Source organism: Lasioglossum baleicum, chromosome 16, assembly GCF_051020765.1.
Source record: "Lasioglossum baleicum chromosome 16, iyLasBale1, whole genome shotgun sequence".
NCBI classification, from domain to species: Eukaryota; Metazoa; Arthropoda; class Insecta; order Hymenoptera; family Halictidae; genus Lasioglossum; species Lasioglossum baleicum.
In genome coordinates, this window is record NC_134944.1 from 5,698,562 (window position 1) to 5,819,428 (window position 120,867).

Consider the following 120,867-nt stretch of genomic DNA (forward strand, 5'->3'; position numbering starts at 1 on the left):
AATACAGGTTGTCTACGCAAGGGTAAAATTAGGCTCGAAAGAGCTGAGGGCTTCCTTCAGCTAGCTATTGTGCAACTATTGTGCTAGCTGATCATCCGATCACCTTGCGAGCCGCGTTCCCGTCGGGTTCTCGCTCGGTTCGTTTCGCGGCTGCTTTTGCGGCAAATTTGTTCACGTACTGTGAAAAGAATTGACGGATGGCTCCCATTCGTTGCCCCTAATACTGAACTTCAGACGCCGAAGAGATATTGCAGCGTTCCGTGAACAAATCTGCGGCGGCCAAAGAAAACACAGAGACAGACACACGGAAACGTCGACGTGTCTGTCGATCGAAGCGCAATAATTCTCGTTGATCGTGACGAGCGTTCCGGATCGTGTCCGGCACACGAATTCCATCCTCTCCCATGTCTCTCTCTCTCTCTTTCTCTCTGCTCACCCTCTCTCATTCGAAAGTATGGCCTCTTATGGCATCGCGTCAGCCTTTATGCGAGATTCGTCAAGACGTCCGTATCGTCCCTCTCCCTGTCGCGGTAGCTTTACTTACACTACTTAAATATAATACAACATCGAACGATATATCTCGGTCGGCGAGAAAACATGTCCCCCCACGATCATCGTCATCGTGATCCTCCGTTGCATCGCCTTTCACAACTGCTCGGACAGAATGATCACTCGGAGGGTCTGAATCGCGTCGTTGTCTAACAGTTCGTCACCCCTCGGCGAGGACTCGTCCTTCATCGGGTTCCTGGTGGGCCCGTGTTCGCAGCCCTCGGCCTCCGCCCTTTCCTCCCCGGGCACAGGACTCTCGGCAACCTGAACGACCTCCTTCCCAGGTCCTTCGACCTCTTTCATCGCCGAGACGGAAGTGGTGGTCGACGAAGTGACAGGGGTAGTGGTCGCGCGAGTCATAGGCAAGCTAGAGGCTCCCTCGGGGAAGACTGTAGGAGCTCTGACCTTGAAGGGGAAGTTGCAGCAGGTGTCAGAGTACCTGGTGATCCCATCGATCGCGTTCTCCCTTTCAGCCCTCTTCATCGACAGCCTGGACAGTCTCCCCAAGGTCCTAGCTCTAGCCTCGCAACCTTCTTGAAACCGAAAGGACCCGTACCCACTAGAAGCTTCGATCCCTTCGAGACTCCGCTCGAAAGTCTGCAGACTCTCGACCTCCAACCTTCCTCTGGCTTCCAGAGAATCGAACGAGGAAGACTTCGCCGGTCTGCCGAGAGTAGCCACAGAGAGAGCCTCGCAAGAGTCCATTATTCTACTCTCCCTGAGGGTGGCAGGGACACCGGCGGAGTACACACCGGAGACAGCACCTGGAGCCACGTTCCCTCTAGACTGCTGTCCAGGCACCTCCGGGACGGGGTCCAGTTGGCCGATGCACTCGAACCTGCGAGGTGAGACGATCCCCGAAGAGCCAACACCGGTTAGAAACCTTGGGGATCGTAGGCCGACTCTGTGCCCGCTAGGTTCCGGCTCGGTGATTCCTAGGAGACCGGATTTATCGATCCTGCGGACCGACGGAGCGCCTTCCGTGTCGTCGTAAGGTCTCCTCTGGCTTCGACGAGCGTAGGTGTCACCTGGCAGCGAACTGGCGCAGGATAACGTGTTCGCCGAATAGGTCTCTCGATAGGAGAACCTGACCGGAGGATGGCTGGCAGCTGTAGGGTTCTCGGCGATGGTGATCGTCATCACCGTAGTCGCGGCTGGCATCGAACTGCTCGTTGCTAGGCTGATCGATGATTTGTCGATGGCTGCCAGGTCGTTGTACGTTGAGGTTAAGGGAGGAGGAAGCGGGGGAGGTGGCGGAGGTGGCGTAGGAGGCGATTCGACCGGATTCTCGATCACGATCTCCATCCGATGGCGAAGAGGATCTCGCTGTGGATCCACCGGACGGTAACCGGTGGCGGCAGCCTCCTGCTAGAGCCAAGTGGTCCGCGTGGTTCCGGCTCGCGAGCCGGTAGGCAGGTCTCAGACGATTATCTCGCGGATGATCCGACGGCCCCGGCTGTTCGGGGTCGAATAGCCTGACTCCAGGCTCTCGTCGTAAGACAGGCTCACCTGCTGCGGAGGCTTCGCGTCCTCGTCGTAGTTCTCCTGATACGGCAGACCGGACACGTCGTACGGCGAATCTGTCGGGCAAACAACGAACAAGGCTGTTGAGCATCCGGGGAAAACAAAAGAGAGAACAACCACCATCGTCTTCCATCCCTCTCTCTCTCTCTCTTTGTCTGTTACATCCGTTCCCGACTGTCTCTTTCACGTTCCACAACCCAGTACCCTCCCGACCAACCTCTACGTGCAACGGGAACGTGAGCGGAATCGCGGACGACCCCAAGCGAGATTGCATCGGAGAGGATCGCGCGCTCCGTGGTCAGGACAAGGTGCTGCTGCTGCTGCTGCCTCCGAAGAGGAAAAACCTGGGTTCGTGAGCGTGAAACGGTCCACCCTTTCAATCGGGACGAGAAGAATCCTCTGAACCCGAGACGCTTTCATTATTTACGGCGGACTCGATATTCCTGGGATGCTCAAATGGGGACGCGGATGTTTAGAACTTAGAACCTCGATTTTGAAACGGGGATGCGGGACGTTTCCAGGGCTCTTTGGAGATTTTGATTTTTTGGCGGGTCGGTTTAGCTGTGCGGATGTTGTGGCGAGATTGATCTCGAAAGGTTTGAGATGTTCTGGAGATTTCATTATTTACGGCGGACTCGATATTCCTGGGATGCTCAAAAGGGATGCGGATGTTTAGATTTTGGACGTCCCTCGATTTTGAAACGTGGATGCGGGACGTTTTCAGGATTCTTTGGACATTTTGATTTTCTGACGGTTCGGTTTGGCTGTCTGTAGAGGATGTTTTGGCAAGATTGATCTTGGAAGGTTTGAAATGATCTGGAGATTTCATTATTTACGGCAGACGTCCCTCGATTTTGATTTTCTGGCGTTTCGATTTGGCTGTCTGTAGGGGATGTTTTGCCAAGATCAATCTCGAAAGGTCTGAAACGTTCTGGAGATCGAGAGATTTGAAGATGTTCGTTCTAATTTCGCGAACGCGGCAGTTCCAATTAACAGTCGCCGAAATAATTGCTAGCAACGTTCAAGGTCGCGATAATCCCCGATTGGTGGAGGTGGTTCTCCGCGGAAGCGACATCCGAAACAATTTAGCGATCGTCTGCCGATAAATCAGAAACTTTCGAGGGCCATCGTCCCCCCGCCCCCCGAATTTATTAAGACCATTAATGGCCTGTCAAGATGTTTTCGACGTCTTGAAATATCCTCTCCGGTCCGAGGCGATTCGAACTTTCGTATGACTAAATTGCTCGGGAACTCGCGACAGATAGAATTGAATGTCCATCGTTCGGTCGATCGTGATGGGGTGGGAAAACCGTTCGCGGAAACGAAACAGGGATGAAGGGAGGAATGGCGTAAAAAGAAGAAAAAGATAGAGAGAGAGAGAGAGAGAAAGAAAAAGAGGGGAAAAAGAAGGGGCGGAGAAGAAAGAGGGTGGCAAAAAGGCGGAAGGTAGAAAAGAAGAGGAGCCAAAGAATACTACTCACCGACGTGTTTTTGAGACTTTACGACGGTGGCGAATGGTTCCGAGCAAAACTGCTGTCGACTTAGATTATGGCTTTCCCGGTAATCCTCCCTCTGTGGGAGGTAATGAGGGTGGGTCGGGTAATCCGACTCGGTGGTCGCATAGCCGGCCAGGTCGTAGGGCTGGCCGACTCCGTTCGCGGCCGCCGACTTCATCTGCCAAATAGAGTCTTGCGAATTCACCGATCCGCCGTTATTCGAGTTCGAGTAGCTGTTGTCCATGTAGCCCATGTTCACACCTGTTCGGACACACGGTTGTTTCGTTAATTGCCATACTGATAAACACCTCATTCTCAAGTTACAGTAACATCGTACAACCTCGATCAACCCTCAGAAATTAAATCACCCTGCACCCTCAACCCTGCAGCGCGCGGATTGTTGAAATCCAATTGAATTTGTAGTTCTAATTTCCTTCGACACTAATGTTGAAATTATAAAGTTGCTTGTATGGGGAATAATTCGATAAATTGATTTATTCAAGCAGGAATTTCATATTTGCAATTGTGTTGCAACAAAAAGTTATCCCCTCTCCGCCAGTATCGGATCAGTCACGTGACGCTGTGGCGCGTCACGTGACCGTGCCATGTGAGAAGAGTGGGGAGACAAGTCTTAATCTTCATTAAAATGTTTTACTTTATGAAAATCACAAGGCTGTATTTATTTACACAGATTTTGTGCAATTTTTGTTACAATACAAGCTTGAATAAATCAATTTATTGTTGCACAAAATCTAAATAAATACAGCCTTGTGATTTTCATAAAGTAAAACATTTTAATGAAGATTAAGACTTGTCTCCCCACTCTACTGACACGGCCCGGTCACGTGACACGGGTAACTTTTTCTTGCAAGATCATTGCAAATCTGAAATTCCTACTGCTTTTGAAATCGACACAGACAATTTTTATTCCCCATATAAAACCGTTTGATCGTTCAAGGAATGATTTTGTGATGAACATTTCGGATTCTGTATGTAAATCGATCCGGAATCGCGTTCATACACCACAGGGTTGTAGAGGGTGAACATTCCCCCTGCCTAAAACATTGCCGCTAACGAGAATATGCATAAACATTCGGGGGCCGGGTCCGGTCCCGGGCTCGAAAATACATATTGTTTCGCGACGGCCACGTGGAGAGCATTAAGTAATGAAACGAATGCTCGCGCGGGAGGCGAGCCCACTATTAAACACCGGTTAAACGAACGAAGCTTCTTCGGTAATTATTGTTACGGCTCCTCGTCATCGTTTAACCGCGAGAGGTATATCGGAGGACGTCTCTCGTTTTAATTGCCACTGGAATTTTTATGAACGCACGATATCGCTGTTTCGAACGTCGGACAAAGTAAGAACGCGTGCCCCGCTGTGGGTTTATGGACGTTCTCGTTTTTCCTGAATGGGATAATTATCTGCAGCGAAGGTTTAGCCAGGTTTCAGAGTTAACAGAACAATACCGGATCCCTTCTGAACAGAATTCGTTCAGTGGAAAGATGAGAGTAGTTGATAAATAAAATTCTGCAACATTTTGAAATGATTGGGGAAGCTTTTGACCACTGCGTTTGGGGCCGGTGAATAATTCAGAACCGGCAGAAAAACTGCAGGGCCCAGAAAAACAAGTGAAAATGAAAAAGGGGGTGCCAGAGTAGTTTGGCTGAGCTGCTGCAATTTTTAGCGGTGGCTAGTTGATAAATAAAATTCTGCGGTATATTTCAATCATTTAAGAAGCTTCTGGACACTGTTTTATAGGCTTGTGAAAAATTTAGGAGCGGCAGAAAAATTGTAGAGCTGTCGAAAACAAGTAAAACTGAAATAGGGGGTGTTCAACCGCTCTTTTTTAATTCTATACGGCCGGAAAAAATTGCACACTATAATCTAACATCTGAGCCAACTTTTGAGGTAATATCTAGGCCTCGAGAGAATCTAGGGGACCATCAGAAAAATTGTAAAGCCTGCGGAACCAACATTCCCAGAACCAGGAAGAGAGAGAGGTCGCCAAAGCCTTAATCTTTGCAATTTCGCACTGGCTGTGCATGCGCACAACATTTCAGAAACCGAATGTAGATCTTGGAAAGTCTTTAGGCAGGACGCCAGGTCACCGACAGGAAATTGGAGGAAAAAGACAGCGACGATAACTATCGCGAATTCCGAACACCGGGGGATAAATCCTGTCGCGTCGAGGCTGGGAAAATGCCGGGAAAAGGTGTTTCGATAGCTAATCCCGAGATAAAAGGTACACACGTTCGGAGGAAGACGTCGGGGCATTTTCAATGCGGTCGAATCGCGTGGAGGCTGGTCGGAGGAACAGGTTATATTCCAACAGCCTCTCTCTATCTCGTTCTCGCGAGGATGGAAACAATGGCGGTGGAAAAAGTTGGCTTAACGAGGTCTAACTTCCTACGATTATACTTTTTCGCGTAGTGCGACCGTATACCTGCAAAGTGCAACGGCAATTTGCCATTTCTTTCCATCTTCGCCGGTTAAGAGATGTGGCACGTCCTAGTTGCGTGACTCGGCCCCTATACGGGCTGGATAATTCATACGGCAGTTACGCGAACGAACGAAGGATGCGGCGCGTCCCGCGAACAATCCCGCGATAAGGCCACGAACACTGTCTCCGGATATCTTGATGATGTTGGGAGAGCACGTCCCGGTTCGCAGCGACGTCGTGCGCCGTCAAAAAGTATTTGATGAGCCCTAAACGCCGCGTTCCACACGGTCGCCATTTTTCTTTTTTCGTGGCCGCCGAGCAAGATCCCTATCGAATCGCTTCGCATAAATCGACAGATAGCGCGGACGTTACCTGTACCAATTTATTTAGGACTCCTACGCCAATGCAAGCTTCAATATTTTATTACGAATCCCTTATCATCGTCTCCGTGACGTTTTCCTGATTAAAATGAGTACCAACACGGCGCAGTTCGGTGCACATTTGCTCGTTTAATTCACGATTTAGTGGAGTTCGGATAAACGAGGTTATACTATATATCGTGGATTAAGCGAGCAATTATGCTTCGAACAATGTCGTGTTTGTACTCATTTTATTCGGGAGAATGTCGCGGATGTGTTGGCAAATGTGTCGCAGAAATGTCATTGGACACAACAAAGTTACAATCACTATTTGTCAATTAACAGGACGTTACCTGTACCAATTCATTTAGGACTCCTACGCCAATGCAAGCTTCAATATTTTATTACGAATCCCTTATCATCGTCTCCGTGACGTTTTCCTGATTAAAATGAGTACCAACACGGCGCAGTTCGGTGCACATTTGCTCGTTTAATTCACGATTTAGTGGAGTTCGGATAAACGAGGTTATACTATATATCGTGGATTAAGCGAGCAATTATGCTTCGAACAATGTCGTGTTTGTACTCATATTATTCGGGAGAATGTCGCGGATGTGTTGGCAAATGTGTCGCAGAAATGTCATTGGACACAACAAAGTTACAATCACTATTTGTCAATTAACAGGACGTTACCTGTACCAATTCATTTAGGACTCCTACGCCAATGCAAGCTTCAATATTTTATTACGAATCCCTTATCATCGTCTCCGTGACGTTTTCCTGATTAAAATGAGTACCAACACGGCGCAGTTCGGTGCACATTTGCTCGTTTAATTCACGATTTAGTGGAGTTCGGATAAACGAGGTTATACTATATATCGTGGATTAAGCGAGCAATTATGCTTCGAACAATGTCGTGTTTGTACTCATTTTATTCGGGAGAATGTCGCGGATGTGTTGGCAAATGTTTCGTAGAAATGTCATTGGAGACAACAAAGTTACAATTACTATTTGTCAATTAACAGAGTCTCAATGAATTATACATACCATTGATATTGTGATTGGGTTGGTGGTATCCGTATCCAGGTTGCGAGTACGCGGGGGTCTTCGAGTCCTCCATGGCTAGAGCATGATCCAAACTGTGTTCCAGGGCCTTGTTCTCGGCATAGTAAGGCGGTGGTGCTTGGCTCTGCTGGCCGTTGCCCGCGACCAGGCTCGGTCGCACTCTGTGATCAAAAGACGAACATAATGAAAGTTTCAACTCTCTCCAAAACAGTCGAGAACCATCGGGTATCACTTACGCGTTGGAGTCCATCTCGTAGTCCTTGGCCTTGGTGGCGTGTTTTCGGCGACACCGACAAAAGAGCAACAGCAGGGCAGCGAACAGCAGAAACACAGCTCCGCTGACTACCAGGGCGATCAGCGTGGGTGTAGCCAGTACACCTGATTGCGCGACGTACGACGGGCCATCTGACGCAACAAAAACAATGTTCTTAATTACCAAATGCCCTGATGAAATTGCTGAACGATCACGGAATACGAGAGCAACCTAGAACAGCAGAGAGATTGACTCCCAAGCCAAAGTAAACAAAACAAGTTACTCACTGAAAGCCTCGGTGTAGTCGCCGCACTTCTGCCTATCAGCCTTCAAACAAAACCGGACTCTGCGGCTGATGGCGTTCTCGGAAGTGTCGGAATCATCCAGGATCCCCTCTCTCTGCGTGGGAGCGTTGCCGAGGACCTCCAACTGCCATTCGTCCAGGATCATCCAGAGTGAGTCGTGAGTCTGTTTCTCGATGGAGGCGACAAGCGACAGACAGGTAGCCGGTACCCCAATAGCTAGCATAGCGCTGGCAGGATCATAGTTCACGCGGAGTGGCGACGGGATCTTGGCGACGGCAGTGGTGGCGGTAACCTCGTCGGAGAAATCCGAATGGTTCTTCGTGTTGTACACCTTCACCTTGAACGTGTAGGTCTGATGTTGCTCGAGGTTGGTGACGTTGCACGGATTGGATCTGCGACAGTCCAGCTCGAGCCATGTGCCAGCTGTGGACCTGGGCATGGCGCAATCCTGAGGAACGACCTCGTCACCTCCAGCGACACGTCTGTAGGACACGTAGTACTTGGTGATGGGCAGACCACCGTCGAATCCAAGCTCCCACAGGAGCGCCACGTGAGTCGGACCAATGTCCATCGCGCTGATGTTGATCGGCCTCTCAGGAGCGCCTTTCGGCTGAAGCCTGATGGTCGAGGTGATGCTGCCTTGAGCGTTCGCCGCTCGACAGCTGTAATCCCCGTAATCCAGCTCGCGGATGTTCGTGATCTTGAGCACCGAGGTGTACACGTCGTAGTTGTCGCTGCTGGTCGAGATCTCGTAATGGCCGTCGCTCGACGAGCCCTGAAGACTCGCCGCGTTCGTCTCGAAACTCCACTGGAACTCAGGCTTCGGCCAGGCTTGCACTTTGCAAGTCACCTCCGCGGTCTCCTTCACGCTGTACGCCACCTTGTCGTGCTTTTGAAGGGCGATCGGCTCGTGCTCCACCTTCAGCATCATCGTCGACTCCACCTTCTTCACCTCGTTCTCGAACACGCACGTGTACTTGCCTCTATCGCTCGCCACGATCTCGTCGGTTTGGGGCCTAGCATGGCCCAAGAAACTCAGGGTTGAATTCACCGTGATCACGTTCCCGTGGCCCTCCGATGCACTCGACGTCACTTTGTACAACCGCTCGTCGGCTGTCAGTTCTTGGTCGTCCTTCAGCCAACGGACGCTAGGACGAGGTTTGCCCTGAGCCACGCAGGACACTTGGAAAGAGGACTCGCCGACCCTGTGAAATCATATCCTTCGAATGCAACGGTGGTCCTCGATGGAGAATCGTACCCGGAAACTGGCCGGCTTCGCGTTTCCGGATGTCTGGGATCGATATCACAAGGTGGAAATGTTTCGAGTACCTCTGGTTCTCTCCCTCCCTCTCTCTCTCTCTCTCTGGGTTCTAAGCTTTGTAGAGAGAGAGGGAGGCTTGTGTAACTGGACTGCGAAATTCGATGGATTCGAGCACAAAGATCTCTCGCCGCGGATAAAGCGTCGGGTTTAACGGGCTTTCGGGATGCTTGAGTTTTTCTGCGGTGCGGGAACTTGTCCGCCATTTAATTCAAGACACCTCGAATTTCGCCGATTGAAACCAGAGTCTCGGGGCTACGTTGCCAGTCAAGCGCGCGAGGTCGACGCTGGAACCACCGGGCCCGTCAAAATGGCGGATTCCTCATCTTTTTGAGATTTCACGATAGTTAAATAAATAAAGATTCACTGGAGCTCGGTGGTTCTAGTGTTAATCATTGGGATGAACTTCCGGAAAGGATATACAGTAGCGGACAAAAGTTTAAGACCGCTCTAAAGAAGACGATAACTTTTTTAATATTGTACTATACGATTTGACCTTTTTTGGGAAGCTAGAGCAATTAGTTTACTAAAGGATGTGAAAAGAAATTTTTTCAAAAATTGCAATTGATCGGAATTGTTGAGGAAATACTAAAAGATGATTTTTTAACTCTTTTTTGTGGGCCTATATTGAAAATTTAGAAAATACGTTTTGTAGATCTGTGTCGATTAAACGTATTCTGAAAATTTCGTCAAAATCGGTCGACGTTACAATGAGCTGCAAACGTTTAAAGATGGTAAAAGTTGCAGATTTTCAAGATTTTCGGCAATAAATCTTGGAAATCTGCAATTTTTAGTAATTTAATTAATTTTAGAAATTAGTAAACTAATTGCTCTAGCTTCCCAAAAAAATTAAAAAAGTTATCGTCTTCTTTAGAGCGGTCTTAAACTTTTGTCCGCTACTGTACCTCTGATTTTTTTTTATACTCTGGATTCTTATTTTGACGTGCTGATTACGAATATGATAGTGAAAGTTGGCGAAAATTTTATTTTCATAGCGGAAACTAAAAAATCATTGTTTTCTCCATTTATTTCCGTAAATAATGGAAATCTTGAAAAATACTTGAAATAAAAGTTGTAGGTCTCATCGAAATACGCATTTTATGTCCTATCGATTTTTGTCATAAAGACGATAGTTTTTGAGAAAAACGATATTAAATGCTCCATATTCTACATGGATATTTTTCATATCGTACAAGTGAATAATTACCTATCATTTTTCTCAAAAAGTATCAACTTTATGACAAAAATCAATACAACATAAAATGTGTATTTCGAAGAGGTCTACAACTTTTATCTGAAGTATTTTTCAAAATTCCCATCATTGACGGAAGTAAATAAAAAACTATGATTTTTATGGTAGTACACCCAATCATTTTAGTGGTCTGTTCGGATAATAGAGGTTCCGCTTCAAACCGTACCGTGTTTGGACTCGTTCTACTCGGAAAAACGCGAGCAACTCGTTAGCGAAACTCCAGCAACGAATAACGAAAAAAATTCTCCCGACCCCGGAAGTGGTGCAATTGGATAACGCGGATAGATTTCCCAGAAATATCGCGGTTGCCTCTTTCTCCGGGACATTACGGGAATCCTAAAATTTCCGGCGTTCCCCGCGGAGCGCCGTAGATACGCAGCCTTCGGGCGGCGTGCGTTCCTTTTACCAAATTGGACCATATTGATCTAGTTTTCCGAAGGCAAAGGCAGGACACGCAAGACGGAGCGCAGCGGGGATACGGTAATCTACTCACTTTCTGGTAACATGGGGCTGCAGCTTGGTGAGTATCTTCGGGGGCTGATGAACAGTCAGGTTAACGGAGGCAGCCTCGCCGTGGCCGTTCTCGTTGGTGGCGTGGCACTTGTACGTACCCTCGCTGCCGAGATGCACGAAATCGATCTCGTACTTCGGCCCGGTGTTGTCGGACGTCATTAGGATCGCTCCGGACTCTCCCTCCTTCCACCACTTGTACCTGGGCTCGGGATACCCGGCAGGATTCGCCATGCAGGTAAGGATCACCTTGGACCCTTCGACGGCGACCGGTGAGTCCGGCGTGATCCTAGCAGGACCGGGTTTATGCCTGACTCTGACGGTCAGCTTGGTCGTCGCGGAATAATTCCTTCGATCTCCACCGGAAGGATGAATGGTGTTCACAGCCCTGCAGGTGTAGTTCCCAGCATGATCAGCCGTGACGCGGGTGAAACGAAGGATGGATCCCAGCTGCCGAAATTCCGGTCTGCCATCTCGCAGCCACTCGATCACCGACGGCGGAGGGTTGGAGCTGACGTTGCAGTGAACCGTCACGGTGTCCTCCACTTCCGCTATCCTGATAGCGTTCCCTTCGATGGAGACTGTGGGCGGGTACAGCACGTCCAGGATCAGGGAGCTCTCACCCGCCTTGCCCAAGTTGTTGTCAGCCTTGCAGGTGTATTTCCCAGAGTCCTGCACCGTGACTCTTCTGATGGTGTGCGTCAAATTGGTAGCAACGAAGTTGCCATCTCTCCACCAGCGTACCTCGTTCACGGTAGGCTTCGAGTCCACTCTGCACTCCAGATTCGCCAGTCCGTTCACCTCCACCTTCAGAGGATTCTCCGGACCGACCGACACCCTCGGGAAATAGTTCACGTCCAGAGTAACCGTGGCGTTCAAGGTCTCCCCATCTCTCATCGCCCTGTTCCTCACCACGCAGCGGAACGTGGCTCCGTCATCCTCTTTCTTAGGCTCCACCAGCAACGTCCTCCCAGAATGCAACAACGCGGTCTCGTTACCACGGTACCACCTGACTTCCGGCTCCGGACTGCCGCCGTTCGTGTTGCACTGGAGCTCCAGCTTCTGACCCTCCGTCGCTGAGGCTGACGATGGCGAGATCGATGGCGGTCCAGGTGCTCGTAATACCGTCAGAGTGATGAACTTCCGGTGCAGGTCGATCCCGGCACCGTTCGCCTTCACTCTGCACTCGTACTTCCCGTTGTCCCGCTCGTACGACACGTTCCTGATCTGCAGGTCGTACCGACCTTCCTCCAGGTTCATGAACACCTTGTACTGCGGCGACAGCTCCCTGTTGTCCACCGCCGCGTTGTCGTGGTTGTCGTTCGTGTGCGTCAGCCAGAAACACGTCACGTTCTCCCGGGGCGGGGAGAAACGGCACTGCAGCTGCACCGTGGACCCCTCGTGCGTGTCCATCTGCGTCTCCTCCAACCGACCCTGCGCCGCCGCTGCAAAACAAATGGGGTGGCACGTTAGAAAAACGACACTTTCCCTCCGTCGGCTTTTCATCCACCGCTGACCCCCACTTCCGGCTCTACACCCCCTGACTTTTTACTACGGACCTGCGGATACTCTTGGAATTCTTTCCAAGGCTCTTTTCAGACTCCTATTTCGACTTTGTACATCCGAAAGCGTTCTGTAATATCGTACACAGGTTTTTCATCGCGCGCACAGTTTTGGAAAATATTTCTTTGTGCGTGCAACACCACGGCCCACAATATTTTAAAAATGTATATCTGTTTACATGAATCTATTTTAAAAATACCATTTATTCATGAACATTCGCCAGAAAAAAAAAATCTGTACATCGATTGAAACAGAATATGTTGCTTCCCGTCATAATCCGGCACGTCCATTTTTGTTGTGTTATAACCTCAAGTACGCTCATAAAGGGAAAACATTATACAACGTAATGTAAAGCGAAAAATTGAATAATTTGCGATGGATCATTTAGTTCAAGGTGTGTACTAGTTATTTTGACTCCCTAGCGGTTTTTACAATTATTATTTATCGTATTTTATTGATTCAAAGTGATCCGTTTGTTAAAACGCGAAATCGAAAATTCTTATATCTTTAACTAAGCTTTTCTCAAAAAAGCTGAAACATGTCTTGTGATTTTTGCTAGAAAATATTCGTAGGAGTATTCTTTACCGAATTCTATAAAAAATTTTCTGCTCCGGCTTGCTCCCTGTAATTTAAAAAAATATTTATTTAGCAAGATACCCAGAAGCCACGTACGCACAGATTTTCGAGAAATGGTTATTATTATCATTATTATTCAGGATAAAATCGTACGAAAATAAACACGTTACTAAACAGTCGATTTTGACTTTTGACTTTTGTTTCACTTACAGTTATACATACAATCCATATCACTACAGACGGTACGCCAACTTTGGATACTTATATCTTGACAACGGTTTATACAAAAAACAATGTTTTTGTAGTGTTTTGAAAATGTCTTAACCTCACCTATTAGAATACATAATCAAAAATGTACATTACCGTATGAAATTTCAAAAGTGACCTTCATAGAGCTTCTCAAGGTTACAACAATACCAAACAAATACAATCATCATATACACCTCCTCATACCCTATAACTTTCATTTGAAACATTTTTTTATATGACTTATAGTTTTTAAGATATGGAATTTTGTCCAAAAAACGGGCATTCCGACGCCTCTGTGGCGGCCCTGCGGATAACATTGGGTGCGAGCGATGAAAAACACGTTTGATCAAATATCAACGGACCTATCGATCGCGGGGAACAATTTTGCGCGTGATATTTTTAAGCACAGTGTTCGCATTGCGTAACGGAAATATTTATTCGGAAAATATCGTCGAAAATAACGCCGCTCCTCGAAAGAAGGGAACCCGCGTGTTGCGTCGGTCATGGCAAGCTGGCGTATTCGCGTTTCTGGTAGCGTACACGGCTATTTCGATAATGGAGCCTTTCACGGAGAGATACGCTCCGACACAATATCGCCGAGCGAGGAGAGTTCAATCATTATCGCGGAATATATCGGAGACCCATAATCACAGAAAAATCAAATCATACGTCTCGCGTGACAGTGAAAAACGGGATACTCAGACGCGAAAGCACGCCTCCGAGGGATATTCTTAGCCCGTTTGCTGCTCTACAAGGTGCAATTTCACACTCGTAAATCTTTATTTTCAAATATGTATGAGATAGGAAGATGGATTTACTATCAGAGATTGAGGAACGGAGAAGCTTGCAACGGTATTCTAAGGACCAATTGCGACTTTCTGGAGTACAGCGCGGGCAAAGACAACTTCGAGAACTATATTACCCATCGTTGGGAGCTCGGGAGTTGGCACGGAGGCGGTGTACGAAGTTATGGAAAGCAGTATCATGTTCCAAATTGTCCCAATCGTCCCCGAAAAGTCAGCTCGGCGGGTTCCCGTGTTGTTTTATTCGTATTTTATGCGCCATAATCAGTGCTCGCGATTGTTTAAAAAAATTATACGCGGATGATTTTCTTGTGTCTTCAAATCTTCGGAAGCGTTACTAGTTTAGCAGAGCAATTGGCAACATTAACCCATTGCCCTACGATTTATTTGACGGTTTTGGTGAACATAACTTTTTTGTAGTTCGTAATTTCTTAAAAAAGGAAGAAAATGTTTATTGTATGTCTAACATTCTCAAATAGCGCTGCACATTAACGAAACCGAAGTAGAATTTCATTTCGGTTCAAAGGAAATTAATAGCACACACATATACCGGGCGAGTCACCTCTAACGTTGCCACCTCAAATATCTTCGTTGTTTTTAAAGGTACATTAAATGTCTTGAAGAGAAAGTTGAATGGTAAAATGGGGCTCATACAACACCAAAACAATTTTTGTTTTTATGTCATTCTTTTTAGAGATATGAAGGTCATAGAGAAATAAGTTTTCCCGACAGAAAAATAACAATGACGTTGAAAAAACTATGAAAAAATAACCGGACGAAAGAGATTGTTCCTCTATGATATTCCTCCTTCGATGCTACTTAAATTATGCCATAAATATCTTTTTGCCATTAAAGATAAAGTCTCTCCTTCAGCTGTGAGACACCCTGTGTATTTATTAGACTCTGTTCATAATCTTCATCACGAGTATGACACGATATTAAAGGGGCAAGAAATTAATAATCACGATGAGAACTCTGAAAACGGTGCAACCAAAAATTCAGAAATAATTCACTGTCGCGTGTGCTCATTAGACCGTGTTCATCGAAACTTGTCGCAGAGGTTTTGGAAGCATTTTTCAGCATCTTATCCTATATATCGAGAAACAAATATGTCATTGAACGAAACAGATATTTGTGTTAATGGATGGTCTAGACTTCGATTACGTGGTTTGACCGATTGTTTTTCGAATGAGCAGCAAACGGTGCAACGGGTTTGAACGGGTCTAACATGTGGCAGCAATCGGACAAGGTCCGCAGAGGATGTTATCCCCGTCTCCTTACAATTCTACGTAACAGAGGATATCCACAGCAGCCGGGCCGAGCGTGACCCGGTCGAAATCGGAAGCGCCATCGGTAACATCGATTATCGAGAGAGAGCGTTTCGTTGTGTTCCGTTTGCGCTCCAATTGCCGTTATCTCTGACGACCTGTACGAGCTGCCGATGAAGCGGACGCCCGGAGATAACGAAACCGGAGCGCGATGCATTCGGGTCACCTGACCGACGCGACGACTGCGTTAAATATTTCAAATGCCCGGATATACGATTCCCGGGGACACAAAGACCGCCAGGTGTGTCACCTCACCTGCGAGACACTGCACACTTTCAAACGGTTCTACAGTGGTTGCCTTTCTTAGTCGTAGGGTCTAGAAGAGACAGCAGGGACTACTTAGGGTGTCGAAAATTAGCAGTGAAAATTATCTGACATCAATTGCACTGGGGCAGATCGTTTATTCTTACTAGACTGCGGATCTTTATGCATTTATAGTAAAATTGAGTAGATGAAATTCAAAGTTGTTGAAATATTTTAAAAATTGAAGATGTCAATATATGATTTCTCCCCTATTAAAATCATTAAGGGAAGAAATAACATCCAATTTGGTTTCTATTTCTTGCAATCAATGCAGACAATTTTTATTTTGCATAAAGATCCGCAGTCTAATTCTTACTTTAATACATTTAAGAAGCTCAGACTCTCGTCACTTGTGGTAGCCTTTCTTAGTCGTGGGGCGCAGAAGAGACAGCAGGGTCGAGACTTAAGGCATCGCAAATTAGCAGTGAAAATTATCTGCCATCAATTGGACTGAGAGTAGACTGTTTATTCTTACTTTAATAAATTTAAGAAGCTCTCATAGAATCTCGTTGCTCTTGGTAGCCTTTCTTAGTCGTAGCATCTAAAAGAGACAGCAGGGTCGACTTAGGGTATCGAAAATTAGCAATAAAAATGATCTGCCATCAATTGGACTGAGAGTAGATTGTTTATTCTTACTTTAACCCTCCGTGTGCTGTGCCGGAGTCATTTTTGACCGGTAACATCCAAATTTTCGTTTAAGTATTCATTTTTGTAGCAATTAAACTAACTGAATAGCTGTTTCATTGAGGATATCGGAAAGACTAACGTGTCTACACGAGATACCATCAAAATTAAATTTTTAAAAATTATTAATTGGAGCTGTGAACGGTCCTAAGCATTGCCAAATGGCATAGCTATAAAAATCGTCCGTTATCCGCGGGTTAATAAATTGATCAAGCTCATAGACACTTGTCGCTTTCGAACACCCATCGATTGATAGCTGAATGTTTCGAGAACTTGAGGATCGACGAGACTCGTTTCTGAAGAAACGTCTCGGACAATTCTCTGTTCTTCGTGGTCGAAACGACGTAGTCGACGACGAACGTCTCGTCATTGGGTCGTATAACGGTAAAGCCACCGGTTTGACTTCTCGAACGCCGATATCGCGAGACCTCTCTTTCTTCCTGGCCCCCTGCGCCCCTTCCGTCCCCTCTCGCACCTGGAATCAAGCTCCCCACTCTCGATCAGCTCGAAGCTTCAAGGGATCGTTGTGTTCCCCTTCTCCTTCACGCGATGCTCTCTCTCTCCTTCTCTCTCCTTTCTTCGTCCCTCTCCAACGAACCTTTGTGTCTCACCTTACGTGCTCAAGAGCCCCCTGCCCCCTGCCCTCGGCCATACCTATGCACGAGTCTATATTTACGTCCGCTTGTCTCTCTATAAATCCATCCGGCTCTTTCTCCTCTGCTATCCCCTGTTGCCCCTCTTGATCCCCCACACATCGACCCATCAGAGTATACACTGTGAAACCCCCTCCCTCCCTCCACCCCGCCCCCGTAACCTTCTCCCTCGCATACTCTTGCCACCTTGTTTACTTTTCGATACCGCTTTCTTAAGTTCGCGTGCCGTTCCAAGAAATCTTGACCCCTCACCCCACTCCCGAACGACTATGTTTCGTTAATTATGGTAGCTCAGGGGAGACGAGGGGTACACGTGTGCCCCGAAATGGAATCGAAGTACTGTTGCGCGAACCCGGCGTAATTGCTTGAGAAAAGCCGGAGAAAACGCCGCTTCTTCTGCGGTCGCTTCGAATGCGAGGAACGAAGGCTCCTCTTCTTGGTCCCATTGGTCCCCTATGGGGCTTCTCCGCCCCCCTGCCATTGTTCCGTGGGACTACCGTCTTCGTGGAACATGGGTGCCGCGCGCTATAGTACTCGGCTTTGTTCGGAGAACGTTTTAACCGAGCGAGAATCGTGCAGGAAACGAACCGGGAACGAATTTCAAAGTTGCACTGCATTTTAGAGAGGACTCTGATGCACGAGCACGATCCTCAGCATGAGCTCTGGTTTCAGTGATTGATACAGGATGCTGCATTCTTTCGCATGGTGGCGTCAAATTTTGCGTGGGTATTTTTGAAGGAAAGGAACAATGGAACGGAAGTCGACGAAATGGCGGACCTTGGGTCCTACAATCTACGAGTTTTGAGATTCATTTTAGGATCTTTATCACGATAAAATTTATTGGAAGAGTCTAAATAAATGTTGGTGCTTTTAAAATAAATTGCGATTCTATTTTAACCCTCGTAAGGTCACATAAATAATAAGGCGGGGTCAGTGTTGGGCAATAAATAAATTTATTTAAATAAAAATTTAAATAACAAGTTATTTGTTATTTGGATATTCAAATAAAAAGCAAAAATAATTATTTATTATTTGAGCAAGTCTAAATAGAATTGTTAAAAATAATAAAGTTCATTGTTATTTACAAGAACTATTTATTTGTTTTCCAGCTCAATCCAAATAATAATCTTTTATTTGCAAATGAGAATTAATAAATAGATCACTTTTGGAATTATTTAAATTACTTTTATTTAAATAATAAGTTTAGTTATTACTTGCAATTAAAATCACACGTTTATTTATAATTTGAAATAAAATATGCCCAACACTTGGTGGGGTCTCTTAGACCCCGACAAATGAATTTCCTAAATATCCTCGTTTTTAATAAATTTGGTATACAAAATAACACAGGATAAAAAGTAAACGAACAGATTTAATTTAATTCATATAAAAATCTGAAGTTGGTCTCTGAGACCCCAACATTACCTCGCGAAGGTTAAAAATAAATTATGATTACTTTTAAAATAAATTGTGATGATTGCAGAACAATAAATTGCGATTATTTTAACCCTCACAAAGTATGGTCTCTTAGACGCCGACAAATGAATTTCCTAAATAGCCTCGTTCCTAATAAATTTGAGATAAAGAATAACACAGGATAAAAAATAAATAAACAGATTTAATTTAATTCATACAAAAATTCTTTTGAAAAAACTGAAGCTGGGGTCTCCGAGATCCCACATTACCTTGCGAAGGTTAAAAATAAATTATGATTACTTTAAAAATATATTGTGTTGCTTGGAGAAACATAAATTGCGATTATTTTAAGAATAAATGTTACAATTTTGATAAAGTAATGCAAAGTTGTCGCTGCCAGCGACCCCACAGATCCAGCGTATTAAAGGCGTCTGTTTCCGTGGGAGGACAAATGGAGTTTTGAGGATCGCGGAGATAAGAGGTTTGCAAATCGTCGTACGTGGGAATGATTCGCGAAACTTGCAACACCAGAGACTAGGATAGTTGAGATTATTTTAATCCTTAGTACAACACCGTAGTTCTCTATACGTTTAAGAGGCTTTTCGCGTAAAGTCCTGCCGAGGTCGTCCCCGGGCTTAGACCACCGGTGAGATGTCTATGCAACCTTGACTAATGGAATTCCTTCGGCAAAAATGCGCGAATGCAGTCGCCGGAGTTTAATCGAGCGTGTCGGACGTTCGCTAAAAAGCGCGACGCAAACTTTCGCGCGAACCTTTATGATAAAAACAAGTTTCCTTGTATTTGTGCCAGCTCGTCGAACTGTTGCGAGCTGATACGCAGCAATCCATTAACACTTCGGCTCGCGAAAGTTCCGAACGATCGAAGTAATTTATCGAATGGGAGAATAAGAGACAGAGAGATCGGGAAATAAAGATACTGCCGTGAAGTATTATATTCAGGACTGATGACAAAACGCGTCGAACTGTCAAAAGGTCTTTAAACTGCGAACGAACCGGAGAGCTGGTCGAACCGAAAGCACGATGTAACTCTGATTTTCTATATAAAATACGAGCTGGATTTTTTTACACATCCGTATAATCCCAACAAAACTGTAGAACCTTTTGTTTAAACCATGTTTCAATATCTCACACGTAGCCGAAGTTATGGCGGCTCGGAACACCCGTATAACGCATCGCAACACATGCCAGTGGCGTAAGCAACGAGACTTTACCACCGGCCGCGATATACGGCCAATTAGAATCGCTGTAACTTTTGATGCACACGAAATCTCCGTTCCGAACGAAAATTATTCAGCTTTGCATACATTATACACGAGCGTGCCAAAAATTTGCCCGCAGTTTATTCGGATAACCAAAATCACGCATACGCACACCTGTAGCGTCGCTGGATTCTTTCTCTGTACTGCACTGTGCTGTATTTAGTTTCGTTTTCCGATGCGCCATGCGCACAATTCCACGAAGAATACGCTCTTGGGACGGAGATCGACAAGATCCAATGTTTACAGTTCTAATCCGTGGAATGTAAATATTTGGAAACGTTCAGACATCCTACGGTGCTATCTACTAGACTGTGGATTTTATGTATTTACAAAAATTGGCACGTACAATTTAAAGCAGTGGACATGTTCGAAAAATTGAAGAACATCAACGCGTATTCGTTTCAAAGTCTGGCAAAAATGTTATTCAAATAAAAATATCGAATAAAGTTGGTTTAAAATTCGAAATTTTTATTCAAATAAAATGTATGCCCGACTCTGGTTCCAGTGTAATAAAATAATTCAAACAAGAAAGTAATTTTTATCGAGTCTTTCAGACATTTTTTTATTTTACATAGAAGGTTCCCAGTCTAGTAATAACTACAGACATTTTTTATTTTGCATAAGGATCCGCAGTCTAGAAATACCTAGAATAGGTTTTATAATACGCAGTCTAGTAATAACTAGACTGGGAGAACCTTCTATGCAAAATAAGAAATGTCCACAACTGTAAAATTCGCTTTCTATCGTCTTAAAAATATCCTCAAATCCTTCTAATGTCCTTCCACTCTTGTATTTGGCCTACTTTTATACATTGGTACTTTACTTTTATTTTTAGTTGCGATTCTGCGGCTTGGGACTCTAAAATGGAACCGGGGCCAACCTTTAGTAATAAAGTTATTCGCGTGACGGAGTCAAAAATACAGTTATGCTGAATTTAACCACCTACTTTAACGGAACGGCGTCCGTATAAATCCTGAATGAATTCAATTTCGTGTAGAAACCTCAATAAATTCGTTCTTCTGCGGCGCTTGAAAGAAAAATCTGAATATTCATTTCGAAATGTCGCGACGTTTCGCAAAATTGCTTGTGTATTATTGGAAGAAGAGGCCGGAAAGCGGTCTTCTCGTCTCTGGCCGAGCGTTTAACGCGTCGTTCTGCGAGGAGACACCTGTGGCAGGGGCCTACGTCACAAGAGCGAGAGAGAGAGGGGGGGGGGGGGAGAGATCTAACACCGTGGCGTGGCGTCGTTCGATATTTCGCCGAACGAGAGGCCGAGAGAGCGAGGCCAGGCGAATTCTCCGGCATTCCCTGCGAATTTACGACGCGTCCTGCTTCTGTTTCACCCTTCCGCGTTAATAGACAACCCCTAGAGCGCGGCCATTAACGGTGAGCTATGGTCCTCGCCGGATTCCGAAACACCAATGACGCCGCCGCGAGATAGATCCCTGGACCCTGGCTCTCCTATTCAAGGCTGCAAGGTTTGCACCCCTCCGCGTCCATTCTAGGGGGTTGAACACGCGTGTACCACCCCTGATTCGACTAACGACCGGCTCAGAAGTCAGCCACGCCGATGGACAACCAAAATCGAGATACCTGGCTCCCAGTGTAATTGATAATCGATCTTTCGAACGAGCTTGACGAGAAATTTACACTTTAGTGGGGGAAAGTTTTTGGAAAGTGACCGATGTGGTGTCACAGAGCTGAATGAAAAAGTATGTCTACTAATTATTGAATAGTTGAAACATCATATTGAAGGTCGTTCCCATAATTTATGTTACGTTCCAACATTGATGATTGCCTCCCAAAAATATTTATTAAACTATAGTATCTAGATAGATCATTCCGAAAATATTTTATTATATTCTGTCTTGCTTCAGAACGGTTTAAAAAATATTTCTACGAGGTCCTAGAGAAGGCTCGTTTCAACCCCTAACTGCGAGGACCACTTTCACTCCTCCAACCCCAGCATTTAGACTAGGGGAAATTGTAGACCAAACAGCTTTTCGTGGAACACTTCTACAGTATAGAAACAGATGAATTTTTCAAAAAATATTTCATATTCAGAAAAGTTTAAGGAAGTACTTTCACCCCTAACTTCGAGGACCATTTTCACTCCTGCAACCCCAACATTCAGACTGGGGGAAATTGTATACTGAACAGCTTTTCGTGGAACACTTCTACAGTATCTAAACAGATGAATTTTTACAAAAATATTACACATACAGAAAAGTTTAAAGAAGTACTTCTACCCCTAACTTCGAGGACCATTTTCACTCCTCCAACCCCAACATTCAGACTAGGGGAAATTGTATACCAAACAGCTTTTCGTGGAACACTTCTACGGTATCTAAACAGATGAATTTTTCAAAAAATATTTCACATTCAGAAAAGTTTATACGAAAGTTGTGACTCCAACCCCTAACATTGAGGATCATTTTATATATATGGCGTTTTGATTCGGAACAGTTTAGAAAAATATTTCCACGAAGTTCTGACGTAGCCTCGTTTCAACCCCTACCCCTGAGGAGCATTTTCATCCCTCCAACGCCAACATTCAGCCCGGGGTGACGTGTATACTAAACAGCATTTTGTGTGGACCAGGCTCTCCCCAAAATTTCCCGAAAATCGTTTGTGCACTCCCTATTTTATTAACGTCAAGCTAAACCCAGTCCCCGAAGGAAGTTCCCAGGTACAGCCTTACCACAGCAGATTTTACGCATTTATGGCATACGCGATGTTCCAGAATTCATTGTTGGCGTTGTTGAAAGTTTAAGTAAGCTTGATGGAGGACTTGTTTTACTGGGGGGGGGGGGCGTATAAAATTCTCGATTAATTTCCTGTGAACGAAATAAAAAATCTGCAACAATAAAAGGGAGCAGCTTTCGAACCGTAAAATTACAAATTTGGTATTTCGACGAATAATCGAAGAAATCTAATCAACCTGCGTGTAATTACCTGGGGAACAGGTCGCGGAAATTCGAAACGTTCCACAATTTTCGGAATATAGTTGCCAATCGTTTTTTTGGGCTCTCGCAGGTTTTAACCGATGCGATTGCGTGATTGGATGCGCTCGGGGAGAGAGAGAGAGAGAGAGAGAGAATATAGTATTATTTTTCGAATATCTCGATAACTGTTAACTCCGCGCCTAATGTACCGTGACGATTTTTTCGTTTTTATCCGCGGACGCGAGCTCGATAGCACGATTTTCCACGATTTCCCGGGATCGAGTGCGCCCGGGGGCAAAGCCGTGACGCAAAAACGAAATTCTAGGCCGAATCAACCGGGTGACATGCTGTAAGAAATCGACTGCTATCGCGGAAAAGAGAAATTACTAGTTTTCCCGTCGCCGCGCGTGCTTTGATCGGTTGAAACCAATTTTTCTTCGGCGGCGAAACGATCCACGAAAACAGGTCTTATTGATTTCCGATTGGCCAAACGACCGATTTGATTATTTAAACACGGCCCTCTATATATAATAACTTTTAGGGTGTTCGCTCTATTAATAGGAACCCCGATCATGCTCGCGATTTTCTATTTTACCCGTCGACCCTTTCCAGACGGTCTAAATTTACAAACGGCACACACTTTCGTACGATGTCACTTTTCTTACTGCATGCACTGTCACAAATAGTATGATCCAAAGAAAACGCCGATAATTCGACTTTCCAATTAGAAGCAGCCCCGATTAACCCCATTGCCAGATAGCCGATGACGACCGGTCGTTAGTAATTATTGAGGAGCGATTAATTATTCAACTGCGCCATTCTATGTTTAATAAAAACGTGACGCGAACTTCACATTTTCCGGGGGTAGTTTTTGGAAAGTGCTCGAAATGGTTTCCCGATGCAGACCATGTCCTAAATCCTTTCAAAAATATTTTAAATGGTGTCTTGAAGAAGTCTCGTTTCAATTCGTAATTTCGAGGACCATTTTCACTCCCCAACGCTAACATTCACCCTCGGGACAAGTGTATGCTAAACAGATTTTTTTGGGCCCAATTAACCCCACTGCCAGATAGTCGGTGACGAACGGTCGCGTTAGGAATTATTATGGAGCAATTAATTATTCAACTGTACCATTCTATGTTTAATAAAAACGTGATGAGAACCTCACATCATGTGAGGATGAATTATTTAACTGTGGACTTCTATATTTAATAAAAACCGTCCGCGCTAATTGCGAATCCCGGAAGCGAGGTGGACGTCTGTTCCCGCTTAAATAGAATTATACCTTTCGTTCACGTTCGTGGATCGTCTTAATCGATCTCGATTTCTACAAAATAAAAATTTCCCAATGGAATTTTCATGGAGAATCGCAATCGGAAAATACCGGTTAGAGTGACTGAGAAAAGAAATAAATGTCGATGTGGCCGTGTCTCGGAATGTTTATTTCGCATGAAATAACCCGCAGGCTAATGGCGACCAATTTCGCAAGCAACGGAGCAGAGTTCCCGCGTTAACGGGCCAACAAAAAGGAAATTTCCTGCGTAGACGTTTCCAGTCAGCAAATAAATTGCGGGGTCCCTGCGACTCTAATTACACCCGATCAATCCGCCGCATAATTCGCACAGCTGGTGGTGAAATCGAATGTCGCTGGAAGATGTTAAAATTTCAGCGCACCTCTCGGCCCCGCTCTTTGAATAAGAACGTCCACGAGCAAGCGTTTTCACGGATCGTTTGCAGACCCCGTCGCGGTTTCGTTGAAAGAAACCACGACGAAAGAAGCAGGCTATTCGTGAGCCTCGGTCAAGTCTCTCGGAGCGATGTCCAGGTAAAGGAATCTCGAGTCGACCCGTTTCTACCGGAGGTGTACCTTGAACTCATCCATCTTGGCACCCACCGAAGAGAGGTCGAGACGCGTAACTCCGTGTTCCTATATAGGGGAAACCGGTCCACCATTTTCATGGTGTACAGCTGTTGGTGTCGTGGCTACAACTCCTTAAAATGGCGATGGCAGAGAACCTAGACGGTACAGCCGGTTACGATATACAATGCTGCCAACAGCGGATAGTTGGCCGATCGGCACAAGATCGTGAACGGTTAGCATTGGCCAAGGGAAAGGAGGCCTTCGGGCTCCGCCGCGGCCTGGAACGGGTTTGTTAAAAGGACGACGATGCACGAGAGAGGCCGGCTAAACCGCGACAACCAGACGCCAACTAGAAACTACCAGGAACGTCGTCGTCGACACCGTTTTGTTGCACCGAGGAATTGTCGGGATCTCGAGCCGAGCCATCGAATCTTCCACGTATCTATCCTCTCAAGATATATTCATTCTACTAGTTAATTCTACCACGTCATTTATTAGTTACTTAGTTATTTTGTTTTTGTTTGAAAAGCTGAAGACAACTGGAAACTGTTGGGAATATCGTTGATACTGCTTTGTATCTCGAAGCAGTTTGGAACTGGTGGGGGGAAGCGATATCAGGAACTACTAAGCATTACTAGATACTACTAGACACTAGTAGAAACGTCGTCGACACTGTTTTCTAGCTTTAACATCTGAATTGTTGGAATGAAGTAACACTAGGAAATACTAAGCACTACTAGTAGTTGACACTGTTTTGTAGCTTTAACATCGGAATTGTTGCGACGAAGTAACACTAAGAACTATTAAGCGCTACTAGGAATTACTAGGCACTGATGGGCACTATTAGAAATGTAGTTGACACTGTTTTGTAGCTCTTCGTTCAGAATTGTTGGGATGAAATATAATACTACGAGCTATTAAAAATTTACTCTTTAATACCGTGACATTATTTACTGGTGGTTTAGCTGGTACTAAGCTTTTGTGAGAACTAGATGACGACTAGAAACTACTGGGAACTATGTTGACACTGTTCTATAGCTCTTCGGTTGGAATTGTTGAGATGAAGTAAGACTATGACCTACTACATAGGAGCTACTAGGAACTACTATGAACTGCTATGAGTCGCACAGTGGGACAAACCGATGAATTCTGTGTCAAAATCAAAGAACTTTCGATAGAAATGAGATAGAACAACGATTTTTTTTTAAAGCAAAGCTGAAACATTTCAAAATGTGGGAAAAATAGAGAGATTATAGTAGGAACGTCTTTTATCCTTGAAAAAATTCGTTAAACTTGCACAATTTCAAGAAAATTGTGGTTTATCCAATACCACGCGCGGAAAAAAATTTTTTTCACATGCTATACATCATTTCCCGTAGATTTTTTTCACACCGATGTCAAATCTGGTCTCAAAATTCGTCGACGATCTCAGGATTTTGCAAAAAATCGATTTTTGTGAACAAATCTACTAATGGAATCATTTTTTCGTTGAAATAATTTGAAAACCCACTAGTTTGAAGATATATTGTATATTCTCATATATAAAACAAAATAAAAATAAATATAACGAAGTATTTGAACATTTACTTGACATATGTCACTTGATGTATCGCTGCGATTATCGCTGGCTCTCCTTGTATGCTGTGTGTGCAAATGATATTTTCATTTACACAGACAGTGAGGTAAGTATTTAAGCTTTTTAATTGAAGTTTAACGAATTTTTTCAAGGTTAAAAAACGTTCCTACTATAATCTCTCTATTTTTTCCATATTTTGCAATGTTTCAGCTTTAATTTAAACAAAAAATCATCGCTCTATCTGATTTCTATCGAAAGATCTTCGATTTTGACACAGAATTCATCGGTTTGTCCCGCTGTGCGTCGTCGACACCGTTCTGTTTTCCGTTTAAAATTGTTCGGCTAAAGCTTTCTTCGAAGATGTAATGTTGGTTTTGATGTAAAATGAAAATTTGTACTGCTTTTACGACCGTCTTTTTTCACGTCAATTAAGGTCACGATAATTAAACTCTTTCCATTTGACTAGGAAAATAGTATTCCTTGTAGAGAAGAGGACAAATGAAATGGCGAACACGACAGGTTAGTTAACCAGGGTTAATGAGGCTAGCACTTCTATCTGCTGTGTAGTTTGTCCTCGAAGTCGAATTAAGGACGCCATTTTACGCTTCGAATGGGCCCCCATCTTTTCGATGGATATTTCTCGTGTGAACCTTATTGTTCGTAAACGTTGTTCAGAAGTGCTCTGGGTAACATTCTATACTCCCATAAAATTTCTAAATTAATAGTAAAGATTAATGACTGAAATTTCTCTGTCTGAAATTTGAAATAAAGTGTCAGCACAAAGTTTGGAACTATAAAATTTTATAATCTTCTTTTTCGACGATATTTTTGCGACCTCCGAATTTTGTTGTTTCTAAACAGCTCCTAACTAAAATGCATTTCGCGTGTAACTATAATTTCGCAAGGTGTGGAAGAGTATGTAATACACCAGAAATAGTGGATAGCGATCCAATCGATACACTAAACTTGTTTGCTTTCCGCATTATCTCGTATAAGATAGTTAAAGCACACCGAAACGTCGCTTCAAAGCGTGATTATATGGGTGACAGGATCAGTCGACGTGTCAACAGGTTCAACAGGTTAAACGAATCAGGGTAGTCTGAATAAATGCACCCTTTTCTTCTGTTACACGCGTCGACTATAGTTATCATCAAGCTAGGGGCACTCTAAAGTTAACACGTTTAACATCAACTACCAGAGACTACGCAATTTCCTGCATCAATGTTAATCCAGTTAAATTATACACGAAATTTTAACAGAGCCAGTTGTTGTGATACGAGATACAACTTCTGTGTTTCGAAAAGTACAGTATAATACAGCATGAAATCTACGCGTCGAGATATCTTCAGGTTCATCTTGTGTAATTTTCGTCCTAGACGGAGAGTTTACGTCAAAATGAATCACCGTCGGTTATAGCGAACATTTTTTCGTACGACTGAGAAGATAGACACAATGCTGCCGCTGCTGCAGAGCTGCACGGAACGTTAATGCTGCATTTGATCAAAACACGGTGAATGAATTACCATTGTTCCGAAGTTACATAGCAGAAATTGTGGGAAGCGCAAGCCCCGTGCTAGTCAATCGGTAAGGACTCATCTAAATATGAAACTCTACTTCGCATATCCTCCCAACTGCTAACAGATTTTCACTCTTCTCGTTAAACCATCTCCACGGGAGAACAAACAGTTTCAAGTCGACAGAAAATTTCGGTGTTCCATAACAGATTCGTCTCGAGAATTGTACAATTATTCGTCCCCCAGAAAGTTAACACAAAGCTAGCAGTTCTCCACCGGAGCATTTTCACATTCTACTGGCAACGATTTCGATCAACAAACAAAATAATTTAACCAGCTTCTGGAATTCGATAGAGAGAGACTCGCCATTTTCGACACAAGTTCCCGCAGAAGAAAAACAGACGCTGTGTTTCTAGTTAGAACAATAAATGGCTCCGTGGAAAAACAGCTGAAATTACGGGAAATCTTAATCGCACCGACCGGTACCGTACACACGGTGTTTTCAAAAACTAAACGAACTTTCGTTCGCGATTAAAACCGGTTATCCTGTCGCGTTCTAAATCTCACGAACCGCTATAGCAGTATCAATATTTATTAACGAGCTGGCTTAAATCAGCGTCGTTCCAACGAAACTTAAAATTCCGAATTAATGGCGGCCTCTTACGGAGGTAGACTAAGTCGTAAGTGCATCTTGGAGATCGATATCGATCCTATCGTGACTCTTATCGATCTTTCCGTCGAATCTAAAGCTGGTTATTACATCTGGCTAGTGGAAGATTCGAACGTGTAATCTTTGATCAAGATAGACCCAGGACCCATTCAAGAATCGACACAAAGAAGGAGCAAGCTAGATCAACCTCGTTACAATGAAGCTGTGAAGATTCTAATAATCCATTGGGACTGTATAAAGTGTCGATGATCTCTCTCACACAGATTCTAATATAGCCAATACTAACAGCTAATTAATTCTGGGTAATGGGGAATATACTGGAGATGGGGGTTGTAACTCTGGATTAAAACCGACTCCATTCAAGATTCAATACAAAGAAGAATGCAAGCTAGAACAACCTGGTTACTATAATCCATTGAGATTGTATAAATTCTGTGTCAATGATTTTAATATGAATACTAATTATTTCTGAGTACTAGGATGTATACTGGAGATGGGGGTTGGTATCTTGGATCAAAATGGACCTATTAAAGATTCGACACAAAGAAAAATGCAAGCTAGAACAACCTGGTTATTATAATCCACTGAGATTGTATAAATTTTGTGTCAGCATTCTGATGTCAATACCAACAGCTAATCAATTCTGAGAACTAGGATATATACTGGAGTTAGGGGTTGTAATCTTGGATCAAAATGGACCCTGACTCCATTCATGATTCGACACAAAGAGGGATGCAAGCTAGAACAACCTGGTTACTCTAATCCACTGAGATTGTGTAAATTTTGTGTCAGTCATTCTAATGTCAATACTAACAGCTAATTAATTCTAAGTACTAGGATATACTGGAGATGGGGGTTATAATCTTAGATCAAAATGGACCCCATTCAAGATTCAACACAAAGAGGGATGCAAGCTAGATCAACGTGGTTACTATAATTCATCGAGATCGTATAAATTTTGTGTCGATGATCATTAGACAGCGGATTTTATGCATTAATGACAAAAATGGGTGGGTGTACTTTAAAACAGTAGACTAGAAGAATGTTAAACCGCTGTTGCATTATTTTTTTCAGCCTACTAACATATTAAAAACAAAATAACTTTCTATTTCACTGTAGTTTATTGCAATTCAAGTAGAACCATTTTACTTTGCATAAAGATCCGCTGTCCAATGATCATTCTAACGGCCAATAAATTAATTCAGGGTTCCGGGAAATTTGCCGAAGTTAAGATAGGGCTTATAATCCCGGATCAAAATGGACCGCGAGATCATGAACGTAATCCTAACTAAAAACTACAAAAATTACTACACCAATGCTGAAACCACTATTCACGTTAAAAAAAATTCGTATTTATTTACGCACCGTCGCAATTGCTTTTCCAGTGATGAAAATAGTGTGAACAAAGCTAGACTGACTTTCACATAAAAAGAAAGGTATTTCAGATCGGAAGGAATGTTGTGATAAAATAGTTTCGACTGCGAAGGGTTGAAATTCTCAAAATTCCAACCCTACTGAAACGAATCCGTCCGAACAGTTCCGCAAACGAGTAACATAATCCGACTCTACGATCCGAATTCCTCCGCAGCGATCTTACCCCAGCATCAAACCGGACGCAAGCGTGATCCTCCGGTGTCGACGCGAAGATCAAGGCCGTTGGATCGGCAGCGACCATATCTAAATCACAACCTAACTCTATTTCCCCGAGCGTAGAGACAAAAGATCCTCTACTCGAGAGCCTCGCTGGAATCTCACATTCGCGGAATCCGAAACCGTGTTGAAGGCGAGCGTATTCAAAAGACGCTCGCGTAAACGCGAAAGCGAGAACTATGCGGATCTACTCACCGGGGCTGAGTACCAGTATGAGAACGGCAGCGATCGCCGTGTCGACGATCATGCGAATCCTATCCATCGTGGATCAGAGCTGCGATAATCGCTAGATAAAATGCGACTTTCACCGATCGTGAATCGGCAGGGATCGCTACTGCCTGGATCCTCTGGTTGCCATCACTGTAAGTCCGTTCGATCTCCGACAAAACACTGTCACTCGCGACCGGTGCGTTTCGATGACACGAAACAACGCTGATTCGATTTCTCCCGCCAGCGGATTACCGCGAATTATTTTTCGCACTGCGTGCCACTCCGGTCGCTTGTTCGCGGTCCACCCGGTAGATCGAGTGTCCCATGTCTCACCGACCTGCACACTTTACTACAATTGGAAGCTGCCGATTTTCCAGACCTCTCCAGGTGAAAACCGGATTGTCTCGCGGGCGGAAGCTTCGCGCGCGGTGTTTCGAAACGCCACGTTGCAGCCGTCCTTTGTTCGGCGCGGCTGTTACGCGCGCAACACGCGCCCCTCTCGCGGATCTTCTAAGCACACCTTATTTTTTCCGGTACACACTTTCCCAACGTACCCGCAGGGAGAAATAATATCCAAGACAGGAGAAAATGATGCTTTCTTTCGGTCAGTTTCGAGCAAGTGCACCCCGATCAACTATGCACTTCGTCGAACACACGCAGCAGCTGGCTCCAGGTCCGAAAAAAGTCGTGAGCAACACCGACACAAACGCACTCGACGAGGGTCGCGCGACGACTGAGCTTGGGGTCGCGTTGCTCGCTCCTACCCCCCACCGTTTCGCTCCTGCCCCTCTACTGACGCTCCCCCTCGCCATTACCCCCACTACGATCGAGAGCGCGCCGGAAGATTGTACTGGGTGTCCGGAATGTAGGGTATCGGAACTCTCGGGTATTTAACGCGCGCTGTGTTTATGGTCGCGGTCGGGCACGCAATGGCGAAATGCGACATGGAAATAAAGGTCGCGTGTAATTATGGCGAACATGAGCCTGACCCGGAAAACTACCCTCTCGCCAGGTAGCGGATACCTGAGAACCTGGGGGCAAGGGTGGCTCGCACAGGAAAAATAAGTTCAAAGCTACAGGTAATTTGTTTACCCACTTTGTCCATTGTTTCACTCGGGAAATTCATTTTCTTCCTTTGTGTTTAATAAGGTGGATATAATGTGACAATACTTATGAAAGACTGTTTGTTTCAATTTACTTCGAATTCAGTTTGGATAATTGAGGTTCCACGTTACCGTGCATTGAATGGGTAAACACGAGCAGAATAGCGCCGTGTTTGGTAGCGTTTTAATCAGGAAAGTGTAACCGGGAACCAAAAATAACAATTATTCTAAAATTTTCTACGATAGAAATCATTGATAAGGAGTTGATCATTATGAAAATGTAAAGAAAAGAATTCGAAGGACAAAATAATTAAAAAATATCGATTTATATACTTTTTGGTTACAAATAATAGTTATGGTTATTATTTAGAAGAAGGGTTTCCTCTCAGATTTTGATCATCTTGAAATATGCTATAGATTTCTACGTTTTGAACAACTTTTTCCTATACAGTGGCTCACGAAAGTATTCGAACGCCCTTTAAAACAGAATAACTTTTTTATAATTGTAACAAACGACCTGATATTTTATAATCAATTAGAAGCACCGGTTTATAAAATGATGTGCAAAAAAGATTTTCCGAAAAATTATAATTTATAAAGTTACATGCAAAAATAAAAAAGCCATTTTTTAAACCTTTTTATTAGGGTCCTTAATGAAAATTTAAAATATATGTTTTGTGGATCTATAAGACTCTTTTTCTTTTTGTTTATAACAGTTATGGTCCGCGAATGTAACCAATGTATTGGTAAAAGAGATGTGTAACAAAATAATTAGCCCGGCAGTATTGAATATTTCCGAGCTCGAATTTTGTTTCAGACTATAACGTGAAACATGTCTGAGATAATTATTGAATTCTCTAATTTATTATATAACTGGTAATCAATTTTGCGATAAACATGAAAATTCGAAGAAAGAAATGTCCACCTGTGAACATCGGACTGCAGAGTCGGGCATTAATCAATTAAAATTGTAATCAAGATTGATGGATTGATGTGTACGATTAAAAACGGTAATCATTGAAAAATGGACGATTGGTTCAATCGATTGACGAAATTAATGGTCAATCGTTGATTAAAAAAAGAAATGGTCAATCGTTGATTAAAAAAAGAAATCATCAAACGATCATTGATTTCGTATTTCATTTCGAAATTTCAGCAGTGAATTATTAGTCAATAGACTGCGGATCTTTATGCAAAATAAAAAATATCTGCGTCGATTCTAAGACACACAGATTAAATAAAAATTTCTTGTTTTAATTATTTTATTAAACTGAAACCGATACGTTGATGTTCTTAAATTTTTTAAATATGTCCACTGCTTTAAATTGTACGTACCAATTTTTTGTTATAAATGCATAAAATCCGCAGTCTATTAATCAATTATCCGATTGACGATTACAATCGAAAAGAATGTAACCGTTAACCCAAAAAAACTATGACTAAAGTAGGAGTTTAATTGTTAATTGCGATTAACGATCGAAGTAGAAAATTCGTCAATCGTTGATTAAATTTTTTCGCAACTCTGCCGGACTGTCACCACTGTGTCGATACTTTGTAAGGGGTTAACTAAAAAAGGCAGATCATCTGACCAATTAGGGGCTGAAAGAACTAGCTGAACAATCCATTACGCAGCGCACAAAATTAGCGATGCTGCGTTAATTTGCGAATTTCAGTGGAAGCCGTTGTGCTTGTGTGCATCGAATAATTTTTGGGATCGATGGGAATGATGCGAACGGATATGAAGATAGACTCGGGAGAACAAAGACCGATATTTAGCAACATTTGCTTGTCTGTTACGATGAATCGACGGCAGAGAATTGGATCGAGCAAAAATGTAATCCGATCCCGCGTTAATGACGAGGATTGAAATGTGATTGTTAATTCGATTACCACAGTCGCTTTCTGTAATTATCAGCAACAACTCGCTGTAATCGTTCCCCTCCGCAATTACAGATCGCTAACGATTATCGATTACGTTAAAAATCGCGCAGAGCACGCCCCGCCAGAGCACGTTTTAATCGGTGTCGGTAGCGCGTAATCGGTAGACCAAGGGGTATTATAAACGTTTATGGAAATGAGCCGCTTGAGACGCTAATTTATGGAGAAGGAAAATCAGACAAAATTTTATTACGCCTTGGCCGCGCTCTTGTTACGTTCGCTAGGCCGCTGGCAGGGGTGCCAACCCCTTGACACATTCTCTCAACTTGCATATCACAAATTACAAAATGTTATAGGTCTGTGAGCAAAACGCTGGAACAGTTGAGTGATGGAGAAAATCTGACCCTTGGTATTATTATTCATAAAAATGTACAGGGGTGCTAACCCCTTGAGACATTCTTTCAACTTGCATATTACAAATTATGAATTGTTATGGGCCTGTCAGATAAACGCTGGAACACTTGAATTATCAAAAATAAAGAATCTGATCCTTGGTGGTATTAGACTGCGGAACTTTATGCAAAATAAAAATTGTTTGCGTCAACTACAACCAGTGTTGGGAAAATTTTATTTTAAATAATAAATAAACGTGTGATTTTAATTTCGAATAATAACTAAACTTTTCATTTAAATAAAAGTGATTTAAATAATTCCAAAGGTGATCTATTTATTATTTCTTATTTGCAAATAAAAGATTATTTTTTATTATTTGGATTGAGGTGGAAATCACACAAATAGTTTCTTCTCTTATTTCTTGTATATTGTATATACAATGAGGGCCTAGTTATTAATCAATAAAAATACAATTTAATTTATTATTTGTCAATACAAATAATAATTGAAATTGTATTTGTAAATAACAATTAACTTTATTATTTTAAATAATTCATTTAGACTTGCTCAAATAATAAATAGATTATTGTTTGCTGTTTATTTGAATATCCAAGTAACAAATAATAAATAAAAAATAAATTTATTTATTGCCCAACACTGACTGCAGTCATTTTTATTGAACTTATTTCAACTTATTTATAATTAATTCAACTTATTTGTTCTAACACACATATAAGGACCAAGTAATAATTTCTTTCATTCTTTAATAATGTTCATAAGCTGCAACAAATACATATTGATGTTCTCAAATTTTTTAAATTTGTCCACTGTCTTAAATTGCACCAACCCATTTCTGTCATAAATGCATAAAATCCGTAGTCTATTTATGAATATGTTTAGGAAATAATTGCATCAGAGATCGTAGTTCCTTAATGCGTTCTTTTCAACTGCACTGTGCATCTGACACTGCACCCCTACAGTGCAATAAAAACCTCGACGACACGTTTGTCTTTCCCACCCCCTCGCACTCAACAACTGCATAAAATCTGCAGTCGATGAAACCGAGTCAATAAAGTTAAATATTCAAATGTAAATGCATTTGTCTCGATTGAGCCTCGGGAACATCTAACACTGCACCCCGCGTTGCAATAGGAGCCTTGGGACCACCGCAAAGGGGGATGAATGAGTAAAATCTACAATCAATGGAAATGAGTTGGAACGAAAGAAACAATTGCATACGCATTTGTCTCGACGTAACTTCGAGTGTTTGGCATCTAACACTGTGCTATAAAAACCTGAGGACACTATCCCTTTGCCTGTTTCACGTTCATCTTGATCTCAAAGGGGGATGAGCGAATGAAATCTGGAGTCAATGAGGATGAATCGAGTAAAATGAGATTGAAATAAAATGGCGCATTGTTGAGCATCTGTCACTGCAGCTCTGCAATGAAAACCTTGAAGACACTCTGTACATTTGTCTTCTTCACCGACTTTATTGCAGAAGGGGATGAAAGTTCCTCCGACAGCTGCATAAAATCAGTGGACGCGAAGACGAGTTAAACAAAATGAAACGAACAATTACATTTGTTTCAATGCAGTTCGACAAGTGTACACCACCCTACGCCAGCATTGTATAACGAACACTTCCGAAACATCATTTCTTTGTCTCTAACATAATAGCATAGGGGTGCGAGGGCAACGCCGACTGCAACGGCTGCACCGGGGCGTGCTTCAGCGGTGCATCTTTCGGGACACCGTGTATACAACCGGTCGACGTGATGCACGCTCGTCGGACCGGAGCCGTGAGGTACGATGGTGTGATGGCGGTGATGGTAGGCGAAGGTGGCATAGCCGGGACGGAAGACGAGCGCGGAGAACACGTTCGGGCGAGGGGCCCGGTGGAGTGTACCGGGGGGAACGGTAAGATATGATGAAGACGGGAACCGAGGAGGAAGCGGGCACACACGGAAGAAAGAGAGAGAGAGAGAGAACGAGAAAAGGGGGTTGTGGAGAAGTAAGGGGAGCACGGTTGGAAGAGAGGTAGGACGCGCGAGAACAGCTTGCCCCCACCGACCTCTGCGGCAGGTGGTTCTTGCCGCCGCGGGCTAGGCCCATGGGACTGCCAAACCTTCTCTCGTGCGGCCGTCTGTCGTTTTGCCGAGCTTTTTCGCCGGCGAACCTGCCGGTGCCGACCCCCGGCAATTTTTCCAGGGCCCCGGGCCCCATCTTGCATCTCCCGGAGTGGGGATGCTCTTTAATACTCGCGCGGTACCGAGGCGTCCTCGCGCGAACGGGCCAGCCATGGAGCCGCGGCTCGTTCGGGGCCCACAGGTAAATATGGAATTGCAATTTAACGCTAAACCTACCGAGGCTTGAAAGTAACTGGTACATGTTCCCTTATAAAAATGACAAGATTGGTTTTATTTAGACGTTGTGCGGCTAGTATTGTAATACGTGCTTCACTGAAGATATCTATACAATCATTTCTTATGAAATCATTTTTATTATTTGAATAATTGTAAAATCAAAAATCTGGAACCGGTCATTTTGACCGGTGGCGACCCAAGTTTAGATTTTTTAAAAATTGTGAGTCTCATCTCTCTTCAACGTAATTGCCCCTGGGGGCACCCGGAGTGCTCCCGGTGGTGTGTTCTGTGGGCCCACAGGTAAATACTTAATTACGATGTAAGCAGAACTCAAGTTTAGATTTCTTAAAAAATTGTGAGTATCATCTCCCTTCAACGTAATTGCCCCTGAGGGCACCCGGAGTGCTCCCAGTGGCTCGTTCTGGGCCCACAGGTAAATACAGAATTGCAATCTTTGCAGAACCCAAGTTTAGATTTCTTAAGAATTGCTAGTCTCATCTCCCTTCAACGTAATTGCCCCTGGTGGCACCAGGAGTGCTCCGACAATTCAAAAGACTGTTCCACCGAAACAACACACCTCTCTCGAATCGCTCACGTCCCGGGAAGCGGGCAAGCTCGTGAGCTCGCAGGAGCAAATAGGCGTTGCAACACGTTCGGTAGTTGAACGCGCGAACTAAAACCGAAGAAAGCGAGCGAACTATGTACGAGGGATCGAAGGTCGAAGGTATTCGAGGGCGCTCTTTCAATCTACTGGCCGGTGGTTGGTGGGCCGGGCGGGGGGGTGGAGGCGGGGGCCCTGCGGAACGCCCCGAATCGAGGCGCAATTATCGCGACCGCAATTATTTCGACGATTCCGGCCGGCTTATCCCGGGGCGAGCGTTTTCCGCGTTCCGGTGCCGGGGTACGAAAGGTTCGTTAACGGGCCACGAACGGGAATCGTTACCGTTTAATTAAGCGCATTTTCGAAGCGTTCCCGTGGCCGGACCACGCTCCCGCTTCCGCCGCGACCGTGCCGGCCAATTGCGGACGGTTCGATTTTTCAAACGGCCGATCGAACCGGCAAGAGCCCCGGCTTTCCCCTTGGCTGCTTTCTCGTTCGCTCCGGGATCCTCTTGTCCTCGAGAACCCGGCTTCGATTTCATTTCTCGTGCGCTTCTTCCTCTATCCTCTTCGTCTCTCTACTACTCTCTCTTTCTCTCTGTCTTCGTTCCTTTATCTCGCCTCTCTGTTTCGACCATAGTTCGAGAGCATAATGGCCGCGAGCGGGGGTGGGGTGCGTCGATTTTCCCGCGGGCCATATGTCCGCGCACCTTTCGTCGACAGACTCTCCTACGCGCACCAGGATATTTATTCCTAGGAAAATAGAGGAGTCTCTCTCTCGCTCTCGCTTCGCGTTGCGAGAGGCAGATGGTCGAAGCCTCCGAGCAGGTAGTCGAAGAGGGTGAGAGTCGGGTGGAAAGGCGCGATCACGCAGGAATGGACACCTGCTGCACCTAGGTGTCCTTCGACCGTCGAACAACCACCGGCCGTTTCTTCCTCCGCTGGATTCTCGAATTCTTCCTCTGCAGCCGCCGCCGCCGCCCCTTCTCCTCCGGGATTAAAGAGACTGCAGAGACGAGAACGCGAGAGCGTGCCTGCGGAAAATCTGCTCGCTGAAATTAACCCGTTACGGACCCGTGGATCGGACATTTATTCCTCTTCACGATTTTATTAAGTCGCAACCGATATAATTGTAATTTCCAGCATACTAAAATGGTCAAAGGAACAATCAGATTTTTCTATTTGGTTCCTGTTCAACGTTGCGAACAGTTTTTATTTTTATTTCGACCGATATGGTCCGTCACCCGAGTGTTAAATAGTCGGACACCTCAACAATGATCACTTCAGAACAACATTAGCACTGGAATCACCGATTCCAGATTACTTTTTTCCAATTTGTGAAGTTAATATTACATCGAGACATTTTCCGGTGTGCTTCTTCGTTCAAGTTACCATGAAAGAAACCCCGAGATCTGAATAAATTCAACCCTGCTATTATTACGAAGGACTATACACGAGATCAGTCTCGCAGGACTCGGCGTTCCAGCGTTAAAAGCGTCGGGACTTCGAGAAGCGTGGTGTCCGGTGTCCCAGAAGAGCAACAGCGTCCTAACCGAATCACAACGGCAAGGTGTCTCTGGCTCCGCGGAGGAAGTTCAGCAACGCCGCCGGTACGTGCAGAAGAGCCATAATCGCGGGCATGGGGCAGCATTGTAACAGCGAAAATGGTCGGGTAGCGCGCGGGGACACGCGATAGACGGAGAGGCACGGAGCAAGGATCAGACCGTCAGAAAAAGCATCGACGACGGCAGGAGAGCGCAGCATCCCGGCCAGTCACGCGAGCCATTAAAGATTCAAAGGCCCGGAGGGCGAGCAGATGGTCCCCGAAACGAGAACCAAGAGAGAAAGAGAAAGAGAAAAAGAGAGAGAGACAGAGTGAGAGGAGAGGAATCGGTAGAGAGAGGCAACAGCCTGGACTCGGACCCCGAATACGGCTGCCAGGGAATTACCTAGGAACCGGCAACGCCGCTGAACCGCGGTTACGTCCTACGGTCGTGCCGGTGACCGAGAGCTCCGACCCCTTCTACTTCTCTCTCTCTCTCTCTCTCTCTCTCTCTTGCGTCTCTCTTTCTTTCTCCGTACGGCCTCTGCTCGAATCTCGAGCCAGGTTCTCCTCTCCGGTGCGAGAGTTCCGTCTCTCTTCCTCCATACCGGCTCGAATCGGCTCCTTTGGTCTCTCTCTTTCTCCGCAGCTCGAATCGGTTCTTTTCTACGCTTACGCTCGGCTCTCCTCTCCCCTCTCCTCTGTCCCTCCTTCTCGTCGAACCGCGCGCGGTTACCTGTCCCCTTCTCCGCCTACCTGGCCGCTCGCTTGCGCTTCTGGCTCGCAACCAACGTTCCCCGGCGCCGGCAACGTTGCGAGAACGTGGAGCAACGCCGTCAACGGGCCCCCGGTAGACCCGGCAACGCTGCTGGATCGGGCCCCGCGATAGTCCCCAGCCTAGCACCGTGCCTCCAACCCAACGAATGCCTCCGCCGTGTTCGACTTTCTTAACCGTTACCGTTCTAGCACGTGCGTTATCGGCGCCAGGCCTTTGTTCCTCGGATATACACGATTCCTCCCTACACCCCCACACTCCGACGACAACGAGACCCACGGGGTGACGAGCGCACCCGCAGAGCAAATATTGAGTCGCACGCGCCCGTGATTAGCTCGAGAAACCGACCAGGTTCACCGATAGATAAGGAGAGCATCGATACGTCCAACGACCGCACGCTCAGCTAATCTGCGAGACTATGCTTCGACTCCGACGATCCACTCGAACGCCACCGAGCCTGAAGAGTCGAGAGCCACTCGACGTTCTACCTACCTCCCCCGCGCGATCGCGAAATCCTCCGTATAAAGACGCTGAATACTTGAATCGAGTGCTGTTCAGTCGCGGGACCGCGAAAAACTTGGTCTGCAACATGTCCGGCAGACGTTTTTTTTCCAGTGCTTGATGTCCGATTGGAAATTCTGAGAAAATTGTGCGAAGTAAAGGTAGCTCGTAGCTTCATCTTGCAATTTATTTCAGCTCGATATCTCAAGTAATAACCGTGAAAATGAAAGGCAAAGTTAGGTCTCTTCAGGAGTGAAGATTAGGCAGAGAATATTAATTCGCCAGAAGAAAATAATTGTGATTGCTCACGCAAACCCCTTTCATGCCGCAGAGCCTTGAATTCGAACTCTGATACCCTGTCTTTGCAGCGTTCTGTCAGATGCGATGCAAATAGGACCGCTTTGAGGATAAACGTGGACATATTGAAGATATCGAACCTGTGCAGCTAATTCCTGCACACGCAAATGGGGAATTTAATTAGGCATATAATCAGGAATCAGTGCATGAATTATTTGCTTCTCCGAAGGAATTACTGTTCGAAGAATCTTTGACCCTGAAGAGTTGGACCTAAAGAGAAAGGCTGCATTGTACACGAGTCTAAATCTTGGACTCTGGGACGTTTACGATGCTACAAAGAAAGATTGTTTTCTGGTCGGTCCACTAATCTTTTTCGTGGTACGTATTGGGAAAGACCATGACGTCCTCAAGTGTCACTTTCTCTTCCGAGGGTCCAGCGACGAAAGACCACCATCATAGCTGCATCTTCGTTCAAGATAATATGTTTATTTACCAGAAAGTTGGCAGGTTTGAAAAATGTATAGGGGTGCTAACCCACTTTTAACTTGCATATTACAAATTATAAATTGTTGTAGGCCTGTCAGATAAACGCTGGAACACTTGAATGATCAAAAATAAAAAATCTGATCCTTGATATTATCCTCATTCATAAATAGACTGCGGATCTTTATGCAAAATAAAAATTGTCTGCAAAAACTAGAACCAAACTGCATGTTATTTTTTCCCTTAATCATTTTAAGGTTAACCTATTCAATTTTAAAAGTATTCCAACAATTTTCAATTTTATCTACTCAATTTTGCTATAAATGGATAAAGATTCTTTGTCTATTCATAACTATGTTTAGAAAATAATTGCATCAGAGGTGGTAGGATATCGTAGTTCCATAGTGCATTCTTTTCAACTGCATTGTGCATCTGACACTGCACCCCACAGCGCAACACAAACCTCGAAGACAAGTTTGTCTTTTCCACCCTCTCGCATGCAACAACCTGCATGAAATCAGCAGTCGATGAAACCTGTCGATAAAGTTAAATATTCAAATATAAACGCATTTGTCTCGATTGAGCTTCGGGAACATCTAACACTGCTTTATGAATTAGGAATTAGGGGAACGAAAAGTCGATGGACAACCCTAACGGCAGGCACAGTGCTAGAACAGCGCAGTAATCTCTCAAAGGTTATATGCAACCGTGCTCTTGCTCTATCCCAGGAGCCCGTGATTATACCCAAACGCTGCCACTGAGTGGCCGGACCAGATCCAAATGTATTGACCAGCAGGAATCGATACGGTGTCTCGTGTGTTTGATATTAACAGTCCTCCGTCGTAATAGCCGCCAGAGGACAACACCGATCCTTCCAAGGATCCCCACAAGAATCCTCTCTGCCCGCTAGGCGAAGAAGACGCCGACGACGCTCTGAAAGATTCTCTTTGTTTCTACCTCTACAATAGGCAACAGCACTCGCGTACGCTGAACCGGTCCCGGACTCTTCGTGTACGCCTCCAACGCGTTCCTTCTGCCAGGAGTAAGCTGCCTGCGCTCGGGGAATCGAATAAGATACAAATTGTTTGCTCGGTCGCCATTCGAATTATCTCTGTCGCTTCAGTCTGGCCACTTGTGTCAATAATTTCTGTTTGGCGCTAATGGATTCCTCGTGTCGATCGAACACGAATTTGTTTACCGCATTTTTTGTTGGAACCAATTAGGAGAACAATCGAAGACGGCAGTGTCATTTACATGTTTGTTCATGCTAGATAAACATTCCTGGCGATTTTCCGATTCGAACGAATCCAAACACGACGCAATTCAGATCAAAAGTGTTAGGTGTCAAATCCACAATTAAGTGGAATCTCCATTATCCGAACTAATCGGTGGAAGTAATTGAATAATTTCTGTTTGGCACTATTGGATTCCTCGCGTCGATCGCAATTTACACGAATTTGTTTACTGAATTTTTTGTTAGAACCAATTAGGAGAACAATCGGGGACGGGAGTGTCACTGACATGTTTGTTCATGCTAGATAAACATTCCGGGAGATTTTCCGATTCAAATGAGTCCAAACACGACGCAATTCGGATTAGAAGTGTTAGGTCAAATCCACAATTAAGTTGTCTCTCCATTATCCGAACTGCTCGGTGGAAACTTGAGTCAAGTAACTTTTCTAAGACTTGGAGATTGTCAAAAAGTGGACTCCGGTGCATCATATCGGATTCAAGCATTTGGGGCCTAAAAATTTCCAAAAATCTAAAATGGCGTCGCTCGTGGGCCTAGTGGCTGACTGCGACTGGTCGAATAGTCATCGGTGATTCCAGTTGGGCATGATGAAACGCACCCACGCCCACGCGGACGCAGAACCGCTTTCCCTGGCCGGCTACCGTGGTCCCGCCTTTCGTCGACCTTGGAATTCCTGATTCCCAGGCGTCGCGTCCACCTACTCGAACAAATGCGTGGTTCGCCTTTATGCGTGGACGATGCTCTACGCGCAACAGTTCGGGCACGCGTGTTTACCGCTACGCACCCGATATTGGGCGGGGAATATACGGTTGTTTCACGGTGCGTGGACTCGCGTGGTTCTTCGTCGTCACGGCCTCGTTTCGGTCGCAAACAAGGAAAAACCATGAAGCTGGTCGTCGCAGGCGGCTTGAGCGAAACCGTATGGCCCCCGGGGGCATCGGGGAACAACGAGGCTCTTTCATTTCGGCGTCGGGGAGCAACGAGACGGATATATCGCCGGCAAAAACACTCGACACGAGAGCAGACCGCTTATCGCCGCCACCGATGCTGCGAGCATTCCTGGAGTCTGTCGTCGACTCGGCGCCGTGGAATGTCGGGCCCAATCTTGTAACCCAACTCCTCTGGCCCTTATTCAGGGTGCTCGCCCTTCGCCCCACTCCCGCGGAAAATAATGACTTTCATTCAGCCGAAACTGCCTCTCTTCAGATCGCTCAGGAATTCCTTCGTGCCACGGCTAAGTAGCCTAATGCAATTGGACACCGAAGGTGACGCATGCTTTATATTTTCAGGATTGAATCTTGATAAAAGTCTGGTTATAAGTATATAAAGTATTCGTGAAGATTTTCCGATTCATACGACTCCAAACACGACGCAATTTGGATCAGACATGCTCGAGCAATTCTCGATTAAGTGGAATCTCCATTATCCGAACTGGTCAGGGGAAACTTGAGTCAAACCTTTACCGATTTATTCGAAGAATGGCTTCGTATATGGATCGCTGTAGATTAAACTGTTTCCATGGGAAGCACGAACGGGGATACAGCAGGACTCGGTTCGGATACTAGAGGCCCGACTGAATCGTGTATTAACCGAGTAAGAGTAATCCGAGTTGCACCGTGTTTGGTGTCATTTTAACCGGAGAAACATCAAGAATGTCCCCATAAAATCTGTTTCGGTGTCGATTTTGTAAAATTTCGAAAACGTCGTAAATCAATTAGCAATAAAAATAAACTCGTGCTCACGTTCGACTCCGGGGCTACAACATGAAGATTCCTTTTCGGGAGGACGAAGAAATCGCGAGACGACGACGGGGTGGATATTCGCAAATCGGAAACGTCGGGGCGCGTGTCTCTCCGGCGGAAACGGAGTTTCACGTCGGCTTCCGTGACCGCGGGAATCCCACGGTTTTCCTGGATGGTTTTTCGCGGAGTTTCGGCATCGTGCGATCGATCGATCGGCAAAGAGAGAGAGAGACGGGTTCGATCGAGAGGGAGAGAATTTCGCGATGGTGTTTCGGTCCGGTCGGCGCGGCGTTCCCGTATCTCCCGGGTGCCGTGACGCGAACAGGGTTAAATTTAGCTCCTCGTATCGTCTCTTAGGAAGCGTTGAACCCAAGACCTTTCCAGCCTCTCTCTTTCTCTCTCGCTCTCCCGCCTCTCTCTGTCCCCTCTCTTCAGCGATCTTTCTGTTCCCTGGCCGGTCGGTCGGCCTCCCTTGCTGCTACGCTCTCCTACGAACACTGCAGAATCTCCATAGTTCGCAAAAATCACATAGACTCTTCCCGTAACTACGCCATTGCGAACGACCGCTACATAATTCGAAGGTAAACTCATTTAATGAACAAAAGAGAGTATTGAAGAATCATTACACTCGTTACACCGTTTTTACAGATTTCATATTCGAGGTACACATTTGAAGACATCTTCGGTTCGGATAAGAGAGGTTCCACTTTGAACGTCAATTGAACAGGCAGATGCGATCGGAAAGATATCGTGTTTGGGCTCGTTTTAATGGGAAAAATGTCACGGATGTACTGGTGAAGGTTTTATGAAAGTGTGACAAAAGATAAAGCAGTTCTGACACTGAATTAGTGTGTTGTTTATCCTCGGCATTACCCTGGCATCACAAATATATTCTGCAAAATGCTCTTTGCACAATAAAAATCGTCTGTGTGGACGTCATTCAACATGGACGTTCATTCATGTTAAATGTCCATTCAACAACATTCAATGTTGGTCATTCATCCCATTTTACAATCAGAATAAAAATTATACACAATAAAAAAGGTTTTAAAAGGACACTGCCAAACATGGACGTCATTCATCCCTTCTTTAAAAGAGAATAAAAGTTGAACAAAATAAAAAGGATTTTAAGAGAAGACTGTACCAAACATGAAGTTATTCACTCCTTCCTTAAATCTGTGAATAAGAATTGAACAGATTAAAAAAATGTTTAAGAAGACTATACCAAACATGGATGTTATTCATCCCTTTTTAAAATCAAAATAAAAATTAAACACAAAAAGAAGATTTTAAGAAGAATGTACCGAACATGGACATCATGCACCCCTTTTCAAAATCAGAATAAAAATTACACAGAATAAAAAAAATGTTTAAGAAGACTGTACCAAACATGGACGTCATTCATCCCTGTTTAAAATCAAAATAAAAATTAAACGCGATAAAAAAGATTTTAAAAAGACACTACCAAACATTTGGACGCCATTCACCCCTTCTTTAAAACAGAATAAAAGTTGTACAAAATAGAAAGGATTTTAAGAAGACTGTAGCAAACATGGACGTCATTCATTCCTTTTTAAAATCAGAATAAAAATTGCACAGAATAAAAAAGATTTTAAGAAGCCTGTACCAAACATGGACATCATGCACCCCTCCCTTAAATCTGTGAATAAAACTTAAACAGATCAAAAAAGTCTTTAAGGAAAAATGTCACGAATATACTGGTGAAGGTTTCACGAAAGTGTGATAAAAGATAAAGCAGTTCTCACACTGAATTATTGTGTGGTCTACCCTCTCTGGCATCACAAAAATATTCTACAAAATGCTCTTTTCGCAAAATAAAAATTGTCTGTGTGAATTGCAAGGTACAGGAGCCGTGTAGACATTTATTTAAATAATTTGAATATATTGAAGGTAGAGTACACAGCAGCGTTTTCAGACGCTTTTAGATGTTGTTGCTGTATAATATTCGGTGTGCAAATTTTCACAAAATCCCCAGTCTGAAATCCGAGCATACAGCGAACAGGTTTAGGCTAAAAGTAATAAATTTTTCCGGAACATCGCGCACATATCTTCCGCATACGTCTCGAGACCTTACCGTACTCCGAATAACAGAAGCTGATATCCGGTTGGTGTTTTAACGAGGCGGCACGTGTTCGGTCTTATCGTGCCGGCCCTATCCAGCTTTTCCCTCGGCTTCGTTTACATTTCTTGGCCGTTTCGTAAACGTTAGGCTCGTCAGCATGCACTCGCCGACCAACCACCGTCGAGGCTTTGGTTTTATGGATAAATATTAAGCGCGACTTTCGATCCCTCTCACCCCCCACCCTGCCTTCTAAAAACAGCTCTCGCCGATCTCTGTATTAACTCTCGTCGGCCGGATGTTATCGCATCATCGACGCTGCCAAACCGTGAATCATTTATTATCCAGCATTATACACGCCGCGTGGCCGATCCGACAGAAGCTTCAAAGCCGATATCCGCCGCGCGAGGAGCTTGTCCCGGAATTTCGTTATTTCACGTTCCAATATAGTGATCCTGATTGATCCGGCGTTATTGCAGCGTTTCACGGACACCGTGGTCCTTCGACGAAAGAATTCGCTCAGAAAATATTAGATTAATCGGGACCGTGATGAAAACTGCCCGCTATCGTAATATTCTTCTTTCGAAATAAATTGTGTCCCAAAGATTAAAAGGGACGACGAACAACGACATTACAAGTAACTTTTTCCTTTGCGAAAATGCTCTCCGAGGCTTCGATTCCGGCTCGGCCAATGTCAACGCGCCCCGCTCGGTGATTGGTCAGCGGTTTTCGCTAATAACTCCGTAACAAAGCCGAGTAGAACATTTTCGCAACGAAAAAAGTTACTTCAAATGATCTTGGGCGTCAATACAGAGGTCAAGAATCATTCTTCAATAGTTGGAGGCTACCTTTAACCCGAGGGTTGAGCAACCCGTGAGAAATCCTATTTCTACCACGGGCAGATGGGGTTATAAGAACTGAAGCAATTAAGAGGTGTCGAGCGATCGACTACGAAAATTTCTTTCCTCTCTCTCTTTCTCTCTTGAGAGGCAAAGTCTGCTCTCCCGCGTACAGACAGAGATAACGCAAGCATCTTCCATCCGACCTCGTCGCGATAAGGGGTCGCATCGTGTTCGTTCTTGTGCCCCCCTTGCCCCCCGCCTTTCTGTCAGTGGTATCGCTCGCCAGTTTTCCCGCCTCGTTTATCTTTCCTCGATTGCTTTTTCTAAACGCCCCTGCACCCTGTCTATTCACGCCAGTTTATTATTACTGGGCCACGGACAGATTTGTATCTCCACCTCATTTAGAAATTTCGAAGCTCGAGACGGTTTATTGCGGCGAGGAGAGCCCATCGAAGTCGTTCAAGTCTACCAATCATGGTCGTCGTTCAAGTGTACCAATCATGGTCGTCGTTCATCACTTCCCTAAATCAGAATAAAAATTACATGGAATAAAAAAGATTTCAAAAAGACTGTACCAAACAAGGACGTCATTCGTCCCTTTTTAAAATGAGAATAAAATTTAAACAGGATAAAAAAGATTTTAAACAGACACTACCATACATGCACGTCATTTATCCATTTTTAAAATCACAATAAAAATTAAACAGAATAAAAAAGATTTTAAATAGACGCTACCAAACATGGACGTCATTCATCCCTTTTTAAAATCAGAATAAAAATTAAACAGGATAAAAAAGATTTTAAACAGACACTACCATACATGCACGTCATTTATCCATTTTTAAAATCACAATAAAAATTAAACAGAATAAAAAAGATTTTAAATAGACGCTACCAAACATGGACGTCATTCATCCCTTTTTAAAATCAGAATAAAAATTAAACAGAACAAAAAAGATTTTAAGAGGACACTACCAAACATGGACGTCATTTATCCCCCTTTGTAATGAGAATAAAAATTAAACAGAATAAAAAGGATTTTATTAGAAGATTGTACCAAACATGGTTTCATTCACCCCTTGCTTAAATCAGTGAATAAAAATTGAACAGATTAAAAAAATCTTTAAGAAGACTACCAAACATGGACGTCATTCATCCCCTCTTTAAATCAGAATAAAAATGGAACCAGGTAAGTTACACAGAATGAAATGACTATAAGAAAACTGTACCAAACAAGAACGTCATTCATTCCTCTTTTTAATCAGAATAAGAATTAAAAAAATAAAAATATCACGCAGAATGATATCCACGTCTATTCCCCTGTCTCGCCTAGAAAGTTTCCTTATTCTCCTGATCCCCGAACGGCACAAAGTGTGAATCCGACAGAGGAACCTTGCCGCGAGTATCAAGAGTTAGCTGAAAAAACAGAGACAAAGGGGTTGGTCGCCAGAAGCGTCGTCGATTCGCCGTAAATCTATCCGCGTGTAGCTGAAATGAATCTCCGAGGTTGCCGCCTAATAAAAACGTAAAAAAAAGAAGTGCCGCATAATACTCCCGCAGTCGGGCATCCGAGCACGGAGACTCGTCCTCGCGTGAAACAATGTACTCTCGGGGCCGAGCAAGGAGCGTGGGACACGTAGGAGCCGTGCGTATCACGTGTCCCCGGTGTGTTCTCGTACGCACAACGTACAACGCGCAACGCACAACACACGGGACACGCACGGGGAACAAACGCTGCTGCGTGCCTACGCTTGCCAACTCCCGTCTCCCTTCCAAGTTTTTCAGCTTCTGAAGAGTGGTCGAACGTGACTCGAACCCGACGAACGCCCCCGAACACCGTCGCTCGTTGTTTTGACGGTCCGTCGGTATGTAACGAGCTCCGGGATATTTACGAGCGTAACGAATTAGGTCTCCCCTCCTGCTGACTCGAGAGCATGATTTTCGAACTTTTCCACTCGATGCCGACTGATTGGATTCGCTCGCCAAGAAGTTTCGAGAGTCACGTAAATGACTGTTTAGAAATTTTCTGTTATTGTCTTTACTTTGTTGTTCTTTCTCTTTGGCACCTTTCTGTTGATTTTAAAATGGGTTGTTGTAGAAACAGTGAAAAGATTGACAGAATTTAACAGTTCCAACTTTGTACGATTATTAAACTCGGAGCTATTTTAATTCGGAAATATTAAACATATCTTCTAGAATAATTTCATTCCATATGAGATTTTTCGCAACATATTTAATAATGTATACAATATTTTGAATAATGGTACAGCAATTTTTACTGTTCCAAGGGTTAACCCACGTGGGCCAGAGTTTAGTTTTTAAGAACGATTAACAAGCCTGCTTTAAAATGCTTCTTATTGCATTAAATTATATTGTTTAGTTTTATAGTTACCCATAAAAAATACGGACTTACCCCACCGTGATAGTACGGACTTGCCCCGTAGACGGACTTACCCCATCCCACCTTACTAAGTATTTTAATCAGATGTGTAATTGAAATACAATATAATTAAAATACAGCTCTCCAAATTATAGCCAAGAACTTTGAAGAAGTGCGACATACTTTTTTCTTATACGTTTTTCTTTCATATACTTGTTTGCTGTCTGTGCGACATTGGTTTCTATTCCGCGTCCTCGTTCATAATACGTAACGCTATTTTAGAATTGTACTCCAATTGCAATTACGAATTACATTGTCATTTAATTACAAAGTATTTTATAATTGTACTCCAATTGCAATTACGAATTACACTGTAATTGAATTGAATTAAGATCTGAATTATAAATTACAATATTATATTATAATTACTGGAATAATTCGATTGTAATTCTGCACAACTCTGACGTGGGCACACTGGGTCCTAGGCAGAGTGGGTAGATCAGGGGAGATGACTTGGATCGAGAGGAGTACAATTACCCCTCTCTCCCATTACCGGATGAATTACAAAGTGGGGGAATAAAATTGTAGAGGGGAAAATTCGTTCTGTGCGAAAATTTTTCTATTGAAAAATGGAAACTATAATGTCCTTATTTTAAGATTTAAAAAATTGTTTTACTGACACCAGTATTAAAGTAGAAACTCGAATATGTATTCAAAGGGGTAGTCGCGATAATAATGCGGTGCTACATCCTAAAATTTGCGTATCGATTCCATATTTTGCATATGTAAAATTAGAGTGAGAGAGTTCCGAATGAAAATAGAAGTGTACAGTTCAGTGTCCGAACAGTTTAAAATAGAATCGTTAGTTGAGTCAGAGAATGCGCGGATAATTGCGGACCTGAACTGTGTTCCGGGTATGCAAATATTATACGAAAGAGGTGTCAACGGTGTATTTTTAATCAGACGTGTCGGTACAGAAGGAAATATTTTGTTGATACGGGCGCCGTCGTTGTCGCGACGATGATTATGTGGAGAATTACGCGCCGCGAGAGCCAGGCGCGGCGGTGGCGGCCGTACGTGAATAACTATTAACGAGTGTGCACGCGTGATCGATGCGGTTTAATTTTGCGGGTAACGAGCGGCGTTGTTGCCCAGTGAAAAAGCTGATTGTCGGCTATATATTATCCCGGACTGTCGGGACCGCATCGTACGAACGAGCAATTTCAGATTTCTAGTTTTACTATCGCCCCCCCGAAAATCATAAACGGCCTCGCTGCTGCTGCTTTCGTTCTAAGCGATTGTATTAATTTATTCGCGCGCACGAGAGCGAGAGAGCGAGAAGCACGTAATAAATGTCGCGCGAAATCCCCGAACAATGCGGAATCGGGACTTTCACGGGAAATTGCTGACCAGTGTTTTTGGCTGCATGGGCACAGCGGTGACCCATTGCGGCCCGACTGCATACTGCACTCGTTCCGAGAGCGACACGAACCCGACCACTGTAATCGATACGATTTAATCGATGCACATTTCCCTGTTAACAAGCTTTCTTCTACGGGAATATCTTGTCGGAGAGATTAATGGCATTTTTCCCTTATCTTTGCCGCAATTAATCTCCGAGGGAAATTATTTTCGAAAATGATTCCACGGCAATTAATCTTTCGCGCGATGAGTATGCGCGCTCGAGGGAATTGAAAGTGTCGCCGGAATGGCGCATCGATCAGGTTTCATTGATAAAAATGATTACCGGGGAACGACACTGGCGGACTATGTAACGAGAAGAAACCTTCGTCTGTCTAATTATGCCGGTTGAGTGACGAGACGTCACGGAGAGTCGACTCTGGCAATGACGAATTATTTTGTGCTCGGAATAGAAAATTCACAAATTGATTCTTGAAACTTCTCAATTTAGAAAATAGACTGTAATTAAAGAGTGTACAATAATATTCACTGCCCCACATTGTCCATTATCGCCAGACAAACTTGAAGCCCCTATTCATTAAAAATATTGACACGAGTTCCACAGTCGCTGTCCCGTCGAATCGAATCCGACAATTTTTAAACTAGTGGAAGGACATCGTTAAAAATTTGCGTACCATTGCAACTACCCAATGAAAAATTCCCAGTCGAAAACAACAACTGCAACGATATAGAATACAGGTCCTTTTTCCAGGATATTGTTCATTTTTCGCATGTCCACATTCAGGACAACAGAGTCAACCACACACAATTAAATAATCTGATCTATTGTTTACCATTGTCCACTGTAACAAACAAACCCGGACCTCGTACCCTTTAATTTGCTAACAAAAATGACGAACATTGTCGACGTCGACGATTTTTCAAAATCCAACCAACAAAAGTTTAACGTCATAAAAATTCGTACGCGAACGTCAACGTTCGAACTACCCCATGAAAAATTCCCAGTTGAAGCAACGTCCTCCAAGGGGATGAGAAGAATTATCAAACTTGTATGTATCTTCAAGCATCTTGTTCGCGGACCTTATCGAATTTTAAAAACCTAACCAACAAAAGTGCGACATTAAAAAAATTCAAACGCACACGTCAACGTTCAAACTACCCCATGAAAAATTCCCAGTCGAAGCAACCGGCTCCAAGGGGATGAGAAAAATTATCAAACTTCTATCTTCAAGCACCTCGTTCGCGGACCTTATCGAATTTTAAAAACCTAACCAACAAAAGTGCGACATTAAAAAAATTCAAACGCACACGTCAACGTTCGAACTACCCCATGAAAAATTCCCAGTCGAAGCAACCTGCTCCAAGGGGATGAAAAAATTATCAAACTTCTATTTTCAAGCACCTCGTTCGCAGACCTCAACGAATTTTAAAAACCTAACCAACAAAAGTGCGACATTAAGAAAATTCGAACGCACACGTCAACGTTCAAACTACCCCATGAAAAATTCCCAGTCGAAGCAACCTGCTCCAAGGGGCTGAGAAAAAATGATGAAACTTCGCGCATAAAGGCTTCAGCCGATTTCGCAGCTAGTTCCGAGCAGCTGTAGACTTTCTCGCTAGTTTTTCCACACGGAGTTACGTAAAATCGACGAGTCATATCGCCTTGATTCGCGACGCTCGTCCAGCAGCAGAAATAACTGAATCACGAGAGCGTCGGCTCGTCAAGGTTCCAGCGGTGGCTGGTTCGCGGATTGCGGAGTTAATCGTTCGTCGCATCCGCATTTTCCTCCCCCACTTGTCGAAGGTGCGCTCGCGCAGACACGCACGCTGGCTCGCGGAAAACGTGGCGGAAATCCGTGCAACAGGTGCCTGCTGAACTTCTCTAGTTTCGCAGGATACTTGTACAGGTTTCGGCAGGAGGAGTAGGAGCAGAAGGGGAGAGGACGGAAAGGGAGAGCAACGGGGAGGCCTGGCGTGTGTCGCGTTTTCCAATCGAAATCGATCGTCCACCGGCCGACGAGATATTCGACGGCGATATCGTAGAGGTTGCTCGGATTTTTCCCTCGCTTTCCCCGGATGATAAATCGCCCAGCCGGCTGCCATGTATCCTGGCGACACCGCGGCCCGGAGTCCCGGCTCCGAAACTCGCGGATTTCTTTCCCGAAACATTGTCTTTTTACGCGTTTTTTCTCGTTCTCCCGGCGGTTCACTCGATCACCGACGACTCCCCAGCAGATTTACGACCCGCCCCCAGCGACCCACACCCCCGTTCCACGGGGTTAGTTTCACGGGCGAGAGCGCTGGGAGAGAACGCGAGCGCTAATGGGGAGACCGTCGCGTAAGCCGTCGAAAATCGGGGAATCTTCGGAAATTTATTGCTGGGCACGGGGTGGGAGGATCTTCGCGAAATTTTATGGGTGTTTTGACACGTCTTTGGGGTAGGTCTGGATATTTTTTTTAGGCGGGCAGAGTTGCTCCTCGAGGAGCAGCGTGGTCTTATATCTGGAATGGGTCCATTTTCACTGCCCGAGTTTCTTTAAACTGTGAATGGGTTAATCAGTTAGGTTATGGTGAGCAAGGAACATCAGTGAGAGATTAAATTGATTGGTTGAATAGTCTTCGAGTTATTTTTCGAATATATCAAATCATCTCCCCTTACAAAATCAATCTTAGGTCATCGACCTCAAACCGCCACGAGATACAAGTAATTTATTCGCCAAAATAACTCTTCTTTTAATTTACAGATCTAGATAAGTAATTATAAATTCGATTGTAGTTATAAAACTCTTCGGAGAGCACCCCTTGTTTCACCAAAAGAAAATGGCTGCCTGAGATTGCCTCCGCTGAAGAATATATCGAAAGATTCGGGAGATTAATTCGTCGCCGACTCCGCGGTGGTAGTTAGGCGAACGGTGCCGGGTGCGATGGCTCGAAACGAACCTCTGCACCCGACCTCCGTTATCGGAAGAGCCATTGCGCGATACTCGGGAAAACTACGGGCCAAGTTTCGCCGTGCTGGCGCGTTTGATCGCCGTGGAACGGCGTTAAACTCCGGCGTTGCTCGATTGCCGGCGTATACGGAATTAAATTCGATTCTCCTGTTTATGCGAGCGGTGCTCGAATTCGCGTCACTCGATACCCGCCCCCGTCCTCTCTTCTCCTCACCTGGGGAGCTGTACAAAGAGAGAGAGGGAGAGAGAGAGAGAGAGAGAGCACATTGTCCCAGAGTCTCCCGTTTGCCATTCCGGGTCGACGTTGACCGGCGTTGACCGTTTCCAACGGCGATTCTAGCCAGGCAGTTTTCGGGCCGGCTATACGAACCGCAAATAGCTAAGAGTCAGCCATTTAAATGCTGAACGGGTCCCCGCGGACGAACTTTCCGCCGAGCCCGAATACCCCGGCGCGAAACCGAGCGCCGAACTTGTTCGTTGATTTAGGGGGAACGCGACGATCTCCGGCGAATGTTTCGCAGCTAGTTGGAATATGTAATCGTCTCGGTGAAATTAAACGTCGTGGATCGACGTACCGGGACCACTGCGCACCTGGCCAGTCTTGCCAACCGCCGGATCACCATTAAAATTGTTACATGATTCCCCCGTCGGTGTTTTCACCGTTTTTGCTCCTACCGTGCCGATGTAATACATCATCTAGTTCCTACATGCCGCTGGCAATGTTCTAATTTTCCGGATCTAGTTGCAGCTCCCATAGTCAATTTTATCTCCGAAGATGGTTGGAGTTGTAGCGACCTCATCTGGCTCATTTATCTCTATCCACCGAAGGTGTAATACAGTATATTTCCTTGACCGACAAGAAAGAGTTAAAGGAGTTTCTATGAACGAACTAGCTGTACCCGCGACTTTGTCCACGTGCTATAACAAATCCAAAAGTTACAAGCAGAAACGTCACCGACAGAGGGCGAAAAAGTCGTATTTGGTCACTAATGACGTCATATAACTTCTGAACGAATGGACTTTTTCGAATGCGGATTTCTCCTAAACCTTCCCGAAGAAACGCTGCGTCTAATGGCTCAAACTCCGGCTTTCTACGTTCAGCCGTTCTCAATCGATGCCGTCACAGACAGACAGACACGATTTTTATTATACAGGGTGGGGCAATAACTATTATAGCACCTCAGATATCTTTGATACTATAAGTTTCACAGAAATACTTGCTGAAATAAAATTGCACAGTACAATGCGGGCCATCCGGTGGCGATAATAGTTTTTTTGCAGGTGGAGATAGTTCGGACATTTGAAGGTCACTTTTATTTTGTTTTAATGGAATGAGGTATTTTTTAATGCATCAATCGATGCAGCCGGACATTCGTTATAGAAAAGTACTAACCTATGTATGTCGAGAAGTTAGTAGTGCAGGTGATATTTCAATTTAAATAATTTTACTAGTGTAACGTCTTAAAAAATACCTCATTCCATTTAAAAAAGACAAAGTTGATTTTTATATGACACCTTTACGCGTCCACTCACGAAAAAACTAATAACATCAGAATATGCTCCACTCGATACCATTCAAGCCTCCGCTGAAACATTTTTTGCTACGAGTAACAATAGCGAGACTATCAAGATGTTAAAATCGAGTGGGACACCCTGTATAGAGAAGAGATAGAGATAGAGAGAGATATATAAAGACGTACACTCATCATTTTTTCAAGATTGATTAAAAAGGAGAAATATTTTCCATGCCTTCGAAGCTCCTCGTCAGCTCCGAAGAAAGCGATAACTCGTGCTGTGCATGCCGCTGGATCCCGTAAAGTTTAATTGCAAACGAGGAGACCGAACAATTAGTGGGGCACAATGAGACAACGCGAGGTTGACCTACCACGACGTTCAGACCCCATCGGTTCCGAAGTAGCAATGAAATCGGCGATCGTTAAATTCTCCAGACGGGGAATCAGCAAATTTTTATACAGCATTTGACTGGCGCTGCAACCTACTTCGTCGATCCGGATAAAATCGTTGTACATCACCTCGGCTGGAAGTCATTTCATCAGAGTGTGCTTTCTCAATCGAGCATTCTATGTCGGCCGATCCGATACTATTAATCCGATTCTGCCGGTGCTCGATATCCAGTACGCGTGACTCATTTACATGGTTACATGGTTACGTGGCCGGCGATCACGAAATCGAAGTGCAACGAGAGATTACAGAGAGAAAGAGAAACAGTGATAGAGAGAGAGAGAGAGCGGGTCAGATCATTGGATCTTGCGTAGAGAGTGTACAAGAGAGAAGATATAGGAGGACCGAGAGAGGATCGTTTCCCGGAAGCTGACGCCTGAAATCGACGCCGAGAGATCGAGGACCGACCGTTATCCGCGATTTCCAGGAGGAAACGTGCGCCGATCGCCTGGCCGTTTACGTACGAGCGGGCCGAGGCTTGCGGAGGATAAGTAGCGGCGCGCGAGCTGGGGCCCTCGCATCTGCGAACCCGTCACACCGGTCCCACTTCTCCCTCCACTGGCGTAGGAGCCGGGGCCCGAGCGAACGGCGACCCGAGGCCGGCACGCAGCGATTTAAATGGCGCATGGACGACGTGAATCGTAACGAGGTTGCGCTACCAACGCGCCGGGGAGCCTTCTTCATTTATTTATACGTCGCTAACGCAACTAATGCCACGTTGCGGCCCAAAATTCCGGTCCTCGGCACAAAAACTGGAATTTAGTGGCCCCATTTTACTTGTCAGCGTCGTGGTTAATGCCACTAGCATTGCCCAATGTCGGTTCTGGTTAGAAAGATTGAATCCTGCTTCCTGAAGGCCCAATTTTCATCCCCACTACTTGATGGGACTAATCATAGTGCTAACAGTATCAGGAATTATCCAATTCCTGGCCCAAAGTGCGTGTCTCTGATACAAAGATTGAATCCGCCTTTGATAGGCCCAATTTTCATCCCCACTACTTCATGGGACTAATAATAGTGCTAACAGTATCAGGAATTGTCCAATTCCTGGTCCGAAGTGCGTGTCTCTGATACAGAGATTGAACTCGCCTTTGATAAGGCCCAATTTTCACCTCCACTACTTCATGGGGCTAATAATAGTGCTAACAGTATCAGGAATTGTACAATTCCTGGCTTAAAGTGCGTGTCTCTGATACAGAGATTGAACTCTCCTTTGATAAGGCCCAATTTTCACCCCCACTACTTCATGCATAATAGTACCAACAGTATCATAGCAATTACCCAATCTTTAGCCTAAAATGCATGTCCCTGATACAAAGATTGAATTCTCCTCTAGCGCCACGCGACGCTAAGGGGGAAACCGTCACATTCAAAGACATTTCACCTCTGTAGTCTGTTCGCAAGTAACCAAGTACTCGCCACAGTACCCACTCGAGAGAAAATAGCCAGGAGATCCGACAATGATCCATTCTTTTCACCGCGCGACGCTAAGGGGGGAAACGTCGTATTCGAAGACATTCTAGTGACAAAGACCGTCCGGAAGCAGATATCGAGACGCGGTCGACGCAGAGCGACGACGTCAAGGCTCACAGTTTATTAGAAGAAGACTACACACCTACTCGTCCTTAGCGGAGCGTTTTCCGAGCGTAATTTCCCGCGAGCAGCGCGCAAAGCGGGTCGTTTGGGTCGACTAGCGGCCGAGCATTTCGTGCTCGGAATACACGGCGCGGTTCCCCCGCAACTTTTTAATGGAAGACAGCGGCCCGGGACCGTCGCATTTTTACGCCGGGTTTCCACCGTTGCAAACGGCCTCGGACGCGCGTCTCCCCTCGGACTCCTCCGGACAACTTCGAACCCATTCCAACCAACCCCTCCTCCCGGACGAGATAGAGGTCTCTCAGGTTTTTGTCCGCGGCCTGCCCGTTGTTCGTCCCTCGTTTTCCCCGGTGCCGGGAAGAGATCCATCCCGGCGATGTTTTTTGCGAACGCCGCCGAGACGGAAAATTCCTGATGAAAACTGAAAATTCTTGGCTTTGCGCCATTGGATTCCAGTCGAGCCGGTTGCCGCTCCTCTACCGCGCCGTTACCTTCTCTGCCCCTCGTGCCCGCCTCCTTCCTGTCTCTCTCACCTCTCTCCATCTCCCCCTCCGTTCCTCCCAAACCCCCGCGCTCTCTCTCTTCACGGTTTTTTCTTCTTCTCTTTCCCTCTCCCCGCCTCGACCTCTCTCGGAGACCTTCTCGAGCCAGAGAGCATGCTGCTGCTGCTCATCCTCGTTCAGAACGGCCGTCGTCGGACCGCAGCGCGTTGACAATGGACGTAAATAATAATCAACTTTCGTATTGCTTCCAATTTTCTCATTCCAATGTTCATTACAATATTGTTGATATATAAATGTTTAATTGCTTCTGTGATTGGGGAACTTCGGTATTTTACCAATTTTTCTTTCCGATATTCATTACAATATTGTTGATATATAAATGTTTAATTGTTAATTTAAACTTCGCCGTACAAGAAGTAACTTAGGAGAGACTCACCCTGTACGTTAATGTAGGGAGACTTTGATAGTTGTTCGAGAATTTGTTGGATTTCTTTTTCTTTATCGGAATTTGTTTATTTCCTCGGCAACTTTTTCTCGTATAAATTGTAATTTCCTCGTGATGGAATTTCACGGAGAGAACGGGCTTTTCAAGGCGGTGTGCGCCGACTCGATTCCTCGTCGGCCTCCTCGTTTCGGATTCAAAGCGGCGTAATCGATGCGCGTTACTTTCGCTGGCAATCCGGCTCTCTGCGTGCCCCCGCCATCAATCTGTCGCGTCGACGCTCGACTTTGGAAACGGTGACCTATTTGCGCCGCAGCGCTGCTGCCATTAATCGCAGCCACTTCGTCGTCGTAGTCGTCTGCGGAGAAATCGTCGGAGGCCTCGCGACAAAAAACAGACGGAAACAGAAAGCGAGATAGAGAGGCACCGAGAGCCTGATTAAAGGGTCTTTTGAAATCCACCAGTAGATTAAACAACGTACACCACTTAGCGCCCAGATCGTTTCTCGCGGCGATAAGCACCCGAATCTCGCAGACGAAACTCTGCTTTTCTAATTAGCTTTCCTAGGCGTTAGGCCGCCGCGGAATCAAAATATCCTAACTCCGAAATTTCCTATTCTCACCCACGGTTCAACCCCTGGGGATAGAATTATTTTTGACACCTTTCAATATGCGAATTTCGCGATTGTAGTGGATGTTGTGTACAGTTACCCCCTCTCTTCCAGTCCCGAGACGTGTCACGTGACCGTAGAGAGGGAAGGTAAAGTGTGGGGACAAGTCCTAGCGTTTCCTAGCCTTAGGTCGCCGCAGAATCAAAATATCCTAACTCCGAAATTTCCTATTCTCACCCACGGTTCAACCCCTGGGGTTAGAATTATTTTTGACGCCTTTCAATATGCGAATTTCGCGATTGTAGTGGATGTTGTGTACAGTTACCCCCTCTCTTCCAGTCCCGAGACGTGTCACGTGACCGTAGAGAGGGAAGGTAAAGTGGGGGGACAAGTCCTAGCGTTTCCTAGCCTTAGGTCGCCGCAGAATCAAAATATCCTAACTCCGAAATTTCCTATTCTCACCCACGGTTCAACCCCTGGGGTTAGAATTATTTTTGACGCCTTTCAATATGCGAATTTCGCGATTGTAGTGGATGTTGTGTACAGTTACCCCCTCTCTTCCAGTCCCGAGACGTGTCACGTGACCGTAGAGAGGGAAGGTAAAGTGTGGGGACAAGTCCTAGCGTTTCCTAGCCTTAGGTCGCCGCAGAATCAAAATATCCTAACTCCGAAATTTCCTATTCTCACCCACGGTTCAACCCCTGGGGTTAGAATTATTTTTGACGCCTTTCAATATGCGAATTTCGCGATTGTAGTGGATGTTGTGTACAGTTACCCCCTCTCTTCCAGTCCCGAGACGTGTCACGTGACCGTAGAGAGGGAAGGTAAAGTGGGGGGACAAGTCCTAGCGTTTCCTAGCCTTAGGTCGCCGCAGAATCAAAATATCCTAACTCCGAAATTTCCTATTCTCACCCACGGTTCAACCCCTGGGGTTAGAATTATTTTTGACGCCTTTCAATATGCGAATTTCGCGATTGTAGTGGATGTTGTGTACAGTTACCCCCTCTCTTCCAGTCCCGAGACGTATCACGTGACCGTAGAGAGGGAAGGTAAAGTGGGGGGACAAGTCCCAGCGTTTCCTAGCCTTAGGTCGCCGCAGAATCAAAATATCCTAACTCCGAAATTTCCTATTCTCACCCACGGTTCAACCCCTGGGGTTAGAATTATTTTTGACGCCTTTCAATATGCGAATTTCGCGATTGTAATGGATGTTGTGTAGAGTTACCCCTTTTCTGCCAGTGGCGAGACGTGCCACGGGACCGTAGAGAGAGGGAAGGTCGAGTGGGGGGACAAGTCCCAGACTGGTGACACTTACAGAATCTGTAAAAATCATTCCTTGTCCGTTAATGTGACGGAAGAATGTTCGAGGAGGATCAAGAACTATACCAGGACTCATAGTTTTAAATAAAGGCGGATTCTTCACCATCCAATATGGCTCCAATAAAAATTGTTAAGAAGACTTTATGTCTGTCCAACTATCTCGTCATAGTTCATCGAGGGCTTACACTTCGGAATAAAAGCGCGCGGTTCCGCGGTGCTCTTCGTCATCGGGGAAGATTGTGGCCGGTTCCTTCAATTCCGGGGCGCATTTATCTCGCACGGTGTGCTATCAGACCGGCCATGACTCAATGTCGGTGCCGTTGAATATTCTGAGCCGCTCATTTTCCCGGGGGCTCGGATATTCGAAACTTGGCCGGGCGCGAATACTTCGTCAACGGAACCTCGCAAGTTTTCCTCTCCGACGACGATGGCAACTGGAAATTCTAGCGGGCGGCGAAGGGTAATAGGGTCGGCCTAATTGCAGTTAAAAAGTCTGCTTCTAGTTTCTCGATTGCGGCCTCGGAACGTCTGCGGCTAGAGAAAGAGAACGAGAGGGGGAGGGCAGACTAAGAAGAAGTAGAAGGAATGGTATGGTACGCGGTTTCGCCGTATCGTCGTTTCCTGGAACCTGGCCTATGGAACCGTTTCCACGGGAATCGATCCGATCGACAATTGGAATGTAAAGAGCTTCCTCAGAATTTCCCGACACCGCACAAGGAAGCTCTCTTTCCACGTTTCCGGGAAAAACGACGCACAACAAGGACCCCATTGTGCCCCCAGAGACGATTTTCGGCTTCCCAAGAATAAGAAGAGAGATCTCCGGACCTCCAGCAGGCCGAGGCAGTGCCGCCAGATGAGGGGAGGGAGCGCGAGTTAAGGGGAGTGCAGTTACCCCTCTCTGTCATTACGAGATAGCGGATCTTTATCCAAAATAAAAATTTTCTAATGGAATTGCAACTAGAGATTGCAATCCCGCAGAGTGGGATCCCGCATTTCTTAAATAGGTAATGCGGAATCCCGCACATTTTGCGGAACTATGCGTATAATCACGCGGATAACGACGCAAACGATGAATATATTTCGATGTTTTGTCGAAGATATCGACAAAATGTTAAAAGAAGAGATGATTTCCTTTGAGAGCGACGGCAAACAAGGGAAATATTCACGTAGGGCTGAACGAGCTTTTCCGCCGCAGGATATCTTTGTAATGACTTGAGAAATAAACTAGAAGATGCAAGTAATAAGACTGCTTTTTACGATCATATTTTCAGTTCTACAAATTAAATTTTTTTTAATAATTTTAACACATTACCGACCGCTGTGATTATTGCATAATTTTGATAAATCTATGGTACATGGCTAAACACTTTTTAATGGAACCTTCAATAGCAACAGCAATTTTCATTGTGAAGTAACAAGTCACCCTCAATAACGTCATCTAATAGTTTCATTTAAGATTGCAATATAAAAGAAAATTTCTATGCCTCCTTTTGGTATAGCACAATCATTGAAAATCCTATTAATTGGCTTCCGGTAGGTAAAGTGTTAAGATTTTTAAGATTTTAATTTAATTGAAGTTATATATATATATTCACAGACAGGTTGTATATGTATATATATAGTTCGTTCTAAACAAATTTTATAGTTATTATTAAGTTTCAACCAACATTTTGGTAAAGGAAAAAATTCGTCCGATTCACCTCAGCAATTAATATATAACATCGTAGCTTCGTTATTGATATAATAATTTTTTATTTAATACCTTCTTTCAATAATGATTAGATATAACGAATCATTATATATAATTATTATATTATATCTTATTACACACATATATATACGTATATGTATACATAATATTTCAATTATAGTTTGTTTTCCAAAAAGAGATTTATTTTAATTTAAATCTATGTAGATTTAGATTCTGTTTGTATTTTGTTAATAAATTTTGACTAATATGATTAATTCCATTAAGTAAAATTCTTTATTAAGTATATATTAGATTGAAGAACTAAATGAAGAAATAAATCCGACATGAATCCCTAATTGTAACAATCTGGAGTGAAATAGAAATTGATCTTCTTTCTTAATATTATACGTTTGATAGATTGAAAATAATATAAAAGTCACGTGACCGGCCCACGGAAGCCTGGGGAATAGGGCTGCAGAGGGGGAAGGTAGAGCAGGGGGGGGCGTGATCTGGGCCGTGGAGAGTTCAGTGTTCATTTATCTTGGAACTCCACGGAGCCCCAATCGTACACACCTGAAGATGCAAGCCGGGAAGAATGGGACCTGCAAACAAATTGTCGAGCACCGTCGACGTCGTAGGAGACCGGGAAACCTGGTTTGTGTGCACAGGTTGCGCCTCGGTTATGCGCCCCATATCGACCTCTGCTTCTTTGTTGAACCCTCCGGTGCCCCGGAGACGCTCGCAACATTCTGGGCAAACTGCTCTCCTGCGAACTAATATTGGGTCTTCTATTCCCGATTTAATTCGCTCGAACTTTGCGCTCGCGGTAATTGTCAGACATGTTGCTTAACCCCTCGGACTATTTTACGGTGTTGCGAAAACTTCGGGGAATTACTCGAGGCGTCTAGAGTGCCGTTCAATGGGGAAATCGAAGTTATGTACTTCGGAAATGGTGTAAGTGGATTTTATGCACTTATGACGAGAATATGTTACGACCGGTAAGAGAAAAATTCTCTAGCTGAACTGCAGCAATCTGGAGGGAAATAGATACTAATTTTCTTTCTCAATACGTTTAATAGTTTTGAAACTAATATTATTGGAATTTTGTATTCTTCTAAAGAGTAGATATTATGAACACAGGACAAAAATAAATTATGACCAGTAAGACAAAGATTGTCCAAGACCTTTACTGTTTTTGAACCTACTCGTAAATGTTTTCAACCCTCGTTACGCTGGCTAGCTGAAAGCCACAACTGTTTCGCTCCATGCTGTAATCCTGTCTGGCTAAAGTAAGTAACAATTAATGCCGCAAGAATCCTATTACTCGAGTGATCCTCACAATTCGATTCCGAGTGGAATTGATTCTTTGAGACGAGTCGATCTGTGTGTGTCCGCCCCGCGTCGATATTGCCAGCCCGGATCGGGACGGCTCCGTAGCGTCGTCGTCCCTCGGTTCCGTCCCGCCCCTGCTCCCCCGACACGTCTTTCTTTTTTCTCTCCCGTTCTTTTCCCACCCTTCTTCTTCGCCTTCCCCCGGAAAAGCCGGGATAAACTTCTTCGCTGGCTGGATGTGCTCGAGCGTAACGATCTCCGAACGCGCGCGCGGACGCGTATCCCTTGGCCGCCGCTCATTTTTTCCATTCCCCGTACCGTCGCACGCCCCTCGCGGACGCGAACACCCTACGGAGAAAGGGGCAAGAAAGGGGGTGGGTCGCTGTAAAGCTCGTCGGAAAGTTTTCGCGCGGACGGCCGAGACGCTAGAGGGAGAGAGAAAGAAAGAGGGTGAAATTTACGCGATCCGACGCTCGCGGAGCGTTCCTTATAAAAACGGCGGGCAACGGAGCTGATGATATCGCACCCCCCCGGCTGCTCGACACCCCCAAGAACCAACCGGGCGCGACGCTAAAGGGGGAAAGTTCGGGGAGAGGGTGTTGCTTCGGACGGGTTTACAACGAGCCGAGTGCCGAGCACCGGCACCAACAGAGCCTGGCCTAGTAAGTTGCACCGTTACCCGACCATAAACACCCGGATTGCGTAACCACGCGAACGCCGCCGCGCTCATAAATAAGCGGCGGACAACGAGGCTGGCCTCGCCTCTCCGCGCCGCTCTTACGAGCTGTCGAACTTTCCTGTGACCGGTGGCCACGGGATTTTTCAATCCGGCCCCGGCTCTATAAATTCTGTCCGATGAAAGGTCGAAACAGCTAGCCCACGACTTGCCGCGTTACTCGATGATAGAGAGACTTGTCGCTTTCCGTTAGGGTCAACGAAATGTCTCGACAAGTCTCGGATTTTTCTCTCGAAAGCGGCGAAACCGCGGGGTGTTTTATGAACGTTGCCCCCGGGGGCAAACCGGGGAGTGGCGTGGGCCACGCAGCTGTCCAGTAGATCCTGGTTTCAGACTTGAATCCATCTGTTCTACTAAAGGTATCGTACGAATGTGTAAAATAGTCCCCCGAGAGACACATATGCGGAGGAAGCTGACGTTGAACTAGTTACTTCGAAATCGGGGGCCACGAAGCCACGCCTACCAGGGCACTGTGCACTAAGAGACAGTCTCTTATCTTTGCAGAAACGATTAGCTCAGTTTTTTGGGAAATGCAGACAAGACAGCTTTTAATCTGGTTCCATTAGAACATGGAGCTAAGAAGCCACGCCTACCAAAAGCATGATATTCAAAATATAACCTCCTGTTTCTGAAGAAATATCAATTTCAAGTGCAGCTGAACTGTGATCTTTATAGCCCGATTTATGGAGGAGACGGATTGCCCCCACTCTCATTAAAATGAAATTAAGAGCAACGAAGCCACGCCTACTCGGACCGCCTCGCACAAAAAGACGGTCTCTGTAAAGAGATTCAAAGTGGAACATCATTGCGATCTTCAGAGCAACATTCTTAACGTGTACGCTCCGAACGCGAACATAAATCGCCCCATGGATCACTGCCCCAGCTCCATAGAACTCGGGAGCACCGTAGCCACGCCTATTCTACATGGATAAAACAAGACAAATAGCCTTCTATCTTCCCTTGTAACCTCCCTCGCCCCAACTGGAGCTTCCGCAGGCAAAACAAGTCATTCCCAAGACGGAGACCTTGTATCCGCACGATCCCCAACAATTGTAAGTCAACATTTCTCTCGGTTTAATCGCCCTTAAAAATAATATTATCATTTCAGCGTATTATCGTTTTAATCTTTCGAAATGCAGTGAGAATTTATGAATCCGCGTAAATCTAGGACTTGCTGTAGTCCGGAAGGATCAGCGAAATGCCACGAGTCCGGAGATTATAATTCTGAAAAATAAATTAACGTAGATTGGTGGACTTTTGGCAGCGGAGCGTGCCTTGAAAATCTGCCAGGCGGCGTGGCGATGAATCGTAGACGAGGGGGTTGAAATTATTCCGGTAGAACGGTAATGTAATGAACGTCTGTACAGTCCGGCACGTCCGCGATGTCAGTCGTCGTCGGTTGATAAAAAGGGGACAGAATGGGAGATCCGCGGATGTCGGTAACTCGGCGGAAGAGGCTTTCGGGAGCGGAATTGTGCCAGGAGGTGGTAAAAAGTTGGTGGCCGAAGGATTAAGGGAGACTAGCGGAATTTCGTGCTCGACGGTCTTCGAGGGTACGTGACTGCTGCGAGAACACGTTGATCTTTAGCCGACCATTCGTAGTCAGCCACCGGGCGGCGCGGCGTTGAATGCGAGCCCCTGTTTTCCAACAGCGCGCACCGCCTCCGCCGCCGCCGCGCCGTTTCCGGTAGGAATACTCCGCTGAATGAAACGGAAAAGTAACCCTTGAAGTGTGCTCTTTCGTTGACTCTCTGTCCGTTCGTTTGTTCGTTCGCCACGCACTTCCACGTTTGTGGACAGCCCTCCCGCTACAACCACTCGAGCATCTGTTTGCTCCCGGTCCACGGTTCTTCCGTCTCATCTTCAGGTACGCCCACGATTCTGATCAAACGAGACCCCTCCTTCGAACCTTGTTAACTCTCTTCCCCTAACCGCATACGCTTGACAACCTTCTTTCGACGAAGTATTATTTTTCCCCGGTTATCATCGCGACCGCTGTGTTCTACGTGCACGGCCCACTTTACGCACTGGGTCACAGCCCAAGCTTTATTCATTTATTCCTTTCGCAGGCACTCGAATGAATTATTCGTTATCGACACACTCCTCGGACAATTATAAACCCATTGCGAATTGTCGAGTCGACGCGGGTCGTTGGTTATTCAGGAAAATCGAAGGAGAGCGGCTATTTCGGGGAGTGATCCAGGCTCCCGGGAGTTTCGGCTGCTCCTTCGAAACGAGACAAAAAGTACGCCATTTCGGGAATGCTGGGAAAATATTGGAGGCCACGGAGTCGTATGGTGATGCGGATTATTTCTGGTGTGCGCGTTCTGCAAGTGAAAGAAGAGTCCCAGATGATTTTGGACCGCTGCAGGGACGATGAAATCGAAGAGATACGTTTCACCATGCGTTTGTGTGACAAAAATGGGTAGTTGCAATTTAAAACAGTTAAAACAATTTCCATAGTATCCCGACAATTTTTTCTCCATTAAAATCTGCAGTATTGATTACAGTGGTGCTTGCTGTAATCAATAAACTTGCAACATTCTTTTTATCAACCCCTTGCCTTACAATTTCATTATGGAGATTCAGTCTTGTACAAAACGAGTGGATCTCCAACCCCTTTATTATAAAAATTTAATGCCGTTACCGTGAACCTTTATTTCGAAATTGTAATTCGACGGGGTCCCTCAGGACCGAGGAGTAACGTACCAGGTGCTAAAATAATTTTTGTAATCAACCCCCTGCCTTGCAATTTAATTATGGAGATTCAGTCTCGTACATATAAAAATTTAAAGTCGTTTCCGTAAATCTCTATTTCGAAATTGTAAATCGACGGGGTCCCTCAAGACTGAGGAGTAAGTGTACCAGGTGTTAAAATAATTTTTATAATCAACCCCTTGCCTTACAATTTAATTCTGAGGATACAGTCTCGTAGAAAAGTGTTCCACCCTCCAACAATTTTTGTATAAAAATCCATAAATCCCTATTTCGAAATTGTAAATTGATGGGGTCCCTCAGGACCGAGGAGTAACGTACCAGGTGCTAAAATAATTTTTGTAATCAACCCCCTGCCTGCAATTTAATTATGGAGATGTAGTCTTGTACATATAAAAATTTGAAGTCGTTTCTGTAAATCTTTATATAGAAATTGTAAATTGATAGGGTCCCTCAAGACTGAGGAGTAAGTGTACGAGGTGCTAAAATATTTTTTCTAATCAATCCCTTGCCTTGGAATTCAATTCCGAGGATACGGTCTCGTAGAAAAGTGTTCTACCCCCTCCAACAATTTTTGTATAAAGACCCATATAATCAATAAACTTGCAACAACCTAATGGAATAATTCGGGTTAATCTTGAGAGGTCTCGAATACCATAGATTCAACAGCAAGCTCCGCCTAGAAATTGTACCGGAGCGATGCGGAAAGTCTCGCGCGCAATGTTGCCGAATTTGCTAAGCAAAAGGATGGAATTGGAACCGAAGATCCCCGGCACACGACGCGACGTACGAGCTAGCGAGCCGAGTAAGCTCGATAAAACTAGTTCTCGAATAGCTCGAGGATATAGCCCCCGCCCCCTGTCCCGACAGCCCCTCCCCCGGGCGTTCGGAGCCCCTTTGTTCCCGTTTATCGAGCCGTTCGCGAGGGCCCGCGACTTTTCCTCGGTGATCGGCAACTTCGTCGACCGGGCAGAGCCGTTAAGACTTCTTTCACGGTCCCCGTCAACTTTCCGACGATAGCGACCAGGAATGCGAACGAGGATGTCTACCCTTGGCACGGGGGTGGATGAGGGCCGCAGGGGGTGCGACAGTCACCAGAGGAGACAGAAGGTGGTTGTTGCCTCGCGCCGTTGTGTCTCAATAAGGGGGATGTTCTCTCCCTCTCGTCTTCGGGGCTGTGGAACTCAGGGGGTGGAAAATAGGAGAGGGGTAGCAGCCGCCTCCGCGAATCTTCTTCTCTCACGGAAGGAGGCCTCCAGAGGATGAGGGAGGGAGAGAGAGAAAGAGAGAGCGACACCATGAACGTAGGAAAGTGTTTATCCTTGAGATTGGACGTTCCGGGAGCTATCCTCGTAATCCCCCGGTGGCAATCTCGTAATCCTGCCGTATAACTTGGCCCCGGTACTACCCCGATCCTCGACGCTAGCCGGCCGATTCGCCGGGACCCCGCGCCGCTTCTATGAGACACCCACCGGATATCTTATCCTATTTTATCCGAGGTTTCGTGTCATTGCGACCGAGTCAATATTTCCACGCCTTTTTTCTCGCGATTACGTCAACCCTGGCCCTGGCGCCTTGCTACCCACCCCATCGAGCCTCGTCGAAGTACTCGGGAGCTAACCCTTCGCCTGATGGACGAGGCTATGGTGTCCCTTGATCCGCTAGACGTTGCAGGAATTTTACACTCGTCCACGTATCAACTATTTTTTAATTCACCCTCCGTGAAGGTCAACCCCTTCACTGATCTTTTAGGTAAGATATCGAATGTAGAAACATTTTTAATAATAATCTCGAGAGCTGCCTTTCAACACATTTCGTAGAAATACGGGCGAAAATATTTCGCCGAGGATATTAGATCTTATACAGAAGTCTTTGAACATCGTGAGGAATAATGATCTCCTGTTAAAGTAGGCGTTCGCAATCTCAACAAGGAAATGCGCAGTCTTGATGTCGCCAATATGTCGACGGTCCTCCTCAAAGGGTTAATATACAAGGCCGCATTTTAGGAAAATAAAATTTTTACAGCGCAAGCAGAAAATAATGAAACATTTTACGACGTCTCGAAGCAGTAGATGGGGGATGATTTCCACCCTGAATTCCTAGGAATTTAGCCCTCTGCTTGATGAAAGAGACTGCTGTTCTTTGAATCGTTTGACGTCGCAGCAATCTCGCATTCGTTAACTCTTTGACGCACGAAACTAAATGAAATTCGATGTAACCAAAGGTGCTGTTTATTTTTTAACTCGTCGCCCGAGGTCTTTATTGCAAAATAAAAAATGAACAATTCTGTATAGTACAATAAAGTGCATCGATGCGTGTGAACATTTGACCATGCAGTTGCTGGACAAGGGAATACATTTTTCGAAAAGTATATTTCACGATTTATAGTAACAGAAAGCGACATGAATAACGTCCTGAAATATAATTTTAGCAACATGCGCCCTTTCTGCGGTGGTACGTAGTCGCCAAAACATAGTGGCCGAGAGTTGGCGAATACTTCTTGTTTCTCCAGACATAGTGTGCGCGAGCAGTACATCATCTTAGGTAGAGGAGAGACTTCGGTGTTCCAACCGTGGAGGAAGATGTCAAAGGGAAGAAGAGTCGCAGAGATTTTTCTCTTGGCCACTGTTTGCTAGCGCGGATATTGTGGGATTTCAGGAGAAAGAGGACAGAACCTGGCAAACGGGACTCGAATCTGCGATCTCGAGGTTCGTATACTGATCAGGTATGCTTTAGCAACCGCGGTGGCAGTCCTCTTTCTAATTTCCTGCGCTTTCCAAAGCTCCGGGAGCTTCTGGTTTCACAATACCGAGGAAGTTCGACTCTGATCGAATGGACACGGACGGTCGATTTTTTCGGGCACCGTGCTAACCTTTAACCTGCGATGTTGAAGACGTGGAGTGTCAACTTTGGACCAACTCGACATGTAAGCATGAACTAGTGGGTCATATGGAAATTCTTCTCATAGTTTATTAAATTGCGTTCTTTAGTTGGAAATACGGTTTCAAAACTCTGTTGTACTTTGGGAGTAATATAAGGGTAGAGACCCTTGAGTTTATCACTTATTTGGGGGAGTGATGGTTTACGATATTTAAATGAGACTGAATCTATTATGAAGGGTGGAAGAAAGATTGTACAACAGGGGCGGCTTTCTCAAACAACCCTTTGGCAAGATCCATTAAAAATTCAAGACTCTGTTACGTGATTATTAGAAGCGAAAGTTTGAATATGACAGGGTGGGTTTCGTCTATTTCTTAAATGAAATTAAATCAGTTATGAAAGGTGGGAGACACATTATGTATTTTTGGGGCGGTTGTGAACGGACCTTTAAGGGACATCCTTCAAAAAGTTCAAGAATAAGGCTCTGTTATGTGATTATTATATGGGAAAGTTTTAAGACAATGGGGTGGTTTTTTCCTGGGATATTGCTTAAAGTATTTAAATGACATTAGATCAATAATTAAAGACGATAGAAGTATTTGTTTAAGGGTGGTTCTTCAAACAAGTCTCAGAACGACATTCCTAAAAAGTTCAAGAATAATCATCCAAGTATTTTGCACGAAAATTTCAAGATGAAGAGGATTGTAGCTTGGGGATTATTTTCTCAAACAACCCTTAGAACGACACCTACAAAAAATTCAATAGTAATCATCCAGCCATGCACGAAAATTGTAAGATGAGAGAAGTTTGTAGACAATGGGATGGTTTTTTCTGGGATATTGCTCGAGACGAAAGAAGTGTTTGTTTAAGGGTGGTTTTTCAAACAATTCTTAGAATGACACTTCTAAAAAATTCAAGTTTATTATCTAACTATTATGCACGAAAATTTCAAGATGAAGAGGACAATAGTTTAGGGATTATTTTCTCGAACAACCCTCAGAACGACACCCATAAAAAATTCAAGAGTAATCATGCAACCATGCACGAAAATTGTAAGATGAGAATATTGTGTTTCTGGGTTGGTTTTCTGAAACAACCCTTGCAAAGCAACGTTCAGGAATAATGGTATATTACCCAACCGCTATACACGAAAGTTTCAAGATGATCACGTTTCTGTAACACAGTTCTGTCTCCGGCAGAGTGTTCGGTTCATTCAGACGATTATTGAGGAGTTCGCTGGGAAGGCAAGGGTGCCGCAAGATATAGCAACGGGGATGTTAAGGAGCCGGTAACAGCGGCCGTAGAACAAAGAGGGAATGAGAGAGACAGAGAGAGAGAGATTGCAGTAGTCAGTTATCGGAGGAAGAGGCACGCGTTAATCGTTTCAACGACGGACCCGGTTACGCGGACTCTCTGGGAAAGCGAGGAGAGCTCCACCGAGCCGGCTAACTAGACACTCTGCCCCCCCCCTGAAAACCGTGGCGAGCACTCCTACCTAACGAAAGGTAAACCTCTCTCTCTCGCGAGGACAAACTTATCTGGCTTGGTTTTTGTTCGGGACTCCGCGCTTCTTTCGCCTCTGCGCTCCGGACACTCTTTAATCGACTCCCTGGGAAATAGTCGATCGACTATCACTGTTATTCCTTCTACCGCAAGATTAACCCATTAACTACCCCTCGGAAGCGCTAGCATAGTGCCGGAATTTCCACTATTTACGCGGCAGACTTCGTTCTTTCAACCATGTTGATGCTCGTGCTTCTAATCTGCTCCTTAACACTTGTGCGATTTTGGATTACAGTATATAGTCAAACCTGTTTTTGCACTTTCTCGCTATTTCGTAAAGCTTTGACATATTTTCTAAGTGAGACCTTTTTTACGCGGTCCCTCTCCGAAAAATTATTTGATGTAGCTATTTATGAAGTTCGTGAATATTTTTTTTGTACGGTCCCTATCTCCCGCACAAACAACAGGTTTGACTGTACATTCGAAATGGTTTCAAACAGTGACGAGATTAAAAACATTTTGGCGCCGATAAAAATGAATTGGAACAATTGCACCATTGATAAGTTTTATTTCGTGTCTAATAAATTTCTAAGAACGCGGTGCAGATTGGAACGCTAATCAAGCCGTTAGCGAATTTTTGCGAGAAATATCGTCACGGTGGCTGACAAATGGCGCTGGCCAGGATCGTCTTCCTCCAATAGCGACACAGGAAACGCTCTAACTCCCATAATATCGTATTTCCTAACAGCGGAGGACAACGCAACGACGAAGGGTAGATGGCGGCTGTTCATTATTCTTCCGCAGTGAACGCGGCCGGTATCAAGCATAATTCTCTCTCGCGATCCACTGTTAGTCGGAGGAATAAAACGATTTTGAAACGCGCGGCCCCCGTAGGCAGGTGGAGGGAGAGAGGGGTGTGTTGAAATAAATTGCTTGTCGCGAGCGCGTCTCGGTCTTATTTAAGTTAACAAGCTGGAAAATACGACACCCGTAACATCGGTAATTGGTGACCCAATTACAGGGTAATATTCGAGGAGGGTAATCGCGCGATCATCAAATAAACCCGGCAAACAATCGTCGGCGACGTGCTCCCTAGGATATCCCCGGGTGGCGTAGACAGCCGCCATATTATTCGGCGAAATGAAATATGCATTTCTGTCTCGTCGGGCGCGTCCCTTCTACCGCGACGTATTCGAGAGGAGAATCGATAAAGACGGGTCCGATATTATGCGCGAGGCGTTCCGAAACGTGTTGCGTGTGGTTTCGCCAGAGAATGACGACGATATCGTCGGAATAATCAGCCGGAATATGGCGAATGATGCATGCGAGAGAAAACAATCGGCTGCCCGGCGAACGCTTTTCATACAATCGCGAACGCGCTCGCCGTTGGGATTTACGGCAACTAATGAAACGGCAATAACCGTCGAGGCCCCCCGAAAATTGATAATCGGTTCGACAACGCGAAATTAAATGTCCCGCGGAGTTTATGAAAATATATGTCCGCCTTTGTCGAGGCCGCGACGCCCGTAACATAATAACGAGCCACCCGCGAGTTCCGTATCGATCCTATCCGCGTGTGTTGCGTCTGTGTCGCGATCGATATTTTTCGGACGATTACCAGCTGTTGTCGGCGTCCGGGACATTGTCCGAAGATTACGCGGCCGTTTAAATAACGCGGACACGATCCGCCGACCGATAGACAGCCCCGGAGTCGAACAATTACCCAACCGTTGCCACTCGTTAACCGCGTTTCCTTCCATCCACCGCCGACAATGGGACGCCGCCCCCGTGCTCCAGCTTATTCAGAGAAACAAGCCTGCCGGTAAATTATTCAGGGGCCTCCTCTCCGCGCCTCGCACTCTTTCCTTCTGCACCCTGTTGCCGCCTTACTACGCGCCAACGCCGCCGCGCCGGCCCCCGCCATTCCTTCGAACCTCTATTCGATTCCCAAGCACGATTCCACTCCGAACAGTGGGCCATTTTTATTCAGAGTGCTGCTAATGTATCGGAAAGGGATCTTCAACCCCTTAGATTCGAGAATTTTCGAAATCTTCTGCGTAGATTTTTCTTTCGAGACTGGAAACCGATAACATCCTCAGGACTGAGGGGTAAGTGTACCAAGGTCATCAACCCCTTACAATTTAATTCCGAGAATTCAATCTCGTGTAAAAATTTTTGAGTCGTTTCTGTAGTTTTTCTTTCGAAACTGGAAACCGATAACATCCTCAGGACTGAGGGGTAAGTGCACCGAAGTCATCAACCCCTTAAAATTTAATTCTGAGGATTCAATCTCGTTAAAAAATTTTTATGTCGTTTGTGTAGATTTTTCTTTGGAAATGGTAAATCGAGGGGGAAGTGCAGCAGGTGCTAAGATAATTCTTTTAATCAACCCCTTGCCTCGCAATTTAATTCTGCAGATTCAGTCTCGTGAAAAACAAGTCGATCTTCAACACCCTATAAAAATTTCTTCGCGCAGATTTTTCTTTTAAAATTGGGGTCCTTCGGATTGAAACATCATTTTAAGGCTGGAGGGTTAATTAAGGTTAACGTTCAACCGCTAGGGGTTGAAACTAAAAATTGTAGCTTGTTGACATCGATGTTAAACAGTCTTTTTCTAGCGGGACATTACGAACGACCAAGAGATTCTAATCACCGCAACCGTGAAATAAATACCAGGGGGTTAACGAGGAAGTAAAATGTTAGGGGTGGGAGCGTATATTTAGGGGAATATCCTGGAAAATAGTAGAGGGAATTTAGAGTGTTTTTCTAGCCTCGATGGGAGATATGCGAGTGAATGTGTTTTTCGTTCTTTAGGGTTGTTTTCACCCCTTCAATATGAACGGCCGTTGATAAGGGAAATGTATTATATTACAGATAGAAGAGTGGAATAGTTCTCGAGATGTCTGAGCAAGAGAATGTTCTCCAGCTCGTGTTTAAGAGCTGCCTTCACCCCTTCAACATGGACGATGGACGATAAGGGTGATGTAGTGGGCTGTAACATTTCCACATATTTTGTTCAAAGATTGAGCAAGTGGAAAATTCATTTAAAAAATTGCAGATGTGGGTACATCATTGCCAACCGCAGAAAATTTTTCGGAACAATTTCAATTTTGCATAAAGATCCGCAGTCTGGTAATCAAGTCCCTCAGCATCTCGCCAACCGAGATCTCCAACTCCCGGTTTCCCGCCGCAAACTTCGCGTACAGTTTCCACCCTCGGAACAAATCCGCCAAAAAACTGTCAAACATTTCCGTCACAGGTTGCCAAAGTTTCGTCCGACTCCCATTCATCATCTCGTGACACGTCCGTTCTTATTTCGGGGCGACTTTTCGGACGGTGTTGCAGGAGAAAATGTGTTTTGCTCCCCGCTTGAGATTTAGTTAGCGCGAGTAGAAAGCGAGGGATGGAGGCAGCGGGGGAGAGAGGGGCGTAAAAGGGCGGAGGCGCATTCTGGAGTTGGCTTTCCGAGAGGGTAGCGAGAAGATTTAAAACCCCGGGGTCTTGCAACCGAGGTCCGAAGTGCCAGCGCATTTCCTGCCGCTCTCTCCTTACAATTCAGCAGAATATCCGCGAGCGAGCGAGGGAGGAAGCGAGCAAGCAGGCGAGCGAGTGCAACTGTTACACGCCTGTGCGCCCGGTAACTCGAATCGAATTGATCTCGGTCCGCGTCGGGGGTTCGATCGTGAATAAGTTGTCGCGAACTATTTTCCGAGGGCGCGAACAAAGTTCCTCGTCGACGGTCGTCTTCGTCCTGTTGAAAATTGCAAGGGGTTTTGCGAGGGCGTGCGAGAGAGGGGCGGTAAAGCTCCCGGTCGCATCCGGCGTTAAAATCGTCTCCGGATAACCGTGATTTCGTTCCGAGTTGGCCGTCGGACTCGCGGGAAAGCCTCTGGAGACGTCACCGTCGCTCTGTCGTCGGACGACCTCGTTTTCCGGGGCTCTGCGATTCGGCGGACTCCCTCGAAAGAGTTCGGAAGGGTGTTACAAAGATAACGCTAACTGGATTTAAACGATCGGGAAGCGATCGATAACGGAGAGAGCTTGTCTCTTGCGACAGCGCCCTTTTGCGTCCTTTGAGAGCCTTCCTCCTTTTTTGAGAGAGAGAGAGAGGAGGAGGCTAAAGAGTTTCCCCCTCGAGGAACAGTGGCTAAGAGTAAGGTCAATTCTAATCGCGGGAGCGTAAACGCCGCCGCGGGTAAAAGGCAGAAAGCAGGTTACTTTCTGGCCTCGCATCGACCGACCCGCCTCCCTTGCTGCTCCCCGTGTTTTCCTTGGACGTCTTCTGCGGGTCTTCTCTGTTTGCCGTACGGCCTCTCCGGGGCTCTTCTAAGCTTACGCGATGCCAACATCGCCTGATGACGTCGTCGACAGCTTCGCCGGAGCCGCGTGTTCCCCGACTGTGCACACAACACGCTCGAACGGGCCAAGTTTCCGGGAACATGCTCTGTCTTATACTGCTTTCAAGGAGGTACCTTCAATGGGGGGATGACACCGGTCCTCTGGAGAGGGTAAGGAGCTCTTTTTGCTCCTGGGGCCACTGTGGGCTTGCCTACCGAAGCAAATGTTTAGAATTCATATCGGAGAAGTGGGTAGATTAAGTATATCTTGGATTTTCGGAGGTAGAGGGTTCTGGGGAGGCGGGGCTTTGGGGCTCCGGGCTTTGGTGGGGTCGAGGCGGTGCTCCGTGGGACAATTTTTGGCCCTTGGAGTGCGACGACCAACCACAATTTTGGAAATCGAGAAGTCTAGAAGGGGATCCTCTGAATCCTAGAAGCATAGAAGTCTGGGAGACGATCCCTCTAGATTCAGGAAGTCTACAAGATGATCCCCTAGCTCTCAGAAGTGTATGAGTGGATCTCCTAGCTCCCAGAAGTCTGGAAGACGACATCCCCTTTGGGGCTCCGGGGTTTGGTCGGGTCGAGGCGGTGCAGTGGGACAACTTCTGGGCCTTGGAGTGTGACGACCAACCACAATTCTGGAAATTTAGGAGTCTAGAAGGGGATCCCTTGAATCCTAGAAGCGTAGAACTCTAGGAGACGATCCCCCTAGATTCAAGAAGTCTATAAGATGATCTCCTAGCTCCCAGAAGTGTATGAGTGGATTTCCTAGCTCCCAGAAGAAAATGGCCAGCATTGCGCTTGCAGCGCGAGGTGTGGGTACCAGGTAGCGCGCAGATACTCGCATGTCTCTGTGCGCCATCTTCCCGTTGGACGAACGTTAGAGAAATGGTCAGAGACCGGAGAGAAAAGTGGGCGGTCGGGGTGGTTGGAGGCTAGGTTTCGCGGCGGATGGGACAGGAGGAAGGCCGCAGGAAGCGGGGTCAAATGGTAACCAGAAAGGCAATTCAATCTGGAATCGGCAAGATAGAGGCGAACCGTTGCGGCGGCGGCGAGACCGTTCCATTACCGGTTTACTGAAAGAGAAAAAGGAATAGGGAGCGGTGAATAGGCGGCGGTGGCGTCGTAGACTGGCAGCAATGCCACGGTTTGCCGCGACGCGCGGCTATTGTCACGGATAATTGCACGGCTAGTTACCCGGCTACGCGAGGCCACCTCGTAAACCTCTCCTACCCCCTCTTCTCCTCCTCGACCGTTTCTCTCTCCCTCTCTCTACCTATCGCGGAAACCGGGCACGCTATCTCGCGGCTGTCCCCTCTTTAAGAAATTTTCTTCCAACGTTTACGCGCGACGGTTTATCTCTCCAGCCTCTCTCTCTCCTCTTCGAGGGCGAATCTTTCGAAGGACCAAGAGGGGATGTAACCCGTGTCCCCCGATACCAGATAAGCATGCCTCTCACCCCCGCTCTCCTTCTGGTTTCTATTTGTTCCGGGCTTGATTCGAACGCCAGAGACAAAAGGCGAGACGCGTCCGGCCATTAGCGAGGCGAATAGCAAGAACGCGGGGGCGGCTGTAAAAAGGGATGAGACGCGGCCGAACGAGTATGGCTGCATAGGTAATACGGTCTCTAACGGGGCAATGTCGCGTAATCGCGGAATTAAAGGCGCTACGGGTCTACGAGAGCCTGATTTCCTCCGAGCCACCGCGAACAGATCCCGCCGATTCCGCCGCGGCCGATTTACCCGTGATCTACGGGACGCGACGCGCGCGGAATCTCCACGAGCATCGCCGTTCTCCGCTTCTTCCCGGCCGCGGATCTCGTTCGGCTAATTTTCTGAACTGCCGGACCATTGAAATAAGGATCCTCCACCGTCAATTCTAAGAAACTATTCCCGGGACGGCTTCGCTCTGGCCCTGGAGGGCAACAATCCCCGCACACACGAAACCACCACACACAGTTCAATTTACCATACAAAGCGTTCCAAACAGCCGCAACTCCGTTGCCCTCTCGACAATCTCGACGCAGCACGAAAAAAGTAGCGTAGCGCGGTGTGGTCGCGAAATTAGCGAGCAGAGTGGCCGGGGCGACGGCGGAGGGGTGCGAGGAAAAGGAAGCCGGGGTAGAGTCCGGCGGAAAAAGTTCGCAAAAAGAGCTAGAAGAAGGAAGAAAACGGGTGGCGCATGGAGGAGCCGCCGGGTAAAAGCTTGTTTCCGAGCTGCGTTGGCGAGCCGGCATTAATATGCATTTCGTATCGTTAGGACGAGGCCGGCCGCTCTCCGCTCCACGTGGATCGCATCGCCGATCGCGGCCGTGCCGATCTAGCTTCGAGGATCGATCGGCCGCGGCGCGTCGATCGCCCTTCATCACGAAATCCTTCGAATCAGTTCGCAGCAAAGGGGAAAAGACGAGAAAAATTCGCGAGAAAGAGAAAGAGTCGCCAGATTAAGACACTTTCAATGTCCCCACTCTACCTTCCCCTTCCACGACGCGGTTCCCCACGCTTCCGCCCTGTCACGTGACGCGTCCCGTCTTTGTCTTGATGTCTGATCCAGGATTGAAGGGGTAACATTTCTCCCTTAACCCCTTGCCCTACAATATCGTGTCAGACTCGTGTTGAAGATTTTGAACACAGTCTAATAAATATGTATGTTATTAATCTCCTTTAAACCGAGATGAAATTCAATTTTACCACGTTTATATTAGCTTGCCGAGTTGTCGTTGTTGTTGTTGTATGCGTCAAATCTTCTAATCGAATTTTAAACCACCTCCCGATGAGCTAGAGACTTGAAACTTTAAACATAGCTCAGAACTGGATGACAATGCAATATTAAAAAAAATAAATTTAAAAAAAGAAACTGTGTGTCTAGGAGAAGAAAAATTTTAATATTCACCGTGACACCTCGCCGCGCGACGCTCGGTGTAGTACGTCAGCATACTATAAATATCAATTTTCTCCATTTTTAGGACATTACAAACTACGAAGAAAGTTCCAATCATTGAAACAGTAAAATAAATAACAAGCACAATAAATATTTACGCCCCACTCCTCCCCGTAATGTGAGGTCTACAATTGTCCCCCGTAGACCCCCACTATATCCAAGTATTTTTCTCCCAGGAACTTATTAGGAATAAAGTACTCTGCCCAGCCCCCGGAGAATGAATGTTCTATTACAGGAAAAACTGGCGTTTAAAAAGGGAAGACTGATATCCACAAGTTTCCACTCGAGATCCCGGCGAACTTTTTCCATTACCCTCGCAATAAACGGCCGGATAAATAACTGTATTGCCTAATTTCCTTCCCTGCAGTCGACCCCGTCCAAGGTAATCGTAAAACTGCCTTTAACCCGTCGTTTTGACGGGTTCCAATCGCCGTGAAGTCAGACGTAACCTGTCGTGTAGCGTTCCGTTTAACAACCGGCCGCGGTCCAATTGCCTTTTTCTGTGTCAGGCCCTGTCACATTTCTCTCCGGTCTTTTTTTCAACGTCTTCCGAACGACGTCGACGACGGACCAAACGAGGAACCGTCGCGCCGGGACAACGTCTCGTCGAACGGTCGACATCTGCCGGGCATGTGAAGCGCGTGAACGTCTACGGAACCGGAAGCAAGGACGTTCAGGCTCTCGAGGACGTTCAAACGTGACTCTCCTCCACCATCGCCGACGTATTCCATTATACTTCATTCAGAAAACCAGCTAAAATTTGCCTGGTAGATTTACGAGGCTGTTCGGTCCGGCACCGGGGTAAAAAGCTGCGCGCGGAAAATGTTGCGGAAACTTTTACGAGCGGTTACACGGAGCGCCTTCGAGCAACGCGACTGGTTGTCATCGATCACGACGCTCGCTAGTAAGTTCGAAACTAGAATCGTCCGTGGAACGGCGTGCTCCATTTACCCGTGGTATCGTTTACTGCCCCGGTAAAAATTCACTGCGCTATCCAAATCGCTTTTTCGCCCTCTCCGCTTCTCCGCGGAATTAGAAAGCCGCATTATTCTACAAGAATTTTGGAGGATCTTCGAAACGCGAGTCTCCCAGATTCCGAATCGATTGGTTCCTGGTACTTTAAAAGACATCAGCTTAACTCTTCCGCCTCGGGGACGACTTCTCTTCTTTCCATACTTTTCTTGAACCTCCGTCCCTCATTCTCGCAATTTAATGCGTCCCTCGTGCGGAAAATTCGTCCAAATGCGAAAATGTCAAATGACGTAACGCGATAGTTAACTTTGTTGAGTCGTTTGAGAAATTCCCAAAAGTTTCACAGATTGAATGACCAGAACATGTTTGATTTTTATAATTTTATAAGTGGACCGCGGATTTTATGCATTCGTGACGAAAATAAAAAGAAGTACAATTTAAAACAGTGGACATGTACTAAATATTTAAGGACATCAAATTAATTTCAGCTTAATAGGATAATCCGATAATTAAATGAAGAATACAATTTTTATTTGGCTCCTGCCTCCTGCAATCAATGCAAATGCATTTTTTATTATGCATAAAGATCCGCAGACTATTTATAAGGCAACAAGAAAGTATTTATTGTCAATCTAATGAGCTGGAAATAATAATCAGTCACTTCTGTTGTAAATGCAGAAAAGCTCTAGTCTAGTAATAAATATTTATACAATACGACGCTCGCGTATTCGCGTTTCTCTTGTTCCGATCTCATCGTCCCCAGCTTTGTCTCCTCGAGGAACGCAGAGAATACGCAACGCGTCTTCTCCACTTCTTCCAGTTCCCGCCAACTTTTCATATTCAAAGCTGTACATGTCTCTCTGAAGGGGTTGTACAATGAATGCAAAATTGTCGCGTCACAATTACGGAACAATGAGCTACCCCATCAAAGGACTTGCAGAGATCGTGAAAATTATATGAGTTTTCGTAACAAACCTCTTATTCTTTTTTTTTTTCGTCGCCTTCTCTCAACGATGCCAAATACATTCCACGTTAAAAAAGTCAAAGTCCTAAATTTTCAGATCAATTGTTGCACAAATCGCGGAACATCGCCGTCCTTTACGCGAACAATGTGTCAAATTGACACGGGGGAGAAAAATTGGAAAAATCGAGAGAATTTTTCAGCGATCCACCGCGCGGACTTTCCAGTTTATTCATATTTTCTCGGTCTGGCGGCGACTCGATTTTCCACTGAATAAAGAAGCGGTTCGGACCGGATCTAATTATAAGATTAAATGTCAGCGAGTTAACGCGTTCGCGGTGTCCTATATTTTATCGTAAAATTAGCCGCCGTTTTGAAACAAGCGTAACACGATTTCTAGGTGGGCTTGCGAGTTCACCGACGGCGGCTTAGAAACCATTGCTTTTCTTTATGTTTAAACTTAGACGTGCTGGGCGAGCATGTTAATGGACGACAGATCATCGTTACCATTGCGCGCGGCTGTTATCATTCCGCGTCCCGCAGGGCGCATCGCGGCGAGTCAATAAATCTGTCTCCGTCAAGCGCTAACGACTGCATCCGCCGTGCAACCAATTAAGGATCGGAAGCCGGCAAGACCGTGTTTCGCGTCTTGTGCCTTCCTCGTCCACCTAAACCGTCATTTCCCACCCCCGTGCCCTTCTCTTCACGGCTCGTTACCATTCGCCTCGTCCCGATCATCGTCGATAGCGCGCACGCTATCCTTTTTTTCCGTCTGCGTGGGAGAAATTCTCAAAAGACACCACCGACAGGGTTCTTACCTGCTGAAACCGCCGGTGGTCGTTCCTGGGAAAATCTGGTCCTGGGAACCCCCGTAGGAACACGACACTACCGAGAACCCCCCTTACAAATCGCTTTGGGAAAGTCGGAAGGGCCCGCAGTCATTTGTCCGGGATCAGGAAGTAACCTACCGAATAAAATAGGAATACTGGGAAGGCTGGTGATCTGCACCCTTTCAGGGACGTGGGAGCATGGGATTCACCTATACGCCCACTCGGGGGTTCCATAACGTTAAAATTCCCGGAAATCCAAAGATATCCTAGTGCTCTGTTTCCCCTAAAATGAGGAGGATACTGGGAGCATGAGATCACACTACGGAGCACTCTCTCAGAGGGAGGAGCAGCATAGCCACGCCCAATCAGGGGTCCCAGAACATTAAAATTCCCCGTAAAACCAAAGATATAGTGCTCTCTTTCCCTTAAAATGAGGAGGATACAAGGAGGATGAGGTCACACTGCGGAGCACTCTCAGAGGGAGGAGCAACATAGCCACGCCCAATCAGAGGTCCCAGACATTAAAATTCCCCGTAAATCCAAAGATATCATAGTGCTGCGTTTCCCCTAAAATGAGGAGGATACGAGAACCGTGAAATTGCCCTACGGAGCACTCCCTCAGAGAAAGGAGCAACTAAGCCACGCCCATGGATTCCGAACCTCTACCTTCCTTCTCCAAAACCTTATCCCAGAGCAGATTAAGGCGCTTCCAGGGCCAACAGCTCCACCCACTATTCTCCTAACGCGCTCATCCCCCGCGTTAGCTCCGCCCAGTGCTCCGCGAGCAGAAAGATCGCGTCGGGAATCGCGATCGGCGTTGTCCCGATCGGGAAGAACGAGCTCTCGTCGCCGCGGAGATTTACGGGACGTAGTCGCCGTCAGTTTCCTGGCTCCGGTCCCGGAAATAAATTACACGGCCGTCGCTTTGCATCCCCGACAGGAGGTTCCTTTTTTTCCCCCGCGAGCAGTTGCGGGGGGCTGCTGGCCAGTCTCTCGCAAACGCGTGTTCACGGTCGCTCCGCTAGCTGACTAGTTCGTTGGCTGACTAGTCCGCTGGCTGGCTTGCTCTTTCGCTGGCTGGTTCGGTTGACCCGAATCCGCTTCTCGGTGCTGCGTTCCGCGGCAGTCGCAGTACCGTAACTTCCATCGAGGTCATCGTTCGTGTCGCATGCGGGGGAAAGCAGACGGTGTCGCGGCCGTTTGCGATCGCGGAATAGCGAGGGGGAATGGGTAGAGAAACTGCGGACCAAGGGAGAAAGAGGGGAAGGGAGGAGGAAAAGCGAAGAGAGAATTAGCCGGGGAGGGCCAGGAAGTGGGAGAGAGACGCCGAGAGAGTTTTGTTTTTAGGAATTACGAGGTAGCGCGCTCGCAACGGCGACCGGCTGACGGAGAATGGCCGGCACGTTTTCAATTAAGCCCATAATTACGAATTCGATGGGAATATGCCCTCGGTATATGTGCGGCGCGTGCACGCTCGTCGACGTAATTAGAGCCTCGATATTTATGCCCGAGCATTAACCGTTCCGTCCTTTCGCGAGCCTCTCGGGCGCGCACACGCTCCACTGCATCCGCGGTATCGCGATCATACCCGCCGAGCACCGCGCGGTGTGCGCCAGCCCCGTCCAATTCCATATCGAATCGCTGCACCGCTCCCGAGGGAGCCCGAAGATCCCTCACCGGATCCCTGTACAACAAGGATCACCGGGAATCGTCGGAGACACCGCTTAAGATATTAACGAGCCAGCTGAAATATTTCGGAGACCCCGCGACCGGGACATAAGCGTCGGAACAGCTCAACGGATACGTTTGCCATAGAGATCTAGAGCTATGAAATAGGTTTCATCATCCCCTGAAATATTGATGAACCTCTTTGGACCAACGGTATCCCATTCCGCCTAATCAACAAGTCCTCTTCTACGTCGCCGGCTGCGATAACCAGTTTCCACGCTGCTCTACAATCTCGTAATTGTTTCTTCCGTCTTTCATCCCTTAAACGGAGTATGAATCCTTATAGGGGCTTAAAAATATGTGGATATAATATTAGCCTTTGAACTGTTCCCTTTGGAACAGGATTTAATTTTATCGTAGTGCGACGCTCTTAGTAGGCGTGGCTTCATGGCCCCCGGTTCTGATGGAGCCTGAAAGTGTTCTATAGGGCAACCATTATCCCTGATCTGTTTAGCCATGACTGCACTCCCTGAATATTTAATATTGTTCGCTCCAGTAGAGCTCTCTGAATTGTTTTCTCTTCGTAGGAACAGGTTCTGATTATATTTTACGGTAGTAGGAGGCTCCGAGTGGGCGTGGCTTCGTTACCCATGAGCGATCTTTGCCATATTTAGCCTAGAGACTCTACAGGCTCTAAATATTTAGCAATATTGAATATAGGCGACTCTGAATTCTTTTTAACAGAGTCTAATCCCTGTGAGTTATATGTGACTGCTGTTAGTAGGCGTGGCTTCGTCGCTCTCAACGATCACCACTAATAATCAGAGTTCACTGCGAATTTTTCTCCTGTCTGCAAAAAATTCTAATTTCCAACGCTACATCTTTTCCGCGCCTGGAACCAGCGCGCCATCATTAAAAGTCGTCCAAGGTCAACATATTAAAATAAAGCGAGAGGGAAATATTTTTACACGGAATTTGGCGGGAGGGGTGGATTGATGAATGGCGGAGGGAGATAGAGCACGCGACATGACGGTGTGTCTCAAGGCAGCACAACGAATTTCGGCGAGGTCGAGTAAAATTTTGTGTGCGGTGAATTCTGCGCGATTTCACGCGGGAATGGCGCGATGACGTCCGTGGGGAGAGGGAGCCGCGCTTGTATTTACGTCCCGACGTTAAAACGAGCGGGCGACGAGTCCGTGAGAACAGGACGTTTCAGTTAATGGCCGCGTAGGAAACGCGCGGTCGCAAAGTCGTTCGCTCTTTTTTTTCCCTCTCGTTGACCCATCTGCGCTCGTCCTCTCGTCGCGTCGTCGTCGTCGTCGTCGTTGCGTTCGTGCGTCGACGAGCCCCTCTGCCACCGTCGACGAACTTTTTCACTTGATTCAGATGCACGCGTATCATATTCAAGGAAAATCGCGACGATAAATGAGCTTAAATGAAAGGGACGGGAAATGGCACTTCTGAAACTGAATGGCCATTGTCTCGTTCACTTGGCTGGCGGTAATTTTGAACAGTGGAAATTCAGAATCCTTAAATATATTCGGAATTATAATTGTATTAGGTCGTTCGGAAAGTCATTTCGTTTTGCTCGAGGGAAAATGAAAGCCAATTTTATACCATTTAGAATAAGTTTTATGACATTTCGTTCTATGATCTTTTTCTGCGATTTTTCAGGCAACTAAAGATCTCTCATAATTATATATTGAATATATTCAGAATTTATAAATATAACAATACGTTGTTTACGACGTGGTGAACCCACCGAAGAGTTTTTGAAAATGTTTATTTTGCATATAGGGCAGTAGTCTATGACGTTCGAAATCGGAAATTCAGTCGCCTGCAAAATCGAGTATGAACTGGCGATTTTCAATAATGTCGGTCAAGGAACAAGCATGAGATGGTCCAACGATGTTCCGATATGCACGTCCATCCCACTTCCCCAGAAAAACATGGGAAAAGAGATTTTACAACAAAGGGGTCCGCTCGTAGATCCACCCTCGTCCCATTTTTCGTCGAACCGGGTAGTGGTGAGGGTGGCGTGCTTCCCCCGGAGAAAATGCATCCCTATTACCCGTCTCGCAGCTGCGGGTTAATGCTGTCTTCACCCCGCGAGTTCCGGGCGGTGCGGTGGCGGGTCGATTAGGTGGTTACGGGCGGAAACTTTCAAAAACCAGTTTCCCGCCTCCGTTTTCTTACTTAACGTGGATGCGAAGTCGAAGACCCGCGGTGCATCAGCTAAAGACCGCGTTATGAGACCACCTTGATCCTCTTCAACGAAAAGGGATGATCCCTGGAAGCCCTGAAGTCTGGGAGTCTATAATCTCTAGTCTAAAATTTGGAGTCCAGAAGGGAATACCTCTAGGGTCTTGAAGAGGATCCCTTTAGGTTCTGGATGCGTAGAAGTCGAGAATCAGGAAAGTCTAGAGAAAAAGATCCTCTTAGATCCTGGAAATGTAGAAGTTTAGAAATCTGCAAGAGGATACTAGAAAACGCTAGGAGTCTAGAAGAAGATGTTCCTAGATCCCAGAAGTCTGGAGGCTCAGAAGAGGGCCCTGTAGATCCTAGGAGATGGCTAAAAGTCTTGAATCTAGGGTCAAAAGCTCTCTCAGGAGGTCCTTCATGTCTGGAAGTCTAAAAGAGGATCCCCCCAGCTTCTACGTGTCTATAAGAGGACCCTCTAAGCTTCTACGAGTCTATAAGAGGACCCTAGCTCCCAGAAGTCTAGAAAACAAGCTCCCTAGATCCCACAAGTCTAGAAGGTGATTCCCTAGCTCTCGGAAGTCTACGAGAGGATCCCCTAGCTCCCAGAAGTTTAATAGAGGACCCCTCTATGTGCTATAAGTCTAGAAGAGGATTTCTGGATCCAATATCCTAAGAAATATCCTAGAAATTCAGAAGTCCAGAAATCTAGAAGAGGATGCCCCCAAATCCCAGAAGTCTAGAGCTCAGAAGAGGATCCCAGGAGTCTAGACATTTGAAAGCCTGGAACGGCTGGAATCTAGGGTCAGGAAATGCCCCTCCCCTCTATCAGGTGTCCAGCTCTCCATAGCCAGAATTTTTTAAACATCGCCAGGTCCGATCCGTAGCCGACCAATCGGTCGTCTCCGAAGAAAAACGGATTGCTGGCTGTGTATAAGTCGATAACGCGTCGGCCGGCGCGTCCCGTAGCGGGGTTGGAGCCGCGTCGCTTATAGGTATATCGTGCTCTTTGATCTTTAAAAAGAATTCAATTTGCCTGGAGATTGAACCAGGGTCACTGAACCGCGCGCAAACGCCAATCGTTCTTCCCGAGTGCACAGGGGGCTTCTACTCTGCCACAGATCCACCGCCACCCTCCCCCTCCTCCTGCTACTACTCCCTTTCCTCCCTTGCAGACCCCTCTCAGGAAACCGGTCGTTTTCCGCGAAAACCGTTCCGTCATGATCGCCCCTGGCCCTTCTCCCTCTCTCTCCCTCTCTCGCTCTCTCTCTCTTCTATACCCACACGCCCCCGCCACACAGGTACGTTTCGGTGCCTTAATTAAAGGAGAACATTCAATTTTCTTACCGGCAACTCTGGGGTGGGGAGTTGAAAGGAATTGGAGGGGCTATGTACCCTCCAACGTTGGTTAACGGGTGGACCAGGTGGTTAACTCGATCTCCCCGACGGATACGAGATACGTTTCGGCGGTGGCCAGGTCAAAAATCGACTTTTCCTTCTCCTTACATGTTAATCCGAAATGATTTTTTCTTCTCTTTTGCGACGTGCAATTTCTGCGGAGTGTCTCGGAGGTTATCTCGAATTGAAGCTGTACCAGCATCTCAACGGTTGGAGAAATTGGAGAGGGTTTGGAGAACGGCGTCGTTGGATTTGTTTTACAGCGGAGAATAAAATTGAAATTGTTAGGTGAAGTTGGGGTGAGTTGGGGCATTCAGGTTGTGTTTTAATAATTCTCGAGATCTAGATTACGGGTTTTAGGAACTATAGGATAGTACGGAGTCGAGCTTTGTGATTGTAGACCGATAGGTTCAAGTTTCCAGTGAGTGTAGAGGCGGCGGACTTAATATTTAATCATTGTAGAGACCTGGGGATCCAGTCTTTAATGATTCTAGAGTTCACTGGCGACACCAGCACAGTGGGTTCAACTGTTCTGTGGACTCCAAGACTTTGGGGTCGACTGGTCTGGGGGTTCAAAGACCTTTGGACTCTGCAACCGTAAAATCAATTATTCCGAGGACCAGGCCCAGAGTTGGGCAAAAATTTAATCAACGATTGACGACTTTTCTACTTCAATCGTTAATCGCAATTAACAATTAATCGCCTCGTTTAGTCGTTAAAAAATTGTGGTTAACGATTAAATACTTATTAAACGTTAATTGCGATTAACGATTATTAATCGTCGATCGGATAATTGATTAATGATTAACTGCTGAAATTTCGAAATGAAATACGTAATCAGAACTGTATGAATACTGAAAAAAATGTAAACTGAGTTTAGGTGTATTGTCATTTGGTCCATTATACAAATTCTGTTTACATACGTGCTTTTATGTTTTTTCCGACGGTTCCTTTTTTTAATCAACGATTGACGATTAAATCAATCCATTGAACCAATCGCCGATTTTTCGACGATTTCTTTTTTTAATCATATACATTAATCAATCAATCAATCATGATTAAAACCAATGATTCCGCGAACTTCAAGACTCCAAGACCCTGGGATCAAGTTTCAAAGATTCAGACCAACCGATTGTCCTCTAGATCGTCAACCGTCAACTTCGCACTCGCGATATAAGAAAAATCGCTGGGGCGGAAGAAACCGCAAGCGATCGTTCCTGCTCCCAAGGTTTCGAAAGGACCCACGGAGCGAAACGGACCAGGTCTAGACGCGGAATGATCCGCGCGCCACGCTTCCAGGCATTTGCATAATATCGGAATCTCCTTAATGGCGGGCGGTTCGCGTTCGAGAAACACCGATTCCCGCGGGTGCCGTGGAACTTATCGTTTCTTTAGGCGAACGAGCCTTTCTCTTCCCCGGTTGCCAACCCCCTATGTCTCTCGAATCCCCCCTCTCGATCCTCTCCGGATCCTGGGATCCTCTCGTTCGAAGCGCGGCCGTCCGTAGATAACGCGACCGGAAGAAATTTGAATAGCGCCGCTGCCGGAGGAAGACCGTCCCCACCCCCCGTTCCACAGCCCCCCACGGTCTCTCGCTCGGTATTTCGCGGGGTAAATTTAACTCGGCCGTTCGCTCGTTTTTAGCTCGCCGCGTAATCGCATTAGCCCGGAGCTACGTGGGCCGTTTTTTTTTTCGCCGCGGCACGCTGAAAAAATACCGCCCCGTCGAATAATATCGTTCCATGGTATTCCGCCCTGCCGCGAGCTAGTGGGAGCGAGTTGAGGCGTATAGAAGAGAGTGGGACGCGAGTAAAAGTTGCAGGAGCGAGTAGGAGCGTGCAGCAGCTAGCGGAAGCGATCGAGAGCGAGTGTAAGCCCGAGTACGAGCGAGTAGAAGCTAGCAGGAAGGAGCGTGTGCGAGTAGGAGTAAGTGGGAGCGAATAGAAGCGAGCAATAGCTAGTGGAGGGGAGTAAGAGCGAGTAGGGATGAGTAGAAGCGAGTGAGAGCAAGTAACTGCTCGCAGGAATGAGTAATAGCGAGTAAACGGGAGAGAGTGGGAGCATACATCCGTCTCGCCTTGGCCGAGCGCGTCGACGGTTTGATGTTGCGCTCGCTGATACAGAATAAACCATTTAACGCCGTTCAATCCTGCGCCACGGAATTCGCCGGCAGGAAATGGGCCGGAGAGACTCGGTGTGCTGCGCGAGAGCAAACCTCTCTTTCCCTCTCCCATCAGCTCCGACCGGGAAACTTCGCCGCTGAAAGGGAGCCGAAGAAAAAGTTTCTTCTCATTAACCGCGACACCCGTCGTGCCAGTCCATGCGTGAATATGTCGATCGAGGTGGTGCCGCTTGCGCGCTACCACAGCCAGCCAAGCTGCAAGCTGGTTCGAGAATAATTATTTGGCGCGTCGATATCGAGATGATTATTCATTGTTCCAACCCGGACTTCTTGTTCCGGCGGGCATTCCGCTTGGAAATTCTCCCGGTGTTTACCCCGCGAGGCTGTTTCCTCTCCGGCCCGCGATTATCGGGAACGTGTTGCGTGTCCTCGCTTGTTCTCGCTTGCCCTGCCTCTCGTTCTCGCTTCGTGGAGATTGTCCCAGAGCTGTCGGGGATATATTGTGCACTATTTTTAATTGGACCTCAGAAAATTACTCAGGATATTATTCGACCCGGGGTTTGTAAATCGTTTTCCGTGGAATAAACATCGTCGGCGAAATCCCCGGGAGAAGCTGAAACTTTCAACGGAATATCGAAGATTGAATTTACGCTTCGCGAGGAGCCGCATTAACGGGATTGACGCTCCCCGGCGTCAACGGTTAAAACGCGGAATCGCGAGAGACCGAAAACATTTCTGAGTCCCTCGTCACTTTCGACACGCTCGTCCCGAAACGGGATTCCGAAAATAGTGTTTCCGGAGATATTCGTACGCTTGTTAACAGGTTGTCTGTCATGTGTGAATTCTAAATCTCGGTCATATATAGCAAACATGACTTTAACTGTAAAAATTCTGTTTTCCCACAGTCATTGTACTAACACAGTTCCGGATTTGTTCCCCGGCGTATTTTAAGGAGCCAGGTCCTCATGCGATCGAGTCTGATTTCCCATCATCACGGAACGCCTGCCGCAATTCGGGATCTTCTCGGGCCGCGATCGATCAAGCCGTATCGAGACGTTATCACGGCGGCGGCGGCTGCTCGAAGTATTTCCCCAGGCTCGCATTCGGTCTCATTACTATTTATTAGCTTCATAAGTGAACTTAGTAGCCGCTTCATGCGCGACACGAGGACGCTTTACGGGCGACGAACTTAAATTATTCCTGGGCAAGTGAATTCTGCATGCATTCTCGAATCGGGATCCCCTACAGGATCGTAGACGTATTTTCGGTGGCCTGGGAAAAATCGTTTCCAAGTCGAGGAATCTAGAAGGGGACACCCTAGGTCGCTGAAAAGTTTGGAATCTACCATCTCTGAAGTGTAGAGTCTAGAAGTGAATTCTAGCTGGAGGCTAGAAGAGGATCCCCTAGGTCCTAGAAGCCAAGAAATCTGTAAATATAGGATTTAAAAGATGATCCTAGGTCCTGGAAGTTTAGAAGAACATCCCCTTAGGTTTTACACATTTAGACGTCCAGAAACTAGAGGCTAGAAGAGGACTCCCCAAGTCCTAGCAGTTTTGATGTCTTTAAATCTAGGATTTAAAAGATGATTCTAGGTCCCAGAAGTTTAGAAGAACATGCCCTTAGGTTCTGGACATTTAGACGTCCAGAAACTAGAGGCTAGAAGAGGACCCCCAGGTCCTAGAAGTCGTGATGTCTTTAAATCTACGATTTAAAAGATTATCCTAGGTCCTGGAAGTGTAGAACAAGATCCCCCTAGGTCGTAGAAGTGTATAAGTCCATCAATCTCTGCGAAGATGTGTCTGGGTTCCAAAAGCTAAGAAAAGTGTCTCCCCAGCTCCTGATTTAGGAGTCTATCAATCCAGACGGGATGCCCCTACCTACGCACGCATTCCCGGATCGGGACTTAGGACCTCCGTCGTCTTCGTATTTTGTTGGGCAGGAAAAAGTAGAATCGTTGGCGTGACTCTGGTAGCTATCCGATAAATCAACAAAATTCCCCCATGGTTACCTTTCTTTCAGCACCGTACCAAGGCGAAATGGTGGGGGGATTGCATACAATTTTCCTGCACCTTTGCCGGGCTAACGAGGCAAAATACCTCGAGCCCGGTTCGGAGCCCGGTGCAACAGGAATTACCACGCATTATCCCCCGCAATTTCGCCTGTCGGGTAGACAGAACGGATCACGATTACGGTGTGCCGGTACTAAACTGCCGTAGCTCGGAAACTTCGACGATGCCCGAGCCCGGCTGCCGAGATACCTACTTGTTTCGAATTATTAATGGTCCCGCAACTATCGCTTTATACCAACCCCGAAAACCCTGGTCCAAGACCGGCGTTCCAATGCGAAGTCGAAGACTACCGGGATTCGGCGGCCGATCTAGCCCGCACGTTTGCGATGGCTCACCGTTTGCGAAATCTATCTGGGTCAAAACCGATCGATTCGGCAACGCGTCCTCTTTTTCGAGTCGACCTACCCATCGCTTTTTCTTGGAGTCGAGTCCTCGTTTCCTTTTTACGGCGGGCCACTGACCATTACCATTATGATTATAACGTCTAGACCAGGGGTGGGCATTTTTTCCTCAATTGAGACGAGAATCCCACCACCACTTGTCGTTGCCATGGAGGAAGGACGCGCTAAGACGTGCAAAGGCCTCGCGAAGTGCGACGAAGGCGCGCGCTGCATGATAGGGAAGTTGGTGGGGGAAGCAGAAATTAGAGGAGCCCCTACTGTGCCCACCCCTGCTCTATATATACTCTGGAGCAGGATTACCATCTGAGAGTCTCGCCAGGCCCCTTACCCTTCCGCCTCTCGCCCAGCTGTGCTGCGGAGCTCACCTTTGCTTCCCCCACTCCTCCCACTAACGCTGACGCGTACCACGTGGAGCAAGCTAACGAATGTGGGCGAGGGACCGGAGGGTAAGGGGCCTGGTGGGACTCGCAGATGGCAAGGCCCTGGCCACGGTGGGGCCCCTCGAACGCTTGCTTCCCCCACTTACTTCTCTTTCAAGCGGAGCGTGCACCGTAACGGTGCTCACTGGAAGGGGACATTGAGCGCTATGGTGGGGACGGATTCGTGCTTAGCCAATGCCAACGCCACGCTCAACGGAACCTGTCCCCACTCTGACATCCGTCCCCTGTAGCCGCGCTCTGATTGGTCCTCGTTTTTCATTGATAACTCCTGAACGAAGCCACGGAGAGCATTTTTGCAAAGAAGAAAGTTACTTCAAATGACCTGAAGAATCCCTTCCCTTTCAAGAAAGTACATTTTCGGGACACTCCGAAGTATAATCCACAATCCTGTATATGTGACCCCTGTAATATACGCAAAGGATAAAATGGAGAACAGTCTTGGTCTCGAGGGATGCTATGAAAGTTCTCACAGGATTCTCGGAATCTGTTTCGCGTCCAAGCGGCCAACTGCCGGCGATTAGGTAGCCGATCTATCGCTATCGGTCTTCGAGCCTCGGCCATGGCTCTTATTACAGGCAGGGTCGGAAGACGAACACGCGCGGATGTTCGAACCGTACGCCGGGAATCCAGCAGCGGCGTACATTCCCGGTGATTTAAGCAGCCCGTTCGAGACGACGGGGTTACGGGTTACGGGTTGCGCGGCACACGAGAACACAGGCGCACGGGCCGCATGCACGGCTGCCAATACTACGAAAATATCCGCTGGCCGACAGCCAACTCGCTGCCTCCGCCGCCTTTCCGCGAGACACTCTCGCTGGTAGGCCGAAAACCGGCTCGCGTACGCGATGTATCGCGAACCTACAACGCACGTATCGCCCCCGCTATTTATGGATCCTCGTCCGCCGATTTATCGGTATCGAGCGTATTTACAAGCCCCCCCCCCCCGCCTGCGCCTCATACACACACACAGGAACCGACACCACATGCATAAGTAGCCGACGTGTCCATTGAATTTGTAAAAAAGAGCTGATATTTCATTTACAACCCGCTGCACTGGTTTTCAATATTATAGGAGGATCCATTCGGCTGCATCCAAGCTGATACTTGCATGTATGTATATTACTGTAATTGTGTTTCAACCCTTTGCGGAAAAAACTGCTTTATAGCGTAGTTATAGAAAGTTAATTTAATATTTAAATTCACAGGGAAATTTAAAGTTAAAATTAACCTTTGAAAATGAAGGGGCTGTTCACGGGGGATGTCGAAATATTATGTTCGAGCTGCTGACATTATTAACCCTTCGCACGCGGAGCCATTCTAATAATAATAATACATAATACCTCACACAATACTTTTAGTAATTCATTCAAATATTAAACACGTTCAGTAATTTATCCAATACAAATTCAGTGATGGTGTAAGAATTATTAGAGACGCCGCGCTCTCGAGCGAGAAGGACGAAATAAAGATGGAACAATTTTTATCGTGCAGGAATTGTGGTGCTTCGCGCATTTCATTCGGGAAGCGAGTGCAAAGAGACATAAACGCGGAAAAAAGCAAAAAGCGCGCGGACTCATCAAATGGACTGGGTCTACAACAACAAAAAAAACTGAGGAACCGGTGAAAAGCCGGGTCCGGAATTTTCCAGAAAAATCGCGGCGGCGGGCCGTGTGCGGCTGGAACAATTTTCTAATTGTCGGTGTCCATCATCGCTGAAGGTAACCGGCAGCGGTGGTGTTTTTCCGGGATCGTTGGCGTTCGATGGAGGCGGCCGACAAAAAAAAAAAAGAAAATACAAAAATTCGACATAGATTCTCTCGAGTATCGGGGGCTGTGGATCGACGGTTCCAGGAAGGCGGTGTGTTCGCGATGCAATCGGAAGCCGGAGAAAACATGGCTGGCCGCGTGTGCACGGTCGATGGCCTTATACCGTAGGGCCGGTTCCGCGTCGTAGGCCACGTTTACGCCGGTGCAGCAACCCGCGAATTCTCTGTCGACTTGTGTGACCCTGTAAAGAGAGGGAGAGACACTCTCTCGTGCGCGCACACGTTCACAGAACACGGTGGGGAAGAGCGAGACCGCGTGTCCGAGAGAGAGAGAGAGAGGAGGAGAGGCTGCGAGGGACAGATACACACACGCAAGGTTTTGACGTTCGCTGCGCTCCGACAGCCGGAAAGCTCTTGAAGCAATTAAAATGAAAATGCACGAGACGAGTGCGTCGCCGTTGTCAGTCTATGTTTATAAAAATAAACGTGACGTTGGCCTCGATTTTCCGCCCCGTGCCGAGCCGAGACACTTTGTCGCGCGACACCGAACTAAACAACCACCGACGGTTTTCCCGTTGAGTTCTCGCCAACCGTGATGGCCCAGACCCGAAATTCCTCCGGCGAAATCGTTCCAGCGAGCTGGACACCTTGAGGACACTCGCTTTACGTGTTCAAGATCACAGAGATAGAGTTTCCGCCCGCGGGTCACGCGTAATTATATTCCTAATTTCATTGTTATAATTATTATCCAATAAAAAAAAATTAAACCGACTTCGAAAAAACGCACTAAAAAGTATAAAATAATCTCCATTCAATATATGTGAATACACACGAACTTAAATACAATACAATCTTTTCGAAGGCGGCGCAAAATTGAAAATTTTCGACACTGGAAATTACGAAAATCCTTAAATTGTTTTAAATACTAATATATTTATATTTAAATAATAATATATTTGCGCCGCAAATATCTCTGTTATTATCTCTGTCAGCCGTCATATTCCGAATCGTAATTTATAAATATCTGAAAGCGGCAATCGATAGCGGTAACGACGTCGCGTCGTTACTGTTCCTAATGTCTAACATTCAGCGGAGTTCACGACGGTATCACCACCCTACATTTTCGCAAATAAAATCGTAATTAATAAAGAAATGTAAAATTTTTTTGCACGGGACCATCCCGGGAACATACTCTACAAGATGCAAAAGGTTTCGTTCCGATTGGTCCATCAATCTCGACGTAATCGGTGAACATACATAGAAAAAAAAGCAAAAAAAAAAGGCACATACAGATCGAATTGAGTAACCTCCTCTTTTTTCGAAGTCGGTTAAAAATAGGTTATTCGAGCATAGTCGGTAATCGCGAAAAATCGATAAATGAGCCTGAGCAGCCGAGGCGGTGTCGAAGAGGCCTCCCGCGGCCAGAGTTGGCTCGTAAATCATATTTAACCGCAGGCCGCGATTATTTTTATCGAAACTCGCGAACTTACGAAGTATAATCGCCGGTTTGCGAGGAATCGGGCGGGTTCGAGATGGCGTGCATGTGTAGGGGACATCGTGCTGCATCGGTCGTTGCATTCGGTGCATGCCCCCTCATCGGGCAACGTCTTCGCGGGAACGCGGCCCTTTGGGGGTGGTTTTTGGTCGCGGGTCAGCTTTCAGCGTGGCTGCGAAAGGGCCGAGCATACGCGTTCCTCCTCGGCGCGGCGCGGCGCGACGGGCCTGGCGCGGATCACGCGATTTCGCAATCATACGCGGCCGGGCAGGGTAACATGCACCCGAGAGGGCTTATCATGCGCGGCAAAGTGAAATTATTCCAGGTGAACCCTTGTCGCCGATACGCGCGCGTGTCGCGAGGGTGGGCGAGCCCGCACGACACACGCCGCGCCTTTCGCTCGGGTTTCGAGCTCTCGAATTTAGCTGCACCGCGAACGTGCACTCTCCAGGACCTGCGATTCTTTCCTTCTCCCACCTTCCCTCACGTCCCCCCCGCAGTTTTCCCTTTTTTCCCTCTTGTCCAGCCAGCGGTCGCAGGCCAGGAGCGTGCAAACGCCACCCGGAAGAAGGTTTTTCGCTGCTCGTTAGCGCTTATCGATTTTTCCACCGATGCCCGGCACGGATTTTGCTCGGCACGCGGCCGCCGTCCATTACCACGCTAATGTCTGCTCGCGGATAAGACTGCCGGGTTTACGAGGCCGGCAAACCCCGCGGACCTGGCCCTAGTAAAGTGTGACTTTTTGAATATGCTCACCGCAGCAGCGCGAGTCGAGCTCAGCGCCGCACCGCCTCGACGCGGTGTCCGAGAGCACGCCCCCGCGCGCCCAGCCGGTTATCGTTTATTTAAAGTATACTCGATGCCGGCCACTAGGCGAACGTTATGGACGGCCCGCAGTCATGAACGGAAGCGAACCTCGCCGAGGAAGATTGCGAAGGGATGGAACTCTGCTTGCCGAAAAAACCTACCCCCCAACCTCAACCGATGTTTGTCGAATGTACTGGGTGTCCCTGATGGGCATAAGGGATGGAATCAATCAACTAATGTAAGAAAAATTCTCGTCGAATGATTTTATGCCTTTGTACTTTCTGTAACGACTATTCATAACGAAATAGAATTTTTTTTATTCATAACGAATTAGAGGTTTGAACATTTATACTATCAGAGCTGACCTTGAGGGTCCTTGAGGGTCCTTGAGGGTCCTTGAACGACCTTTTTCCATAATAGATCATTGCATTCCTATTAGCAGAGTTGGGCAAAAATTTTTATTGTAAAGAAAGAAATGCAGGATCCTTGTTCCTTTGTTTCAATTGCAATTTTATACCAATAAATATTTACCTTAACTTAATGAGTTATATGGAATGCTTGTTTTGCGCTCTATTTAATTATGCGAGGGAAGTCAACGAATGCACAGCTTTACATGCATTTTCAAATAATATTAAATTCTCTGTAAAATATTAATATTAATGCTATTCCCCTCGATAATATTAAAATCAATTCTCATGATAATTTAATGCTACTGTTAAAACAGTATTAAATTTTCATATTACTGTTTTTATTAAAACAATTTTAATAAAATAGTTTTTTACGTGAGTTATTACACTTTAAGAACATAGGTTTAAATCCTGCATTTCTTTACAACCTAATATTTAGATAAAATTTTTAACCAACTCTGCCTCTTACAAATTACCAGTTTGTGCATTTAAAAAAACCATTCCATTTAAGAAAACAGAGGTGACCTTCACATGTCCTTGACACCTCCGACTGTGAAAAAATTAGTAACGTCGAAGCCCCACAACCAAACCCCCAAGTTTGGTGTTCTAATGCATTTTCTTGGCCTGATTATGGCCGAGGAATCGTCGAATGAGTCAGTCGACGGAGAATCGAGTTCTGATCGAGGACGCGTCATCGATTATCGTCGCCCACGTCGAATGACGAGTTCGAGCGAGAGCTATTCAACCGAAAATGCGTCGAGTGCGGTCGCAGCCTAATACGGGAAGGCGTCGTCGGAATTGGCAGGATGACGGCGCGCCCTTTTATCTTTTTATCGAGGGGAGAGGGAAGGAAAGGGGAAGATGACTTTTCCTCGAGGAACCTATTAGACGGTGAAGAGTGGATGAAGATAGGGGATGAAGCATCCTCTCTCGTCTGCTCCCGGGAACGAGTCTCGAAGCCCTCTTCGCCTTTTGTTAGATGTTCGTTCCGACGCTCGTTCCCCGGGACACCTGTGTTTTGATCATCCCTCGCAACAATGGCGGGTTAGATTCCGCGGGTTTATACCGCGGCGGATGATGAGCTCGATGTTCGACCCGGGTTTACAGCTCGCGGCGAACACAACCACCATCGCCACCCCCCCTTTTGGCGAGTCGATTTTTATGGGGTGGCTGACGGAATGAGGTTTACACGAAAGAAACACGCACGCGGCCCCCTGGCCGTCGTCGAGCGTGCTCGCTGATAAATAAACACGTGTTTCTTGATGGCTGTTTGCTTTTCCAAGAGGGGTTGCCTGGGTGTCGGAACGAGCTGCCGTGTATTCATCTTCGGTACGTCTGAACCACGCGGAAAAATAAACAGCCTCGATACATCGTTTCATTAGCTGTGAACCTGTGCTCGGACTGGTCCACGAACAGTCTTCCAAACGGGTCAATCGAGGAAGTTGCCCCGCGGAGCAGTCTTCGAGGAGCAGCTAAGCCACGCCCACTCGTGGCGCTCCGTACGAATAAAACAATGGATCATATAACGAAAGTCAGAAGTTATCCAGGGTTGAAGGTCAGGCTTCGTTTAGTCGAGGAGCAGCTAAGCCACGCCCACTCGTGGCGCTTCGTACGAATCACGCTTCAGTAAAATTAAAGTAATAGAAAAATATTTTTTACGTCACTCTCGTCAATGTGTAAAACTGCGGGTGGCCAGCAGAGTTGGGCAAAAATTTTATTTAAATGACAATTGTTATTGAAATAATTTATCTAAATCAAATTTTTATTTAAATAAAATTTTTGCGCAATTCTGTTGGCCAGGTATCTTGGTACTCAGGGTCACAGCAGACCCGGCACGCGAAAGGGCTAATATTTCGTGCCTCATTCCGAAGACGAGTTCTCCTTCCGGCGAAACCGGTGCTTGGAAATTCAATTGCTTGTTAAATCTTCGTTTAATTCCATCCGGAATGGAGAAAGTACTCCTGGAATTTATTCAACTGATCCAAAAGATCTCGGAGGAAGTTGCGATGTTTTCCTTCCTCTCTTGAAGAAAAATGTTAACAGATTTTAGATGCATTTACAAAATGTTTCTTTAAAATATGAAATGTTTAAAGTATTTTATAATACCGTTCTATTGTTTTCAGCTGATCAGAATTGTTGAAAAATTATGTAAATGTGTAACTTGCGTGCTGCAATTAATGCGGACGATTCTTATTTCGCATGAAAATCCGCGGTCCAGTAATCACTCTGACAAACTTCAACTCTACGGTTTCGGACTCATTAATTAAATTACTTTCATTATCCGGGATTCCGCGGGATGGTGGTTCGGCACTCAACGTGTCAACCCTTTAATACTCAAGAGACAAATATGTCTCTTTTAAAATTCCCCAGGAAAGGTAGCAATAAAAAGTTAGCTCGATTGTTCGGCTCCGGACAAAAGCGAATTAAGTACTTAACACTTCTCCTACTGGAAGTCCATTAATCTTTTCGATGACTGTGTCTTATCAAGGAGAAGCTTAAAAATATTCTTTTACTTAATAATCCGAAATTATTGAATCATTCCATTGAAAGTAACTTCTTGATTTGAGATTGAAATACTAGTTTGGGCTGTGCACTTTATAATACACAATATAAAAAATTACATATAAAAAACAGAAGACATTTAACAAAGTTTAAATTCCTATTTTTTAAAGAAATTAACTCCAACAGGAAATCCATTTTAATTTTGCACAAATTTAATTCTCAGTGGTTGCTGTAAAAGGGGAGAAGGGACGAGGGGTGAATTTCTCTCGAAATGGAATAATCCAAACATGTAAAACACGTGATTCCCGCAGGATTGATTTCCCGGCATTTCTAAGTCAGATTGCGCGACAGTTTCCGGGACGATTCCTCAGGGGCAGGTTAATAGTCGATTCGCGGTTGGCATCCCGAAGGATGGAGGACTCCGATCCGCAATGCAGAAACGGATATCTTTTCCCAATTCGGCGAAAGTCCCGTGAGAAGGCGAGCAAGGGTAACGAGGGATCGAGGAGCTCGCGATAGCTCCGACGAAGTCGACGTTCGTCGGGTAATTAAGTGTCCTTTGCGACGGGGGGAGGCTTTACGAGTCGATCCGTCGAGTGGACGTAAATTACCGATGGAAACGGGCGGACCGTGTACACGCGAAAGAGAGGCGAGATTGAGAGGAACTGGCAAAGAGAATGTGGGGAATCGGTTTTCGAATGACGACGGCCATGTGGTGTTCCCTAAAATCCCTCGATTCGGCATTCCTTGTCTTCGAGAAACTTCGGAACCACCTGACAAATTTCTGTTGAATAAGATAAATTGGCAACTAGGTGATAAAAAGATGTGTCTCTTCAAGGACATTTGCGATAAAAATTTTTGTACGACTCCAATAATCGCCAACTTTACCGCAAAACAGAATTGTTAAGGGTTGAAAATTTCAGGGCACAGGTAATCCCACGTGCAAAGTACGGGATAGGTAGGGCAAACTTAGTTCGGCAAAACCATCAAAGCGTTTTACGAAACGCGCCTTCGTTTCCGAGAAACTCGAGCTTAAAGTTTATTGGGGGTGTGAAAATGGTTACCATGATAACCCTACGTGCAAACTGCTGGCCAGATACATCAAACCTAGTGGCGAAAAATCCTCAAAGTGTTCCGCGATATATGTACACCTTCATTTCGTAGAGATTAGAGTCTAAAGTTCTTAGAGGGTTGGGGGGTTGGTGCAGGAAAATCGTTGTAATAACTCTCCGTGCAAATTACTGAGTGGCTGGATCAAACGTGGAGCTGAAAAACGGCTTTAAAAGATTTTGCAAAATACGCATTCGTTTCCGCGAAGTTGGAGCCTGAAGTACACATGGGGGTGGGGGTGAGAAGACCTTTCCCGTATCAACCCTATACGAAAATTACTGGGTATGCAAAACAAACCTAGTACTAAAAAGTCCTCGAAGCGTTTCACAAAACACGCCTTCATCTCTGAGAAATTGAAGTCTAAAGTAGATATAGGGGGTGAGAAAAACTTCTCTATAACAACCCTATACGGAAATGACTGGGTATATAGACCACCCCTAGTACTACAAAATCCGCAAAGCGTTTTCTAAAAAATTCCTTCATCTCGGCAATGTTAAAGCCTAAAGTTGACTTAAGGGTGGGGGTGAGAAAACTTTCCCCGAAACAACTCTATACGAAAATTACTGGGTATGCAAATCAAACCTAGTACTAAAAAGTCCTCGGAGCGTTTCTCAAAACATGCCTTCATCTCTGAGAAATTGAAGTCCAAAGTACATATTGGGGTTGAGAAAAATTTCTCCGTAACAACCCTATATGGAAATGACTGGGTATGTAGACCACCCCTAGTACTACACAGTCCGCAAAGCGTTTTCTAAAAAATTCCTACATCTCTGCAATGTTAAAGTCAAAAGTTCACATGAGGGTGGGGGTGAGAAAACTTTCCCGGAAACGGCCCTATACGAAAATTGCTGGGTACGCAGATCAAACCTAGTCCTGAAAACCCCTGAAAGCGTTTTATAAAAAAATTCCTTCATGTCTGCGAAATTAAAGCCAAGGTTGGGGGTGCGAAAACCATTAACCTAACAAGCCGAGATAAAAATGGGCACAGAGCTGGAAAACGGCATAGAAAAATGCTCAAAGTGCTGCTCAAAATCCGGCACCTCCTAAAGTCGAAACTTCTCAAAGGGGAAACTCGAAACATAAATTCACGAACCCAGAGTGCGCAGTTTGAGGGGAGTACACGGTCCGCCCACTGGGCAATTTGTGAGTGTGATTGCAGTGGCGATTTTCATCCGCTATCATTCCGCCATTGGTTGCCGAAGACAAAGGTAGAACGGTGGATCTGGCATCGGATGCGAGCAGTAGCGAGCGGAAACAAGGTGGAAGCAGAGTAGGACGTTCTCCAGGGTCGGCTATCTCGTCAGCTCGTTTCCATGGGGCCGTTTCGCGCGAGCAGTGCCGGGCTCGCTAATAATATCCTCGTAAAAGCGAGAGAAGTCCGCGCTAGACGCTGGACGTCGTGCGATTCGATCGATAACCGTCCTGGCCGGCTCGGCGCGGCTGTTACGAGTGGTTTTCTCTGCTCGATTCTCGCCGAGCGAGAAACAACGAAGAAAACGAGCGTGCGAGCGAGCGTTTCGGGGCCCGGAGATGGTCAGAAACGAGCGAGGAGAGGAGAGATAAAGAAGAGAGGGAGCGGACGTGGTTCCGCGGCCGGAAAACCGGACGTGCCCTCTCGAACGATCACGGTAATCCCGGTTTAAAGTGGCCGTTCGTCTTCCTCGACCCGAACCGCCCCCGGGGGACGGCGCCTCACTTATTTATCAACGGGATTACCGTCCGGCCGCTTAGCGATACAATGTAATAATAATCGCAATGGCTGCACGAGCCTGCGGGACCGTCAAATGCGAGAGGACCTCGCCGAACGAACAACAGAAAATTATTAGAGTAATTATTATACAAATTTCAATTTTTCCAATCTTTGTAGATCACTTTACAAAAGTCAGGACCAGGAGCGAGATCAATTTATTGCATACAAAATTTCTTTAGTAGTATCAGATGATTGCATAAGTTCGTGTCCGATTTGAAAATAAAATTGAATGGATAAACTTTAAAGAATACGTTTTTTATTTTTCTTTATTAATCAATTATATAGTCACCATTCTTTTCTAATTATAGAAAAATTATTAATCAATTATGTAGTAACCATTCTGTTATAATTGTAGAAAAGAATGGTGATTATATAATTGATTATACAAAGTTTATTAAACATTATGAATGCATAGAGATCAGCAGTTTGCTTATAAGATGCTCGAGAAAACGATAGCTCGCGAGCTGTCGACGCTCGAGCGTTACCCCCACCACAATGCTTCGCGTCGCAGAAGCCCCGCGGGAAATACGAACTGGTTCGAATCTGACACCATAAATGAAACACTGTTTTCTGAGAATTGTAAAGGAAAAATGAATAAATAAATACGTCATTGCAGAATTCCTAATGTAAGAACAATTTTCGAAAATCGTGCAAGTGATAGCGTAGTCTACGTGCACTTTCGGACAATTTCCGCAAGTATCGGAACAGCGACAGCGTCAACATTGTTTGCTTTCAATTACGCAGCAATAAAGGACGAGCCGACATCACGGCGAGCAATAATAATAATAATAATTGCAAGGATAATAGCCGGTGGCGTACTCGATTCAGTCCGCCGCGCCGTCCGAAAAAGAGCGACACACGGCGTCATTGTGATCGCCGGAGCAATTGTCAGCTTGTCACTAACGAGAGAGAGAGACAGAGATAGAGAGAGAGAGAGAGAGAGAGAGAGAGAGAGCGCGAAAAAAGAAGATACAGAGGAGAGGGAAAAAGGGAAAAGGAAAAAGGGAAAACTGGTTCAAACAGTGGCGCGATCCCGCTCGTCGCGTACCCCGCTCGATTTCCGAAAGCCGCGAGCGCACGTTCTCTCCCGGGCAACAATGCGGAACGATCGTCATTTACTTGGCCGCGATTGCTTCGCAGTCCTGACGGCGAACAAAATCGAGGACCGGAGCCAGTCGATCGACGACGGACCAGATAGATGGAAAAAGAGAGATAGGAATACAGATAGACATAGTCCAGGGAAACTATAATATCGGTTTCTGCTCTTCAAACAATTATGGAGGACCTTCAATCCGAATAACTGAAGAATCGAAATTCCCAGCTGATATACAGGGTGTCCCACCTAGCTGTCGCCGCGATTTTTCGAGAACTTCCGGTAGCCAGATATAAAAACATTTGCAAACAAAAGAATTAATAGAAGTGCGATAGAGAAAAAATTTTTAAAAGAAATTTCTTTATGAAGGTCTCCTTCATTTTTTGAATGGCACTATATATTTTTTAGCACATGATATTAGTGTTTATGTCCAGACGAGTTAATGTTGTTAACTACCAGGTGTACTATGACCTTGACATGACCTTAACAGTAAGGCAGGATTGGATTGTTGATATTTCTGTCGAGAGATCAACAACTGAAGCCTTACTGTTAAGACATCATTGTAACGAGGATAATAAAACCATTTAGATCTCGAGTTCTTCGAGATCTTTGTTGCACAAAGTCCTGCACACTATTAAAGTTCAACTAAACTCGATCTTCTCGTTTTCAGTGTTCCGCGCACGGTAGGTTCCACCTCGATTTTCCCGGGAAACGAGGCGCCGAAAAAATACTGTTGTTCCTTTTTTCCGATTTATTTTAACATGTAGACCCACACCCTGCCGGTGCACGTTATTCGTCGGCGTCCGATATAACAGATTTAAACAGTTATTTCGGACCGGTTTCGAGCCCTCGGACAAAGCGAGAAAGGGATAAAGAAATCGAGAAACAGAGAAAGAAATCGAGACCAAAGTGAGAGAGAATACATCGCGAGCATCCGGTCGATTTTAAAGAGTTTCGTTCGGCGCCGTTAATCCAACTCCCGAGGCAAATCGACGCCGCGGCTGGGAAAACGATATCGAAGCGGGATTTCCTCGTGGCGCACACGCTCGCGCGGCACGGAATAGCGACGAGAGAAAGGGTGTGGAAGGAACGGGGGTGGTTGCCGGGAAAAAACCGATTGCCCGAAAAAAATCGAGGCCGCTTTCGCAACAGGACGCGGTCGAACGCCTCGCGACTCGATTTGATCGTGCGGGCCGGTCGCGGCGAATCGAGGCCATTTCGTCGAGCGTGCTCTCCACACGACGAAACAGAGAGAAAGAGAGGGAGCGAGAGAGAGAGAGAGAGAGAGAAGCTCGAATCCGTGCGTCCACGAAAATTTGCCTGGCGGCCGTCGCCCTCGGGAGGCTTGACGAAGGCGTTAGGCGGTTAAACGGTTAGCCGTGCCCCCGAGCAATACGGTAAGTGCTAAATTAAATTCAGCGGAATGAGCGAGCGTGCGGGAGCGAGCGAGTGTGCCGCGAATCAAGAGACCTCTTTTGCCTCACGCGCCAGAGTAGCGTAAATGAGTGAGGAATAGAGAGAGAGAGAGAGAGAGAGAGAGAGAGAGAGAGAGAGAGAGAGAGGAAGTAGGTACCAGCTAGCGGGGACAAAGGGGCGATAAAAAAGCAAGCGCGGCCAGCGAGCGCGGATTTCGCCGCGTGAAAATTAGTTTTCCCGTTAATTGGACCGAGGGTACGCGAAGTCTCCATCCCGCGTAATTGGATTCGTATACGCGTATCCCCCCCTCGTGTTCTTCTCGCGGCGACGAGGCCGTGCTCGTTGCCCGATTTCCGGCTCGTTTGCTGCTCCCGCCCGTTTCACCAACGAGACCCGCGCGAGAGCCCATGCTCGTTTCACCCGCCGACGCCGCACGTGGCAATCGGCGATCCAAGGGACCCCCGATCGTCTCGATCGAGTCCTTCTGCCCTTTGTTGCGCGATACCGCGGACGTACCGATTTTACACTGAGAGAACCAGTAGATTAACTTCGATTTACCCGATACGACGTGCTCCGCGCCACTTTTTTCACAATTATTATTCCTTTGTGCGGGAAACGAGGCGACTTCCATTTTTATCTCGCGTCCTCTGTTACGTGTTTTCTTTGTCCTCAGTGTTTCGCTCTCGAGATTGACGTGAATTCGTCAGCGGTAATTGGTTGTACGTAGTGTACGGAAAACTGGTTTTGCCGAGGGTGGTTTTCCAGTTTCGGGTCCCAAAGGGCGCAATCCGATTGACGCTGCGACGAATTATTTTGTAACGGAGTTTAGCGGGCTCTGGTCTTCGAAAAAGTACCCGATCGCCAGTGGTTTTACGGGGTCGATAGATTTTTCTATAGCGATATCCAGAAATTCGTCACCTAAATTCTCGTAAGGTGCTGTTTTAAATTGCACCGATTCATTTTCATCGTAATGGTTCAACCACGTGTACAATTTAAATCGACTGTGTTCCATCCCCTACCCCAGGCAGAAATTATACGAGCAATTATATGAGGTGTCTCATTGTAATTCATATATTTACAATGCGGGATATAAATATTTTAATTTAACGATTGCATTTAAAGTTTTATCTAGACTGCGGATTTTATGCATTTATGACGAAAATGGACACGTACAATTTCGAGTAGTAGACGAATTAAGAAAATTTAATGTTATCAGTGTGTTAATTTCAGCTTAATAGTATAATTAAAAGAAGAATACAAGTTTTATTTGGCTCCTGTGTCCTGCAGTCAATGCAAACATTTTTTATTTTGCATAAAGATCCGCAGTCTAGTCATATATGTATGTATGCCGGCACCTCTGGAAATATTCTATGCTATTTTAAACTGTGGTGCCCAAGGTGGTTCGGAACACACCTCATAATAGCTGTAGGTCCCGTCGGGAAATATAACCGCAGCAGTTAAAAAAGCGACATAAAATAAATAAAAAATAAACAAATATATGTATATCATCAACAGATTATCAATTCATTCAATATTTAATTACTCAGCCGAACAAAAACGTTCAGGGACCATCCAGGGGTCATTTGAAGGACGAGACTCGGATCTTGAAATCTGCGTTGGTTTCATTTATTAAACAAATTGATTAACATCCACACGAAAGTTTAAATTTCCAAAATTTTCAGGTATATGTTCACTTTCTCACCCCCTGCACAGTGTGAGAAATTATATCGAGAAAAAACCGAACATGCGACTATTTTATTTGTTCGTGAAGTTACAATATCGCGAACACCGGCAATTTTTAAATAAATTTTAGCGACCCTTTAATTTCGCACGCGAAAGCAACCCTCCACATCCACGATCCGGAAAAAATAAATCGACAACCACACACCCCGAGCTATCACGTGCAGGGGCTAAACAATTCGCAGCCCCTAATTACATGAAATAAAGAAAAAAGGTCCGTAATTGCGGCGATTACAGTGACTCACTGGCGATACGTCTCCAGAATTGGAAAACGTGGTCGTCGGCCAACAGAGAATTAGCGGTTCCATCGATCCGGTGGCGATTCATGCGCGCCGGACGCGACAGAGCCGCGGCCGTTTATAATAAATAAATAAATAATCCGCTCGAATTAATCCCATTACCTTCTTACTTATACATTCCCGCAAAACGACCGCCGCGCCGCGGTTCGCATCAATTAATCCTTGTTCAATTAACCTACGCGCTCGCGCGGCACCCGGAGGAACGCCGATGCGGCTTGAATCGCGAGCTATCGTTCGGTTCCTCGCGAGAATTCTGATCCCACGGTCCACTACGCTAAACGGAGCATCTCTGAACAGGATAGGGAACGATGCTGTACCGTTCGCAGCGCGTTGTTTATCAGCCGACAGCCACGCGAGGCGTTCATCCCCCGTAATGCTCGTAATTCATACCGCGCGGAGGATCGACTCCGCGAAATATCGCGTTACAGAGGATCCGAAATCCTGGAACCAGTTCTGCCGAAGGTTCATTCCTCTCCCCGGAATTCTTCGGTTAGGGGGTGGGTGCCACCTCGGCGAATGCCTCGGCTTTAAATTAGGTTCGCGTATAAACTCGGCGGAATTTTCGTAATACCTTGATCTAGGGAAACGTCCACCGTGGGATTTAATTCTAGCCGATTCAACGTTGTTTTGCAAAAAGATCCGCGATCGAATATTCTACTAGGACCTTCGGCAATGTATTCCTCTTGTCCAAGTTTCAGGGTTACCGTGAATCGTTTCTTGTGCGCTGGTCCTTGTTCGTTAGTCAACCTATATCAGTGCTGAATCTTATTAAAACGTCCTAACTCATTCAATGAGCACATCGGTGTTTTTTCTTTCATGTTTGCCAAAGCTGTATCAATCACGTTTACATGATTTTGGGTAGGTGAACTCTGATCTCTGGACTCTCCGTTGTTGGTTTCATTCGTAACCGGTTTAGATTGATCTATGGATCGCGCTAGTTGCACATGTTGCTGCGAAGAAGCATTTTGTCGAGTGTTTTGTTGCTGCGGATATTGCGGTGGTTGCACGTTTGGATTTTGTAGAGTCACAGAGACAGTGTTCGCTTGGTCTTTTAAGCTAACGATACCTTGATCTAGGAAAACGTCCACTGTGGGATTTAATTCTAGCCGATTCCACGTTGTTTTGCAAAAAGATCCGCGATCGAATATTCGCACACCTAATAATTTCGTAGGAGGGGGAGGGGAGAAGAGGAGGAGTCGCCATTAAATCAAGGAGAATTCCATCGTCGCTCTATGATCGTTGGCCTAAGCTGGCCTGATTCAGAGCTGCACCTTTTCGCGCAAGATTTCGCAGCCGATGTAACACGCCCGATGAAATTACCGCGGCGCAAATTCTCTCTCTCTCTCTCTCTCCCCTCCTCCTCTCGGTTCTTGAATCCCGGCTGCGTTTTCCAGGCATTCACCGTGGAAAATCAAGGCACCCCCTGCCCCCCATGTCGCCTCGACCTTCCGCCGACGCACACCGTGCCCCGCGCAACCCCTTGAAAACGCATTAAACATCAGCGGATCTCGACCAGCCGGCCATGCTTTTAATCAGGCTAATGCGTAGCGTCGAGTTATCCCGCGGTTCGTTTCCCTCTCGCGTGTACCCGGCACCGTGTACCCGCGAAACCCTCTCCGGTATCGAGTAACGTGTGCGCGCTTGAGTATGTGTGTGTGTAGCTGCGAAAACCGAGCGACGGGTCGCCGTGCGTCGGTCAACCAGAACCATGCTAACCCTTTGAAGAAGAGGATCTTCGCTTTGAATCAAGCAAACCGGCTCCTTGGGCTGGAAAAGCCAGAGAAACCGGCTGCGAAATTATCTGCTCCGCTACCCGTTTGTTTAAACCTTCATTTTTCTCTTTGGCGCACGTTCTACACAACCACTCCGTCAAGGACGTTTTACATGGGATTTAATCCCGAATTTGTGGCTTTGGGGATTATCGATGGATGCACGGGGATTCTGAATTAACACCGAATCTAGCAGGTCAGGTAACCTCCATTACACAAGGTGATTCAAAAATTTATTTCCTTCAAGGTGATTCCTCAGGTTATTTCAAGTAATTTCTTGTTTTACGAAAATTTGCTCCGAGGCTTCGTTCAGAAGTTATCAATGAAAATCGCGGGACCAATCAGAACGCGGTTACTGCAGGCTCGGCCAATGCCAACGCTCGGCTCAACGCGAGTCGTGAAAGCCGCGCTCCCATTGGTCTGTGTTTTTTTTTTAATAACTTGTTAACGAAACCGCGGGGACAATTTTTGTAAAGAGAAAAGATATTTCAAATGACTATGGGACAATTTGTATATATTATTTGACAATTCTGTTAAATTCTTCCGTTAAATAAATTCTTTGTTGAAACGTCCGAAATAATATAACAATATCCATAAATGATATATAAATGAATCCTTGAATGATAAAGAGCGATTTAATATTTTTGTTAATAATTGTTAATAAACGCTAATTTGTAATCGGCGTTGCTCAAATTGTTCCCGTGTACAAATGAAACCTTTGACCTGTTAAAACGGATTTTACATGCCACTGTGCGACGATGAATGCACTTCGATTTGGTTCTACGTTTATTAAAAGAAGCGAACGTTGCGTATTACCGAAAATTTTCCCGACAATGATTTACTAATATATAAATAATATTATCGTCAATTGTTTGAACGATGCTTTGACCTTTGAACTCGTTTTCGCGTTACGAAATATTCCATTCGTATAGCAATATACATAAGTACTCTAAATGCGGGCAGATGAATGTGGCACAGCCGAGAGAACGAGATCTCCGAAAGTTTCATAAATTGTAATATTTCAAAAGTAATTATTCTCCGCGTCGCAACAGAAACGCTGTTTTAAAAATAACATTAAATATCAATTTCCAGCGGTGACTTGAGCGTTCCGCAACTTCGCCGGTAGAAGTTAATGATTAATTCAAACTCGGTTAATTTAAAAGCATGCATAAAAACACATTCGAACGAATTTCATTGGCAGATTGTGCACAACGATTAATTTCAATCCTGTGTGGATTTTTCCGAGTAATCTTTTTCTCTCTCGGAGATCGTGATAATTCGCTGTGTGCAAAGTTGTTTTTTCTTTTTTTAATTCTACAGCGCATCATTTCGAATCCTTTTATAGGAATAGCGTGTTACTAATTTCGTTGAAATGAGCACGGCTGAGTGCGTTGCAGAAAGCGTAACACGATTATGAAGTTAGTGTAACTTAGGTAACTTCAGCTGCTAACCAAGTCCATCATTTTACTAGAATTTGTCGCGCGGAAGATTGCTCTGTGTGCTCGAAACTGTGTCGTTAGGGACGTTTTCATTAAAGCAACCCGGGTGTCCAACTTTCGAACTAATGCTAAGCTAACCCCTAGTGCTGTGCACATTTTTATACTTCATCAGAACAAAGGATGGATTCGTAACATGCATTTCAATTGTGTTGTTGAAGATAGTACGAGAACGAGACGGAAAGTTAATAAATATTCATTATCCTATTCCTGTATGTGTATATTAGGTCATTTGGGTAAACTTTACTTTACCGGGCTCAAATATTTGCGGCTTTCTTACAGGTCGAAGTTTCGATCCTGTAGCATCAATGGTTCAGAAGTTATGCTTGTTTAAAGTTGAGCAATCTGTAGTGTTTTTGACCATATTGGTTTGTAGTGACGACTGCGAGCCGCTTACCGAGTAGAACCGCCGTTCCTTGCCCCCCCCCCTTGTCTAATCATCAACCAACTCGCTAAGCGGCGCGCGACCGTCACTACAAACTAATATGGCGGCGCCCGTACCTGTCAAAAACACTGCAGGTTGCTTAAGTTTAAACAAGCGTAACTTCTGAACCATTGATCCGATAGGATCGAAACTTCGATGTACTATACATGCTAAATACATCATAATTTATAGGAGAAAGGCACAAATTTTACTCTGGTAAAGTAAAGAGCAGCCGGTCATTTCATGAGACCACAATTTTCTATGACTGTTCCCCATCTTTCAACTTTTTCATGCGATCCTCGAGAAAACGTCGTCTCGAATTAAAAAATTAATTCGAATCATTATATTTGAGGAATGACCTAATTTCTGTTATTGATTTTAGTGTGGCAGCAGTAAAAATATCTCGATCATTATTATTTCCAATGCGTGTGCTCAGTTTATACTAAATATGAAAAGCAGAAAACAAAAATAACCATTATTCAGGATATTGTTTACGGATTTTGAATATGTCGGTACCTGGAATGATGCCAGTTAATTGTTCACCTTTTAATTAATGAAGCACCATGTATCTTTGAATTTATTGTTTTGCATTTGGTTTCCTCATGTCAATTTCATATCCATAAAATAAAAAAAAAACAGAATAGAATGGAATTATTCGGAAAAAATGTTTAATTTCCCAGTGAATTTTTCCAATTTTGTCCAACACAGCGGAGAGACAACAGCAGAGCCCAAGATTCTCCGGAGTGAAGAGTTCCCAAGCTTGGAGCTCTCAAAAAATGCCTCGTAGCTACTCACCCCTAACTAAATTTTGTAGATACGCGGAGCGCAGAAAATTGTTGAAGCCGCAACATGCGTTCGTCGAAAAATAGAAATGTCTAGGATTCTTGCAGAAGCCTCAAGTTGTTCAGCATCCGGCGACCCTATCGAAAAACGCCTGGGGGCGGGGCGGGAGCAACGCAGAATTCGGCGCTGCACGCAGCGCGTAATTCGCAGGAGTGCCTGGGGCGGTTTCAAGCTTCCTGAAAGCTGCAGGAAAGTCGAGAGCGTAGCCCGGCGACTGAGGGAAGAATCGAATCGAAAGTTGGTTGGGAAAGAGGCCGTTGGTTTTCAGACGAGAGGGTGGGCTGGCCGGCAACTGGCAAGTAAATGAAAATTTATTCGCGGACGTACCGGCGCGGCGGACGGCATAAATTGCGCAAGTTCCCGACGAATTAAGCGGAGCGCGGACACAGTCTTCGGGTTCGCTGACTTCTTCCCTGAACTCGTTGCACTCTACGCTCCGCGTACAGGGATGTGGCCCTATGCCCGTGATGGGAAGAGTTGAATTTTCCCGGTGTCCCCGAAAACCGGCGGGGAGCCATAGAAATCGCGTTATTTAGGTTACGAGGAAACCCGACGAGTACGGGGGAGGAGAGGATGATGCAGGCGGAACGAGCGTCGATTCGCGGGCAAATCCGCTTTGGCTGGCAACGCGAATTCCTGACGCGGCAGCATTCGCCTCGGCAGGCCGCGGGCGAATTTTCGAAGAGAACACGCTCCGCTCCGCTTCGGGATCGGCGCAGTTTTCCAACGATAATCCCGTCCCGGCGTCTTGCCGCTCGTAACTCGGACCTTATTCGTCTGATTCTGGCCGAGGCCCAACACCCTTTCGCTTTCCCAGAATCCTCTCCTATTCCCGACCCCTTCTTCCCCTCCCCAAGTGCTAACGGGCTCGAGAAGCTCGAGTTATGCTTCGATGAGGGGAAAGAGTCACCCCCTCCCTGCTAGTTCCGCATCGGTCACGTGACGTTGTGACACACGCACGCCGCGGCGGAAGCGTAGGGGAAGGTGACCGACGAATAACTGGCCACGGAATAAAATCGCACGCGCGTTATGGGTTATTTACAAATTAGCATAGTGGAAATGTACAGTAGCAATATCTGTTCGTACGCCTATGAACGGCGGACCCTTCTTGCCCCGTTCCCGTCCGGCTAGTTTACACTCTTTCACTGTACAGTAGAGGGGAGGTACAAGTTTTAATCTGCCGACCAGTGTCGGTCGCCAGATCTAGAAAATCGAGGGGAATACAATTTACCCCCTCTCTGATGACCAGAGTAATATGTGACACGTGGAAGGGGAAAAGGAGGAGCGGTAAAACCGACCAGCTTTGGCCAATTTTTTATTCTTTTCGCCAGTACCGGATCAGACACGTGACGTTCTGACGGAACGCGTCACGTGATCCGGCCGCGGCGTAACCGTAGGGGAATAGAGGTGGAAGTGGTAGGTAGAGTGGGGAGATCAATATCCATTTGGCCACTCCGGTTATGCTTCGAATTTCTGATTCTTTTCGCGATGAACCGCGACTACCCGGGAACCTGTTGAGCATAGGCTTCGCTGGCTCCTTCGTCGTGCAACACACGAGTTCCGCGCTTGCCAAGAACAAGCCAGACGCCGGGTTATTTGTTGCTCCGGAAGGTATTTTTAACGCGTTCACTGCCCCCAACATTCGGGGAAATCGCCGGTCGTTTATTTTGTGGGAAACGAGCGGCCTCACTGGTAGCCAGCTGCGATACAACCGCGGATTTTGCACATTTTTGGCGGCGGACTTTGTCGAAAGTGAGCGTAATGAAAGATTTATGGGAGAGGTTTATTTTATTTACAGCGTTTAGTGGAGTCCGGACGTGCTTGTGTGCATGCGCGATTTATGCGAGCTGGTTTCCAAAAATACGATTTTCGAACTCTGCCGCGCGAGTCTCGAATTTTTCTGCGTTTGCGGCGTCACCGAATGGGATGTATAGTGAATCAAAATAATATTCCATCAATTATTAAAGGTCCTTTCTCCATATTGAACTGTACGACTTGGATTTTTTTGTAGAAAAAAATTTTTTAAAAATTGCAATTACTGAACTAACTGTTCCAAATTGTGTGTTGCTAAAAAGAGTATGCCAATTTAATAAGTATGCCAATATTATTTCAAGCCACTGTAATAAACAATTTAGCGAAGTAACGTTTTATTTATTCATTCACTTTTTCGGATGTTCTGCTGAATTCCTCACGGCACAGATACATTTATCTGTAAGTGACGTTTGTGTGAACTGGTTTCTAAAAAAACGTGTTGCGGTACGTTCGAACCAATACGCTGCTGGTTTTTTTCATCGGTGGAGCCTCGATCTAGACGAGTTTTATTACTATTTTCGTTCCTGACCGACTCTCTGCAGTGTAGCTGTATTCGTGCGAAGGATTAAATATGTTTAAACCGATTTCCAAAGATTTTTTGTCGGTCTGGCTATTGTCTTCATTCGAGTTGACCGAACTATCCAAATCTAGCACAAGAATAATTTACTGAATGAGAGACGAGTCCTTGTTTCATTCAGAGCTTTTCACGGATCCTCCACAACGCGGCTACGTTTATAAATAAATCTGACGATATTCGAGAAACTCTTCATTTTCGATTTACCCTAACAGAAAATCCCTCGAGTGTAAAACTAACATATGTATGTCGAAAAGATAGTAGTTCAGGAGATATTTAAATTTAAATAATTCGAAAACACTGAATTAATTCGAATTATTTAAATTTTGGAATATCTCCTGAGCTGCATCGATTGATTTATTAAAAGAAAGCGAGCTAATAAAAACGTGGTAAAAAATACCTCATTCCATTTAAAAAAAATGAAGGTGACCTTCATATCTCTAAAAAAAATTACATAAAAATAAAATTTTTTTTGGTATCGTATGAGCCCCATTTTACCATTCAACTTTGTACTTGAAACATTTGATGTATCTTTAAAAACAACAAAGATATTCAAGGTGGTCAAGTTAGCTGGGACACCCTGTATATGTATATGTACATTTTTTTTGTTTCGACAGAGTGACTGTAGAATGAACACTTTTTTCGTCGTTTCGCGACGGAGGGGTGTGCCAGCATTTAATAAAATCGAAGTTGGTTACGCGTAATCCTCCAAGTCGTCCTAATTGGAAAACTTGGTTAATCCTCCAGTGCACTGGTGAAGAAAACTCTCGACGATGCGGAATAAATTTAAATAATTATCCCTTAATAACCATATTTTTTCTCCGCCTCGGTATACGGCTCTAAAGGACACTATCCTCTGACCGCTGTTAATAAACATCCCCCTCGCGAAGTAGCTTGTCGATTTTAACCGGACTGTCGCGACGAAGAGGACAAAAAATATATTCGTGCTGTTAAGAAATTCGAAGAAAGTGGAGCGGAAATAAAGGAATAATGATTTTCTTCGTGGGATCCCACGAACCTAACTTCTGGTGGGGGTAGCACGCTCGCTGGCAGCGTCACATATGTGTAACGACCCGGGATCTCATGTTACGCGCGAAGAAAGTAAAATTAATTTTATGCGACGGCTCTTATCTGCACAAGGCATTAGGAAATCTGTGTCTATTGTTCATACGTTTCATCGGGGATCTACTATTCTAATATTCTAGCTTTAATGACCAACTAACGAAAAAATATCCTCGGTGCATTATGGCACGAATCGCCTGACACGGACGAATAATTCATACACGTTTTATAGCAACAACGGACGAGTTATCGTACATCTGGAATCGTGTTTAGTGAGATAATAAAGATCGCCGAATTACCAGGACGTGGGACTTTTCGTTGTGCAATTACTGGAAGAGAACCGTGTTTTCTCTTCGGCGATTTCTACGATCTTCTCAGACATTTCTAACAGTGTCACTTTGAATGATCGCTGCCGAAGAAGTTATACAATATTTGCCATTGTTTGCCGACGAGTAGACTGCGGATATCATGGACAATAAAAATTGTTTACCTCGTTTGCAGGAAGAAGTTAAACATTCCTTGGGTTAATGATTCTAGTGAATTCACGATAATGTGACACAGTATTTGTGAATTCTTCTAATATTTGTTTGTTGTTTCATCTAACCATTTTTATCGTGAATAATTAAAATCCTCAGTCTACTGGGTTGCTTAATTCATTCGAAATAAATAAGACAGCTTTATGACAGCGTTTGAAATAAATCAATATTTTATATTGTTTAATGGTGAGTTAATCCACTTCAAAGATAACAGACAATTTAAATAAATAGCACAGATTTTTTAGAAAAATTGCTGAACTGTGCTGGTTTGTCCTAACTGGAGGTCTCCAGCTGTACTTCTACCCTTAAAATAAGTTAAGTCCCTCGTGTCAATTTGACACAGTTTTCCCGAAATAAGTTATATTGCTCTGTTATTTGTAGGTAAGTTCAGCCGAAACTTCATGGCTTTTATTATTTTTATGAAAAACCCATGACCGAAGAACCTGATATGTAAATCAATTTGAATAAAAAAACATCGATAAATAACTGTTTACCTTGTTATTTTATCGATTTGTTATCACTGTGTTAATTTGACACCGAGGGACAGATTCAGTTCGTGAAATGCGGGACGGATGAGGGTTAAATATTACCTATTATTTTTTAACCCTTTGCCCTACAACCACGTGTGAGACTCGTGTTGAGGATTTTGAACACAATTTAATAAATAAGTATGTTATTAATCTCCTTTAAACCGAAATAAAATTCTATTTTGCTTTCGTTAATGTACAGTTATTGGAGAACATACAGGCACACAATAAATATCAATTTCCTTCTTTCTTAAAAAATTACGAACTATAAAGAAAGTTCTAATCATTGAAAAAGTAAAACAAATTGTAGGGCAAGGGGTTAATAACGTATTCGCCTCGAAGGCGATAAAATCAGTCTAAATAAACATCCCACACCTGTTTTAAAAAAAATGCAGAAAAGAATACCGGTTGGACTGTATTTCACCCCTAAATCAAATCAAACGAAGCGGCCTAAATGTCTCGCAGAGCCGTTGAGCAACGATAAACAACGTAGATAAACATCGCAGTGCGTAGCGAGAGCCATCAAAACAGTTCGTTAAGTATAAAATACCAGTGTACCTAAACGGCCGAAAATAAGTCAAACAGTAGTTGCCGCCGTTCGCCGGTGAATCGCAGAGAAGGGAGAAACAGCGGGAATAAACAGGGAAGAGTAGGAACAACAGGTAGAACAAATTGAAACGGCGGCAGGCGGCGGCAGGCGGCGGCAGGCGGCGGCAGTGGCGGCGGTGGCTAAGAAGATCAAAAGATCAAGCAGATTCGTGACTCACCCACGGTTCCCAGCAGCGCGAGCAGACACCAGCACCTCCAGACCACTGTTCTATTTCTGGGGTCCATCGTTGAAATGATTAATTAGCCGTATGGGTCCACGGAGTAACACAGGACACAATCACTCTGTAGATCGATCAGGTGTGCACGAGTCTATCATCACGGTGTCGTCCCATGGAAGGGAAACCGGAAGACACATGGATCCAGTTCCGGGTTCACCAAACAAAGTCGATGACACCGCGCGCTCTCTGTATTTGCGAACTCGTTTGGCGCACTCGAGAGGGTGGATACACAGAGAATCAAGTTTCAGAGAACGTGTGAGAGGTGGGGGATATAGAGAGAGAGAGAAGTTCGATTCACGTGTCGACGTGCGGGCCAGAGGGTCGCGGCCTCGATCCCTAGATCAGCATGGATCGTTCGATCGTCATCGCGCACATAAAAGAGGAGAACCGCGGGAACGATCTCGGAGACCTCAGACTCGCTCACTCGCGAGGACGTTCGAGGACGATCAAGATGGACCTCGCGAGCGGATCGGAGCGGAACGAAGCGGAACGCGAACCACGGGAGCCTACCTGGCACCTTGATAGCCGGCGGTTAAGTGCGACCGCGGACCGTCCGACTCCCGTCTCGCTTCGTCGTCCCGAGAGAGAGAGGGAGAGTGATCACGCGCGCATGCCTCCGGCTGAAACTTTCCTCGACTACACACCACTCGACTCTACAACCGACCGCGCGGTGCAGTGACATGCAACTCGGTGCACGCTGCCACGGAAATTCCGCTTTTCGGACCGAAATTATTTTACCATTTTTTCCGAGGTTCAAGGTTCAACTCGTTTCGACAACGGCTGGAATATTATGAAGGCAGGAATACATATTCTCAGGGTGACCTACATTTTTCATGGAGAAAACTATTTTGTTTTGAAATTTGTAGAAATGTGGATACTGATCGACAGTGTTTAACCCCATGCAAAATTATTTAAGAACTTTTTAAAGGTTCAAGGTTGTACTACAGTAATTGAATTCGTTTCAACACCAGCTGGAATATTATGAAGGCAAGATTACATATTCACAGGGTGACCTACATTTTTCATGGAGAAAACTATTTTGTTTTGAAATTTGTAGAAATGTGGATACTGATCAACAGTGTTTAACCCCATGCAAAATTATTTCAGAGTTTTTTAAAGGTTCAAGGTTGTACTACAGTAATTGAATTCGTTTTAACACCAGCTGGAATATTATGAAGGCAAGATTATATGTATATTTACAGGTTGACCTACATTTTTCATGAAGAAAGTATTTTGTTTTGAATTTGTAGAAATGTGAATACTGATCGACAGTCGTCATCCCCATGCAAAATTATTTCGGAGATTTTTAAAGGTTCAAGGTTGTACTACAGTAATTGAATTCGTTTCGACACCGTCTAGAATATTATTAAGTCGAAAATATACAGGGTGAATCACGCGAATCGCGATCAGTAGAGATTACTATACTCAACTACGAAAATGTTTTTAGCAGGTATAGCATGGTTTCAAGACAGCTTTCATGTGATCATAGCAATTTTTCCGTCAACTTTCGTTCTTCATGATTGTTCAAGGACACCATCAATTTTTTGCAAATACACCTATAATTTTTTTACGCCAATTTGTTAGAGGATTTCGAGGCGAATTCGGAAACTTATCATAACTAGACTGCGGATCTTTATGCAAAATAAAAAATGTTTGCATTGATTGCAAGACACAGGAGCCAAATAGAAATTAATTTCTTCTTCTAATTGTCTTATTAAATTGAAATTAATATACTGATGTCCTTAAATCTTCTTAACTCGTCGACTGCTTTAAATTGAACGTGTCCATTTTCGTCATAAGTGCATAAAATCCGCAGTCTAATCATAACATTGAAAAATTGCAAAAAATTACTTCTTAAATTTTTTCCACAAAAAATTTGGACAATTAATAACACAGTTATCTCTCCTGATCACGATTCGTGATTCACCCTGTGTGTGTACGAAATCGAGGTGACCTACATTTAAAAAATGAATTTTTTTCTGAAATTCTTTTACTTTGAAGCTCGTAGCAATGTGAATACCGATCAACAGCAAATTTTCCATTGATGTAACCAACGCGAATGAAATATTGAAAAAGCAAGAATAACCGGAAATGGAAAAAATACGGCTCTAGTACCTTTCTAGTATACTCCAGTACTGAAATTCGCGGTGGCATGGAACTCGACGCACCGAGCTCCTCCGGACCCGGACTCTGACTCGAAAGCGCTCGTTTATTTCTCGCGCCAGGATGCCTTCTTCCCCGGGCAGGCAACGGACCCTCTTTCTCTTGTGCTTTCTCTTTTTTCCAGGGAACGATTGATTGATCAAAAGATATCGCCCTAAGCCCGGAAACCTCACTGGTTTCTTTCCAGAGGCTCCTCCCAGAGGTTTACCGAGGTACCAAGAGGTTTTTCCGAGGGGTTAGAGCCACGGTGTTTAGTCGACTCCTTGACCTCGATCGTTCCCACAAAGCTCAAACGGCGGCGTCGATGCGATTTTTTTTTATTGGAAAACTAATTGCACCGGCGGCTGTCGCGTGGAAATGGCACTGGTCGATTCGTCGCTTGAACAACAAACAATCCGTGACGGGAGGAATATTTCGTTGTCCTTCGCGGGACAGTGTTGTCGGCCGACGACCTTGCTGGGATTTATAGACTTTCGGGGACAATGGGAGGCTCGATGGAATTTAATACTATCCACCGTTGGGGCTAGCTGTCAGTGCCTTTTTGCGCGTCGAGAAAAATTGGGGATGCATCCGCAGATTAGAGGGAACCTCCCTTGTAACTGCTGCGAAAGGTCCCAGTCACACATTTAAAAATTATATTCGTAACGTGTACATGTGTTTGCCTTCTTATTGAACTATCATGTGTCTTTATATTCATCGAATGTTTTATTGTGTTTCGAACTGCCTTTTTATTGAACCATCACGTATGGTCCAGTAGCCGGCCACTTGAGACCAAGTCCAGTCAACCATCTTGAATGTCGCCATTATACCTACACATTTTCTAAATTGTTTAGTGGACATGAAGTCATCCATTGGAGCTGAGAACCAGGATGACCTTTGTGAATATTTGTGTCCATTGTATAACTGTATAAATAATCAATATATAATAATAATGATGGTATATAATATTGATTGTCGTCATTATCCACATTTTCTACATTGATTAGTGGACGTGGAGCCAGTCATCAGAGGCACAGGCAGACGACCGTTATGAATATTTGTGCTGTATAAATGTACACATAATCAATATACAGGGCCACCTAAATATCTCTTTAGGTTATTGTGATGAAAAAACTGTGTTACGTAATGTGCACGGTGTCAATAGACCAAATATCTGGCAAGAATATTTCTTTCCAGAGATCATTTTTTTTCGGAGTTATCAAGGTCATCGATGTTTTTTTACACATAACTACATTTTTTATTTATTGCATCGTGTAACTGATCGAAAAATACGTTCAGATATGTACAACAACATGACCTTGAAACGACCTTGATCTCCGAAAATGAAAGTTTTGCCAGAAACTATCGTCTATCGAGATTACACACAGGCTTTGACCAAATCTCTACCAATCAAAAGCGTGAATGTAAATAAACCTGTTTACTGTGGCGATACTGATGATACCAAATGGTTTGACGGTTTCAATTCAATCAGTTTCAATTTATCTATCAGTGTATGGACGTACTGTTTGAAATGTATTGCTCGATGCAAGAGAAAATTGATATGGTATTCGATTACGGTAAAGCTGATCATTATTCAAGATATATATAAAGTTTAATTTTTGAAGATCGAGGTCATTTCAAGGTCCTGTCACTATACATATCTGAATGTATTTTTCGATGCAATTTCTAAAAAATGTAGTCATGAGTCAAAGAACACCGATGACAAAATTTCGTTTGCATCGCAATAACCTGAAGAGATATTTAGGTGGCCTTACTTAGGCGTTAGTTAGGTGGGGTCTCACAGACCCTAGAGATTTTAGATTGATTGTAACATTGTAAAGATGTTTCATTAGTTAAGTATTTTTGAATGATAAAAATTTAATTTCGTGGATCTGCGTTTTTACTCTGATAAATAGCAAGCCTCTTAAGCAATACCTAATCTTATAATTATGAAAAAGGTATTTATTTCTATAATACAATATATTATTTCGGTGGGTCTGTGAGACCCCACCTTACCAACGCCGGGTTAAAAGGACCACCCTGTATAATAATAATGTTGCATAACAATTCCATAATAATAATCAATGCATAAAGGTTTGTTGGTACATAGAACGTGTGCGGACATTCCTGTCATCGATGCCAGCAATCTGCCGCTGATAAGCCAGAGAGAGAGAGAGGGTGGAAATATTGCGCGTTGATGAAGTGATAGAGGTGATCAGGATTTCCGAGCAGGTACAGCTGGCAAATAAGCAGCGGGGGATTTAAGGGTAAAAAGGGGCGAGTTAACTCGTCGAGGTCTTGGCAAACGATACGGCAACCGCCTAACCCTGGCATAGCGACCCTGAACACGTCCGCGGTAACTGGCTCGTCACCGGGTGCCGGCCACCGAAAATGGTGCTGGTGGCAAAGTAGCCATACGGTAGGCACGGTGTATGATGTCCGCGAGAAGCAGCAGGTACCCACTGGCTGAACGCGGGTGTGCGGTATGCTCGGTGAATTACTGGCTCGCATTCCAATGGTGGGTGGACCGGTGGTCGCCGGTTTTCGCCGCGAGCACGTCACCGGCCGCGGACAGATGTACCCTCCGGCCTGTTCCAGGTTTCCATTGCGTTAACGCGGGTCTGGCCGCGGTTTTACGAGCGGCTCTGTTCGGCCAGTAAATCCTGCCGCGAGTGGGATCCTCTTTATTCGCGTGAAATACTTCGTCGAAAAACCGGAACGGCTGCCCGGAGAGAATGATAGACGGCAGAGCGACAGAGATAGAAGGTGTGTGTGTGTGTGTGTGTTTTGCGATCTAGCACGCGCGCGCCTGCTGCTGGAGAGTCGCAACATCCAGGCCTCACTCGCCTGCAACGCTCGGAACAGAGCTGTCACGTGTTGCGGACACGTTGGCCACGTTTTAGGCCGGATTTCACCTGAATGAGTGGCCCCCGAGGATACTCTTCCGGGCAAATTGCGATGGAGAAGAGGAAATTCCCGTTGAAGGGTCGTTACAGTGGGCGGGGCTTCGCTGCTCCCCATTTTCATTGCGCATTCTTTTTCTGGCTTCGAACATTGGGCATCCCTACTCTGATTTCGACGCTAAAGAAATGAAGTTTTCTATCTGGTAGGCGGGGAGCATTGTTTTAGTGGGCGGGGCTTCGCTGCTCCCGATTTTCATTCGGCATAAAACTCTGGCTGCGAAAATTGGCAATCTTTACTCGAATGTTCTAACACTGACGCTTTCTACGGAAACTAAGTTCTCTATTCGGTAGGCGGGGAGCATTGTTTTAGTGGGCGGGGCTTCTCTTGATCTCGATAGGGCAACCCTCCTCTAGACATTAAATTCTGGCTGTGGAAACCGCGATTCTTCACTCTGATTGTACCCTTTTTAAGAAAACGAGGCTAGGAAGTGAAGTTCTTTTTGAAGGACGAGGCGTGTCATTTCAATGGGCGGGGCTCCGCCTGTTTCTTCTTTAAAGTTTGATGTCGAATCGTTCCCGAAAGCCCATCGCTGTAAATCCACCCCGGGAACATCAGAATAAGGATCGTTTGACCAGATTTACGTGTACCGGCTTTCGCCGGGCCGTTTCACGAGCGAATTAATAAAAAGAACAAACAGCCCCGGATTCCCCGAGTGTCTGGATACTTAGGGGGTGTGTGCACAGGGTGTATTCCTTTCAAGACGTGGTCGGGATCGAGGGGTTGGTTGCGGCGCAGGAGGGGTGGTAGTCCCGCGCGTTCGCCGGAGGATTTATTGCATCGGCACTCTTCCGGCATCGGAGGTGCGCTCTCTTGGAGTGTCCCTTCCGTAATCCGGCTCGGCGCGAGCTCGACCTTTCGGGCCGGGCAAGAGTCGACTCCTTAATTAATGGATGGAAGTAATTAAGAAGCGGGGAATC

At 45.6% G+C, this 120,867-nt stretch overlaps 1 protein-coding gene across 2 annotated transcripts; it reads right to left on the bottom strand.

The window, feature by feature from the left end:
* Positions 1 to 1,834: 1,834 nt before the first annotated feature.
* On the bottom strand, positions 1,835 to 115,391 carry Ed (hemicentin protein echinoid). Of its 2 annotated transcripts, none has more exons than XM_076441342.1 (7): positions 114,785 to 115,391; positions 11,059 to 12,520; positions 7,978 to 9,200; positions 7,674 to 7,842; positions 7,420 to 7,598; positions 3,555 to 3,830; positions 1,835 to 2,129 (listed from the first exon to the last, which is right to left on the bottom strand). In XM_076441342.1, exons 1-7 carry the CDS (start codon positions 114,849 to 114,851, stop codon positions 1,969 to 1,971), a joined length of 3,537 nt encoding a protein of 1,178 aa, XP_076297457.1. In that variant the 5' UTR covers positions 114,852 to 115,391; the 3' UTR covers positions 1,835 to 1,968. The 2 variants fall into 2 exon arrangements, with proteins under 2 accessions (XP_076297457.1, XP_076297456.1); XM_076441341.1 differs by lacking the exon at positions 114,785 to 115,391 and adding an exon at positions 30,341 to 31,082.
* Positions 115,392 to 120,867: the final 5,476 nt, after the last annotated feature.

What these genes read in the sequence shown, in the direction of transcription:
- Ed (XM_076441342.1), bottom strand. Translation starts at nt 114,851, where the DNA reads ATGGACCCCAGAAATAGAACAGTGGTCTGGAGGTGCTGGTGTCTGCTC. An exon ending in CAGCCCCATGTTACCAGAAA is followed by an intron (nt 9,201 to 11,058) that starts GTGAGTAGATTA and finishes ATGATTTCACAG; the next exon opens with GGTCGGCGAGTCCTCTTTCC. An exon ending in CGACTACACCGAGGCTTTCA is followed by an intron (nt 7,843 to 7,977) that starts GTGAGTAACTTG and finishes TTGTTGCGTCAG; the next exon opens with ATGGCCCGTCGTACGTCGCG.